Genomic DNA, 138532 nt, shown 5'->3' on the forward strand with positions numbered 1-138532 from the left:
CACGGGGCGGGGCTCGGGTCCCGGCCCGCCCCCTCCGCCCTCCGGGCCGCGCGCTCGGGCGCCCCCTGCAGCCGCAGGCCGGGGCCGCGCCGGGCCGCCGCGCGCCGCCGCTTCCCCTTCCCAGTCCCTGTCCCCGTCCCCGTCCCCAGCCGAGCGCCAATTCGTGAAGTTCGAGGGCTCCCGCGCCGAGGAGGCGGGAAGGTCCAGGACGACGCCCGAGTCTCCAGAGGTCGCCACAGCCCCGCCCGGCCTCGAGGGGCGCGCAGGGGGGGGCGGGCGGCCGAGTCTCCGGCCCTCGGCCTTCAGGTCCGTCCTCCCTCCCCTCCTCGGCCCTCCCGTCTGCGCCCCGCCCCGGCGCTTAGCCCCGCCCCTCCCCTCCTCAGCCCTCCCCTCCGCGTCCCGCCCCGCCCCGACGCTCGGCCCCGCCCTCCCCTCCTCAGCCCTCCCCTCCGCGTCCCGCTCCGCCCCGACGCTTGGCCCCGCCCTCCCCTCTGCGCCCCGCCCCTGCGCTCGGCCCCGCCCCTCCCCTCCACGTCCCGCTCCGCCCCGACGCTTAGCCCCGCCCCTCCCCTCCTCAGCCCTCCCCTCCGCGTCCCGCCCCGCCCCGGCGCTCGGCCCCGCTCCGCCCCGACGCTTGGCCCCGCCCTCCCCTCCTCAATCCTCCCCTCCGCCTCCCGCCCCGCCCCGGCGCTCGGCCCCGCCCCGCTCCGCACCGGCGCTTAGCCCCGCCCCTTCCCACCTCGGCTCTCACCTCCCTCCGCTCGGCCCCGCCCCTCCGCGCCCCGCCCCGGCGCTCGGCCCCGCCCCGCCCCGCCCCGCCCCGCCCCGCCCCGGGCGGCGGTCCCGGCCAGCTACGGCAGAGGCCGGGTGCTCGGCGGGCACCGCTGGCTGCTCGCGCTCGGTCTCCGGCTCCTGCTCCCACTCCCGCTCGGGCTCCGGCTCCGCTCCCGCTCCGGCTCCGCTCCCGCTCCCGCTCCCGCTCCCGACCGCGGGCCATGCTCGCGGCTGCGGCCGCGGCTGCGTGGCGCACCCCGGCGCGGCGATGAGGAGCGGCGCGGAGCGCAGGGGCAGCGGCGCGGCGCCCCCCGGCTCGCCGCCCCCCGGCCGCGCGCGCCCCGACGCGGCCCCGGCGCAGCCGCCCCCCGCCGCCGGCCTGCCCCGCGCCCGGGACGCGGGCGATGTCCGCGCGCAGCCGCGCCCCCTGTTCCCGTGGAGCAAGTGGAAGAAGCGGATGTCCATGTCGTCCATCTCGGCGGCCGCGGCGCGGAGGCCCGTGTTTGACGACCGGGAGGACGGTGAGTGCGGGGCCCGGGGGCCGGGGGCGCGGAGGCCGCTGGGCTCGGGCCACAGCCGGGGTCCCCGGCCCGTCCTCCGGGTGCATTGGCCTCGCCCGGGGCGGGGCGCGGCTGCCGGCGGAGGGGGGGGGGCCTGGGGCCGACTTGGTGCGGACCCGGCCCGGGCGCGGCGCGCGGCCCGCCGGCGGGGGTTCGGGGCCGCGGGCGGACTTGGTGCGGACACGCGGAGGCGGGGCGCGGCCTGCGGGGGGTTCGGGGCCGCGGGCGGACTTGGTGCGGACACGCGGAGGCGGGGCGCGGCCTGCGGGGGGTTCGGGGCCGCGGGCGGACTTGGTGCGGACCCGCGGAGGCGGGGCGCGGCCTGCGGGGGGTTCGGGGCCGCGGGCGGACTTGGTGCGGACCCGCGGAGGCGGGGCGCGGCCTGCGGGGGGTTCGGGGCCGCGGGCGGACTTGGTGCGGACCCGCGGAGGCGGGGCGCGGCCTGCGGGGCGGTTCGGGGCCGCGGGCGGACTTGGTGCGGACCCGGAGGGGGGCTCAGGGCGCGCGGCACAGGGCCCACCGAGGGTGCGGACCGGTGTGCCGAGGGGCCGAGGGGAGGGGAGGGGGAGCGGCCCGCCCCACAGGTGGCGGGCGACAGGCGGGGAGTGACGCTGACCGGCATCGGGCCCCGCCCGGCAGAAGGTGGCCGGCCATGGCAGCGCCCTCGGGCCCCTGCAGACGGCTCGCGGGTCGGCCCGGTGGTCCCCGATGACACACTGGCCGGGCTTTTGACATTTTCCTGCAGTGGTTGACATAGGCAGCCTGCGGAGAGACGAGGGGTCTTTAGATGTTCCGTTTATTCCAGCGAATAGTTTAAGCACCATAGGAAACGTCAATAACATAGGAAACGTCGGGCCGGGGCTAGGAGGCCTGGGCCGTGCCATTGTGGCCCCCACAGACAGCCATGGCGCTGGGCCAGGGGCTTCTGGGGCTCCGGGGAGCCTGGGTACAGGGCGGGGGTCAGGTCTGGTTCCTTCTGGGGTGGCCCATCGTCGTGGTGTGCTGAACTGGGGGACAGCGCGACTGGCTGTGGGGGCTGTGTGGTGATTTTGTTGTGAACATCAATAGGCAAAGCCCAAGAAGCCCAGAGTGAACAATCAGGAGTTGACAGTAGGCAGATTTGCTGGGGTTTCCCCTAGGGCATGAGCAAAGGCTGTGAGACAAGCTGATGGCTTGGGGGTGCCAGCCAGGCCCCTTGCCACCGGCCCTGAGGCGGCAGTGTGGAAACACAGGAGGTGAAGGGGCTGCGGTCCCCGGTCTGACGAGGACTGTCCCCTTGTTCAACGGGCCGAGTCTAGGAACTCAAGTATGGTTGGAAAGGGGAAAGGGCCCCGTGTGTTTGTGGTGCTCATGGCTGGATCCGGGAGTCACTCCGTGCCTCCAAACCTCCTTCCTTGCCTCTCATAGGCCTGGAGAGGAACCAGCTGCTCTGGGCTCCGGTGAGGGGATTAACTGATGTTAGCGCCTAGGTGCTTCGTGCTGTGTGACTGTCGCAGCTCATCACCAGCGTCACTAGGACTTTAGGAGGGCCAGCAGCTGAGAATGCACAGACTGTTTGACAGTCACCAGAGGGGAGCGTGTGCAGCCTTCGGTGAGTGTGAGGCCCTGGCACTCACTGAGATGGGGAGGGTGCAGGTGTGAAGGGAGTGAGGCCCCAGGTCCCTCTGGTTCAGAGTGGAGAAGTATCTCCCCATTACTTCCCACTGCCAGGAGGCCCACAAAGACAGACATGCCACGCTGGTGCCGTGCACGTACTGGAACTGCACAGTTGCCATGGTAATGTGAGACCTCTGGTGAATTTTTTAGATTAAAACACCTAATTAATGTATCAAGTTTGGTATGCAGAGAAAAGAGGGGAAAAGAGGAGAGCAATTTAACAAAGTACCAGGTAAGTTTCAACTGGAAAAGTATATATAGTTATGCCATGAAAGGCCTTCAGGGTCCCCTGTCTGTTGGTCCGTGGAATCAGCCGTGTGGTTTCCTCAGCAGAGGTTGTGCATGTGTGGGGCTCTCTGCACTTCTTCCTATTACCAAGAGCTTCTTGACCCTTGTATCCTCTACCCTTTTCTCTGACTGCCACGGGGTGTTCGTGTCAAGGGGGTAAACTTGCTGTGGGTTGTGTCTGGCCAGAGCTATCCGCACTTGGAGGACTCCTCATTTCTTGCCGCCTTGGTGTCTGGTGATGCTGGTGGTCGTGGGCTCTTCCCACTGGCAGTTGGGAGACGCCAGTTCGGGTGTCGGCCTGTCTCTGCGCCGTGGCTCTCCGTCTTCGTGGAAGACATCTCGGAAGATCACTGGGAAGTCTGCAGGGTGCAGTCCCAGAGTGGGACGGGGCCTCCAGTGCTCGTTGTTGCTTTTACTCTAAATTAATTTACTTTGTTGTTAGTGTAGAGGTGGCGTATAGAGGGATTACAGTTCCCCGAGTCAGGTAACGAGTACGTTTCCTTTCATACAGTGTCTTCTGTTCCCTCACGCTCTCCCAGTCCCTCCCTCCTGTCTCCACCCACGAGCAGTATAGTTCACTTTCACCAGTGTCCAGTGAGCTCTGCTGCTGCTGCACTTTTTCGCCCGTTTCTCCTTGAGTGTGCCCTCCTTCCACCCTCCTGAAGACGTACACTTGAATGCATTATACGTAAGGTGAGGAAGACAGAATCATCAAAAATAGAAATATAAAAGAGAAAAAGAAGGTCTCTTGTTTCCCTATCTAGGAATACATATACATATATGTATATAATTTTATGTTACTATGAGGTACATAGGCTTTGTGCCTTTGTGTTTCTCTCCTAAGAGTATCCCCCTTTTGGTCTCACTGGGTGAGTATCTAGAATCCTGTATAATTTATTATATCCCAGTGCATTTTAGATCTAATTTCTGCATATCAGAGAGAACATGTGCTGTGTGTCCCTCTGAGCTTGGCTTACCTCACGTAACATGATTTGTTCTAGTTCCATCCATTTTCCTGCAAATGGCATTATGTTATCCTATCTAATGGCTGTGTAAAATTCTGAGTATAGACACTACGTTTTTGGATCCACTCATCTATTGTGGGCATCTGGGGTGTTTCTGTATCCTGGCTACTGTGAATAGTGCAGCAGTGAACATGGAGGTGCAGGTGTCCTTATTATATCCTGACTACTGATGGTCAAGGTAGATGCCCAGGAGTGCTATGGCTGGGTTATAGGGAAGGTCTGTGTTTAGTTTTTGAGGAGCCTCCAGCCCCTTGTCCGAAGTGGTTGTGCTAGGTTACATTACCAGCAGCGCCGTAGGGTTCCTTTTCCCCCACATCCCCACCGGCATTTGTTGTTTGAATTCACAATGCTGACCGATCCAGCTGGGGTGAGATGGAATCTCAGAGTTGTTTTGGATTGCATTTCCCTTATGGCCAGGGACGATGAGCATTTCCTCCTTTCTTTGCCATTCTCATCTCTTCTGGGAAGTCTCTCCTTAGCTCCCCAGCCCACTTAGTCATCACTGCTTTTTAAATAAATGTAAGAATGCTTTGTTGTCCAAGTACAAAAAGCACCACAATGTATAAATTTGAAAACATTCTATACTTTATGCCAGGATATCTGTCCTGTGAGGTCTTGAAAGCAAACATCTGTCTGGTGTGCATCTCCCCAGCCTTCTAGGGAACCTAGTGATATACTCACATGCATAGCCACAGAAATACATTTTTCCCCTTTCTTTTTCACAGAAATGGGACTGTGTTCTGTATACCATTTTCTTGTAACCTGCTTTTTTACTTAGCAATCTGTCATCAATATCATACAAGTCTAAAGCATCGATGGTTGGCTAAATTTATATAAGCAGTTCACTTGGGCTGGGTATTAGATACAACGGTTACTATTTCAAAATGCCTGGGCCCCTTCCTTAGGAAATTGCCCTTGAATTTTGGGGGAGGAGTTGGTATGGATTATAGCTCCAGCATCTAATTCTTTCTTCTTCTTTTCTTTTCTCTTTTCCTTTCTTTCTTTTTGGTGCTGTTACCAGAATTTGAACTCAGGATCTAGTGCTCACAGCTGGCACTCCACCACTTGAGCCACACTTGTAGTGTTTTCGTTGGTTAATTTGAGGTGGCTGCCAGGCTAGCTTAGAACAGTGACCCACAGATCTCATCCTCCTTCCTTAGTAGCTGGGATAGAGGCATGAGCCCCTGGATCCCAGAGCATCCTCCTCCTGGGCCTCCTGTGCTTCAGTTGAACATCCAGAGCGGACAGGTCCTCTGTGTGGATTTAACTTCCCTGTTGACTTAATTTACTACTGAAGGACACTGAGGTATTTTCAATTTTAATATACTGTCATGTGTCTGTCCACGAATACCTTTGTGGTTCATCCTCGTGCACTTGGCATTGTTACCGTGGGATTTCTAGGAATGCCATAGCTCAGCCAAAGAATGTCCACATAAAGTCGGAGACACAGCGGGCTGGCACCCTGAGAGGGGGTGGAGGCTCTCCTGGATGACCCCTGCAGTCGTGGGGTGATTAGACTCACCGTGAACACTGGTGAAGGGAGACCTGGCTGGGAAAGCCAAGGCCAGTTTTCACTTGCTGCAAGATTACATGACATTTCTGCCCCAGTCCTCACCCACCAACTTCGGTTGTTAGCACTTTTCCTCCCTCCCTTTTTCCACCTTTCTGGTCCCCTTTCCTGCCATCTTTTCTTTTCTTTTCTTTTCTTTCAACAATCCAAGAAATAACAGGATGACATCAACATTTGACTTTCTTTGATTACCGAAGAGAGTAATACTCTTTTATGTTAATGTTTCGGGTAGTAACTTTTTGTTTGTCTTTTCTTTCCTTTGCATATGCAAGCTTATCATCTTTGCTGGTGTTTCCTGCTGGCATGGCTGCTGTCTTTCCTATGAACTCTCCTTAACCTTTAGCAGCCTCCCTCCCACATCTGTCACCCATCTTTTAATGTTGCTAAAATCTCTCCTCTTTGGATGTGTCTAAATTTTTATTTTTAGCAGTGCTGGGGTTTGAACTCAAGGCCTCGCCACTATTTGAGTCACACCTCTAGCCCTTGCTTTAGTTATTTTCACATAGGGTCTCAAGTTGTTTTCAGGGCTGGTTCTCCTTTGTCTAATTTTTGTGTGGTCAGCGTCATCGCTGTCCACTTCACATCAAGTGCCAGGCACAGTTAATAATACTTCAATTTATACTTTGTCATTTGGACTTTTTCTAGTACTGTTATTTTACTTTAAAAATGTCTTTAAGTAGTTTAAAAATGTCTTTACTGCTGGACGCCGGTGGCTCACACCTGTAACCCTAGCTACTCAGAGGCTGAGATCTGAGGATCACAGTTCAAAGCCAGCCTGGTTAGGAAAGTCCATGAGACCCTTATCTCCAATAAAACACTAGAAAACTGGAAGCAGCGCTGTGGCTCAAGCAGTAGAACATTTGCCTTGAGCTGAAGAGCACAGGGACAGTGCCCAGGCCCTGAGTTTAAGCCCCACAACTGACAAAAAACAAAAAAAAGCCTTTACTTTTTATATTGAAATTTTCAAACTATTGGGAATATCACAGAGTTTCATCTTGTAAGTTCTGCACTCATTTAACTTGAACGTGTTGAAGGTGTTAGAGTACATTAGACTTTTGCCAGAAAACCTCACAGACATCCAGGTACAAAGAACAAAGAAAGGGTTTATTGCCAGTAACGGGACTGGCAAGACCCCTTCCCACAAGGGGGAAGTGAGAAGAGGTGCTGGCTATTGTCTGAGGTGACCTATATAACCCAGGAGGTTTAGGAGGCGCTACAAGGGGCTAGGAGGTAGAGACTTGGTGTGGACTAGGGTTGATGGCTGCTGCCCAATAGTAGATAAGGGGTCTTGCAGCTCCCTGGTCTGAAGGTCACTCTAAGGGGCTCTTGCAGCCTTCTGCTGCCCCAGAGCAGTGCCATCCCAAGGGAAAGGGGTTGGAGGCTGATTATTTACTGCTGTTACTTCACGGGCCTCGTGTTGTGTAGGAAGGGAGCGTGCCGATCTGTGGAGGGGGGAACAGCGTGCTAAGCCATAGGAAGGTAGTTCCAAGGTTAACTTTAATCCGTATTATATGTTGGTTGCTTTTTGTTTCTGTTTCTCTATTTTTCTTTTATTAATTTTAAGTAGTTGTAGGGGTCTCACTTCCAACACATCAGCTAAGAGTACAGAGCATCGTGACTGGTTTGCCCCTTCCATCATGGCCGCCCATCTTTCCCTCCCCATCTATACCTCAAGTTACGTAGCTGCGTTTTCTTGTGTATGTTGAAGGTGACTGCGTTTGCCCACCTTCCTCTCTCCATTCATCTGCCCCCTTTCCCCTGAACTCCCCTCCACAGACAGGTTTCATTTTCCTCATATTCACTTGTTAAACTGTTTGCTAGTGTCTGTGACTTGTGGTTTTTGAGTGTGGGTGGCACTTTTTTTAACTGATTTTGTTTCACACTGGCAATGTGACACGAAGGGAAACCATTTGTTAACACACTCATCTTGCTGGGTGTAGTGGTGCACACCTGTAATCCCAGAACCAAAGAGATTGAGACAGAGGATCAAATGTTCAAGACCAGTCTGAGCTACATAGTTGAGACATTGTCTGAAGACCAAACCCAACCCAGACCAATCAAAACAAAAATCGTTTATCTCGAGTACAACCTCCAAGTCCCTTGCTAGTGCTTGAGGGTTTTGTGTACTTTCCTTGGGGGTGTGGGAGAAGACATATTACCTGTTCCCAGTGGTCCTTCTCTTCCTGAACTTCACGGTGCCTTGCTGCTCTGTCCTGGGGGGCCACCCCTAGAGGTCAAGCAGCAGAGGATGGCGAGTTGACCTGCCCAGGTGTCCGTTTGGCCCCAGTTTACTGAGAGTCGGCACCTCCTACCCCTGAGGAAGGGTGGATGGTGGGAGCATGGACTCTCTGTGTGGCCCAGGCCTGTGCGGCTTCCTGCCCCCTGCAGGAGCGGGGCTTTAGTGGCTGAAGACCGGGAAGACCCTTACCAGCTGGTGGGCACTGGCAGGACTTGTGGTTCATGCTGGAGGAAGGCCTAGCCCGGGCCTCACCCTCCACCTGCCTGGATGCTTGCCACTGGATCTCCTGGTTCTAGGCTCAGCACTTCATGTCCAGCTCTGCTTGGCGTACTGCTGGCTTCCTGCCTGGCAAGGTGCCTCTGGAAGGGACTTGGACCCACCGCTGTACATCTTTTATGTAACAAGTGTCGTCTCTGTGTGCCTAGCCATCTGCTTGTGTATTTTACAGTGCTAAAAATAAGCCAGTTTTTATTTTAAAATTAACCATCCAACCTTCAGTTGAGAATAATAAGAGGATGCACTGTGGCAACTTTTGTCCAGGCCTCTCGGCTGAGGAAGCCCACAGAGACACCGAGGGAGAGCCCAAGCCATAGGAAAGCACGAGGTCTAAACAGTTGGCTTGGCTTGACTCAGGTTCCCAGAGTGTCGCTGGGCCCTGGTTCAGTGGGTCTGGGGCCTTAGAGTAAGTCTCCACCCACTCCTAGTGGGAGCTGCTGGTGCTGCTGGTCCACAGACACAGGTCACAAAGCAGGAGCTCAGGAAGCATCAGTAAGTGTACAGCAGGTATACACAGAGGGCTGAGAGAGTACACAGCAGCTGTACACAGAAGGCTCAGGGGGGACACAGCAGGTGTACACAGAGGGCTCAGGGAGTATACAGCAGGTGTGCACAGAAGGCTCAGGGAGTACACAGCAGGTATACACAGAGGGCTCAGGGAGTACACAGCAGGTGTACACAGAGGGCTCAGGGAGTACACAGCAGGTGTACACAGAGGGCTCAGGGAGTATACAGCAGGTGTGCACAGAAGGCTCAGGGAGTACACAGCAGGTATACACAGAGGGCTCAGGGAGTACACAGCAGGTGTACACAGAGGGCTCAGGGAGTACACAGCAGGTGTACACAGAGGGCTCAGGGAGTATACAGCAGGTGTACACAGAAGGCTCAGGGAGTATACAGCAGGTGTACACAGAGGGCTCAGGGAGTATACAGCAGGTGTACACAGAAGGCTCAGGGAGTATACAGCAGGTGTGCACAGAAGGCTCAGGGAGTACACAGCAGGTGTACACAGAGGGCTCAGGGAGTACACAGCAGGTGTGCACAGAAGGCTCAGGGAGTACACAGCAGGTGTGCACAGAAGGCTCAGGGAGTATACAGCAGGTGTACACAGAGGGCTCAGGGAGTATACAGCAGGTGTACACAGAGGGCTCAGGGAGTATACAGCAGGTGTGCACAGAAGGCTCAGGGAGTATACAGCAGGTGTACACAGAGGGCTCAGGGAGTATACAGCAGGTGTACACAGAGGGCTCAGGGAGTATACAGCAGGTGTGCACAGAGGGCTCAGGGAGTACACAGCAGGTGTACACAGAAGGCTCAGGGAGTATACAGCAGGTGTGCACAGAGGGCTCAGGGAGTATACAGCAGGTATACACAGAGGGCTCAGGGAGTATACAGCAGGTATACACAGAGGGCTCAGGGAGTATACAGCAGGTGTACACAGAGGGCTCAGGGAGTATACAGCAGGTGTGCACAGAAGGCTCAGGGAGTATACAGCAGGTGTACACAGAGGGCTCAGGGAGTATGCAGCAGGTGTACACAGAAGGCTCAGGGAGTATGCAGCAGGTGTACACAGAAGGCTCAGGGAGTACACAGCAGGTGTACACAGAGGGCTCAGGGAGTATACAGCAGGTGTACACAGAGGGCTCAGGGAATATACATCAGGTGTATACAGTGAGCTTGGAGTATTCAGCAGGCGTACACGGGGGCTCAGGGAATATACAGCAGGTATACACAGTGAGCTTGGAGTATACAGCAGGTTACACAGGGGCTCAGGGAGTACACATCAGGTGTACGCAGTGAGCTTGGAGTATTCAGCAGGCATACACAGGGGCTCAGGGCGTATACAGCAGGTGTACACAGTGAGCTCGGTGCGTGTAGCAGGAGTGAGCTGTGAGTGCTGGCAGGAAGCAAGTCCCTGGGCAGAGAGTCCCTGGCTGGGCTGCTGATGAGTCAGAGCAGTGGGTTTGCTGCCTGCCCTGTCTCTGCTGGACACTGGCTGGACAGAAGAGTGAAACTGTCTGATGCAACCTGGCACTAATGGTGTTGCTGTCTTGGCTGCTAGTTGCCAGGTATGAGCTGGGTCTCACAGAATTGTAGTCAGCGGAACATCTTTTTGAACACAGTTTCTACTTCTGTTGGTCTTCTCAGCCTTTTTACCAGGCAGATCTTTTCCCATGAGTAACCAAAATGTGAGGACACTGCCTGGTCCAGGTGTCCTAGCCCTGCAGTTGAACTTCACCTCTAAGTGGGCCCTGGCACTTCTCAAGACCCACACCTCAGCCATGACTGCTGAGGGCTGCCAGCCTCTTGATTGCTGTGTCCTTGCGTCTCAGAGCTGAACACAGGATGGACCATCTCCCAGCAGGCTCATCCACCATGCCAGGCAGGGCCCTGGAAGGAGCAGCGTGTCCCAGGGAAGCCCCAGGCCCTTGAAGCCTGCTGGTTCACATGCGTATGGGCTTGGGGCCCGTCCCTGTCCTCCTACCTGTGAGGAAGCTCAAGGCTAAACGTGGAGTTTACCTTAACGAAGGCCCAGGGCTTCTACCTGGGGTCATGGTATGTTTCTGTGGCTTCCTCCCTCCTCCCTTTCCTCTTCCCTCTACTCTGTGTCAACACATGACAATGACATCTCTCACTGAGTCCCATGTTGGCGGTGGCTGCACGCTGGTGCTCTCACCCATCTCCCGGGGGAGATACCTCTTCAGACTCCTGGTAAAAGTCTAGGTGAATGGCTCTCTCCTAGAGGACATGCTGAATATATGATCAATATACAGGGGAAGCTGTTAGTACCATTGTTGTTATTCACACACACACACACACACACACACACACACACGAACCAAAATGCTACCGCACCAAAAAATAATTTTCCCATCGGCTTGAAGACTGAAGGCTGGGGCAGACTCCGGGTCTCGGTGGTCGGCTGTCGAGCTGGGAGGCAGGCTGGTCCCCGAAGCTTGCTCCCCAGACATGACCTGGGAGCGCAGGCTGCTCTCTAACATGCTTCCTCGCTGCGAGGGGGCAGGGCGGAGATGGTGTGAGGCCTGGGTAGATCGTGTGAAACGCGGCTTGATGTTATTTCAGTTAGGAAGCCACGGGATGGTGTGGTGGGAGTCAGTGTCGCCCCCAATTTATTAAAAATAGGAACCAAGCACATTCCATTTTCACAGTGATTTTATAAACCGACTTTGAAAGGTTTCTGAGCTTTCAGAATTCCTGTCAGCTCCTCGTGCTTCGAATGCAGAAGGCTTAACTTGGGTAACACTGAAGGGCAGTGCCTTGGGGTTTGGGTTGGGGTGATTCAGTGGCTTGGGGCCTTGTCTGTGTGGCCTTTGTGCGGCCGTGAGGTGAGTGCAGGGTCTTGGATCCCTCCTGCTCTGGCACGCTGCCTCCCAGGTGCCCAGGTGCCCTGAGTCCTCTCTCCTGCCTCTGAGCCAGGGGTCGGCTCCCGCTTCACACAGCCTCAGGGCCTGGCACTGTGGTTCTCAAACCAGGTGTGCTGTTTGTCTTAAGAGCCCACCATTCTATTCCTTTTTTTCCCCTCCCATTTGTCGTGGGGCTTGAAATCAGGGTCTGGGCACAGTCCCTGAGGGTTTTTTTTGTTCAAAGCTAGTGCTCTAGTACATTGAGCCATGGCACCACATCTGGTTTTTGAGTCGTTCCAATGGAAAGAAGAGTCTCACGGGGTCTTTTCTGCCTGGGCTGCCTGGCTAGCCCCACACACTCAGGTCACTGGTGATCTTCAGAACAGGTTGCCTGCTGCCTCCTGTCTGTTGACCTCATGCAGCAGAGTCTCCTCTTGGCAGCACTGACCTGGTGCCATGCAGCCCTCCAGTCCAGCCTCACACCAGCCACCACGTCCAGACCCCAGCTTCAGGCCCCCAACGCCAGTCCACACACAGGGTGCTCACTGCACCAAGACTCGACAGTCTACTCCTGAAGTAGACCATCTTTCTATCTCTTCCTGAGTTTGAAGAGCGAGGGGCTTTCTGCAGCTCTGTCCTCACTGGATTGGAGCACTTCTCCAGGGAAGTCTTAGGAATCCTAGATTGTGTCCTGAGTTGTTACTGTAGGATCTACCCAGGACTGTCCCAGGGTCTTGGTTATTTGTTTGGCACCGTTTGTTCTTTCTCTTCTAAAAACCAAGTTCATCTCACATTCAGAAAACCACATTTTAAGCTCTGGAGGCAGGAACGACGAGTCAAGTTAGCATGTAACCAAGAGAAAGGAAAGAAGGAGAAGATGAAACAGGACACATAGGAAGAAGGGTGGGACCCAAGCTTGGTGTGCACTGCTCACCCCGAGCTGGAGACATGCACTGCACAGTTGGAAAACCAGGTTGATGAGCCAGACACCGCCGTGTCTGGCCTTCTCTGGCTGTGGTTGCTGCCAGCAACAGGAGCTGAGACCCGGAACTGAGTTGGCAGGGTGGGCCGCCCTGTAGGTGCAGGGCAGCTGTGAGAGTCCCTGAGGTCCTGCAGGCTGAGGTGGTGCCTGGGGGTGACGGCGCCTAAGTCCCAGTGGATCCTTGGGCTGGGCTGCGGTGCCCCTGAACCAGAGCCCACAGCAGAAAAAATGGTGCTCGTCCAGAAGTGAAGGCATAGAGCGGACACTGTGCCAGGCAAGATGGGGATAAACTGTACGAGAAGCTACGTGGTTCTGGGGAAGAATTCCAGATGGCACGTGCCCCGTCCCTTGCCCCACTCCACAGGAGTCGCTGCTTCTCCCGTCCCCAGCCCTCCCTCTTGCCCACATCACCCCGCCTGGCCTCTCTGCTCGCCCAGGCTCTCCTCACAGGGTCACTGAAGCTGACAGGAGCCCCATTTCTCCACGGAGATTGGACACCCAGCTCACCTAGGACGTTGGCTTTGTGCTGCTGGCCCAGCATGATTATTAATAGTGTCCCCTTTCACTCATAACAGTGTCCTGGTTTGTTTGGATGATAAATTATGTGGATCTTCTACCCAACTGCCACACATTGATGCCAGATGATCTTTTTTTCCTTTATAGCTTTTTATTATGTAATGTAAGTGACATGAAAAACATTGAGAATCCAGTATCTTATGTAATCTCAGTGCTAATGTAACATTTTTGTTTATCATGTTACTGTAACCCACACTTGAATACACACACACACACACACACACAATGTGTATATATATATATATATATATATATGTATACACACAAATATTTCTTTTGAAAAACTTTTTTCTAATAAAATTACTTGAGGATATTTTAGATTTCTAGAAAAGCTGTGAAGACGACAGTGAGTCTCCATATACTTCATGCCCACTTTTCTTTCATGCTAGCACTTGATGTTCGTATGATGCATTTGTAACTGGGCATGGTGGCACTCACCTGCACCCAGCACTCAGGAGACAAAGCAAAAGGATCCTAAGTTTGAGGTCAACCTGGACTACATTGTGAATTCTAGGCCAGCCTGGGCAAGCACACAAAACCCACCCCAAACCAAAACCAACGAAAACCCCAAATAAAACAAACAAAAGCTGGAAAAACTGTTCATCTTCCCCCAAAAGCCCAAATATGGTACATTTGTCAGAAAGCAACCCTCCTCAAGATTGGTTTGATTTTCCCTTGGGATTTACGCCGGCCTCACTGACTTTGAGAAGTGCGAGGTAAAGGGCTGTGTGATGATATTGAGTCTCTCTGTGGCCGGGCTGACCAAGATGAGCACAGACAACACACGGAGCTGCTGCACACGGCCCGACCGTGTGTGATGCTGCTCGCCAGTCACAGCCTCAGGCTCGCTTCCTTGCGTCTGCCGCCTGTGTCAGGGAAGACGCCGGCCTGGAGCTCACACACGCTGACTGCATTGGCCCTGGAACCTCCAGGCTTCTGGTAGATCTCCTGTTGCAGACCTGTCTCTTCCAGCAGCTTCTTCCTGAAGTACACAGCTTCCCTACGGTTTGTGTTCTTCCTTGGCAACGATAAGCATTGGACTGTTTCTGGAGGCCCTGTGGGCGCTGACATGTAACCAGAGCAAGTACACCCCGGGAATAGACCTAGCACAATGCATGAACAGGAGCCAGCAATCCCAGGGGACACGGAGCACTGGATCCTCCCAGTGATAGGGCCAGCCACCCGCGCTGCATGGCGCGCCCCAGACACGCTGCAGGGAGAGCCAGACGGGCTCATGTGGCAATGCTGCTTGTGCCGAAGCACAGGGCAGGGACCTCCCTGCAGGACCTGGTTGTGCTTTATGCAGATATGCATGTTCTACATAGCATGTTAGGCTGTTCACATGTGTGTTACATGCTAAGTTCCAGGCCTGCCCGGAAATCCTGCTTCAGCCGACTGTGCTGTCCTCGACATGTGACAGCCGGGTCCTCAGGATGTCAGTTTGTCCCATGGCCGCTGACCTTGAGTGACTGCCCCCACGTGTGATCTCTGCTTGCCGCATCTGTGTCTGCTGAGGGTTGCTGCTCCTCTCAGCTCTTCAGGTCCGTGATCAGCATCCACGTGAAGAGCTGGGGTCCCCAGAACCCCACTGAAGAGGCTCTGGCAGGGGCTTTGTGGAGAGAGAACATGGGGCTTTGGGTGAGCTGTCCAAGGTACCTGCGGTTAGTTGTTTCGGCTCTGGTGCTGAGCAATTAGCCTAGCGGTGTGTGAAGTTAATAATGGGTTTAGTGGGTGACTTGTCATGGCCCAAGCTCTTGATAATGAGAATGAGCCACACATTTATAGGTCCCAGAATAGAGCATGACACCAGGCGCCCTGGTGACATTCTGTGTGCGCCTGTGTTAAGTGAATAAGTGACGTGCTTTATTTTCCTTATGTTAAGAACATTTTACTTGATCCTGTGAACCTAGTCTCAGTCCTTGTTCTTAAGGAAGCTAGAACAAGTTCAACAAGAAATGTACTCACTACCTTACTTATGTAATTTTAACCCCTCTGTAAGATATCACCTTAACAATAAAAAAGGGGAGAAAAGAGAAAACTAGGGTGCTGAGAGCATTGTGGTCCTTGCTGTCCCCACCATCCGGTCATCTCCCGAATGCAAAACAGCCAGGGTCAGTCCCACTGCCCCTGAGCTATCCCACTGCCCCTGAGCTGTGCCACTGCCCCTGAGCTGTCCCACTGCCCCTGAGCTGTCCCACTGCCCCTGAGCTGTGCCCACTGCCCCTGAGCTGTGCCACTGCCCCTGAGCTGTCCCACTGCCCCTGAGCTGTGCCCACTGCCCCTGAGCTATCCCACTGCCCCTGAGCTGTGCCACTGCCCCTGAGCTATCCCACTGCCCCTGAGCTGTGCCCCTGCCCCTGAGCTGTGCCACTGCCCCTGAGCTGTCCCACTGCCCCTGAGCTGTCCCCACTGCCCCTGAGCTGTGCCACTGCCCCTGAGCTGTGCCCCTGCCTCTGAGCTGTGCCCCTGCCCCTGAGCTGTCCCACTGCCCCTGAGCTGTGCCACTGCCCCTGACCTGTGCCACTGCCCCTGAGCTGTGCCCCTGCCCCTGAGCTGTCCCACTGCCCCTGAGCTGTGCCACTGCCCCTGACCTGTGCCACTGTCCCTGACCTGTGCCCACTGCCCCTGAGCTGTCCCCACTGCCCCTGAGCTGTCCCACTGCCCCTGAGCTGTCCCACTGCCCCTGAGCTGTCCCACTGCCCCTGAGCTATCCCACTGCCCCTGAGCTGTCCCACTGCCCCTGAGCTGTCCCACTGCCCCTGAGCTGTCCCACTGCCCCTGAGCTGTCCCACTGCCCCTGAGCTATCCCACTGCCCCTGAGCTGTGCCCACTGCCCCTGAGCTGTCCCCACTGCCCCTGAGCTGTCCCACTGCCCCTGAGCTGTCCCACTGCCCCTGAGCTATCCCACTGCCCCTGAGCTGTCCCACTGCCCCTGAGCTGTGCCCACTGCCCCTGAGCTGTCCCCACTGCCCCTGAGCTGTCCCACTGCCCCTGAGCTGTCCCACTGCCCCTGAGCTATCCCACTGCCCCTGAGCTGTCCCACTGCCCCTGAGCTGTGCCCACTGCCCCTGAGCTGTCCCACTGCCCCTGAGCTGTCCCCACTGCCCCTGAGCTGTGCCCCTGCCCCTGAGCTGTCCCACTGCCCCTGAGCTGTGCCCCTGCCCCTGAGCTGTCCCACTGCCCCTGAGCTGTCCCACTGCCCCTGAGCTGTCCCACTGCCCCTGAGCTGTGCCACTGCCCCTGAGCTGTCCCACTGCCCCTGAGCTGTGCCCACTGCCCCTGAGCTGTCCCACTGTCCCTGAGCTGTGCCACTGCCCCTGAGCTGTCCCACTGCCCCTGAGCTGTCCCACTGCCCCTGAGCTGTGCCACTGCCCCTGAGCTGTCCCACTGCCCCTGAGCTGTGCCACTGCCCCTGAGCTGTCCCCACTGCCCCTGAGCTGTCCCACTGCCCCTGAGCTGTCCCACTGTCCCTGAGCTGTCCCACTGCCCCTGAGCTGTGCCCCTGCCCCTGAGCTGTGCCCACTGTCCCTGAGCTGTGCCCACTGCCCCTGAGCTGTGCCCACTGCCCCTGAGCTGTCCCACTGCCCCTGAGCTGTCCCACTGCCCCTGAGCTCTGCCCCTGCCCCTGAGCTGTCCTGTGAAGGTTTCCTCCACAGGTGAAGTCTGCACAGCACTTGGCCCTTCACCCATGCAGCATGGACCCTCCTGCCTCGTGCCCCGAACCCTGTCATCATGTGGCTTCCTGCTGCTCCTCCCAGCCTCCTTGGCAGACCTGTCGTGTCTCCCCAACTTTGCCAAACTGTGGCACCTCTTGGCTCCTTCCTGTCCTCACACATTGGTGATCTCATGGCTTCAAATATCATCTATATGTCAGCAACTCCTGATTTACATCTCCAGCTGGGGCCTGTCCCCCACATTCCAGACTTTTCTGTCCAGTGACATCATTCCTTATATGTCTTGTAAAATGTCTCAACTTCAGCGCATTCAAATCCTGCTCCTGAACTCTCTCCATATCTCTACCTCCTGAAGTTCCCAGGTTCTCCCTGCCTAGCCCGCCCCCAGCTCCCTCATGCCCTGCGAACACCTTCAGGATGTCCCCTTGGCTGATACTTCAAAAGTGCAGGCCTCATCTCTGCTCCAGCTCTCCTGTGCTCTGACCAATGTCTCCACCAGAGCTCTGGCTGTGGGATTTCCTCCAGTGTCCAGCGCTGGCCCTCCCCCCACCCTCCTGCCTGTCCTCCACTCCAGTGTCCAGCGCAGGACCTCCCCCCACACTCCTGCCTGTCCTCCACTCCAGTGTCCAGCGCAGGCCCTCCCCCCACACTCCTGCCTGTCCTCCACTCCAGTGTCCAGCGCAGGCCCTCCCTCCTGCACTCCTGCCTGTCCTCCACTCCAGTGTCCAGCGCAGGCCCTCCCTCCCGCACTCCTGCCTGTCCTCCACCCCACTGTCCTCCACTCCAGTGTCCAGCGCAGGCCCTTCCTCCCGCACTCCTGCCTGTCCTCCACTCCGCTGTCCTCCACTCCAGTGTCCAGCGCAGGCCCTCCCCCCACACTCCTGCCTGTCCTCCACTCCAGTGTCCAGCGCAGGCCCTCCCTCCCGCACTCCTGCCTGTCCTCCACTCCAGTGTCCAGCGCAGGCCCTCCCTCCCGCACTCCTGCCTGTCCTCCACTCCAGTGTCCAGCGCAGGCCCTCCCTCCCGCACTCCTGCCTGTCCTCCACTCCAGTGTCCAGCGCAGGCCCTCCCTCCCGCACTCCTGCCTGTCCTCCACTCCAGTGTCCAGCGCAGGCCCTCCCTCCCGCACTCCTGCCTGTCCTCCACTCCAGTGTCCAGCGCAGGCCCTCCCTCCCGCACTCCTGCCTGTCCTCCACTCCAGTGTCCAGCGCAGGCCCTCCCTCCCGCACTCCTGCCTGTCCTCCACTCCGCTGTCCTCCACTCCAGTGTCCAGCGCAGGCCCTCCCCCCACACTCCTGCCTGTCCTCCACTCTAGTGTCCAGTGCAGGCCCTCCCCCTGCACTCCTGCCTGTCCTCCACTCCAGTGTCCAGCGCAGACCCTCCCCCCACATTCCTGCCTGTCCTCCACTCCAGTGTCCAGCGCTGGCCCTCCTCCCGCACTCCTGCCTGTCCTCCACTCCAGTGTCCAGCGCAGACCCTCCCCCCACATTCCTGCCTGTCCTCCACTCCAGTGTCCAGCGCAAGCCCTCCCCCCACACTCCTGCCTGTCCTCCACTCCAGTGTCCAGCGCAGGCCCTCCCCCCGCACTCCTGCCTGTCCTCCACTCCAGTGTCCAGCGCAGGCCCTCCCTCCTGCACTCCTGCCTGTCCTCCACTCCAGTGTCCAGCGCAGGCCCTCCCCCCACACTCCTGCCTGTCCTCCACTCCAGTGTCCAGCGCTGGCCCTCCCTCCCGCACTCCTGCCTGTCCTCCACTCCAGTGTCCAGAGCAGGCCCTCCCCCCACATTCCTGCCTGTCCTCCACTCCAGTGTCCAGCGCAGGCCCTCCCCCCACACTCCTGCCTGTCCTCCACTCCGCTGTCCTCCACTCCAGTGTCCAGCGCAGGCCCTCCCTCCCGCACTCCTGCCTGTCCTCCATTCCAGTGTCCAGCGCTGGCCCTCCCCCCACATTCCTGCCTGTCCTCCACTCCAGTGTCCAGCGCTGGCCCTCCCTCCCGCACTCCTGCCTGTCCTCCATTCCAGTGTCCAGCGCTGGCCCTCCCCCCACATTCCTGCCTGTCCTCCACTCCAGTGTCCAGCGCTGGCCCTCCCTCCCGCACTCCTGCCTGTCCTCCACCCTGCTGTCCTCCACTCCAGTGTCCAGAGCGAGCACTCCTGCCGCTCTGCATCCCGCTCTCCCCGCACCCTGGCTCAAGGTTTCTTCAGATCCAAGCTCATGACATACTTGCCATGTCTCCTTTTCTGCTGTCTTTGGGCTGACTACATCTCCTTGATAATAAGCCCCCCCCCCCCCCTGCTGACAGCGCCCTCTGGCTGACAGCGCCCTCTGGCCGCAGTCACCTCAGTCAGGCAGAGCGCTCTCTGCCTCTCATGGCACACCATCTTCAGCCACCAGGACGCCTCAGCATATCTATTACACTGGCCCAAGCAGAGACCTGGCCTCTGTGGTAGAACAGAGGAAAGAGAACTCTGGAAGGACTCAGGCCAGCAAAAACTTCCGGGCCTAAGAGTGGCTCACAGGTGTGACCAGAGTGATCACTTGGCTCCGGGCATCTCAGAGGTCAGGAAGGAGTGTCCTGCCAGGGCCAGACAGACCGCGGTGGGGCTCTCAGGTTCGCTCCTGCGTCAGGCGATGTGGGCCAGGTGGGTGATGGGCATGAATCTTGTACATGACAGGGTGACTCTGGTCCAGCTTCTTGATGGTGAAAGGCTGCCGTGATGTCTTTCCTTTCCTCTCAAGGCCCCGTGGGTGGCTATTGGTCAGGTCTCTTCCTTGGCCCCTCCCGGGTGGTGTTCTGCTGAAGAGCAGCACACTGCATATAGTTCCCCATTGCTTCCTGAAGCTTCACTCCAGCTGTGATGACAGGTGGAATGGGGCATGGATCAGGCCCATCAGCCACGCAGGTGGCTGCAGGGCAGGTGCCCAGGGCGTGTTGGAGATCTGCCATCCAGCCCTGCAGGCCTGCTGGCTTGTCTGGCTGTTGTGTTCTGCGCTGTGCTGTAGGGTACCCTGGGCAGGCTCTTGTTACTTGGAGAAGCTTGGGAAACTTCAGCTTTGGGATGAATCTGGGGAGTAGCTGGCTGGGTGGCACTTTTGGAGACACTCTGGTCTGGCTGACACATTCCTTTAGCCTGAATGCCATGCATAGATCTTGGTAGCCACAGGGACAGATTCCTAGACATGCTCTCCTTGAGTAGGGCGGGAAGCTCCATATGCAGGTTGGCTATGAAATTCACAGGCAACACAAGCTGAAAATTTGGTTTGGTAACTATGTCCAAACCTTGTGCCAATGGCTGGGTGGCTTCAAAGTGACCAGAGGCTTCCTTGGAGGGACATGGCGTTCAGTTCTTCCTGGCTGTGGTGTGCCTGGGCCCCTGGACCTGAGAGTGGAGTGGCCATGATTGCCAGACCTTTCTGGACTCCAGCAGGCTGAGCCAAGGCCGGAGCTGAAGCCCGTAGTGACGGGTGCTGGTGGGCCTGCCAGGCCCAGCTGGGGCTGGCTCCATCTAAGCTCTGGAGACGCAGGGCTCGGTGGTTCTATGATGCCGGGCTGTCCCACATGCTCTGATATGTCAAGAGCGTCCCTGCCTTCACCCCCATGTGACCACCCATCATGTGCCACACATCTGCAAGGGGGAGTCACCCCAGACCCCCCGTTCAAAAGTAAGGGCTCTGAGGATGGGGGCTGTGGGAAGGGGTGTGGTGGAGGCTGTGGCTGTGGGAGGGGGTGTGGTGGAGGCTGTGGCTGTGGGAGGGGGTGTGGTGGAGGCCGTGGCTGTGGCTGTGGGAGGGGTGTGGTGGAGGCCTTGGCTGTGGCTGTGAGAGGGGGTGTGGTGGAGGCCGTGGCTGTGGTTGTGGGAAGGGGTGTGGTGGAGGCTGTGGCTGTGGGAGGGGGTGTGGTGGAGGCTGTGGCTGTGGGAGGGGGTGTGGTGGAGGCCGTGGCTGTGGCTGTGGGAGGGGTGTGGTGGAGGCCGTGGCTGTGGCTGTGAGAGGGGGTGTGGTGGAGGCCGTGGCTGTGGCTGTGGGAAGGGGTGTGGTGGAGGCTGTGGCTGTGGGAGGGGGTGTGGTGGAAGCTGTGGCTAGGGCCCAGGAATTCTGGGGCCCATGGCTCCTAGTCTCTGTCTCTACGAGGCCTTGCAGACAGACGGTCTGGCAGGAGCCCCTCCTTTGCAGATGGGAGGAGGAAGCTGCACAAAGTGTTTGGCCTTGGTGGGGCTCAGGGTCAGGATGAGGACAGGTGTCCAGACTTGTGCCCCAGGACTGCCTGGCACAGCCTGTGCTCACTGGGGCGTTGGCTTTGGAGCGGGTGATCATCCTTCAGGGAATGGCAGCTGTCCTGAAGCTCCGTGGGGGGCCTGTGTGAGTGCAAGCAGGAGCGTACAGGCATGAGTGTGCACATACCAGTGAGTGTGTTACATGTGAGCACACAGGCATGAGTGTGCATATACCAGTGAGTGTGTGTATATATGTGAGTGTACAGGCATGAGTGTGCATATACCAGTGAGTGTGTGTATATATGTGAGTGTACAGGCATGAGTGTGCATATACCAGTGAGTGTGTATATATGTGAGTGTACAGGCATGAGTGTGCACATACCATTGAGTGTGTATATATGTGAGCATACAGGCATGAGTGTGCATATGCCAGTGAGTGTGTATGTGAGTGTACAGGCATGAGTGTGCATATACCAGTGTGTGTATATGTGAGTGTACAGGCATGAGTGTGCATATACCAGTGAGTGTGTTACATGTGAGCATACAGGCATGGGTGTGCATATACCAGTGAGTGTGTGTATATATGTGAGTGTACAGGCATAAGTGTGCATATACCAGTGAGTGTGTGTATATGTGAGTGTACAGGCACGAGTGTGCATATACCAGTGAGTGTATATATGTGAGTGTACAGGCATAAGTGTGCATATACCAGTGAGTGTATATATGTGAGTGTACAGGCATGAGTGTGCATATACCAGTGAGTGTGTGTATATATGTGAGTGTACAGGCATAAGTGTGCATATACCAGTGAGTGTATATATGTGAGTGTACAGGCATGAGTGTGCATATACCAGTGAGTGTATATATGTGAGTGTACAGGCATAAGTGTGCATATACCAGTGAGTGTATATATGTGAGTGTACAGGCATGAGTGTGCATATAGCAGTGAGTGTGTGTATATATGTGAGTGTACAGGCATGAGTGTGCATATACCAGTGAGTGTATATATGTGAGTGTACAGGCATGAGTGTGCATAAACCAGTGAGTGTATATATGTGAGTGTACAGGCATGGGTGTGCATATACCAGTGAGTGTGTGTATATATGTGAGTGTACAGGCATAAGTGTGCATATACCAGTGAGTGTATATATGTGAGTGTACAGGCATGAGTGTGCATTTACCAATGATTGTGCATATATGTGAGCATACAGGCATGAGTATGAATGTACATAGGTGTGATGTGTGTGAGCACACAAGTGTGTGAGTATACATGAGGACCAGTACACATTGCCTGGGGTGGGAAGTTAGGCTGGCGTATGGGCACACAGATGGGCGTGGCCTGTGTCGTCTGTGCCCGCCTGCTCTGCAGACAGAGCCTTCACTGTGGCAGAGGCACTTGGAGTTGGAATGAGTGGTTTCCGCACACCTGCAGCCCCAGGCGTGGCTGCTTTGCCCCCATCTGCTCTGAGAAGAGAGCTGTGGAGCCGGTGCTGGAGCCCCTGGTTATATCACGAGCTCCCCGGAGCCCCTGGTTATATCACGAGCCCTCCCTGGAGCCCCTGGTTATATCACGAGCCCTCCCTGGAGCCCCTGGTTATATCACGAGCCCTCCCTGGAGCCCCTGGTTATATCACGAGCTCCCCCTGGTGCCCCTGGTTATATCACGAGCCCTCCCTGGAACCCCTGGTTATATCACGAGCCCTCCCTGGAGCCCCTGGTTATATCACGAGCCCTCCCTGGAGCCCCTGGTTATATCACGAGCCCTCCCTGGAGCCCCTGGTTATATCACGAGCTCCCCGGAGCCCCTGGTTATATCACGAGCTCCCTGGAGCCCCTGGTTATATCACGAGCTCCCCCTGGAGCCCCTGGTTATATCACGAGCCCTCCCTGGAGCCCCTGGTTATATCACGAGCCCTCCCTGGAGCCCCTGGTTATATCACGAGCTCCCCGGAGCCCCTGGTTATATCACGAGCCCTCCCTGGAACCCCTGGTTATATCACGAGCTCCCCCTGGAGCCCCGTGGTTATATCACGAGCCCTCCCTGGAGCCCCTGGTTATATCATGAGCTCCCTGGAGCCCCTGGTTATATCACGAGCTCCCTGGAGCCCCTGGTTATATCACGAGCTCCCCGGAGCCCCTGGTTATATCATGAGCCCTCCCTGGAGCCCCTGGTTATATCATGAGCCCTCCCTGGAGCCCCTGGTTATATCACGAGCCCTCCCTGGAGCCCCTGGTTATATCACGAGCTCCCCGGAGCCCCTGGTTATATCACGAGCTCCCTGGAGCCCCTGGTTATATCACGAGCCCTCCCTGGAGCCCCTGGTTATATCATGAGCCCTCCCTGGAGCCCCTGGTTATATCACGAGCCCTCCCTGGAGCCCCTGGTTATATCACGAGCCCTCCCTGGAGCCCCTGGTTATATCACGAGCTCCCCGGAGCCCCTGGTTATATCACGAGCTCCCTGGAGCCCCTGGTTATATCATGAGCCCTCCCTGGAGCCTCTGGTTATATCATGAGCTCCCTGGAGCCCCTGGTTATATCACGAGCCCTCCCTGGAGCCCCTGGTTATATCATGAGCCCTCCCTGGAGCCCCTGGTTATATCACGAGCTCCCTGGAGCCCCTGGTTATATCACGAGCTCTCCCTGGAGCCCCTGGTTATATCATGAGCTCCCTGGAGCTCCTGGTTATATCACGAGCTCCCCCTGGAGCCCCTGGTTATATCATGAGCCCTCCCTGGAGCCCCTGGTTATATCATGAGCTCCCCGGAGCCCCTGGTTATATCACGAGCTCCCCGGAGCCCCTGGTTATATCATGAGCTCCCCAGAGCCCCTGGTTATATCATGAGCCCTCCCTGGAGCCCCTGGTTATATCATGAGCTCCCTGGAGCCCCTGGTTATATCACGAGCCCTCCTTGGAGCCCCTGGTTATATCACGAGCTCCCTGGAGCCCCTGGTTATATCACGAGCCCTCCCTGGAGCCCCTGGTTATATCATGAGCTCCCCGGAGCCCCTGGTTATATCACGAGCTCCCTGGAGCCCCTAGTTATATCATGAGCCCTCCCTGGGGCCCCTGGTTATATCATGAGCTCCCCGGAGCCCCTGGTTATATCACGAGCTCCCTGGAGCCCCTAGTTATATCATGAGCCCTCCCTGGAGCCCCTGGTTATATCATGAGCTCCCCGGAGCCCCTGGTTACATCACGAGCTCCCCGGAGCCCCTGGTTATATCACGAACTCCCTGGAGCTCCTGGTTATATCATGAGCCCTCCCTGGAGCCCCTGGTTATATCATGAGCTCCCTGGAGAGTCTGGTTATATCATGAGCCCTCCCTGGAGCCCCTGGTTATATCATGAGCCCTCCCTGGAGCCCCTGGTTATATCATGAGCCCTCCCTGGAGCCCCTGGTTATATCATGAACTCCCTGGAGCCCCTGGTTATATCATGAGCCCTCCCTGGAGCCCCTGGTTATATCATGAGCTCCCTGGAGCCCCTGGTTATATCATGAGCCCTCCCTGGAGCCCCTGGTTATATCATGAGCCCTCCCTGGAGCCGGGGTGAGAGGAGCATCCAGCCTGGTGTCGGTGTGCGCTGCGGGGTGTGGTGGCAAGGCTCTGGGCACCCCCATGGGAGGCTGGAGGTGGCGGCAGGAGGCAGGATGGTACCTGGCATGGTGCTGAACACACACGTGAAGCGGGTCTGGACTGACAGCTCACAGCTCCAAGGAGGCTGTTCTCAGTGACAGCACCTCTGGTAACCATGGCCTGGGGACTGGATGCTGCACGGGGGAGGTGGCCTGTCCTGAGGGTGCCAGGTCCCTAGAAGGCCAGGCCTGACCGCCTGAGGCGAAGACCCACACAGGTCAGTGCACAGGTCACTGGCCGATAGATAGACCATAAGGACCGGGGCCTCATGGAGCCAGCAGGCCCTGCTTGCCCTAGGGCAGAGTGAATCGGTCCAGTGGGCCCCAAGGCAGTGCCGTTTCTAGAGCTTTTTACCCAAATGAACTCAAATTCTTTTAAATTAAAAATGCAATGCTCCAGAGAGCACAGGCCCGCTCAGCAGCAGAGCCAGTTAATGGAAGGCATAGAAAGTTTCCACTAATTACACTTGCCATCCACGGGGCTTGTCCCTTACAAGTGCCCTTGCTCTCTCCACTCTGCCTTCCTGCATCAGAAAGGTGGAGAAAATGAACCAGGTGGGAGGGAAGATGCAGGAGCAGATTCAGAGGCCGGCTGTGCCTGGCTTCCCTTGGGTGCGGGGGGGCCCTGGGCTGGGTGTCCCTGGGTGTGGGGGTGTCCCTGGGGCAGAGGGGCCTGGGCCAGGTGTCCCTGGGTACGAGGGTGTCCCTGGGGCAGAGGGGCCTGGGCCAGGTGTCCCTGGGTGTGGGGGTGTCCCTGGGGCAGAGGGGCCTGGGCTGGGTGTGTCCCTGGGTGTGGGGGGCCCTGGGCCGGGTGTCCCTGGGTGCGGGGGGTCCTGGGCCAGGTATCCCTGGGTGTGGAGACCCTGGGCCAGGTGTCCCTGGGTATGGGGCTGTCCCTGGGGCAGAGGGGCCTGGGCCAGGTGGCCCTGGGTGTGGGGGTGTCCCTGGGGCAGAGGGGCTGGGCTGGGTGGCCCTGGGTGGGTGGGACCTGGGCCAGGTGGCCCTGGGTGGGGTGGGATCTGGGCTGGGTGGCCCTGGGTGGGGTGGGATCTGGGCTGGGTGTCCCTGGGTGCTGGGACCCTGGGCCGGGTGACTCCAGAAAGAGCCCGGGGAAGCAGTGTCTGGCACCTCAGGGCTGCCTTACGATGACCCCGCTGGGGCTGCCACCACCTGGACCGTGGTGGCGTAGTGGTTCTGAGATTGCTGTACTAAACACCAGGACAGAGGGCTGGTCATCCAGCAGCCTTTTCTGTTTTGAAATGATTCCTCTTGTGAGCACTTTGCTCATGCCCATACCTAGCAGGGAAGGACCTGGACCGAGGTCAGGACCCCGGAGTCCTGGCTTTGAGGCGTCTGGGGCGTGCTTGTTGGTTTATCCCAAGTGAGCAGAGAGAAAATGAACCGTGGAGTGGAGGCACGTGGAGCATCCCTGCTAGAGCTGGCATGTCCTGGGACAGTGTGAAGAGGTGGCAGGGGCCTAAGGTGGAGTCCTGGTAAAGAGCTGAGCGCTGAGGTAAACCCGAGAAGCCACTGTCGCAACCCAGCTTTATGGAAGTAAGTCATTCTCATTGAACAGCTTGTTGAGTAAAGTATCTGTTAAAAACTGTTTGGGGTGTGTGTGTGTGTGTGTGTGTGTGTGTGTGTGTGTGTGTGTGTGTGTGTGTGTGTGTGTGTGTGTGTAATACTGAGTTCTGAATTGTGTGTGATATACGATTTGGGGTGTGTGTGTGTGTGTGTGTGTGTGTGTAATACCGAGTTCTGAATTGTGTGTGATATACGATTTGGGGTGTGTGTGTGTGTGTGTGTGTAATACCGAGTTCTGAATTGTGTGTGATATACGATTTTAGACTCGGCCTTGTGTTTGCAGAACATTTGCTCTACCACTTGCACTATACCATTTGTTGCTTTGGTTATTTTTCAGATAGAGTCTTGGGTTTTTTGTTGTTGGTTTTGTTTTCACGTGGGACTGGATTTAGATTATGATCCTTTTACCTATGGCCTCCCATAGCGTGGATCCAGGCATGAGCCACTGAGCCTGGCTCACTGTGTGTCTCAACGTTTTTGTCTGGGTTGGCCTTGAATTGTGAACCTCCTGACACCACCTCCTGAGCAACTGTGATTGGAGACATGAGCCACCACGCCCGGTCCAGTTGTAGGAGTTTTAAAAACCTCTGAGTTTTTCAGTGTCTGGGGAGTATGCATGCTGTGTGGTGCTCTTCCCCGCTTCGGCTTGCCCGCCCCTCCTCCCGGTACTCTCTTTTAGTGAAGTCTGTCTGATTAGTGATTTCTTCACCTTTCTAAGAAATCGTGTCTAACCGCGAGTCAGGTTGATTGGTTGGTTGACTGTAGTGCTGGGGGTGGAACCCAGGGCCCTGTACATACTAAGCACATGATCTGCCTCAATGTGCACCCTACCCTTCAGTCAAGCTGAGCTCCAGGAAGTACTCAGACGAGGTTTTGTGCATATGTGAAGTAAGGGGGAGGCTGACTGAGAAGGCTCCATCCCCGGCACCCAGCACCTCTGCACAGATCAGTACAACTTCTGCAGTTCTGTTGGTCTTTCCTTACACTAGTGGCACACTAGTGATCTTTGTAGCTTAAGAGTGGATTTCAATCTGAGATAGTGCTTGCGCTTCACCTGTGTTCTTTCTCCAGCGTTGTTTTGGCAATTCTAGATTCTTTGTGTTTGCATTTAAATCTTGAAGCAGTCAATTTCCACAAAGAAGAGCTGCTGGGATTTTGATTGGTCTATGTTCAGTATGTAAATCGAGCAGGGTGCTCTCCTGGCCTTCCCACTGGCGCCTGGCACACTAGCTGGGGTGGCACCCAGGGCTCTTGTTCAGTGGACATCTGTTTTTAATGCTGTGTGCCTGTGGTCCATGGTGTTCTGTGTAGATGACCAGCTGGGGTCAGAGACCACTGGCTCATGGAAAAGCCTTGGTCTGTAAGGCCAGCTGCCTCAGGTGCCGGCTCCAAGGGGCTGGAATGGCTGACGGCTCTTCCCAAGCCTGTGTCCTGGGCCTTCTCCCGGGGCCACTGCTCCTTCTCTCTCGAATGGTAGATGGGGTACCGCAAAGGGCTTCAGCCCTGCTTGCTTCCTGCCCCGTGGGGAAGCTGATCACCAGAAGCTGCCAAGGAGCCTCCTAGAGGAAGCTCTGCCCTGCCGGCTGCTCCCAAGGCAAGCGAAGTCAGCTTGATGGGCCTGGGAGGCTGCGTGAGTTGGCTCCCTGGAGAGGAGCGGCTGGGGGCGGCTGTGCGAAGCCCCGGGGTGTGGCTGAAGCTCTGCCTGGGTGCTCTTCGCAGCCCCAGCTCCTGCGCAGTGCCTCGGGGCTGAGGTGTTATGCAACCCTGCGCCTCTGCCCCCGAAGCTGTGTGGTGCAGCCCTTGAAGGAGGTTCCCGCCCGCAGCGCACCGTGTGGCAGCCGGCAGCCGGCCCGCAGCTCCCACCACAGGTGTCTCGGAAGAGAGCTGGGTCCCCTCAAGGTGCCAGTGTCTGGGTCACATTGGGTCTCACACTTTGGCCGTGTCGGCACTGGCCTCCTAAAGTGTCCGGTGTTACAGATGTGTGCAGCCTCAAGCTGTCTTATTTCTAACATTTATGCAACCGTGCTTTGAAGTCTTCCACAGTAAAGTAGCTGCACCCAGGGTGGGCACTGGCTGTGAGCATTGTTCCACGGGTGTTCAAAGTAGTGTCCCCATGGCATTTCAGCTGCCATGAGTGGACACGTGTTCCTGAGGGACACAGCCTTTACAGAGAACGGTCCTGCTCTCCGTTGACTTTGTTTTCTCACTAGTTTGTACAGGTTTATTGTGTTTTAAAAGAAATTCAACATGGTGTGTCCTATTTATTGCCAACACCTTTACCTAGTTTGTAAGATTTTAAAAAACAATTATGAACAGCCGGGTGCTGGTGGCTCACACCTATAATCTTAGCTACTCAGGAGGCTGAGATCTGAGGTTTGTGGTTTGAAGACAGGCTGGGCAGGAGTTGTTGAGATTCTGATCTCCAGGTAGCCGCTAAAAATAAAAAACTGGAAGTAGTAGTGTGGATTGAGTGGTAGAGAGCTAGTCTTGAGCAGAACTAAGCTCAGTGGAAGTTCCAGGCCCTGACTTCAAGCCCCAGAGTCCCCTCCCCGCACAGGAGTTATGAATAAAAGCTTGTCTGGCTCCTGGTCCTGGAGGAGCCCGCAGCCAGTGCGGGCATTGTGCTGCGTTTACACTTGTGCGGATGCTGTGTGACAGGACAGCAAGCCTCAGGACTTTGATTAAAGACTGTTTCTTTTTCTTCGTTCAGAATGTTTTTACTTTTTGTGTGATTCTGCGGATTCATCTGAAACCTCTTCTGTGCCCAGGGCAATGGGTTGACCTGCTGGAAAGCCTCTAGCGTGGAGTTACATACAAGCTCAGCGTCTCCCTGTGCTCATGTCTCCAGTGGATTCTGAATGTATGAGCTGTGCTATGTTTGGATTAATATTGTCTCCAGGTGTGAGGCACGCACACAGCTTCAAGTGTTTCCTCTCGGATCTGGAAGGCCTCTTTGTTACATGCTCCATTCCCAGTACTTCTGGGTCTTTCTGGATCCTGCGCATGCTGTTGCTGGCCTGCCTTTTGGGCTCGGTAGAGACTGCTTTGGTTTGGTGCCTCTTTCTAAAGGGCTGTGGAGAGCCAGGTCAGTGGGTGGGGTCTGCAGCAAGGGCGTCTTCATGTGAGGGAGCTGTCCCTCAGCAAGAAGAGCCTCTTCATGTCCCTGGCTGTCCCCTCTGGCCTACCACTCTCTCGGGCCCAGGAGGACCTGGAAGCCCTGCTTTGCTGCCCAGCTTCTGCCTTCTGCAAGATGCAGTGTGGGTTCCCCTGTGGCTGGGGGGTGATGAGAGGACCCCTCCCCGGGCTGTTCTGCTCACAGGCTGGCCCTGGGGTGTCTGGCTGTGGTGGGCGAGAAGCTTAGGGGGCACTGAGCGGAGGCTCTGCATCGAAAAGTAGTTGCTACGGCCCGAAGCTCAAGGTTCGAAAAGAATGTGGCCCAGCTTGGGTCAAGGCCAAAGAAAATCCCCTTTAGACCCGGACGTGACCTTTGGGGCTGTGCTAGAGGTGACTTAGCTCTGCCCCGTGAAGGTCTTGGGACAATGAGCCTGCTGAGGTTTGTCCCAGAAGCAGCAGCAGCTCAGGAGGGAGGAGAGATGGCCGTGTTCTGAACGCCCGGAGCCCTGCCTGGCAGCTGGCTGCACAGTGGAGCGGGAGGAACCAAGGCCGGTTTTGTGGCATGGCTGTGTCGGGGTCTTGGTGGCCCTGGTGCTTGCGTCATCCCCCCCCACTCTGGGGGGACCTTCAGCTTGGCTCCCTCCATCCACCTTCACACGGCTTCCCTTTGTGGCCAAGATGCCCATCTTGAGCAGACTCCCTGCTGGAGTTTTACCTCTTATTTTTGGAAACATCAAACAGAACAGAAATCTATGCTCTGTCTGGAAATAATGCCTTTCCTTAATTCAATTTGGCGGGTTAAAAATAGGCGCACCCCTTTCCAGGGCTGTAATCCCGCGTCTTGAGGGGGGAGGGGGGAGAACAAAGGAGCCAGGAAATGAGCTGCACACCTGCCGGGTCCCTGCAGAGCCATGGCGGAGGGCGGGCCCCTGCGCTAGGACAGGGGAGGGGAGGGCGGGGACTTCTCAGGACCATGTCAACACCCTGTGACTGGCTTCAGGGGGACCGAAGAGTGGGTGTTGACTCCTGAAATTCGAGAGTAAGGTCTTGGGGTCTTTTAAGTGCTCATGTTGCTGAGATTCAGAAGAAGAGGCTGAATTCTAATCTCTTGTCTTGGCACCAAGTTTAGACTTTTAGAGCCAGACTGGAAACTGGTTCTTCCTATGGGTAGACTGCATATTCATCCAACAGTCCCAAGCCCGTGGTTTGCCCATTTGTACCAGCTTTGTTGATCACTCCAGGCACTGTCTTCTGTGAGCAGAGTTGTATCCTCACGCCCAGCACCCCAAACCTCACCTCTACACCATGGGCTTGTAAATAAAGCGGTGCAGTGCCTTGTGACAGTCTGACCCTGGCTGCGCAGGGGTGGGCCTGTGCGTCTCCCCGGCTCTGTGTACTAGACCCCAGGCCGGCTGGGAAATCACACTGCTCTTGCCTTTCCCTTGACCAACCCACCATCCACTTGACCTGTCTTCTCTGCCCCGGGCCTCTCGCCCCCCCATCGCTCAAGTCCTCTGGCTTACTGTCCAGCCTTCTGCTTGGGGCAGCTTGTCACCCTGGACACAGAATTCATATCTTGTCGGCCCTGTCACTTGGGTCCGTGGAGCAGTCACTGGATGAACCTGTTTTCTGCAACCAAATGGCAAAAATAGACATCTTGAAATGCAGGTTACACACACAGTGCTCCTCTACGAAGTATCTATAGTGTATATCAGGCATTTTTACTGAGGTGGAGCTGCGAGTCAGCTCTGAAGGGCACAGGTTGGTGCATTTTGAATTCACGTGACCCTTGGGGGACACCGGGCTCAGCACCGCTCTGCAGTGTTCTGTGTGCTCTTCTGAGTGTCCCTGCGCTCCAGACACACATACTGAGGCTTTTCTACCATTGTGGGTTGCACCTGTTCTTGCTCTTATATAAATTGAATTGTACGGCATAATACTTTTTCTATAGTCAGCTTAATCTGAAATTCATCCATGTGGTTGTGTATCAGCGGCTCATTCCTTTAGAAGGTTGCTGAGCAGGAATTGGGCTGAGGGAGAGGGGTCCAGGCCCTGGGTTTGATCTGGGTATATCTTATGCAGGTATGGAAATACCGCAACTGGTACCTGCCAGCAAGTATGTTTCAGAAGTTGACAAGCAGAGTTGTGTCTGCTGCAGAAGGGAAATACGAATCCCTTTCCTTCCCCTCATCCTGGCGGTAGACTGTGGCGGTTTCCAGCCCTCGGCCATTTGGACTCTGGTTGCATTCCTGTGTGGTCTGCTTTGTTTCTCTTGGGCCGATATCTAGGAATTGAATTTGCTGGGTTGCACAGTGGTGTGTTTGACTTTCTAAGAAGCTTTGTGACGTACTGTGGTCTACCATACCTCGCTGCCAAGCTTGGCATCTTGGGCGTGTCCTGCCACGCCGGGCTGGGCTGCAGGCAGAGGCTGTGTCTCGTGGTGAATCTTACTGTGTGCCGTGGTCTCCTTAGGAACCCCGTATGCACGTCTGTCCTTTGCTTATTTTTAATTGTTAGAGTTTGCTTTAAAGTTAATTTGCCAGTTTCTCACGTCTCTGGCTGCCTGTGACTGAATTAATTCAAAGTCTTTGGTGAGAGGGACTGCAGTGGACCAAGAAATGGGGTGCAGCGCCCCAGAGTCGGCCTTGAGGGGTCCGTGGGGGCCGGCTGGACACTGACTGTTCTTGGTCCCTCAGCTCTGTGGTCCTCTCTGCCGGCTTCCTATTCTGTCAGGCACCCTGAGTGTAGTGATGACCTCAACCACCTCCACACATAGACTGGCCCCTGCAGCCCTCTGGGGTCCCTCTGTGGCCAGAGGCTAGGCTGGACCCATGGGACACCTTCACACCATGGCCAGGCCTGGGAAGAGCGTTTGGGGGAGTAGCCCCACCCCGAGAGTTGTACAGAGAAACGTAACTCCTGGAGCAGGGCTAGTGCTCCAGGGGGCTGCTGGTCACAGGGGCTGGTCCCCTGGCCAGCCCCTGACCCCGTCCTGCTGTTCGGAGATGGAGATGGTAAATCAAATGTGATGGACAGTGTGCATCTGCTGGGCGGGACTGGGCTTCGGCCTCCACGTGGTTGGATACTCTTTGTAAAGCAGAGGAGCTACATGTTTGAGTGATGGCTTCAGCATCTGGGATGGCAGACCCCAGCAAGGTTTGTGTCTGTGGTGGAGCGTTGAGGGGCTCTGAGGTCTGAGCTGGTGCCCTCCTCCCCACTGAGGGAGCCTGGCTTGACTGCGTTCCTCACCTCACTAAGACCAGCCTTCACGATACCCTTGGGGCCAGCCCACAGTCGACTCTGTTAGGCAGGATTTAGGTGGGCTCCTGGTGTCTGAACAGATGCCATGGCCAGTGGCCATGTGTGCACACTGAGGGCCAGGAGTCATTTCCTAGATGGCTTCAAGACGGGTGGTGGGCTTTGAGAGATCCTCTGAATAGCACTGGTGTTTTCTTTCCTGGACCTAACGTAACCCTGTATGCATTTGCCTTGCTGATGTGTGTTGTGCCCTTGGTCAGCAGCAGGCGTGGAAGATTGGCCGGCCACAGGATGTGTGGCGACTCTGGAGCAGGTTGGTAGTTAACCAGCTGGCCACACTGAGGACAGCTGGAAGCACCTGGCTCCTCACTTGTATGACCTGCCTGGCAGGGCACATGTCCCAGGATGACGGGGCTAGCTGTGCCTGGAGACCTAGGGAGGTAGGGGCCATTTCCCAAAAGTACCCTGAGAGGAGAAAGGGCGTGCTGTGGCTAGGACGGGGAGGCCTCCCTGCTGCCGGAGCTCTTTCCTAGGCTGGAGTACAGGGAGGGGAGGGGGGGCCACTGCCAGACACCAGCCTGGAGCCTGGCCGCTTCCCAGGTTCTGCAGGGCATGAGGCTGTACGGGCCACGTCCCGCTGTGAAGCTGGAAGTCGGGTGCGCACACACGGACACATGGTCCTGAAAACATTTATGTTTGAGCACACAGAGAGGAACATGCATGTACACACACACAGACACAAAGGTTTGATACAGCTACGCATACGCATGGATGTGTGCACACCCATGTAAGCACATGCTTCTATACACAGAAGTGTATCCGCCAGTGGGCACACGCACACAGATGTGCACACACTTCTAGACTGCCAGGCAGCATGTGGCCTCCTCATGCGTGGCGCCTAGACGTCTGGTTGCTCGTGGGTCTAGCCTATTCTGCTCCCTGGAGTTGGGGTCACGATGCTTCCTTTGCATTCTGTGCCCCATGTTTGCCCGTGGCAAACCCCCACCCCCGGAGGGCTAGACTTCCTCCTGGCTAGTCTGGATAGGTGGCAGGGTGGGAAGGACACCAGGCAGGAGAGACTCGCCCCCTCTCCCCTGCCCAGCCTCCGCTCCAGGAAGCCGCCTCTGTCTCCCCCAGCAGGTTTTGGGGCCCCTCTGCTCCCTGTTCGAGCAGCAGTCTGTGCTGCTGTTCAGTGTCTGCCCAGTGCACCGTCCCCACTGAGACCCTTGAGGCAGGCTGAGCCCCCCCCCCCCAGCTCCCAGCAATGGCGGCTCCCAAGGCCTGCGGAGTTCTCACGCTACCCAGATGTGCTGGGCAGAGGCGGGGTCTGCCCCATTTGACCAGAATATCACAATCACAAATACACATTTTGAAAAGAGGCCCTCAGAGCAATTAGTCTCCAAATAGAAATGGACTCTTCTGGGCTGCAGTGAGTAATGATGGGTTGGGAGGTGGCGTGCTTCTGCTGATTGCCCACAGCTGCCAGGCAGTTGCTCTGGGGTGAGCAGTGGTGGGAGGGACAGAGCTGGCTCAAGGATGTCACTGCCCACGCCTCACCAGGCAGTGCTGGTTCATGAATCCAGAGCCTGGGGCTCTGCCACCGCTGCCCGCAGTGGGTGGCACTGGGGGGGGGACATGGGACTGGGAGTCAGCTCAGCCTGTGGGAAGCCCTCTGCTGGGTCTGCTCTCCCCTCTAGCCCCTGCAGCTCAAGGGACTTAAGTACAAGTGGTTTAGGGGGCTGGATGATGCCCCAAGGTGACCACAAACAGCCCCAGGGGTGGGGTGGGATGCTAGTGGCTAGGTACATCCAGGAAAAGGAGGCTGTAGGATGGAGTACTAGCTGCTAAGTACATTCCAGGAAAAGGGAGGCTGTAGAAAATGTGTCTTCGCCTGCTGAAGAAGTGCTAATGTGTGTGAAAGTGAGGTGTGAGTTCACACCTGCCCTGCTGTGCCAGGCAGACACTGTGTGGGGCTTGGCAGCCAGCCCCAGCTGGGCCTCCTCCCTGCTGCTGCTCAGTGTCTGGGAGGGAGGTGGAAGTCCAGGTCTCAGGGTGTTGGCGCTGCTTCTGGTGTGGGTGGCATCTTCTCCGGAGAACCTGGGGGGCCCAGTGAGTGTGGAGCTGCTGGCTTGTCCCCTCAGACAAGCCCTCTGGTAGATGTCCTGTCTGACTCTGGCCCATTCCTGAGGCCTCGGAATGTCCCGGGGGCCAGGGGGTCCCCACTGGCCTGTGCAGCCCCCATGGGTCTAGGCGGTGCGGCCTCCTCTCCTCCCTCCCCGCAGCGCAGTGTGCCTCTCAGGGCCTCTGGCTATTGGTTGCCACCTCTTCCTGTGAGGCCTTTGGTCTTCTCCGGTGGGTTGAGGGATTGGGGCTTGGCAGGGACAGGCTCCAGGCTGCAGAGGGCAGGTGTAAGGGAGGCTCCGGACAGCCTGGCTTCACCCCTCCCCATAATGCCCTGTGTGGGGCATTTCCTACATTCAACCCAGCCCTGCAGACATCCCTGCGCCCAGGCCCTGGTGGAAGTCTGTCTAGCTGCCTCCTGCTGAGGGTGTCCCTGTGGCGTCTGGAGTTGCTGATGACATTGCTGCTCCTGGCAGTGTCCTGCTCCCTGCCCGGGACTTCACTCTCGCTGGGGTGCATCCACTGTGTACCTGAGCAGCCCAGAGGCACAGGCCTCCCAGACGTGGGATCACATTTGCTCTGGGCTCCTGACTGTGCTGAGAGTGAACAGCATCAGGCTGGCTCACTGAGAAGGGGCTCTCCAGAGCCCTGGAGGGCGGGGGACCCGAGCAGCAGTGTGGCGAAGGGGTTCACAGAGGTAAGACTGTGTTGGCTGGCGGGAACTTGGACTTCTGTTTGCAACCCTGGGCCCATGAGTGCTGGGCCTCTACCTCCTCTGACTGTGGATGAGCCTCAGGGCCGCCTCTCCACTCAAGGAGCTCAGCTGGGTGCTCTGGTTGGACCAGGCAGGTGCAGCTTCTGCAGAGCGCCTAGGTTCAGAAGCCCCCAGAGCCCAGTGGTTAGATGGTGGGACCTCTGGATGGCTTGGGGAAGGAAATGCTCCCTCATCACAGGGAGCCTTACCGCCTGTCCCAGGCAGCCTCCCAGCCAGAGGTGCTTTACTGATCTGGCGGCTGCCAGTGTCAGGTGGAACATCAGGACATGATCCCAGAGGGTCTCAGGCAGGTGAAAGAGCTGCTGGAGTCAGCCACCCCACAGGGTTTGATAGGCAGATTTACTGTAAGCACAGGAGGACCGAGTGTGATGGTAAGCTTTACTGTAAATACTAAGCTGTGGGTGATGAGGGGATCTTTACTGCAAATTCAGGAAGATGGGGTTATGATGGGGAGCGCGACTGTAAACACAGGGAGATGGGAGTACGTTGGGGAGCTCTACTGTAAACACTGGGGCAAGATCGGGGGGATTTACTCCCTCGGGTCTGGCTAGGCCCCGGCATCTCACTCCACCTCCACGTCCTAGCTATGAGATGGCAGAGCTCCCATGTCTCTTGCAGGCAGGCAGGGAGAACCCATAACCCCTGTGGGGAGGCCCTGCGGTCGGCTCTGGAGTGGCTGAGTGCAAGGACTAGCAGCAGCGGGCGGCCGCACTGTCCCAAGGGTGGGAAAGACCTAGAGATGACGGCACCTGACCAGGGAAGGGGCGGTGGCCAGGGAAGGGGCGGTGGCCAGGGAGGGGGCGGTGGCCAGGGAGGGGGCGGTGGCCAGGGAGGGGGCGGTGGCCAGGGGAGGGGCGGTGTCCAGGGAGGGGGCGGTGGCCAGGGAGGGGGCGGTGGCCAGGGAGGGGGCGGTGGCCAGGGAAGGGGCCGTGGCCAGGCGAGGGGGTCGTGAGCAGGGAAGGGGCGGTGGCCAGGGAGGGGGCGGTGGCCAGGGAGGGGGCGGTGGCCAGGGAAGGGGCGGTGGCCAGGCGAGGGGGTCATGAGCAGGGAGGGGGTCGTGAGCAGGGAAGGGGCTCGCGACCAGGGACGAGGTCGTGTTAAATAGCTGTGGGTAGCGGGCAGTCAGTGCCTGCTCCTGCGCTGTGTTGTTCGCTGGAAGACATGAAGGCCTGGGACCCCTGAAGGAGGGCCAGGCCGGAGCTCAAAGCTGTGCTGCCTGGAGAGGGCCAGGGCGCAGGAGGAGGGCCCGGAGCCCGGAGCTCGGGGCTGCGCCGCAACCTCCCCACACAGAAGACCTCCGGGCAGGCTCATTTTGATTCCTGAGCAGATGATGTGTAAAGGCTGGGTAGGGCTGTGCAAGTCGACATTGCTTCTCGACCTGTGTGATCATTTGCAAGGTGTCTGTGCACCTTGGCCCTGCATTGCAAGGCACGGGCGGGGGGGCAGGGGTCGAGTGTGAGCTCCAGGCCCTGGCTCAGCCTCTGGGCTCCCCAGTGACCTTAAGGACTCAGCAGCCTCCACTCCCTCTTACTGTCTCCCCCACAGGCTTCCTCACGCAGAGGCCTTCTGTGTCCTCCAACGGGGGCACATCTGGAAAAGGGCCCCGGGTCCCGCGTTCTGTGAGCACGGTGGAAACTGAGGAGGACCCTGGCTGCAGGGGGAGGGGTTGGCAGGGCTGGATTCTGGGCACCCTTGGGGGCAGAGCCAGCTGGGATTGCCTGATGCAGGGCTTGTCGGGGCTTAGAAGGACAAAGGCCTGGAGAAAGTCCCTCTGAGCCCCTTGGTGCAGGCAGGGCAGGGCCTCCAGCTTTCCCAGGATATCTGGGCTTAGAGGAGGCTCCCAGCAGGCAGGCTTAGAGCTAAAGGGTGGCTTTCTGTGGGGTCCACTGGATAGCAATCCTGCCACAGAGACTGGTGTCCTGGAGCCAGGCTGACTCGTTTTTCCCTGTACCTCCTGTGGACCAGGCTCAGGTCCTCACCCATTGGTTGTTCCATGTCTGGGTAGACAAACAGATCACCCTGACCAGAAGATGGTCCTGCAGGGCGGGTGCGTGGTGACTGCCGCAGGCCGCAGGGGTGCGAGGTGGACGGACCCGCTCCAGAGCCTTCTGCTCACCTGGCTCCTCTCTGCTTTATCCCACAGTGAACTTTGACCACTTCCAGATCCTGAGAGCCATCGGGAAGGGCAGCTTTGGCAAGGTAAGGGGGGCTGCGGGCAGGCTGGCAGGGGCGGGGGGGGGTGGCGGGCACCCTGCGCTCGGCAGCTGTCCCTTCAGCCTTCTCTTTCCTCAGTGAGGGTAGCTCGGGTCTGGAGAGGGAGGCTCTCAGAAGGCGCAGTGTGAGGTGGCCATATCCCACCTCACGGAACAGTCGGCAGCAGCCTCTGTCTGAAGTCACCCTGTGTCCCAGAGGCCACACGGTGCCTGTGCCCGCTCATCAGGTGCAGAGGGTCGGGTGGAGGGTCCAGGCAGAGACCCGCAGCAGCTTCCCTTCCAGCAGGTGGTCCACAGGGCTGGAGCCAGCCCTCCGCCTGCTTCCTGTGTTCTCTTGGCCAGCTCTAACTTCCCAGTTGTTGATCTGTGATATCCAGACACTGGGGACAATTATAACTAGAAGAGGCTGAACGAGAGCTCTGGGAAGGCTGGGATTTGCTGTCGGCTTCTGTGGCAACTGAGCGGCCAGTCCCTTCTGAATGGATGCTTCTTTTCAGCGGTTTAAGGGCTTGGCGGCAGCACGGGCTGCCAGCCCAGCCGAGTCTGCTTATTCAGGCTTCACCAGGCCGTTCTAAAGAGATCGCTGTCAGAGCAGAATGCAGAGGGCATTGGAGTATGATTAATTGCCTCCGTTTTAAGGCTTCTCCAGGCCTTGTGATGGGTGATTAAGTCAGAGAGATGAACACCAAGGAGAGAGGTTCCCAACATCTGTGTCAGGAGGTGTCCCCAGCCCAGGCGCTTTGATGGTTTTGAGGATGGCTGGCCCTGGACCCTCCGGTCCTGACTTTGTCAGGAGTGCACAGCTGGTTGGGAGACCTCTGTGCTTGGTTCCCAGGGCCACAGTGGTACAGGGAAAAGGTGGGGAAGGGGGGGCAGCTGTGGCTAGGCTCAGGAGGGTGACCCAGACAGGAAGTGGGGGAGGCAGCAGCTGTGGCTGGGCTTGGGTGACCCAGACAGGAAGTAGGGCAGGAAGCAGCTGTGGCTGGGCTCGGGAGGGTGACCCAGACAGGAAGTGGGGGAGGCAGCAGCTGTGGCTGGGCTCGGGAGGGAGACCCAGACAGGAAGTGGGGGAGGCAGCAGCTGTGGCTGGGCTCGGGAGGGAGACCCAGACAGGAAGTGGGGGAGGCAGCAGCTGTGGCTGGGCTCGGGAGGGAGACCCAGACAGGAAGTGGGGGAGGCAGCAGCTGTGGCTGGGCTCTGGAGGGAGACCCAGACAGGAAGTGGGGGAGGAAGCAGCTGTGGCTGGGCTGGGGAGGGAGACCCAGACAGGAAGTGGGGGAGGAAGCAGCTGTGGCTGGGCTCGGGAGGGAGACCCAGACAGGAAGTGGGGGAGGAAGCAGCTGTGGCTGGGCTCAGGTGACCCAGACAGGAAGTGGGGGAGGAAGCAGCTGTGGCTGGGCTCGGGTGACCCAGCCAGGAAGACACTGATCACCAGGCACTCAGAACTTAGGCGGGAGGTGCCATTGCTATAGAGGCCCCGATGGAGGGCAGAGACCACCCTGGGCTGAGCGAGGGGAGGGGACTGGCGATGCTTCCGCCTCCCTGCCTGTCTTTCTACTCTCAAGTGCCGGGCACCTGCCTACTTCTGCTGGCCCTTGGCCCCTGCCAGGGGTCATTTCTGCTCCTCTAACACAGATGGGCAGCTTCCTCCGCTAGGCTTACAGAGTCTGGCCCTTCTGGCCAATTCTGAGCTCCAAAGAGATACTGGCTCAGAAGTAGGCTGTTGCGGAGTGGAGGAGACAGAGCAAGTGTGGTTTTATTTATTTATTATTTCAGAGGCAAGTTAGTAGTGCAGCTGGCGGGCTTCTTTGTACCCCCTGTTTAGCTGTCTAATTAAATCTGCAGCGCTCTGGGCTTTGGTTGCTTGGGTTTCTGGGAGTGAAGCTTGTCTCAGGCCAAACTTCAGTCCTTCCATTGCTCTCAGTGACCAGGGCAGTGGCCCCAGACTAGAAGGAGTGGGGATAGGGAAGGGCACCCCCAAGATCTGCTGGGCAAAAGCCAGTTAACCAGCAAAAAGCTGGAAGTGGAACTATGGCTCAAGTGTTAGAACACTAGCCTTTTGAGTAAAGGGATAGTACCCAGAGTTTGAGTTCAAGCCCCAGTACTTGTACCTCTCCCCACCCCCCTCACCGAAAATGTGGTAAATCGCATGTAACCTGGCATTGTCCAGCCCATTGGCCTTCAGGTGCACAGTCTTTCTTCACGCATTCTGCATGGCCAGGCTGTGTGATAGATTGCTGTAACTTTCCATCTTGCAGAACTGAAGCTGTGCTCCATTAAATCATAGTGCCTGACAGCCAGTGTTCTCTCTCTCCCTGTGCTTTCTCTTGTCAGGGACCTTACAGTCTTACTTCTGACTCCTATAACAAAGATACTGTAGGCTGGATGCTTCAGACATAGACATTGCTTTGCTCTTTCAGTTCTGGAGGCTAGAAGTCTGGGATCAAGGTAGTCTGGGGTGTGATGGGGACCTACTTCTTGGCACAGACAGAGCTTTCTTAGGTGAGTGTGGGGTGGGAGGGAGACTAGACCTGTTTGGGAGTCCTTGCAGAGGCATAGACCCCACCTGGGAGATGACCACTCCACTCCTAGTACTGGCAACGAGGAGGCTAGGATTTCACCTAGGAATTATTTGGGGGGGGGGTGACAGCATTCAATCTGTTGTAGTATTTACATGAAATCATGTAATACCTGTCTTTGTACCTGGTTAATTTCATGTAGCACAAAGACTGCTTCTGGCACAACATGTGCCAGATTCCTTCTTTTTTAAGGAATGACATCCTACTGCTCCTCCATAGCATGCTTGTTCTTCCACTAATCGATGGGCATGTGGGGTGCTTCCATTGCTTAGTCCTTGTGAATAATGCCGCTGTGGGTGTGTTTGGAAACCCCCAGGTCTCTGTTTTTAATTTTGTATATAAAAGAGGAATTGCTGGATTGTAGGGTGATCCTGAACGTGACTTTCTGAGCAAATGCCACCAGACTGTTTGCTAAGCAGATCTTGCCATTCCCACCAGCAGGCTCTCCATGTCCTTGCTGATTACGTTCCATTGTCTGCTAGTAGTTCTCCCAGTAGAGCGAGATGCAGTCTCATGGATTTAACTTGCTCCACCCTGATTGCTACAAGGCCTGGCTGTGAACCCCCGAGGATGAGACCCTCAATGTGAGGACAGGGCCAGGTAACTCGGACCTGGGCATCTGCTGAAGAGGGCTGACTCCCAGACTCCTGACAGGGGCACTGGAGGCTGGTTTTTGTGGAGCTGTTTTTCCTGAGCAGAAAGTCACAATGGGAATTCTTGAGAGCAGAATCTGGTGGACCATCTCCTGTAATGAAGAAATAAGCAATACTTATATAATGAAGGAATAAAGTTGGGTGCTCAAAAGTGTAGATCCAGGCAGAGATACAGAAGTAGATTAGTGTTGGGGGCCAGCATGAGGGTAAGGGTAAGGAGTAGCAGAGCCAACTGGCTGAAGTGCCTGCCCCTGGTTACACGTCAGGTGATCTCCATGCCGCCCAGCATCGAGGCTGCTGCTTTCTAAGCATTAGCTTCTCAAGTTCATCCCTCATCCAGCATAAGCTGAGTACCAAAAGTCACCTGCAGGGGGCACTAGACCTTGATGGTACACTTGACCTCATGCCTTTTCCCTACTGAGCCAGTATTCCAAGGGGCCTCCTAGCAGAACCCCGAGTCTTGTGGGAAAGATACCATTTGAGGGTAGAAATGCTGTTCTGCTAGGCTTCCATTCTTTCCAAAATGGTAGCTCAGCCTTGAAGAGCATGGGACATGTCCACCCCACTGATCATCTGGAATCTAGAGAGCTCATGTCTCGGAGCAGGTTCTGTTCTCCAAGAGAAATGGGTGCCCAGCCCACAGCCTGTGACTAGCTGCAGGATGAAGTATGCTTCTGTCCCTGGGTTCTGGGTCGTGGGGACCCCTGGCTGCATCGGATGCTGCTGCTAGGAAACTTCGCCTTCCCTGTGGCTGTGGGCTGGGCTCCTGAGCCTCATTCGGGGGAGTGAACCCCACTCAGGGCTATGCCCAGGCTCCACCATGCAAATGGTCTCTGCACCTGCCTTTTCCCCAGAAGCCAATGTGGTGCATGGACACACTCCTTCCCTCCCCCAGGCCCTCCCCCCCACCCCGTTCTCTCCACTTTTGCCCAGCTTATGTCCAGGGAGTGATGGGGCACAATCAGTTCTAAGACAAATAATCTGATTGGGCATAACCAAGACATGGAGGAAATCGATTCAGTTTTCTCTGGACACTAGTCTAGCCCGCAGGTTCTCCGTGATCCCCCCTGCTTCTGACCACTCTACGCTGTGATTAAGAACTTGGAGTGGTCTTGGCTCTTGGCCAGGGGTTAGGAAAGGCCAGGCATCTGGGAAGCCGGCCCTTCTGCTTAGGTGTGCTCTAAATCCAGGAAATTGAATCTGGCCTGTGGCTACCATTATCCCATCCCATGTCTGGGGGAATAAGGGAGTGGGAGGGGGGAGTAGTCTGGTAATCTGCAGGAGAAAAAGTACACACATTTACTGGCTTTTAATGTTACACGTGTGGGGAAATCCTAGGGAACAGAGCTGAATACCCAGAAAGGTGGTACTGCTGGCAGCTGACCTTACTTTACCCCTGTCAGTGGGGAAGGATGGGCACCAATGGGGAGACACTGGCCTGCAGCAGACCTGTCTGCAGCCAGCCATGCCCAGGCCCCTGTGAGGACTCTGTCCCCTGTGTGGGGGAGAGCTCTGCCCAGCTTGTCTGGGGCAGACGAGAGCCACAGGCAGCCTGTGGTACTCAGATGTGGCAGAGCTTGGGCATAGTCCCCGCTCTCCTACCCACATGCCCCGACCGGTCCTTCCTCTTTCCCCCACCCCACGTACCCCGACCTGCCCTCCCTCCCTCCCCCACCTCATGTATCCCAACTGGTCCTCCCTCCCTCCCCCACCCTGGGTACCCTGACCTGCCCTCCCTCCCTCCCCCACCCTGCATACCCCATCCTGCCCTCCCTCCAAGCTGCCCTCCCTCATTCCCCCACCCCACGTACCCCGACCTGCCCTCCCTCCCTCCCCCTCCCCACGTACCCCAACCTGTCCTTCCTCTAATTCCTCCCTCCCTCCCTCCTCCATCCTGTCCTCCCTTACTCCAGGACAGGCTCCCTGCCTGGGCTCCCGAGCTGCTGGCTGCTCCGTCTTGAATCCCCTGCTGCCCCTCTCTCTGCTCCCAGTCCCCTCTTGGAGAGCCCTGCCAGTGATGAGGCCTCCCCAGACATGCCTGGAGTCTGCAGCTGAGTCACACACCATTTGTTTCCTGAGAGTGTGGCCGCGTGCAGCTTTGGAGCCAGAAGCATATGGGAGAAGAGCCTGTCCGCCCGGAGCCCCTCGGCCTGGGTGGGACAGTGCCGTTCTCAGCCTCCTTTGGGCTTTCTGTCCTGTCCTGGCTAGTGTCAGACCACTCCATGTGGTCTGGGGCCCTGAGCGTATCTCCATCGTGACCCTCCAAAAATACCCCAATTCTCACATTTACTTTTCCAGCCGAACTCTGAAACAAGTCTGATAAGATGAAGGACGAGATCCCTGAGGTTGAGTGGAGGTGACATGCTAAGAAAACCGCAGGGAATGCTGGTATCTTACCCAAATAGGGACCCAGTTTTCTGCTAAGAAGTTCTGTTTTACATGTTGATATTACATGCTATTTGCATCGCTATTGTGCATTATGTTGTTGTGCATGCTGTGTCCTTGTGAGTAAGAATGTCTTTACTTTTGAGACACTATTGGCTTTGTACACACTCAGATGGCCCTGCCTGCCGGCACTCTCCGCCCATGTCTGGCCCCAGTGCCAGAGGGAAAGCTGTGTCCCACAGCCCGGTGAGACTGAGTGTGCCCGGCGAGGGCTCACACCACAGCCCGGCAAGGCTGAGTGTGCCCAGCAAGGGCTCACACCACAGCCCGGCAAGACTGTGTGCCCGGCAAGACTGAGTGTGCCCGGCGAGGGCTCAAACCACAGCCCGGCAAGACTGTGTGCCCGGCAAGGGCTCACACCACAGCCCGGCAAGACTGTGTGCCCGGCAAGGCTGAGTGTGCCCGGCGAGGGCTCACACCACAGCCCGGCAAGACTGTATGCCTGGCAAGGCTGAGTGTGCCCGGCGAGGGCTCACACCACAGACCAGCAAGGCTGAGTGTGCCCAGGGAGGGCTCACACCATAGCCCGGCAAGACTGTGTGCCCAGCAAGGCTGAGTGTGCCCGGCGAGGGCTCACACCACAGACCAGCAAGGCTGTGTGCCTGGCGACGCTGAGTATGCCCAACCTGGGCTCACACCACACCCTGGCAAGGCTGAGTGTGCCCAGCGAGGGCTCACACCACAGCCTGGTGGCACTGTCTCTGAGTGGCCATTCACGCTCCCTGAGACATGATCCCTTGTGCCCCAGCACCCTAAGCCCTGGCTTCACTCTTCCCCTTACAAGCCACCCTGCCCAGTCCACCATCTTGCTCAAGGCAGAAAGGAGTCTCTACCTTGGCCAGGCAGATGTGGGGCCTCTGCTTGGTGGGGAGTGTGCCCCTAGAGACCTCAGAGCAGAGGTGCTGGTTGTCTGTGTGGCTCTAAGATGACTTGGTGCTGACTTGCGGGGGGAGTATGCGCACACATGTGCACACACGCACTCTGGAATGTTCACTGGTCCGAGCTGCTCACTTGGGGACCCCAGCAGCTGGTGGCTCTAGAACCCACGGAGGGACTGTGGAGGGGCCAGAGCAGTGCAGTGCCCAGTCCACATCCCGCCCAGGGCCGGGCACTCAGAGCTACGGAGGCCGGGCGTGGGGGCTTGCCCAGCCTGAGACTGCCGCAGTGCTCACGCCCGGTGTGGCTCTGGGATTTAACGCTTCCTGCTTAGGGCTGAGGTGGGGGCCGTGGTCTCCAGTGCCCAGTCCGGGCACCCTGCTGGCCCCACAGGCCCCACAGCCACAGACTGCGTTGGAAGCCACACGGGCTCTGTTCCCCCACCCGACAGCTTTGCCCTTTGGCTCGCGAGCGCTGTGTGGGGCTGCTGGCTGCAGTCAGGCCTCCTGACCCCGCCACTCCCTGGCACGCTGAGAGGCTCGCACCAGCTTCTCTCCGTCAGAGTCGAGGACGCTGGCCACGTGGCTTTGCAGAGAATGAAACAGGGCCCCACCCCGGGATCAGAGAGCCAGAGGAGGCCTGTGCGCACCGCAGGGAGGCTCCGCAAAGGCCAGGAGGCCGGCCGGGCCCAGTGCAACGCTGCAGGGTCTCCTCCCCACACGTCTCCCATGGACAGCTGCTGAGGGCTGCTCTGCTCAGATATGAGCTGAGGGTGTCACAGGCTGAGGTGCCATGGGGCTGAGCTGTCACGGGCTGAGCTGTCACGGGTGGAGGGTGTCACGGGCTGAGGTGTCAGGGGCTGAGGTGTCTCAGGCTGAGTTGTCTCGGGCTGAGGTGTCTCGGGCTGAGGTGCCATGGAGCGGAGGTGCCCGGTGGCTGCAGATCCCACGGAGATTGAGGGCACGCTGCCTGGGACCAGCGGCCCGCTGCCAGCCCCTCCTCTGTCATCTGTGTGCTGCCTCTGCCCCCTCAGAGCTCTGCCCGGCGCCTCCCCAGCGCAGGGCAGTATTGACTGCCCCTAAGTGGGCCAGAGCGCCTCGCGGATGTGGCCAGGCTTCCTTGCAGGTCACCGGGCAGCGGTGTGCCTTGCAGTACCATCTCTCTTGTGACTGCCCAGAGGGGGTGGTGTCTGTCTTCCTGTGCCCCCCACCCCCCCCCCTTGCCTCGGTTGGCCTGGCTTAGAGGAGCCGTGAAGGGGCGTGGCTGAGGCTGGGCCAGCCGGAAGCAGGGAGGCCTCCACTCTGGCTCACTGGGCACACTGCTCTGCGGGGTCCCTGGACCCAGGGCTGGGGTGTGGCCGCCAGGACATGGGGCGCCTGCAGAGTTGGAGCTGCTGGTGGCTGTGGGTGAGGAGCCGCTCACGCCGCCTGTGGCTCTTAGGGAGCAGAGCAGGTTCTGCTGCGCAGGACTCCCCGGGACCACATGCCGCCCCACCTCCTGACAGCACGCAGGCATCTGGGGCACAAACCACCACATTACCTGAAACCTGGCAATTTGGCCCCAGCACGGACCAGTACCCTCCAGTAGCCAGCTGCCCCTCCTCCCCCACTGCCGTTACCAGCTGCGGGCCATTACCTGAGGCCTGTAGCTCTGGCTTCCAAGCCACAAAAGGTGGCCTCAGATTTCTTTAACTTTTACTACGTAGAGCTGCCAATATGTGCAAAAATAGAGGGACAGCTTTTGGTGAGCCAGCCCCCACTGCCTCCTCCCTGCTGCCTCCCAGCCACCCAGTTACTAACCCGATGCTGCCGCCCAGCCACCCAGTTACTAACCCGATGCTCCCGCCCAGCCGCCCAGTTACTAACCCGATGCTGCCTCCCAGCCGCCCAGTTACTAACCCGATGCTGCCGCCCAGCCACCCAGTTACTAACCCGATGCTGCCACCCAGCCACCCAGTTACTAACCCGATGCTGCCTCCCAGCCGCCCAGTTACTAACCCGATGCTCCCGCCCAGCCGCCCAGTTACTAACCCGATGCTCATCTTGCTTCCGCCCCTCCCCCACCCACGCGCTGGGCTATTTCAGATGAATTTCAGAGCGGCTCATCTTATTGTCAATATTTCAGTAGTGTCTCCAAGAGATAAGGACTGTTTTCCCAAACAGCCACAGCCCTTGTTCGCACCTACCTGCTGCGATCTTGTAGGGCCCAGATCCTCCTGCCGGCCTTGGACGGTGTGTCGTCCTCCTCGTCCTCCTCATGCTCATCACACCCGAGTCTGTGCAAGGTGCAGGTCAGGCCTCTGCCTGCCCACCCCCATGGCCTGTTGAGCCCCGTCTGGCTTCACCACCATCCACCGCCTCTGCTGCTCCTGTTCTGAGCCTTTCCACTGTTGGTGCTTTGGCAGACCCACTCTCCGAAAGTGTATGTCCTGGGTGGATGGGCGCTGGGCTGACCACCTGCAGACATGCGCCCTCACGGGGTGGACGGGCGCTGGGCTGACCACCTGCAGACACGCCGTCCTCACGGGGTGGACAGGCACGGGCCAACCACCTGCAGACACGCCATCCTCATGGGGTGGACGGGCGCTGGGCTGACCACCTGCAGACATGCCTCTCGGTGGGAGGAAGGCAGTTGGGCCCTGGCGGTGGATGTGAGGTCGTGGGATTCCGGTGTCTTATGTGTGATCAGGACCCCTCAGAGCCCTCAGAACCCTTTTCTGACGGGCTCGGGGCTGGCCCTGTCTTCTGTACTTGGGGGACCCTGTTCCCCCTAAGTCTCCCCAGTCACCCCATTTCAGGGTCAGCCCTTCTTTGGACTCTGCAGACACCATCAAAGGACTGGGTTTTCAGTGTTTGTGCTGCTGACCCTGGCCAGGACAGAGCCCTAGGAGGAGCCCGGGCTCCTGTGCCATGGCCTGGACATGGGTTCACTGCAGATTGGAGCCTCTGAGTACCTGTTATCAGGCCTTTGCTTTCTGGGGAACAAAAATTACTTGGAAAGAAAAAGAGCTTGGAGTGAATCACTTTAAGTCTGCAAAATACGTAAACAGCATTTAATTAGAATGGCAATTACACCGCCATTAGTCACCAGCCTATTTTGGGCTGTACTGTAGCATTTTACACGGCACCCCGTGGCCTGGGACCAGCGGGGCTCATGTTGCTCGGATTGGATTCTGCTGCTGCTTTGTCACAAACAAGTGGATTATTGGAGGGAGTGGCCCAGAAAGCCGGGCCAGTTTCACATGAGGACGAGCTTCCACTGGGCTGCTCTCAGCCCCTGAGGCCAGCCCGGAAGCCGGTGGCTTTCCTCTCACTTTTAGAAACACTGCTGTGCTGGGCCTGAGGTCCTTGGGTCCCTGTGAATGGGGTTTGCACAGACTTCACGCTGCCACTCACTGCAGCTTCCCCTTGGGCCAGGGTGGAGCTGATGGTGGAGGCCAGCAGAGCCTGCTCTTTCCAGCAGGGCTAAAACCCCTCCTCCCACAGCAGCCTCCACTGAAGGACACTTGAAGCCCCGATGAAGCCCTTCGGCTCTGCAGCCTGGCCCCGTCAGCAGTGGGGAGGCCAGGCTTGCCTTCACTCGGCTCACTCCTCCCTGGGGCCGGAGGAGGGAAGGGACTTGGAGCCTGTGAAGAGTGGCCAGATCAATCCAGCCCAGTAAGACAAGTCATGGTGAAGGGCAGAGAAGCGAGAGGCACGGGCTGTGAGAAGAGGCACCCCAGCCCATCAGTTCACCCACAGCTCATCTCCAGGTGCAGTCATGAGCTGTAGGCTTAAGCAGAGAAAGAGCGAAGATGGGGGGGGAGGAGAAAGGGGGCTGCTAGCCCAGCAGCAAAGGGAGATTATAGTCCAGGGCAGCCTGGGCGTAAAGCAGGAGCCTCTGTTGAGAATAACCAGTGCACAGGGGTCGCTGGAATGGCTCAAATGGTTGAGTATTTGCCCAGGAGGAACAGAGCCCTAAGTTCAGATCTCAGTACCACTGAAAAAAAAAGTGGCCAGGTTAGCAAATGGAGAGGAGAGAACAGATGTGCAGATGCCGCTGTTTCCACGGTGGGCGTGTGTAGCAAAGTGCACTCTACCTTCCAGTGGCTGCTGTAGACAAGTCCTGAGGCATGCTCCTGGCTACCCATGTCAGGAGCCCAGCCTCTGAGAGGTCTGAGGTCAGGCAGGATGGACTCCCGGAGGCTGTGGGGAAGAGGCCCTTCCGGCCTGTCCTGGCTTCTGAGGCTGCGTGAGCCTTGGCGTGCCTCTGCATGGCGGCCCCTCCTTCTTCCAGACCCACATGCTTATCATTGGCTCTGGATTGGCTCCACACCGTCTCGTCCTCTGCTGCGTGTGTCTTCTGACCTCTCGTAGATCACCCGTCAATAATTTAGAATTTGTCTTAATTCATACCTTCAGATTTTCAGCATCATTACATCCTCAGAGCCCTTTGCCCCAGCTAGGCCACCCTAAGGTTCCAGGGGCCATGCCTCTGTGGCCACCTGGACGCACGCGTGTGGGCTGGCCCAGGGAGGAGCCCTTCTAATGCTGCACAGGGCTTCCCCCTAGAAAGACACAGAAGCAAAGCTTCCATTGCAGTCTAGCTGAGAATGTTCCAGAGCCCAGTGACTGAGGAGCCCTGGCCCCACCTGCTTCTGACTCTGCTGAACTGCCAGCTTTTCCCGATGGCTGGTGGCTGGGGCCAGCGATGAAGGAAGCCAAGGAGCCCTCCCACTGCAGCAGATGCAGGAGGGGTCTCACCCAGGATGGGGGGAATGGGACGGGGATGGGGACTGCAGTGGGGAGGGGCCTGGGATGGGGACTGCAGACAAGTTTGGGTCCCTCGAGCAGCTTTCCTGGGGAACAAATGGACACAAGAGCCTGGGGCTGCTTCTGGGCAAGGCCTTGGTTCACAGTAACTGTGCCTTGAAAAGCAGCCCTGCTGAGAGGAGCCTGCAGCAGCATGGAACCCCAGCCCGGGAGTCCCTGAGCCCTAGGGACCCGCCAGGCCAGAGGATCTGCGTCCCTCTCACCAGCCCGCCTCCCACCTTGGCCCTCACACAGATGCTCTCCAGCCGAGTCCAGGGCGCCACTGCCGTCTGGTGTGCAGACTGTCCGTAGAGGTCACTGCCAGAGCTGAGGGAGGCCTCTCCTGGGTCTGGGCTCAATGAGAAGACCAAAGCGTCCATGCAGAGTGGTTGGACGCCTTGGCCTTCCATGGAGCGTGTGTTCAGAAGACAGGCAGTGCGCTCTGTCCACTGGCCAGTGTTGGGACTGGCAAGACCATAGTTCTCCAGCCAGCAGAGTGAAGTGCCAGCCAGGAGGCCTGGGGAGGAAGCCAGGGGGCTGCTGAGGCCTGCCTGGCTCATGCTTGTTTCCATTGTGAACGTTTCCACTGGCTTCCAAAATAATTGGAAAAACCAATGTAGGTTAAAAAAAAAGTTCTTTGTAGCCAAGCTTTGCGGAGTTGCCTGGCCAACCTGGCCACGGTGCTTCCCTGTTGTTCTCTGCCTGTGGTCTGCAGCCCACGCTCCCGGCACACACTTTTGGGCCAGGTATGACCCCTGTGCCCTCCAGACCCCTTTGTCCACACACTTGCTGGCTGAAGGCCATTAGTGTTCTTCCCATCCCCACCATGGGGCAGGGCAGGGCTGGGAAGGACTGGGCAGGGCTGGGCAGGGCAGGGCTCAGCTCCGGACACACCTCCCTTCCAAACCCTGAGGCCAGGCCCACTTCTCTGCATGTCCCTGCAGCCCTGCTCCCTCAGTCCACAGGGCAGCATAGTGCCGATAGATATGGGGAGACTTTGGGGACAGGAAGTGATGCACATTGAGGACAAGCCCCGGCCTACAGAGGCAGTTGCAGACAGAGCTTGCAGGGTCTCGGTGGCCTACACAGGGACTGGCTGGGTTTGGGCTGGGTGGGTGGGAGGGGCCAAAGGGGCAGATGCTGCGTGCCCCAGTGGCTTTGCACCTCCGACTGTGCATCCGGCCGGCCGGCTGGCCACACGCCTGGGGGCTGCGGGCTGGTTTGCAAGGTGTGCATGTGACAACGTAGGTCTCATCTCTGGGTGATGACAGGGATGTGTGCAGTGCAGATATCTGGAAATGCTAAAGATCGGGGTTGCTGCAGCCCTCCTACCATGGACACACAGCAGCCATATCAGCAGCAGTGTGATAGGAAGTGCAACTTCCTGACCCCCGGCCTCTGCCCACGGGGCTCCTTCCTGTTGGTGCACATATTGTATGTCTACTCAGCCTATGCTGCCCAGCATAGCATTCTTGCTTGGCATCCCAAATGTCCTTCTGAGTGTCACTAAGGTGGCTGTGTGACAGAGGTTCCACTCCCTCCTCCCAGGGCCTGCCGCAGGTCACCAAGGCCCTGGGTGTTGGGCAGCCTGGGAAGAACACCTGCATGCAGATGCAGCACTGTGTGCCACATCCCATGATCCACTTCTGTATTGTAAGCACAGCTTTGTGTGCTACATCGTAGGATCCACTTCTGTATCATAAACGCAGAACTCATCCCCCTTAAGCACATTCCCAGTCCAGGGAATGTGCGTACCCTTGGGCAGGGTCCAGAGCTTTGGCCTGAGACAGATGCCATGTCCCATGGCCTTGACACAGGATACGGAGTCACTTCTCACCTGAGTTTCAGAATTGTTAGCTTCCTCCAGGCCCCTGGGCTCTTGCTCAGTGAAGGCCAGAGACCCTCACAGCCACCCTGATTGCCTCCACCACCTTGAGTCTCTGTGCCTTGCAGCAGGAATGGAGCGCAGTTTTGTGCCCAGCCTCTGGGTTTCCTCTGGGATCTCTGTCCTTGACTCTGATGGATGCTTCCTAGCCACAAGGAGCCCAGGCGCATTTCCCTGTGCTTGGAGTTCCTCACACCTCTCCCTATCTTGCTTCTCTCTGCCGCTGAGCAATTAGCAGTGTGTCAGCAATGCCAGCCCCACTGCCCGGCGCCCGGGCAGCTCAGAGCTCAGCAGGCATTGTACCTTCAGGGCTGTGCAGACACACTGTCATGGCAGACGGCCCTGTCACGGAGCCAGTGCTGCCAATGACGAGTCCTCTCTCAGTCCCCCATTCCCTGCAAGTCCTTGGAAAGGATCGTGGGGCTCTAGAAGGTGAGGAAGCTGCACTGGCGAGCATCTGGGACATCAGAACAACACACCTGCTCTCACCTGGGGCCCCGCCACTGGGCCTTGACACTGGGCGCTCACCCGGGGCCCCGCCGCTGGGGGCTCACCCGGGGCCCCGCCGCTGGGGGCTCACCCGGGGCCCCGCCGCTGGGGGCTCACCCGGGGCCCCGCCGCTGGGCGCTCACCCGGGGCCCCGCCGCTGGGGGCTCACCCGGGGCCCCGCCGCTGGGGGCTCATTCGGGGCCCCGCTGCTGGGGACTCATCCAGGGCCCTGGCGCTGGGCCTGGCCTATCTGCAGAGGCTGCTCGTTGGGGAACCCCAATGCTCCAGAGTTGTCTGGAGAGCCGGGCTGTGCTGCTCTCTGAAATGTTCTTTGTCTGCAGGTGTGCATTGTGCAGAAGAGGGACACGGAGAAGATGTACGCCATGAAGTATATGAACAAACAGCAGTGTATCGAGCGCGATGAAGTGCGCAACGTCTTCAGGGAGCTGGAGATCCTGCAGGAGATCGAGCACGTCTTCCTGGTGAACCTCTGGTGAGCCGCCCCAGGCCTGTGGGCAGAGGCCCTGCCCTCTCCACCCTGGGCTGCTCTCCTGGCTCAGACGTGGGCTTCTCCTGCAGTGTGCAGGAGCTGCGGCTCCACCCCGGCCGTGTTCATGCTGGGCCCGCTGTGCTGCAGGTACTCCTTCCAGGACGAAGAGGACATGTTCATGGTGGTGGACCTGCTGCTAGGCGGGGACCTGCGTTACCACCTGCAGCAGAATGTGCAGTTCTCTGAGGACACGGTGAAGCTGTACATCTGCGAGATGGCGCTGGCCCTGGACTACCTGCGTGGCCAGCATATTATCCACAGGTGTGTGGCTGTTAGTTGTCGTGGGGGGAGGCTGGTCACACTGCCATCCTGCCACTGACACGCTCCCACCTGTCCATTTGTTCATCTGCCACATCCTGGCCACCCATGGCTTTTGACGGTCACCCCAAACAGGTGCAATCGGGATGTGACTGGCATTAGAAGTCACATTCGGCAGTAGGTGGAATTAGGAACAAAATGGAAATAGAAAGCAAAGATTAGGCGGAAATTCTGTAGCCAGAGCAGAATGAAAAGACAAAGTCTACTAGGCACCAGTGGCTCACGCCTGTCATCCTAGCTACTCAGGAGGCTGAGAGCTAGGGTTCACGGTTTGAAGCCAGCCCCAGCAGGAAAGTCTGAGAGACTCATTTCCAGTCAATCACCAGAAAATTGGAAGTAGTACTGGGTCCCCAGTGGTAGAGCGCTAGCCTTGAGCAAACGAGCTCAGGGACAGAGCCCAAGCCCTGCGGCCAACAAAAAGACAAAATCAAACCATCTGATTCTCTCCCTTGGGGATCCTGCTGTCTGCTCACGACCAGGCACCATGAGAGCCACCTGTGCTGTGTGCCTGGGAGTCAGAACAGAGAGGACTGAGGCTGAGTTATGGGGACACCTGAGCTAGGTGTCAGCCCGGGGTCTGACATGGGACAGCCCAGGGTCTTGATATGGGACAGCCTAGGATCTGACTTGGGACAGCCTGGGGCTCTGTGCAGCCCGGGGTCTGATGTGGGGCAGCCTGGGGTCTGACGTGGGGCAGCTGGGGTCTGATTGGGACAGCCCGGGACTCTGTGCAGCCCGGGGTTCTGACAGGAAGGTCTGCGTTCTCCTCTGGATGGGGGGGAGGGGAGGGGTGGTGCATGCACCTTGTGAGTGTGCTCCAGGAGAACTAGGGGCTCTGTGTGGATCCAGACGCAGGGTGCTGGTGGCTCCGTGGCAGGTTTTCCCAGCATCATTTGGGAAGAGAGCAACAAGGCCCCTCTCCTGTTGCTGGGGCCGCGAGGGCCCTGCAATGTCCACAGCCCGGTGCTCTCCTGGCCTCTGGTGCCATCCCCGGAGAGGCTGGCTCTGCCATGGTGCTGGGCGGGCAGGGGGTGGACTCAGAGCTGACCTCCTGCCTATGCCTCTCAGGGATGTGAAGCCTGACAACATTCTCCTGGATGAGCAAGGTGTGTGCCAGAGCCCAGGGAGGTCCAGGGAGCCCGGGGAGGCCTGGGGGAGGCTGGGGAGCCTGGGGAGGCCCGGGGAGCCTGGGGAGGCCGAGGGGAGGCAGGAGGAGCCCAGGAAGGTGGGGGGGGAAGGGGAGGAGGCTGGAGAGGCCGAGGGGAGGCCTGGGGGAGGTGGGGGAGCCTGGGGAGGCCGAGGGGAGGCCTGGGGGAGGTGGGGGAGCCTGGGAAGGCCGAGGGGAGGCCAGGGAGGCTGAGGGGAACCCTGCCCACAAGCACACATCTCCAGTCCTGCGCTGGTCACCTGTCCTACATCCATAGGCCACGCTCACCTGACTGACTTCAACATCGCCACCATCATAAAGGATGGGGAGAGGGCCACCGCGTTGGCCGGCACCAAGCCATACATGGGTAAGGCCAAGGCTGCCTGACTACACTGCGCCGTTCCTGGCCATACCCAGGCCTCCAACCTGAGTCCTGCGGGGCTGGAAAGCAGGCTGGGCGTTCTCTGCAGGGCCTTTTGCTGTGGGGCAGGCTCTGTGCCCCAAGAGGGGACTTCCCGTTTCACTCAGGAGGGACAGGGACCCAGCACTGCACCCCCCTCTCTCTCTCTCTGTCGGCAAGCCCCGGAGATCTTCTACTCTTTCGTCAACGGCGGGACCGGCTATTCCTTCGAGGTGGACTGGTGGTCTGTGGGGGTGATGGCGTACGAGCTGCTGCGAGGATGGGTACGGAGCCGGGCCAACCGCTGGGCCCCAGCCAGCGCCTCTGCCCAGGGCTGTCCCCAGGGCGGACACACGTGTCACGTGTCCAGCAGAGAGGGGGTCTGCTCAGGGCTGTAGGCGAGGCTGGCACTTTGCTCCTTCTGGGTGCCCAATCCGAGGGGCAGCGAGGGGACCGTCCCACAGCCCTGAGGGTCTGGCCGGGGCCACAGCCTGGATGTCACCCCAAGCCTTATCCTTCTGTTCCCCTCCCCATCTCTTCTTGGGGCACCCCCTGGGGCCCCATCCCAAGGAAGGCAGCCCTTCCTGGTCATCTGGGGCTGGCCTCAGGCTCACGCCCAGGGGCAGTGTACTTCCTGGCCCTGTGAGTGAGCGTTGGGGGATGCAGGGTAAACCAGGCACAGGTGCCGCTTCGGCTCAGAGCCCAGCCTGGACTGGGGCGGGGAGCCCCGGCTCGGGGGCGGCACTGCTGCCGGGTGTAAGGCACTGTGCCCCACGCCTTCTCGCCCACAGAGGCCCTACGACATCCACGGGGGGGGGGGGGTGCTGCCGCCGGGTGTGAGGCCCTGTGCCCCACGCCTTCTCGCCCACAGAGGCCCTACGACATCCACGGGGGGGGGTGCTGCCCCCGGGTGTGAGGCCCTGTGCCCCTGTGCCCCACGCCTTCTCACCCACAGAGGCCTTACGACATCCACTCGAGCAACGCGGTGGAGTCGCTGGCACAGCTGTTCAGCACCGTGAGCGTGCAGTACGCGCCCACCTGGTCCAAGGAGATGGTGGCCCTGCTGCGGAAGGTGAGCCCCTCCCCACCACACACCCCGGAGCTCGCAGCCACGCCCTCACCGGCACCGGCCTTGGGCACCGGGCGGGGCCGAGAGCCTGGCTGAGGAACGCAAGTCTGGTCCCTTTGCTGTGCATTTGAGTTCTGCTGTGAGGTGGCTGCGTGTTTCTTGAACACAGTGACACTGCCCGGGCCACAGGTGGAGTCCTGCCCACACTCACTCTCCATCCTCATGAGGAGTCAGTTGGGGCACGGGTCATCACACACTGCACACCAAGGCCAACCCCCAGATGCCAGCTTCCTCCATCCGTGTGTGGGAGGGAGGTGTGCCAGGCTGGGCAGGCCCCTGCTGACCTCTGCCCTTGCCCTAACTCTGGTAGGTGCCCCTGACCTGGGTGTGCCCTCCCGGCCCAGGGAGGGGCGCAGGGCTGCGGTGCTGTGCACAGTGGTGCCGCATGGACCTAGGCTGGGCCCATTCCAAACCTGGAGACCTGTTCTTTAAGGACTGGAGCGTCCATCTAAAAAGGGCAGAGTCCAAGAGCCAAGATGTGGGTCAGGGCCCAGAGAGGCCGCCTGTGAGGCCAGGAGGTGTCCAGCTTGTGCCCTGCTGCTTTGGTTGTGCAGTTGTCTGAAGGGGATTCCATGGGACTCGGCAATCTACTCTGTATTGGAAATGGCTTCGTGTTAGGTACTCTGGCCAGCCACACTGGGTTCCTAAGGAGCAGAAGCCAGGCCTCCGCTGCCACCTGCTGGTGAATCCTGGCGGAACACCCCTGCAGGTCCTTTACCACCCTTCCAGACCCAGAGCATCGGATCACCTGCCTTTCGGGAGTGTCTGGCCACTCTGGCTGGCGCCTGGCTTGCTGGGCTGCCTGTCTGACCGGGGCCTCGTTGCAGCTTCTCACTGTGAACCCTGAGCACCGGCTCTCCAGCCTCCAGGACATGCAGGCAGCCCCGTCACTGGCCCATGTGCTGTGGGATGACCTGAGTGAGAAGAAGGTGGAGCCAGGCTTCGTGCCCAATGTAAGCCCGTACTCAGACAACAGTTCCAGGGCGGGCGGGGCCCGTGGGCTGGGCTCAGCCCTCTGTCCCCTCACAGAAAGGCCGCCTGCACTGCGACCCCACCTTTGAGCTGGAGGAGATGATCTTGGAATCTCGGCCTCTGCACAAGAAGAAGAAGCGGCTGGCCAAGAACAAGTCACGGGACAGCAGCAGAGACAGCTCTCAGTCGGTGAGTACTGGGCTCCGGCCGTGCTGTCTCTGTGCTTGTGCATGGCAGGGGTCACCAGGCCTCAACCCTGAAAGGCCTCTAGGAGTGACAGCTTGTAGGTGGTACACAGGGCTGAGCCCAAGCCACAAGTCCTTGCTTCTTGTTCCTTTGTAGAGTAGTTAGTTATGCACTCTGGATGCAGACTGCTTCTCAGATCATGTGCAGACTCTCTCCTGTCTTCTAAGGACTAGCTTTTCTTTCTTGATGGTGTCCTTGAGGCAGGAAAGCCTTTGATCTTGATGATGTCCAACAGATCACTTTGTGTGTGTGTGTGTGTCTGTGTCTGTGTCCTGGGGCTTGAACTCAGGGTGTGAGTGCTGTCCCTAAGCTATTTATTCATCTCAAGGTTAGTGCTTTATCACTTGAGCCACAGCTCTACTTCTGGATTTTTTGGTAGCTAATCGAGGTAAGAATCTCATGGGCTTTCTGCCTGGGCTGGCTTCACACATGACCTTCAGAGCTCAAGCTCCTGAGTAGCTGGGGTGACAGCCACGAGCCACCAGAGCCTGGAAATGCATCATTTCTTTTGCTGTGCTGTCACATCTGTCACATCACCTCACGCGTTTTCTCCTAAGGGCTACATAGCTTTAGCCTTTACACGCTTGCCGTGATCTCTGAGAGCTGAATCTTGGTGAATGAGGTGAAGCACGGGTCCACCTTCAGTCAGCCGGTCAGCCACAACCAGCACTAAAACACCTTCAGTCAGCTGGTCAGCCACAACCAGCACTAAAAAGCCATTCTTCCCATTGAATTGCTTGGTACCTTTAAAAAAAAATCAGTTGAGCATAAACAGAAGGGTTTATTTGTGGACTGGCAGTCTGTTGGTGCAGGCCTACCCTGTGGTCAGGCATACTGCCTTGATTCCCGCAGCTTGGCAGTAAGTTTTGAAATTGGGAGCAGTGATCAGGGAGTCCCCCAGCCCTCAACCAGGGCAGTGCCTGCCATAGAAACTGCTGAGGAAACTCCTGGACTGGAGAGAGCCACAAGAAAGGAGGAGAGCCACGAGAAGGGAGGAGAGCCACGAGAAGGAAGGAGAGACAGGAGCAGGGAGGAGAGCCATGAGAAGGGAGGAGAGCCACAAGAAGGGAGGAGAGCCAGGAGAAGGGAGGAGAGACACGAGAAGGGAGGAGAGACACGAGAAGGGAGGAGAGCCAAGAGAAGGGAGGAGAGCCACGAGAAGGGAGGAGAGACATGAGAAGGGAGGAGAGACACGAGAAGGGAGGAGAGCCACGAGAAGGAAGAGAGCCAAGAGAAGGGAGGAGAGACACGAGAAGGGAGGAGAGCCACGAGAAGGGAGGAGAGCCACGAGAAGGAGGAGAGACACGAGAAGGGAGGAGGAGAGCCAGGAGAAGGGAGGAGAGCTAGGAGAAGGAGGAGAGCCACGAGAAGGAGGAGAGCCACGAGAAGGGAGGAGAGCCACGAGAAGGAGGAGAGCCACGAGAAGGGAGGAGAGACACAAGAAGGGAGGAGAGCCACGAGAAGGGAGGAGAGACACGAGAAGGGAGGAGAGCCACGAGAAGGAAGAGAGCCACGAGAAGGAAGAGAGCCACGAGAAGGAGGAGAGCCACGACAAGGGAGGAGAGACACAAGAAGGGAGGAGAGACACGAGAAGGGAGGAGGAGAGCCATGAGAAGGAAGGAGAGCCACGAGAAGGAGGAGAGCCACGAGAAGGGAGGAGAGACACGAGAAGGGAGGAGAGCCACGAGAAGGAAGAGAGCCATGAGAAGGAAGAGAGCCACGAGAAGGGAGGAGAGCCACAAGAAGGGAGGAGAGACACAAGAAGGGAGGAGAGCCACGAGAAGGGAGGAGAGACACGAGAAGGGAGGAGAGCCACGAGAAGGAAGAGAGCCACGAGAAGGAAGAGAGCCACGAGAAGGGAGGAGAGCCACGAGAAGGGAGGAGAGACACAAGAAGGGAGGAGAGCCACGAGAAGGGAGGAGAGACACGAGAAGGGAGGAGAGCCACGAGAAGGAAGAGAGCCACGAGAAGGAAGAGAGCCACGAGAAGGAGGAGAGCCACGACAAGGGAGGAGAGACACAAGAAGGGAGGAGAGACACGAGAAGGGAGGAGGAGAGCCATGAGAAGGAAGGAGAGCCACGAGAAGGAGGAGAGCCACGAGAAGGGAGGAGAGACACGAGAAGGGAGGAGAGCCACGAGAAGGAAGAGAGCCATGAGAAGGAAGAGAGCCACGAGAAGGAGGAGAGCCACGAGAAGGAGAGCCACGAGAAGGAAGGAGAGCCACGAGAAGGAAGAGAGCCACGAGAAGGAAGAGAGCCACGAGAAGGAGGAGAGACACGAGAAGGGAGGAGAGACACGAGAAGGGAGGAGAGCCACAAGAAGGAGAGCCACGAGAAGGAAGGAGAGCCACGAGAAGGAAGGACAGCCACGAGAAGGAGGAGAGCCACGAGAAGGAAGGAGAGCCACGAGAAGGGAGGAGAGCCACGAGAAGGGAGGAGAGACACGAGAAGGGAGGAGAGCCACGAGAAGGGAGGAGAGCCACGAGAAGGGAGGAGAGCCACGAGAAGGAAGAGAGCCATGAGAAGGAGAGCCACGAGATGGAGGAGAGCCACGAGAAGGGAGGAGAGCCTCGAGAAGGGAGGAGAGCCAAGAGAAGGGAGGAGAGCCACGAGAAGGGAGGAGAGCCACGAGAAGGGAGGAGAGCCACGAGAAGGGAGGAGAGCCACGAGAAGGGAGGAGAGCCACGAGAAGGGAGGAGAGCCTCGAGAAGGGAGGAGAGCCACGAGAAGGAGGAGAGCCACGAGAAGGGAGGAGAGCCAAGAGAAGGGAGGAGAGCCACGAGAAGGAGGAGAGCCAGGAGAAGGGAGGAGAGCCAGGAGAAGGGAGGAGGAGAGAAGGAAGGAGAGCCACGAGAAGGGAGGAGAGCCACGAGAAGGAAGGAGAGACACGAGAAGGGAGGAGAGACACGAGAAGGGAGGAGAGACACGAGAAGGGAGGAGGAGAGCCAGGAGAAGGGAGGAGAGCCACGAGAAGGAAGGAGAGACACGAGAAGGGAGGAGAGACACGAGAAGGGAGGAGGAGAGCCAGGAGAAGGGAGGAGAGCCACGAGAAGGAGGAGAGCCACGAGAAGGGAGGAGGAGAGAAGGAGGAGAGCCACGAGAAGGAGGAGAGCCACGAGAAGGGAGGAGAGACACAAGAAGGGAGGAGAGCCACGAGAAGGAAGGAGAGACACGAGAAGGGAGGAGAGCCAGGAGAAGGGAGGAGGAGAGCCACGAGAATGCAGAGCCACTAGAAAGGTTCAAGCAGCACAAGGGCAGAGTTCACTCAGGGCAGGCCTGAAAACCCCAAGTTCCATGTGGGCATTGAAGAGAGCATTCCAGAGCTCAGGAATGGGGAGACTGCACACACCTGCCACCTCGCGCATGTCTTCCATCGTCGGTGCATGGTGGGGAATGGTGTGTGGCCTTGGAGCAGGTGTTTCGAAGGACGCCATCACTAGATCTGGACCCTAACCTGTGAAGCAGCCCTGGCGTGTCGTACAGCATTCCTCCCACACTGGGACATGGGACGGGCAAGGCATCCAGAGGCCAGGCCGCGTCCCATCAGATAGACTGCAGTGCCACCAGCAGAGCTCACGACAGCAAGCGTCAGGTGATCGAGCCCTGACTGCTGGGATGGAGAACGGGAGGCCATGAAGCGGGCACCTTTGACCTTCCCAGGGGACAGCGAGAGCTGTGCCAGGCGCCTTGCTGAGCGGTATTGGAAGAGATGCCTCTCACCCTGAGGCCACATGTCCCTGGCCAGGGGCCCCGCCGCTCTGACCCAGCACCATCCGCAGCTGCTCGGTTGCTGCATGTCACCTGCATCAGACGTGGCCGGACCTCATTATCTGCCCCAAGCCTCCAACCCTTGCAGGGCCAGACTTGTGAATTAAGTGGAGAATTACGGGACCGCATCCCTGCACGGCTCCCGCCCCCTTGGTGTGGCATCGCCTTCTAGCCCAGGCCGCTTTGTGGGAAGAGCTGAGGAAGGGATTCCATTGGCCCCTGCACTACAGCAGTGACACTAACACTGCCAGAAGTCCAATCTATTGCAGGTGTTCACAGACTCGCACACTCATCCCCACAGCTGAGCCGATCAGCCCGTCACCCCTGCGCTTGGGCTCCGGTGCACTGTGCGTGGTGAGGAGGTGTCACCCCGCGCCCTGTCCCCACAGCACTCGGCAGCCCTAGAGCGTCCAGGTCCTGCAGGCACAACGGCCCGTCACCTTGCGGCTGGACCTCTGACTCGCCCCTGTAACCACCCCTGCGCGCACCCACCCCTGCGCTGTCCCCCCCAGCCCTGCACACCACCCCTGCGCCATCCCCTCCTCAGCCCCGCACACCACCCCTGCGCCCTGTCCCGCCCTCCCCAGCCTCTCATGTCACCCCTGAGCTGTCCCGCCCTCCCCAGCCCCGCGCGCCACCCCTGCACCCTGTCCCACTCTCCCCAGCCCCGCACGCCACCCCTGCACCCTGTCCCACTCTCCCCAGCCCCGCACACCACCCCTGTGCTCTGTCCTGACCCCCAGCCCCGCACGCCACCCCTGCGCTGTCCCCCCAGCCCTGCACGCCACCCCTGCGCTGTCCCTCCCCAGCCCTGCACGCCACCCCTGCACTGTCCCTCCCCAGCCCTGCACACCACCCCTGCGCTGTCCCGCCCTCCCCAGCCCTGCACACCACCCCTGCGCTGTCCTCCCCAGCCCTGCACACCAACCCTGTGCTGTCCTCCCCAGCCCTGCACACCCCCCCTGCGCTGTCCTCCCCAGCCCTGCACGCCACCCCTGCACTGTCCTCCCCAGCCCTGCACGCCACCCCTGCACTGTCCTCCCCAGCCCTGCACGCCACCCCTGCACTGTCCCTCCCCAGCCCTGCACACCACCCCTGCGCTGTCCCGCCCTCCCCAGCCCTGCACGCCACCCCTGCGCTGTCCTCCCCAGCCCTGCACACCACCCCTGTGCTGTCCTCCCCAGCCCTGCACACCACCCCTGCGCTGTCCCGCCCTCCCCAGCCCTGCACGCCACCCCTGCGCTCTCCTCCCCAGCCCTTCACGCCACCCCTGCGCTCTCCTCCCCAGCCCTGCACACCACCCCTGTGCTGTCCTGCCCTCCCCAGCCCTGCACACCACCCCTGTGCTGTCCCGCCCTCCCCAGCCCTGCACACCACCCCTGTGCTGTCCCGCCCTCCCCAGCCCTGCACACCACCCCTGCGCTGTCCCGCCCTCCCCAGCCCCGCACGCCACCCCTGCGCTGTCTCCTCCCCAGCCCTGCACACCACCCCTGCGCTGTCCCGCCCTCCCCAGCCCTGCACACCACCCCTGCGCTGTCCCTCCCCAGCCACGCACACGACCCCTGCGCTGTCCTCCCCAGCCCCACACACCACCCTGTGCTCTGTCCTGACCCCCAGCCCCGCACACCACCCCTGTGCTCTGTCCTGACCCCCAGCCCCGCACACCACCCCTGCGCTGTCCTGCCCTCCCCAACCCCGCACACCACCCCTGCGCTGTCCCCTCCCCAGCCCTGCACACCACCCCTGCGCTGTCCCGCCCTCCCCAGCCCCGCACGCCACCCCTGCGCTGTCCCCTCCCCAGCCCTGCACACCACCCCTGCGCTGTCCTGCCCTCCCCAGCCCTGCACGCCACCCCTGCGCTGTCCCGCCCTCCCCAGGCCTGCATGCCACCCCTGCGCTGTCCCGCCCTCCCCAGCCCTGCACACCACCCCTGCGCCCTGTCCCGCCCTCCCCAGCCCTGCACGCCACCCCTGCGCTGTCCTGCCCTCCCCAGCCCTGCACGCCACCCCTGCGCTGTCCCGCCCTCCCCAGCCCCGCACGCCACCCCTGTGCCCTGTCCCGCCCTCCCAGGTGCCTTCCTGGCGCCTATCTGCGCACTGGGCCAGCCTTGCAGCTCTGCAGCAGATGCCTTTCTGCTCGAGCAAACCCAGCCTTTGTTACGGGGTCTGCGCTGCCACCAGACAGTGGTGCCCTGGACTAGAGCCGACCCGGGGGTGCCCTGCTCTGCAGGGACAGACCCAGGACCAGGGGTGCCTGCCGACACAGCCAGCCCAGAAAGATCAGGGCACACTCCCGGTGTCATGCTCCGGCCAGGCTTGAGAGGTGCCGGCCACACTTCCTGTGTCTTCGTTCGCAGGAGAATGACTACCTGCAGGACTGCCTGGACGCCATCCAGCAGGACTTCGTGATCTTTAACAGAGAAAAGTGAGTATGGGCGTAACGCGGCATGCAGGGCGGGAGGCCCCGTGTGCCCCAGGGGCTTCCTGGAGACCCCGGCAGGTCGCTCCGTCAGGCTGTGTGGCCTTCGGGCAGACGCGTCTGCTCTCCATGTCTGGCCACTAGTCAGCAGACCCTTCCTACAGATCAGGTGTGGACGACACAGACAAGGCACAGGTGGCTGATGGGATTAAAACGGGTCACAAATGGTGGGCAGCACCTGCCTCTAGGAGAGGGTGCTTCCTGCACCTGGAGGAGCTGGCGTGTGGGTGTGAGCTGGCGTGTGGGTGTGAGCAGGCGTGTGGGTGTGAGCCGGGCGTGTGGGTGTGTGCCGGGCGTGTGGGTGTGAGCTGGCGTGTGGGTGTGAGCCAGACGTGTGGAGAGCATAGGGCGCTGGACATGGTGATCAGACACTGACCCACCCCGGGGTCAGAGGGCCTGGGGAAGAACAGGGCTGGCCAAGCTCCCCAGAAGCCTTGTTCCGAGGCCGACCGGCCCGGCCCTGGTGGGCCTCCTGTGAGCAGGGAGGCCGTGTGTGTGCTGCGGGCTGGGCCTGGTGCAGGGCTTCCCTCCTGGGAGACGCCAGACACCGACCCCAGGGGCACGGTCCTCCTGGGTGCTGGCGGCTGACATTGTGTCCGTGCCTTCAGGCTGAAGAGGAGCCAGGACCCCACCAGCGAGCCCTTGCCCTCCGAGGCCACGGAACCCACGGCGGACAGCGAGGCCGAGCCTGCGGCCCTGCCCATGTGCAGCTCCATCTGCCCGTCGGCGGGGAGCAGCTAGAGCGCCGGGTGGCCTGGGGGCTCGTTCATTCCCAAGCTGCTTTGGAGACGAGGGGCAGCCAGAGGCAGAGCCTGAGTCCCACGCCCACTGCGGGCGGTGGTGGGTGGCGAGGCCAGTGGGGGCTACCTGTCCCTGTCCAGGGTGGCGGCCAGACGGGGAGCCGTGCCGCGTGGCCGGGACCCCCGTGGAGCCGTGCCGGTGGCTGTGGGGGGGGGCAGTTCCCCGGAGGCCACTGGCAGGTCACAGAGGCGGGACCCTGCACCCCAAGCCCCTCGCGGTTGCTGCCGGCTCTGCTGGCCACCGCGACCCTGAGCTTGCCGCCAAGGCGGAGGGCAGCCCAGGTTTTGCGGGGTTCGTGTCTCTCCAGGGCAGGGGTGGGAGGGGTGGAGGGAGGTGCAGAATGTTTTCTAGAGATCCGCCCCATCCCAGCGATGTCTGCTGTTTCTGTATCGTTTTCACTCTGAGAATTACAGTGTAAGAACTACTCTCTCCCTCTCTGTCGTGTGCGTGTGGGCTGCATCCTCGGGGCGCTGTGAGCCCAGCCTTTGGTCTGAGGAGGGAAGGCCTGCCAGGGCGCTCAGCGGGCGGGCGGTGGGCAGTCCTGCCGGACAGTGCCCGGCAGGCGAGGGGGCGGCGGCTCCACCGCCACAGCGCGCTGCACCCTTCTCTCCGTCCCAAGGGGGTGCCCTCGGCACAGGGACAAGCCTTTGCCTGGGGACTCCGTGCCCCACGTCTGTCTGTGTGCCACCTGGACCCCACCTAAACTGTCCTCCTGCCTGGCTGGAGGCGAAAGGAAGGGCAGAGCCGCCGCAGAACACTCGGGACTCACGGCTGTGCTGCAGGCGGATTCGGAAGGCCCGTGATGGAGCGGGCGGCTCCCTGCGTCATGGCCGCCCCTCGGAGACGCAGTGGGGTTTAGCCTGGGCCCCGGGAGGCGGTCCTCGGGACGGAGGCACGGCAAGGACAGAGACGCAGGCAGCCACTGTGGAGGCCACTTCCCGGGAGCCTGGCGCTGGGAGCGCAGGGAGGAGGCCGCGGTTTGCAGAGCTGTGTGAACGCAGCATGCGTCTGCAGGGATGTAGGCCACCTGCTTTCCTGATCACCCACCCCGTCCTGGCAGGGAGAGGGCCAACACTGGCACGGTGGATGTCAGCCTGGTGGGTTCCTGGGGCCGCAGCTCGCCAGGTGTCTGGGCCACGGGAAACCCTGGTGGAGGCCGGTGGGGGGGGCGGGGGGGGGGAGCAGGTGGGGGGGGCGAGGGGGGGAGCAGGTGGGCCTTCCCCAGGGAGTGTGGGACCAACATGGCGCTAATGGGCCCCGGCTCAAAACAGCCTGGTACGGCCCCAGGAGCCCCTGCAGAGGTGGGCCTTCATGAAAAGAGGCTAAGGCTCAGAGGCTGGCTCAGCAGCTCGAACGTCTAGAAAGTTCTGATCGCTGGGTGGGACTGGCTGTGAGTCAGCGCTGCGGGGCTCCCTGCCCACCACCTGCCACCTGCTGAGGGTGCTCACCCCACATCTCTACTGCCTCCCACCCCAGCCTGTGCCCAGCCAGTCAGAAGGGTGTGGGTGTCCTACGTGACACACCCTGTGCCAGGCCCACGTCCTCATGCCCCTCCACTGAGGAAGGGCTCCACAGGTCAGGCCAGCCCTGCCTGTGGTGCAGAGTGGGCCCCGTCCACCCCGGTGGCCGTGGCCAGGTGTGGCTTCGGCACTCAGAGTCGCTGCTCAGGGATGCTGTGGGGAGGGTCTCTGGCTGTGCACACACAGGCGGCCTTGAACCCAGACGCCTTTAATCGACCTGATGTGTCAGGCTGAACAGCGGCCTGCCATCCAGGGCAGCGCGTGCAGATGCCTGGCTACAGTTTCCACGGGGCACAAAGCTGCTAGTCTAACACATCTACGGAAGCACACGTGTCACAGTCAAAGGAGGACGCCTCACTAACGGGTCAGAAAACCCCTGCAAACGGGCTGCTCTGGGAGCTCAGGTGTGGTCTGTGAAGTACCACGCGCCCCACCGGGAGGGGCTGCCTGTGCCCTGCCCTTCAGGTGGATCCTGAAGCCCCTGGCAGCTCTGCTCCCCGTGCCCGAGGGACAGAGCTGAGGGGTGTCTGCCCCCGCCGCGGGTGGTCAGGAGCTCCAAGGCTTCTGTGAGGCAGTGACCTAAATGGGCAGTGGGCAGCAGGCACGCCACGGGCTGGACAAAAGCCTGGGGTCAGGAGCCCCAGCGTGGAGCTTCTCAGAGGGAAGCGCTGGTGCGGAGCTGAGGCCCCGGGCACTGGTATGGGTTGGGGGTCACCTGAGCTGTGGCTGCCCAGCCCAGCCCCCCTCACCCTGGCAGTGAAATCTCTCCAAATTCAGCCCTCGGGAAGGAGGGGCGGGGGCATCTCATAGCAAGATCTAGGACCCCAAAGGAGAGCTTGTGGGGGAGGGGTAGACAAGGCCAAGCGCCTTTCAAAATCACTTCTACGGAATAAAGAGCCAGGAAGGGCCGCCGGGCCCAGCGGGGCCCAGGCCCTGGAGACGGCCTAGGAGAGCGAGGTGATGTTGGAGCGTCCACCAGGGGGCGCCATGATCTTCTGAGCTGTGCGTCTGGCAATGTGATCATCCGCTTGAGACCCTGGGTGTGGAAAGGAGAATAAGGAAGTGGCCGGAGGCCTCAGACCCCCAGACGGGAGGGGTGACGCCAGGCAGGCCCCCTTCCCCGAGGCTTTGGGGTACAGGAAGGGCCTGGGGATCCCTAGCATCTGTGGAGACAAAGTCCAAGGAGGACCCCCAGGAAGGACCCCCCGGAGGCCGGCCTGCTTTGGCCCTCTGTGGTCCTGTGCTGGATGAGGCTGCCCCGGGGCAGGCAGGCTGCATTCCACAGGGGTCTGTGTGCCAGGTGACGGCAGGACCAAGCTGCAGGACAAGGACAGGGACGGAGAGGAGGAGACCTGGTACAGTCGGCAGGGTGAACAGCCGCTGGGGCTCTAGAAAGATCTCTGAGGCCCCCGGAAACACAGCTGGGGCTCTGCCCAGAGGCTGGCGTGGTGGTTGGTCCCATGGCCTCTCAGCCATCCGGTCAGGGAACACACCTGGGCCCGTTCCCCGTGCGTCAGGGCTGATCCTCAAGGGCACAGGACGCCCTTGGGAAGCCCCTCAGCTTTCCCCCGGCCTCTGCCCTGCCCCGCATGCTTGATTCGAGCGGGGGGGGGCTCTTTCCTGCACTGGGGGAACAAGGAAGGGGCTCCTACCTCCCCACGGTTCACAGGGCCGGCATCTCCCACCCGCACCCCTAAGCCTTCCGGCCGGCCGGCTCCGGCTCACTCACCAGAGAGGCTGAATCCAGACTGGTGCAGGTTACGCACAGGCAGCACTGAGATCTTGCCGGAGCAGGAAGCCCGGGCCGGGGCGCTGCTCCCCGGCTTGGCGGGCAGCGCCACTTCATGCACAGGCCCGTCATAGAGACCTCGGGGCACCCCGTGGATCTCCGCCAGCTGAGGGCCGAGAGCGGGGTGAGGAGGGCGCCGGAGCACGGGAGAGGCACCACCTCCCTGCACCCGGCCTTCCTCACCTGCAGCCTACACTGCTGCACACAAGTCTCCCTCCTTAGTGCCCTCCCTACACGCCCAAACCTCCAGGTATGCACACTCACCAGCCCCATCTGCACACGTCCACTTGGCCCCGTGACCCCCATGTACATTCATATACCACCGCAGCCCCCTCACACCCACAGCAACGCCCTCCTCCTACACACTCACCCCAGAAACCCCTCCTCCTACACACTCACCCCAGAAACCCCTCCTCCTACACACTCACCCCAGAAACCCCTCCTCCTACACACTCACCCCCAGAAACCCCTCCTCCTACACACTCACCCCCCAGAAACCCCTCCTCCTACACACCCCCGGAGAAACCCCTCCTCCTACACACTCACCCCCCAGAAACCCCTCCTCCTACACACACACCCCCCAGAAACCCCTCCTCCTAAACACACCCCCCCAGAAACCCCTCCTCCTACACACTCACCCCAGAAACCCCTCCTCCTACACACTCACCCCAGAAACCCCTCCTCCTACACACTCACCCCAGAAACCCCTCCTCCTACACACTCACACCCAGAAACCCCTCCTCCTACACACTCACCCCCCAGAAACCCCTCCTCCTACACACCCCCGGAGAAACCCCTCCTCCTACACACTCACCCCCCAGAAACCCCTCCTCCTACACACACACCCCCCAGAAACCCCTCCTCCTAAACACACCCGCCCAGAAACCCCTCCTCCTACACACTCACCCCAGAAACCCCTCCTCCTACACACTCACCCCAGAAACCCCTCCTCCTACACACTCACCCCCAGAAACCCCTCCTCCTACACACTCACCACCCAGAAACCCCTCCTCCTACACACACACCCCCCAGAAACCCCTCCTCCTAAACACACCCCCCCAGGAACCCCTCCTCCTACACACTCACCCCAGAAACCCCTCCTCCTACACACACTCACCCCAGAAACCCCTCCTCCTAAACACACCCTCCCAGAAACCCCTCCTCCTACACACTCACCCCAGAAACCCCTCCTCCTACACACTCACCCCAGAAACCCCTCCTCCTACACACTCACCCCAGAAACCCCTCCTCCTACACAATCACCCCAGAAACCCCTCCTCCTATACACTCACCCCAGAAACCCCTCCTCCTACACACTCACCCCCAGAAACCCCTCCTCCTATACACACTCACCCCAGAAACCCCTCCTCCTACACACTCACCCCCCAGAAAACCCCTTCTCCTACACACTCACCCCCCAGAAACCCCTCCTCCTACACACTCACCCCAGAAACCCCTCCTCCTACACACTCACGCCAGAAACCCCTCCTCCTATACACTCACCCCAGAAACCCTTCCTCCTACACACACTCACCCCCCAGAAACCCCTCCTCCTACACACTCACCCCAGAAACCCTCCTCATACACACTCACCCCAGAAACCCCTCCTCCTATAAACATTCACCCCAGAAACCCCTCCTCCTACAGTCACCCCAGAAAACCCTCCTCCTACACACTCACCCCCCAGAAACCCCTCCTCCTACACACTCACCCCAGAAACCCCTCCTCCTATACACACTCACCCCCCAGAAACCCCTCCTCCTACACACTCACCCCAGAAACCCCTCCTCCTACACACTCACCCCAGAAACCCCTCCTCCTACACACTCACCCCAGAAACCCTTCCTCCTACACACTCACCCCAGAAACCCCTCCTCCTATACACTCACCCCAGAAACCCCTCCTCCTACACACTCACCCCAGAAACCCCTCCTCCTACACACTCACCCCAGAAACCCCTCCTCCTATACACACTTACCCCAGAAACCCCTCCTCCTACACACTCACCCCCCAGAAACCCCTCCTCCTATACACTCACCCCAGAAACCCCTCCTATACACACTCACCCCAGAAACCCCTCCTCCTACACACTCACCCCAGAAACCCCTCCTCCTAAACACACCCTCCCAGAAACCCCTCCTCCTACACACTCACCCCAGAAACCCCTCCTCCTATACACACTCACCCCAGAAACCCCTCCTCCTACAGTCACCCCAGAAACCCCTCCTCCTACACACTCACCCCCAGAAACCCCTCCTCCTACACACTCACCCCAGAAACCCCTCCTCTACACACTTACCCCAGAAACCCCTCCTCCTCTACACACTTACCCCAGAAACCCCTCCTCCTACACACTCACCCCCCAGAAACCCCTCCTCCTACACACTCACCCCCCAGAAACCCCTCCTCCTACACACTCACCCCAAAAACCCCTCCTCCTATACACTCACCCCAGAAACCCCTCCTCCTACACACTCACCCCAGAAACCCCTCCTCCTACACACTCACCCCAGAAACCCCTCCGCCTATACACTCACCCCCCAGAAACTAGTCCTCCTACACACACACCCCCCAGAAACCCCTCCTCCTACACACTCACCCCCCAGAAACCCCTCCTCCTACACACTCACCCCAGAAACCCCTCCTCCTACACACTCACCCCAGAAACCTTCCTCCTACACACACTCACCCCAGAAACCCCTCCTCATACACACTCACCCCAGAAACCCCTCCTCTAACACACTCACCCCAGAAACCCTTCCTATACACTCTCACCCCCCAGAAACCCCTCCTCCTACACACTCACCCCCCAGAAACCCCTCCTCCTACACACTCACCCCCCAGAAACCCCTCCTCCTACACACTCACCCCAAAAACCCCTCCTCCTATACACTCACCCCAGAAACCCCTCCTCCTACACACTCACCCCAGAAACCCCTCCTCCTACACACACTCACCCCCAGAAACCCCTCCTCCTATACACACTCACCCCAGAAACCCCTCCTCCTACACACACTCACCCCAGAAACCCCTCCTCCTATACACTCACCCCCAGAAACCCCTCCTCCTATACACTCACCCCCAGAAACCCCTCCTCCTATACACACTCACCCCCCAGAAACCCCTCCTCCTATACACACTCACCCCAGAAACCCCTCCTCCTATACACTCACCCCCCAGAAACTAGTCCTCCTACACACATACCCCAGAAACCCCTCCTCCTACACACTCACCCCAGAAACCCCTCCTCCTACACACTCACCCCAGAAACCCCTCCTCCTACACACTCACCCCAGAAACCCCTCCTCCTACACACTCACCCCCAGAAACCCCTCCTCCTACACACTCACCCCCAGAAACCCCTCCTCCTACACACTCACCCCAGAAACCCTTCCTATACACTCTCACCCCCCAGAAACCCCTCCTCCTACACACTCATCCCCCAGAAACCCCTCCTCCTACACACCCCCGCAGAAACCCCTCCTCCTACACACTCACCCCAGAAACCCCTCCTCCTACACACTCACCCCAGAAACCCCTCCTCCTACACACTCACCCCAGAAACCCCTCCTCCTACACACTCACCCCAGAAACCCCTCCTCCTACACACACTCACCACAGAAACCCCTCCTCCTACACACACTCACCACAGAAACCCCTCCTCCTATACACACTCACCCCAGAAACCCCTCCTCCTATACACTCACCCCAGAAACCCCTCCTCCTACACACTCACCCCCCAGAAACCCCTCCTCCTACACTCACCCCAGAAACCCTCCTCCTACACACTCACCCCCCTGAAACCCCTACTCCTACACACTCACCCCAGAAACCCCTCCTCCTACACACTCACCCCCCAGAAACCCCTCCTCCTACACACTCACCCCCCAGAAACCCCTCCTCCTACACACTCACCCCAGAAACCCCTCCTATACACACACTCACACCCAGAAACCCCTCCTCCTATACACACTCACCCCAGAAACCCCTCCTCCTATACACACTCACCCCAGAAACCCTCCTCCTATACACACTCACCCCCCAGAAACCCCTCCTCCTACACACTCACCCCAGAAACCCCTCCTCCTACACACTCACCCCAGCAGCCCCTCCCACAGCCAGCATCTCCTCTGACACAGGCCTGGTCACCTGCAGGGCCTGTGGCTCCTGACCCAATCTGCAGGCCTTGCCCGGCACCCGGTGTGATATAAAACCCAGAGTCTGGAGTTGCTCTCAGACCAGCCTGTGCTTCCCACTAGCACCCTCGGAGCTCTGGGCTCCAATGGAAGACGGGGGTGAGGCGAAGGCGTACAACCTCTAGGTTCATCAAGCCTGCTATAAAGCAGCTCCACGCCCCAATATTTAATAATGGGCCTGTGAATTCACAGTGCAGTCCCGAGGTCTGCCTGGACATCTTCGTGATACCTGAGTGCTGCACCAAGTGCTCCAAACTGGTGCAGCTGGGAGGGGAGGGGGGTGCCTGTGGGCCACACCCACCACTGGAGCCACCTCTGTGGGCCACACCCACTGCCCTGCTGGCTCCCTGCAGGCCACGCCCATTGCTTGCCCTGCCTGCCTGCCCCCTGCAGGCCATGCCCAACCATCCTGCTGGCCATGTCCACCAAGCTACAGGGCCCCTGCACTCGGCCAGGCCCTTACCCTGTTCCGGGCTTTGATCCTCTTGTACACGAAGTCCGGGAAGGTCTTCCGGGGGATGAAGCGGCCGGCCCCCGGGGTGACCAGGAGGGCCCCGCTCTCCAGCACAACTCGGCCCTGACTGATAACCACCACCGGGGCCCCCCGGCACTCCACGCCTTCCAAGATGTTGTACTCCACGTTCTGGGAAGACAGGCCCGCAGGGTGCCCATCAGGCCTGGCACGGTCCTGCGGGCCTCGCGCTGGGCAGAGGCCCTCGGGAAGCTGTGTGCCAGGCCAAGACCCCAACAAGACACGGTGGGGCCACCCAGCACCCCAGTTCTGATAGGAACTTTGCCACCCTTGCGGGCAGGCAGCGCCCTCTGCCTCTCCCCTGGAGGAGTAGTCAGCGTCAGCCCCAGGTGGCTTCAAGGTGAAGACTGACGTCCTGGGGAAGGGCCAGGGCTGGGGGGTGCAGACGGAGCCCCTCCTTCCAGGGGTGGGGACAGAGCCCACTCAGCTGCGGGTCGGGGGGCCCTCAGAGCCCGGGCCAGGCCCTGACAGGGGGGGAGCAGGCTTCTCACCAGGTTGTGGGTCTTGGCAGAGATGACCCTGGTGGCCCTCGGGTTCCAGATGACCAGGTCGGCATCAGAGCCCACAGCCACACGCCCCTTCCTGGGGTAAAAGTTGAAGATTTTGGCAGCATTGGTACTGGTCACAGCAACAAACTCATTCTCATCCATTTTTCCCGAGGCCTGAGAAGCAAAAACAGCGGGGGGGGGGGGGGGAGGGGAGGGAGGGATCAGGTATGGTGGACACCACCAGAGCACCCCAGAGTCAGGCAGGGGACACCAATGACCCTGACCAGGCCTGGGGTCTGACACGCTCCTGATCCCATGACCTTTCCCAGGGGCTCCATGTGATGCAGTGGGATGCCAGCCAGATAAGAGGTGAGCCCGGAGGAAGGGTGGGGACAGGGCACAGAGCCCCCACTCTCCAGCCTGGAGCTGGGCGGTGCATCTGTGCCCTGGGAAGCTGGGCAGAGCTGGTGGTGAGGACCAGTCCAACCTCTACTTGGGAACACTTGTGGTTGGGAGTTGGCCCCTCCCAGTGTCCAAACTGCCCGGCCCCGACCCACCACGCACTACCCCACGGACACGCACCCTTCCACACTGCCTGGCCCAGACTCACCATACTCTCCTCCACGGACACACGCCCCTGCACACTGCCCGGCCCAGACTCACCACGCACTACCCCACAGACACGCGACCCTGCACACTGCCCGGCCCAGACTCACCACACACTACCCCACGGACACGCGCCCTTCTACACTGCCCGGCCCAGACTCACCACACACTCCTCCATGGACACAAGCCCCTCCACACTGCCCGGCCCAGACTCACCACACACTCCTCCATGGACACATGCCCCTCCACACTGCCCGGCCCAGACTCACCACACACTCCCCCATAGACACATGCCCCTGCACACTGCCCGGCCCAGACTCACCACACACTCCCCCATGGACACAAGCCCCTCCACACTGCCCGGCCCAGACTCACCACACACTCCTCCATGGACACATGCCCCTCCACACTGCCCGGCCCAGACTCACCACACACTCCCCCATAGACACATGCCCCTGCACACTGCCCGGCCCAGACTCACCACACACTCCCCCATGGACACAAGCCCCTGCACACTGCCCGGCCCAGACTCACCACACACTCCCCCATAGACACACACCCCTGACACTGCCCGGCCCAAACTCACCACACACTTCTCCCAGACTATGGACATGCGCTCCTCCACGCCGTTGGTGCCCTCCGGGATCAGTGTGAAGTTGTCTTTGCCGACGGCCTTCTGGGCAGTGGTGAAGGTACAGTGCGCGCTGCCGGTCACCTGGAGGTCCCCGCTGGGAACAGGCAGGGTCAGGGGCCGGGGCGGCCCTGCCTGCCGTCAAGGGCTAGGGTGTTCCCAGCCACGGGACACTGAGAAGTCTGAACTGGCAGAGAAGGTGCCAGTGGGGAGGGCAGCAGGCGTGGGCGGAGCCACGGCGGGGGGTGGGGAGTACACAAGCAGGGTGGGGTTGGGGCAGCTCCCAAGGAGGAAGCCCCATTGGGGCCACGGCCTCCACACGGCTCTGGCCTGGGTGACTGCTCACCTGGACAGCAGGGCGCTGAGGTGGTCTGCGGTGGTGGGGTCGGGGCTGATGGGGGGCGAAGTGACAAAGGCCGCGGCCTTAGCCCAGTTCTTGCTCCAGTAATGTGAGCCGTCCGTGCCCAGGCTGGCAGTGATGGGCTCCCCGAACACAACCACCCCTGTGGAGGGCAAGACAGTGCAGGCCTCTCCCCCCTCCCTGCAGGGTCCCCCGGCCCCCCAGCCCCCCACCGCCTCTAGCTTGGCAGAGGACCAAGTCCCTGGCTGGGCCGGTGGTCGGCCCTGGGGTCCCAGGGCACCTGCCGCATCACCAGAGTCTGGCCAGCCACTGCCGGCCGTGGGCCAGCCCCAGGCTCTGGGACGGGCCTCACTCAGAGTTCTGGCCAGGCTGATGGGTGGGAGAAATGCTGGGTCAGGGTGGGTGGGGCTGCCCGGCCGCCGCCAGCACCCTGGGAGCAGTGGGGCCCGTGGCCCGCCCCAGGGGACAGGGCAGTGTCCCCACCGCACACCGGCTCCCGCCCGAGCCACTGGCCAGGACAGGTGGGGAGGGCGGGGTGCCACTGGGCACCAGACTCTGGTCCTACTTGGGGCCCCACCTTGGTGCGGTCCAGTCCCTAATAGCTAGCTAGGCATAGGTGCCCAACTCCTGCCGGGATGCTCCGCGTGAGGAACCCCAAGCCTTGCAGAGGTACCTCAGCTCCCGATGCCACAGCCGCTGTGGACATGCACTGGAATGGGGAGCCCCTCGGACGCAACCTCTACTGCCCCCCCACACTAGCCAGGCCCCAGTGCTTCACACGGCCCCCACGGGAAGCTGCTGCTCCGACAGCAGGAGGTGGTGTCTGCACCTCCCTTGCTGCACCCCTGGTCTAACCCAAAGAGCAGGTGCCCAGGGAGCTGGGCCACCCACAGGCCTCCTGTCAGGCCCGCACCCGCCACCAGAGGGCCTCGGGCAGCAGAACTGGAGGGGGCAGCACTCACCCCTGCGCTTGGAGGGGGGCAGCACTCACCCCTGCACTTGGAGGGGGGCAGCACTCACCCCTGCGCTTGGTGGGGGGCAGCACTCACCCCTGCGCTTGGAGGGGGGCAGCACTCACCCCTGCGCTTGGTGTGTGGGCAGCACTCGGCCCTGCGCTTGGAGGGGGGCAGCACTCACCCCTGCGCTTGGTGGGGGGCAGCACTCACCCCTGCGCTTGGTGGGGGGCAGCACTCACCCCTGCGCTTGGTGGGGGGCAGCACTCACCCCTGCGCTTGGTGTGTGGGCAGCACTCACCCCTGCACTTGGTGGGGGGCAGCACTCAGCCCTGCACTTGGTGGGGGGCAGCACTCACCCCTGCGCTTGGTGTGTGGGCAGCACTCGGCCCTGCGCTTGGTGGGGGGCAGCACTCACCCCTGCGCTTGGTGGGGGGCAGCACTCAGCCCTGCGCTTGGTGGGGGGCAGCACTCACCCCTGCGCTTGGTGGGGGGCAGCACTCAGCCCTGCGCTTGGTGGGGGGCAGCACTCAGCCCTGCGCTTGGTGGGGGGCAGCACTCACCCCTGCGATTGGTGTGGGGGCAGCACTCACCCCTGCGCTTGGTGGGGGGCAGCACTCAGCCCTGCGTTTGGTGTGGGGGGCAGCACTCACCCCTGCGCTTGGTGGGGGGCAGCACTCAGCCCTGCGCTTGGTGGGGGGCAGCACTCAGCCCTGCGCTTGGTGGGGGGCAGCACTCGGCCCTGCACTTGGTGGGGGGCAGCACTCACCCCTGCGCTTGGTGGGGGGCAGCACTCACCCCTGCACTTGGTGGGGGGCAGCACTCACCCCTGTGTTTGGTGTGGGGGGCAGCACTCACCCCTGCGCTTGGTGTGGGGCAGCACTCAGCCCTGCGCTTGGTGGGGGGGCAGCACTCACCCCTGCACTTGGTGTGGGGGCAGCACTCAGCCCTGCGTTTGGTGTGGGGGGGCAGCACTCACCCCTGCGCTTGGTGGGGGGCAGCACTCAGCCCTGCGCTTGGTGGGGGGCAGCACTCAGCCCTGCGTTTGGTGTGGGGGGGCAGCACTCACCCCTGCGCTTGGTGGGGGGCAGCACTCACCCCTGCACTTGGTGGGGGGCAGCACTCAGCCCTGCGTTTGGTGTGGGGGGCAGCACTCAGCCCTGCGCTTGGTGGGGGGCAGCACTCACCCCTGCGTTTGGTGTGGGGGGCAGCACTCACCCCTGCGCTTGGTGTGGGGCAGCACTCAGCCCTGCGCTTGGTGGGGGGCAGCACTCACCCCTGCACTTGGTGGGGGGCAGCACTCACCCCTGCGCTTGGTGTGGGGGGCAGCACTCACCCCTGCGCTTGGTGGGGGGCAGCACTCACCCCTGCGCTTGGTGTGGGGGGGCAGCACTCAGCCCTGCGCTTGGTGGGGGGCAGCACTCACCCCTGCGCTTGGTGAGGGGCAGCACTCAGCCCTGCGCTTGGTGGGGGGCAGCACTCACCCCTGCGTTTGGTGTGGGGGGCAGCACTCAGCCCTGCGTTTGGTGTGGGGGGCAGCACTCAGCCCTGCACTTGGTGGGGGGCAGCACTCACCCCTGCGTTTGGTGTGGGGGGCAGCACTCAGCCCTGCGCTTGGTGGGGGGCAGCACTCAGCCCTGCGCTTGGTGGGGGGCAGCACTCACCCCTGCGTTTGGTGTGGGGGGCAGCACTCACCCCTGCGCTTGGCTTGGGCAATCACATCGGCTGCGCCCTTGCTCATCACCTTGGTGACATACAGTGGGCAGTTGGCCTGCTTGGCGATGGTGATGGCGCGGTACACAGCCTCAGCCTCCACCTGGGGTGTGGGGGGGGAGGACGGGCACTCAGGGCATGGGGGGCCTGACCTGCATGTGGGGGGAGTTCCTGACCGCGCTGGGGACCTGAGACACCATGGGTCACACGCAGGATTCTGGGCCGGCCAGAGCCTGGCACCCACACGGACCTGTGCAGCCTCACACCCCACCCTGCTGTCATCTCAGGAAGGGCTGAGGGGGGACGGGGTCATGGGGCCTGGGAAGCCAGGGGACGCCTGCCCAGGCCACAGACCAGGACTACAGGGTGCTGGCCGCCTGGGGTGAAGTCTGGCTGGGGAAGGGGAGGCTTCCAAGACCCCCACCACTCACCTCCTCGGGGTGGCTGAGCACGTGGCCCTCGGGACCCGTGATGCCGCGTTCCAGCAGCTGCTTCTGCTCCTAAACAAACCCCGCAGGAAGCTTGGCTATGCCCCAAGGGATGCTGCGCCCTAAATGTGAGTCCCTGGCACAGGCCCTGCCCCCTCAGAGGCACAGAGAGCTCGCGGGGCTGGAGGTGGGGGGGACTGGAGCGGGAGGAGGGGGGGACTGGAGCGGGAGGGCTGGGGGGAACTGGAGCGGGAGGGCTGGGGGGAACTGGAGCGGGAGGGCTGGGGGGGACTGGAGTGGGAGGGCCGGGAGGGCTGGGGGGGGACTGGAGCGGGAGGGCTGGGAGGGCTGGGGGGGGGACTGGAGTGGGAGGGCCGGGAGGGCTGGGGGGGGACTGGAGCGGGAGGGCTGGGGGGGACTGGAGCGGGAGGGCTGGGGGGGACTGGAGTGGGAGGGCCGGGAGGGCTGGGGGGGGACTGGAGCGGGAGGGCTGGGAGGGCTGGGGGGGGACTGGAGCGGGAGGGCTGGGAGGGACTGGAGCGGGAGGGCTGGGGGGGGACTGGAGCGGGAGGGCTGGGGGGGACTGGAGCGGGAGGGCTGGGGGGGACTGGAGCGGGAGGGCTGGGGGGGGACTGGAGCGGGAGGGCTGGGGGGGACTGGAGCGGGAGGGCTGGGGGGACTGGAGCGGGAGGGCTGGGGGGGGACTGGAGCGGGAGGGCTGGGGGGACTGGAGCGGGAGGGCTGGGGGGGGGACTGGAGTGGGAGGGCCGGGAGGGCTGGGGGGGACTGGAGCGGGAGGGCTGGGGGGGACTGGAGGGGGAGGGCTGGGGGGGGACTGGAGGGGGAGGGCTGGGGGGGGACTGGAGGGGGAGGGCTGGGGGGGACTGGAGCGGGAGGGCTGGGGGGGGACTGGAGCGGGAGGGCTGGGGGGGACTGGAGCGGGAGGACGGGGGGGGGGGGGGACTGGAGCGGGAGGGCTGGGGGGGGGGGCTGGCTGCAGCCAGACCTCCTGTCCACAGCGGGACCTTCTGCCTGTCATTGCACAAGTGCAAGTGTGTGTGGTGGACACAGGCAGAGGCCTCTACGAAGTCGGGTGACCAACGGCCCCTCCAGCCACATGTCGTCCCTGGTCCCTGAAGGGTGCGGTCTCCCTCTCCCGCCACGACAGTCCCCGACAATGCCGGGGACGGGGGACCTCGGCCTCTGGGCTCCTGACCCCGGAGCAGGCCCGGGCCTCGAACCATGCGCTGCGCAGAGGTCCCGATGCCCTCAAGGTGGGACGGGCGGCCTCTAACTCTGCCCCACTGCCTTCCAGCTCAGGCGGGAGCGGGCCGGGAAGTCCCTGCGGCCGGATGGCGGCCGGCCTGGCTCCCTCGGCCTCCCGGATGGGAGGCCCCGGCCGGAGGGCTGCCCCCCCCCGTCCACCCCCCCTTCGTGCTGGCCCCAGGGTGCCCCGGTCGGCGGGAGGTGAGCCAGGCCGCGGCTCCCGAGCGTCCCCAGCAGAGGGCGCGCGCGGCCGGGGGCGGAGCGGGGCGCTTCCCACCCAGGCCCGCAGCCCACTGCAGTCCAGGGCATCTTGCTAGTGAGGGCGGAGGTCACAGGGCCTGTGCTCCGGGTGGCTCAACCTTTGGCCCCGGCAGGCTGTTTTCGGCAGCGCTCTGGAGGGCTGTGGGCCTGGCGCTGAGGCTGAACCCCCTGTCCCCCGGCCCCGCACCTCCTCCACGATGTCCCCGTTCTCGGCGTGGACCTGGGCCACGGCCCCCAGGTCCCGGATGATGCTGAAGATCTCGTACATCTGGGCGGAGAGAGGACGAGGTCCTGAGTGCGGCGCCGCGGCCGGGCCCGGCCCAGCGCCCCCGCCGCGTGCCGGCCTCACCTGCCCGTCCGAACACTGGCACCGGTCCCTGTGCGCCATGAAGACCAGGAAGGAGTTCACGCCTGGGGGAGGCGGCGGCGCTCAGAGGCGCGCAGGGCTCCTCCCGCAGGGCACGGGTGGAGCGGGGGTGGCGCCCATGCCCTCCCTCCTTCTGCTCAGGCCCGGCCCAGCCCCACCCACCTGCACCAGAAACAGGGCCGGGCCTGCCTGGCGGCGGGGCTGGGGAGCTCCGGAGGCGGAGCCCGGGGCAGGCAGGAGGCGGAGCCGGGGTGGGAGGCGGAGCCCGGGGCAGGCAGGAGGCGGAGCTGGGGTGGGAGGCGGAGCCCAGGGCGGGAGGTGGAGCTCGGGGCAGGCAGGAGGCGGAGCCGGGGTGGGAGGTGGAGCTTGGGGCAGGTGGGAGGTGGAACCAGGGTGGGAGGTGGAGCCAGGGGCAGGCGGGGCCAGGTGGAAGGCGGAGCTTAGGTGGGAGGCAGAGCCTGGGGCAGGAGGGAGGCGGAGCTGGTGTGGGAGGTGGAGCTCGGGACAGGAGGCGGAGCCCGGGGCGGGAGGTGGAGCCCGGGACAGGCAGGAGGCGGAGCCCGGGGCGGGAGGTGGAGCCCGGGACAGGCAGGAGGCGGAGCCCGGGGCGGGAGGTGGAGCCCGGGACAGGCAGGAGGCGGAGCCCGGGGCGGGAGGTGGAGCCTGGGGCAGGTGGGAGGCGGAGCCAGGGCGGGAGGTGGAGCCCGGGGTGGGCGGGAGGCGGAGTCGGGGTGGAAGGCGGAGCCCGGGGCGGGAGGCAGAGCGAGGCCCCAGGACAGAGCACGGGCCAGGGTCTTAGCACTGCCCAGGGCGCTGGGACCCAGTCAGGAGCAGCTACACTTGTCCACTAACTGGGCAGCCGGGGCCTGCACCCCTCCCCAGTCAGGGCTCAGCGGCAGCCCCAACCCAAAGCCAGTCCCATGTCCTGGACCCCCAACCCCCACCGAAGACCCAGTGCTAATACGTCCGAGTCTGTGTCTAATTCTGGTCAAATTCACTGCTCCGCTTGGCGGGGGTTTAGCTTCCAGACTTCCTCTGGCAGCAGAGCACATCCTCGGTTATAACCAGCTGTTCCCGAGCGGGCAGCGGCGCAGAGACCAGGGCTTCCCACCCCCTCCTGCGAGGGCCTCGGCCCCCGGGAAATGGGCAGCTGCCTCTCCTGCACCCCAGGAGCAGAACCGAGGACAGCCTGGCCACTGCTCCCCTGTATGAGGAGACCTGCCACAGGGCACTGGCTGCGGGGAGACCTCCACCCCCAGCCTCCTAAAGCAAGCCTCAACAGCCCTCCAACTTCTACTCAATGCCAGGCACCTGCAGTCAGGTCGGCCGAGGGCAGCTGGACACGGGTCGGGAAGGGGCCGCCTCACGTAGCACGCAGGCAGGTGGTCCGCTGGCACGGGGAAGCCCAGGCCCCTGCCCCCTTCCCAGCCCTGGGCTGTCGGAGCTGCTCTCACCCCTGTCCTTGGCCAGGGCCTCCGGCTCTCCTCTCACCCACCCTTGACCTCTCACCCTCGGCCTTTTTTTTTGGGGGGGGGGTCCAGTTGTGGGGTCTGAACTCTGGGCCTGGGCACTGTCCCTCAGCTCTTCAGCTCAAGGCAAGCCCTCTACCACTGAGCCACCTTCCCAGCCCTCACCCTGGTCCTTGACCAGGGCCTCCGGCTCTCCCCTCACCCTTGTCCTTGACCAGGGCCTCCAGCTCCTCCTTGGTGCTCTCGTGCCAGCGGGGGACGTCCATGTGCAGCGAGTAGTCGCAGCAGGCTGTAGTGTCCGCCCGCTCCCGCCACTGTTCGTAGGCCGCCAGCAGGCTCACACCCGCGTCCGGAAACACGTGGTCCACTGTGCAGAGCAGCGGGTCAGCCAGGCGCACCACGGGTCGGTGAGTCCCCCCGCAGAAAACGGACAGGAGGAAGACCACACAGGTGGGGGCCACCTTGCCCGCAGCTCCCAGGCCCCTCTGCCCACCCCGGCCTCTCTGAGCACAGAAGTGGGGTAAGAGGCTGGGCAGCCACCCAGCTCCAGTCAGAGTCCCTGCCCGGCAGGAGCTGACTGCTGTGATACTGCCCCCTGGAGGAGAGGCGGGAGGGGCTCCCTTGCCCCACCTGGCTGCCCCCGGGCCTGCCCCACACCACACTGGGCTCCTATAGCCCCACGGCCTCTGCGCCCTGTGTCTCTTCTGCCAGCCAGCACCCTTGCTGCCAGCGTTCCTGCGGTCAGGTCCAAACGTTAGTCGCTGGCCGCTCTAGGACATGCCAGGAAGCTGCTCAGAGCAGGGGCCGAGCAGGAGAGCAAGACACCCCTCAGAGGGGCTCGCGATGAACCAGGACCCCGGACAACTGTTCACAGCTTGGACCTCCTGCCTGTCCCCTCAGCCTGGCACGGGCAGGTGGCATCAGCACGGCCCCCTCCCAGCCACACGGCACTGGGGGCCTGCTGGTGGGGGTCCCTCCCTGCACTGAGTAAGCAAACCAAGCTGTGATGAGTGGGCCTGTCCAGGACCCTACGACCCCAGGGAGCTCCTCCCTTGACTGCAGCAAGGCCCACGCAGCCCGGAAGGGTACAGTGTGTGGCTTTTCCAAATGCAGGCCCTCGCCACCAGCCGGAACCAAGTGCATGTCCATCTGCCCTCACAGACCTCAGCCACGCTGCGGAGCCAGCCAGGAGCCCCACCAGAGGCTCTGGGCAGCAGAAGGCACTGGAGCTTCCCCAGTCTCAGATATAAGAAGGAAAACAACAGGTAAGGACGCTTCTCTGGATGCTGCCCCCTGGAGGCTGGGCCCGGACACTCACAGACCATGGTGGTCCCTCCGGCCAGGGCGGCTGTGGTGCCCTGCGCAAAGTCATCAGCGGGCGCCATGCCCAGCGCAGGCGCCTGCAGCCTGGTGTGCACGTCGACTCCGCCAGGCAGGACCATCAGGCCATGGGCGTCGATGGTTCGGATGCCCCCGGGGACGATGAGGTTCTCCCCGATTTGTCTGAAAGCAACAGGAGAGGCCTCAACATTTGGTCACACCATGCCTGCCACAGAGCCAGACCTCCAGTCCCGCAGCTCCAGGGGCAACATGGGGGCCTGGACCTGTGCCTTCCATCCCTCCCTTCCTGGCTCCTGCTTGTGCCTTCCAGACCAGCAGCCCAGAGAGGTCAGGATCTGTTAAGCACAACATTGTATACCACATCCTCCGAAGAGCTGTGGAGACACAAGACATATGGTAGCCTGAGGCCTCACGCTGCCGGGGGAGGGGCCAGGACTCAGGCGGGCAGGGTGGGGAGGGGGGAGGGGGAGGGGAGGGGGAGGGGCCAGGACTCAGGTGGGTGGGGGGGAGGGGCCAGGACTCAGGCGAGGGGGGGTGGGGGAGGGGGAGGGGCCAGGACTCAGGGGGGGAGGGGAGGGGGAGGGGTCAGGACTCAGGCGGTGGGGGGGGGGGGGCGCGGTGATCAGGACTCAGGCTGCAGTGGTGTTCAGGGAAAGGGGTTCCAAAAAGATGAACACATCCACCTGGCTTCCACCTAGACACAAACACCTGCATATGGGGTCACCAAAGCACACACGTGTGACAGCCTTGCACTCCACTCACGGGGAGTAGACACTTACTTAATCAAGCCATCTTCCACATACAGATCGGCATAGAAGGACTGGTCATCATTCACAATCTTCCCACCTTTGATCAGGAGGCGGTCGCTCTGGTGGAAGCAAAGAAATGGACATTTTTCCCTCTAGACTGAGCCATTCAGCTCCTTCTCCTGGGATTACCACTGAGACCTGTGGCACCATCTGTGGATGGGTAAAAGCAGCTCAGGCCAGCTGCCAGTGGCTCATTCCTATGACCCAGGCCACTCAGGAGGCTGAGCTCTGATGGTCACAGTTTAAACACACCCTATTCAGACAAGAGACTCTTGTGTCCAATTAACCAAATTAAAAGCTAGAACACCAGCCTTGAATTAAAACAAACAAACAAACAAGAGGTGGTGCACTGAGTTCAATACCCAGCACCAGCACACTCAGAAAAACTGCTCAGGTGCCTTAAACTGTCCATGATAACCGAGGAGTTACTATGCTCAAAGAGGGTGCTCAGCGCTGCAGAAGGGACTTCACACAGCCCTGCACCTGCTGCTCAGTCATGCGCTGGAGACAGAGGGCTGAGCCGAGCAGCAAGCACAGCTGTGTGCCCAGCCCACAGCCTCAGAGACCCTCCCCAACCATGTCGTCATCCACCTGCCCATGAGGCTGGGGGCTGACAGTGCTGGGCTTCTGCTGCCCGGAGCCCCCAGCAGACACAGTCCCTTTCCCCATCCCCTCCTCTGCTCCGGAGGCCCCTGCAGAGACAGATGGAAGCAATAAAACACGTGCACAGGTCATCAGACAGACACACAGAGCACAGCAGAGAGGCAGGCACAGGGTGAGAGGGGTGGGGCTGCCCAGGGCCGGTGAAGGCCCCTCGGGCTCTGTGCCAGGAAGCAGCCCGTGCAATGAATGGCCATGGAAGGCAGACAGAGTTGGAGTTGTACCACCCCAGAGGAAAGTGGGGGCTGGAACCTTCTAAACAGAGGGGCAAGAGGCAGGAGCAGGGCTCAGAAGGGCAGTGGTGGGGTACTTGGGGCCCAGTTCCAGGTGCTGACACCGCAGGTCATCAGCTGGTTTCTGTTGGACGCTGTAAGAGATTGACTTGGCTGCCATGGGAAGTAGGGAAATGGGTGACTTGGAGGTTGTCCACATGAGCTAGAGATCAGGGCCCAGGGTTATGGACTTGGGGGGTGAGAGATGGGGCTGGGATGAGTCCAGTGAGCAGGGCTTAAACATAGAGGGACCATGGGGGAGGAAGGGCAAGAAAGAAATCAGTTGGCCACAGGTTTGAGGCCGTCTAGAGGCTCTCCAAGTAAGTAGGCCAACGGCCTGAGGCTGAGGCTGGCGCTGGCTCTCAGAGAAAACCCTGGCAGCATGGGCCATGGAAGCTAAGGGCCAGGCTATCATGCTTGGCAGCCATAAAGCCTCTCCTAAGAATAAACCAAGTGGTCAAGGAGGAGTTGCTCCTGGTATTTCCAGGGGTCCTCAGGGGAGAGGCATGGAGAGACACAAAAGAGGGGAGGAGCCAGGGGGGAAGGCTGAATGAGGGGTCCTGTCCCTTCCAGTACTGTCTGCATCTACTAGGAAGCAGGGCGCACACCCGGAGCTCTCACTGCCCCTGGAGAGGCCAGGCCAGGGCCCCTGTTCCCAACTCCTTCCCCTAGGGAACCAACCCAGAGCGCACTGAGCTCTGCAGGGCAAGAGGTGAGGGAGCTGGTGTGCCATGCCCTGGCCTCGCTGACACACACCACTCGGCTGAACTTTGAAAATGGTGTTAATGAAGGGCCAGTCCACCACCACTAAGTCTACCAAAAGGTTGATGATAAACTAAGCTGCAGCCAGATTCGGCCCTCTACCTGTCTTCGTACAACCTGCACCTGTATATTGGTTGGGGGAAAAAAGAATATTACATGGTTCACAGAAGTGCCAAATGCATTAATATTAAGTGATTTAATAATAGTAGCAACTAATAACACCAGCGCAGTGTCACTGGATTAGTCACACCTATGAGCCACCTTGTACGTGGCTGGGACCGGCCGAGGCTCGAAGTATCAGCTGGTCCTAGAAGTCAGTGGACCTGGTCCCCAGCGCCGCGCCCCTCCCCACAGAGCCCGCCCCGCCCCGCCCCGCCGCGTCACTGCTCCCAGGCCGGGCCCGTCCCCGCACGACCCCACCATCCTCAGCAAACCCCGGGAAAACCCGCGCCCGAAGCCAAGGCCCGGCTGGGGGAGGCCGTGGTCTGGGGTCTCTGTTCGCAGGGGCCGAGGGGAAGGACGGGCTGTGCGATGCCCCGGCCGGGCCCCCGCGCGCCTCGCAGCTGGGTCCCCCAGGCTGCATACGGGGCGCCCCGCCGCCAATCTCCCCGAGGGTCCGGGCTGGCGGCCGCAAGCTGGGGACGGGCGGTCCGCGCCGTGCTCGCGCGCTCGGCGGGGCGGCTTTGTGTGCGGGCCGCGCGGCGGCCGGCCGGGGCCGGGGCCGGGGCCGGGGCCGGCCGGAGGCGCCCTCCGCGCAGCTTTGTCTGGGACAAAGAGCGCCCGCCGCCCGGCCGACAAAGGCCCGGGCCGCCCGCCGCCCGGAGGCGGGGCTCGGGGCCGGTCCCCGCCTTCGCGGCCGCGGGAGGGCGCGCACCTGAGCTCGGGGACGCGGGCCGCGCCGAGCCGGTCGCAGAGCGACTCCACAAGGCTGCGAGCCCCGGGCCTGCGCCGCGGCGCGCGGGGAGGGACTGGGGCGGAGGGGCCGGGGCTGGGATCGGAGCGGAGAGGCCGGGGCGGAGGGACTGGGGCGGAAGGGCCGGGGCGGAAGGGCCGGGGCGGAGGGGCTCGGGGGGGAGGGGGGGCCGGGACCCGGGCGCAGGGACTGGGGTGGAGGGGCCGGGGCCGGGATCGGAGCGGAGAGGCCGGGGCGGAGGGGCCAGGACGGAGGGGCCGGGGCGGAGGGGCTGGGGCCGAGACGGAGGGACCGGGGCGGAGAGGTCGGGGCGGAGGGGCCGGGACGGAGGGGCCGGGGCGGAGGGACCGGGGCGGAGGGGCTCGGGCCGGGGCGGAGGGGCCGGGCCGGGGCGGAGGGGCCGGGCCGGGGCGGACGAGCCGGGCCGAGGGGCCGGGGCCGGGCCCCGGGCGGGGCCGGTAGGCCGCGGGGCGAGGGCGCGGGACGGAGCGAAGCGGGACTGGCTCACCGTGATGCGCGGTATGCTCTTCTTGCCTTGGAAGGACATTTTGCTCCTGGACTGGCCTTGGACTCCGTCGAGGCGACGCGGGCGCGGGTGTGCGGGCGGGGACACACTCGGAGCCCAGCGTGTGCGCGGGGCGCCCGAGAGCGAGCGTGCGGGGCGCCCGGCTCCGCCCCCAGTCCCCGCCTCCGCGCACCAGGCCACGCCCCGGAGCCAAAGCCACGCCTCCGCGCACCAGGCCACGCCCCCGGGACCGAGACCACGCCTCCGAGCGCCCGGCCACGCCCCGGGGTTAAGCGTAGGCCGGGCTCCAGGGTGGGGCCCTTTCCATGTTCCCTGCAACCTCTCGTCGGGCCTAGAGCTCCGTCCTTCACGGACTCGCGGTCCCCACGCGGACCGAGGGAGGGGACGTGAGCTCCGCCACGTCCTGTCGGTGGTCCCCGAGGCACCCCAGGCTGGGGCTGGAAGCCGATCTCGGGTCCTGACCTCCGCGCTGCGAGGACCCCGAGGCGGGGCGCAGTCCATCCCCGAGGACCCCGAGGCGGGGCGCAGTCCATCCCCGAGGACCCCGAGGCGGGGCGCAGTCCATCCCCGAGGACCCCGAGGCGGGGCGCAGTCCATCCCCGAGGACCCCGAGGTGGGGGCGCAGTCCGTCCCCGAGGACCCCGAGGCGGGGCGCAGTCCATCCCCGAGGACCCCGAGGTGGGGGCGCAGTCCGTCCCCGAGGACCCCGAGGCGGGGCGCAGTCCGTCCCCGAGGACCCCGAGGCGGGGCGCAGTCCGTCCCCGAGGACCCCTAGGCGGGGCGCAGTCCGTTCCCGAGGACCCCGAGGCGGGGGCGCAGTCCGTCCCCGAGGACCCCGAGATGGGGCGCAGTCCGACCCCGAGGACCCCGAGGCGGGGGCGCAGTCCGACCCCGAGGACCCCGAGGCGGGGGCGCAGTCCGTCCCCGAGGACCCCGAGATGGGGCGCAGTCCGACCCCGAGGACCCCGAGATGGGGCGCAGTCCGTCCCCGAGGACCCCGAGGCGGGGGCGCAGTCTGTCCCCGAGGACCCCGGGAGCCGAGGCCGGGGCGCACACGCAGGTCCGGGGCCGACACCGGCGCCCAGGAGGGTGAGCGTGCCGGCCGGACCGGATCCCGGCCTCCTTCCCCCGGGCTCCGAGGCCTCGCCCCGGGGGCGGGCTTGCTGAGGGCGGCAGGCGGGGCCGGGCAGGACGGGCCAGGGCCGACCGCGGGGCGTCTCCGCCCGGCTCCCGGTGGCTGCGGGGCTGCGGGCGGAGCCGACCGACCCCAGGCCCCCGCAGCCGCCGCTCGGCTCTCGAAGGCGTCCTCCGCCGGGAAGTCGCCGCCGAGCTTGGGGCGGCCCGTTGCGGCCTAGGTGCCATCACGGCGATGGGCGACCGGGTGTCCCGCGTCCCTGGAAGGGGCCTGCGCGGGGCGCGGGGTCGGGGACTCGGGGCGGGGCGCGGAGCGGGGCCGGGGCGCGGGCGGGGCGGGGCCGGGGCGCAGGCGGGGCGGGGCCGGGGCGCGGGCGGGGCGCGGCCGGGGCGCAGGCGGGGCGGGGCCGGGGCGCAGGCGGGGCCGGGCGCAGGCGGGGCGGGGCCGGGCGCAGGCGGGGCGGGGCCGGGGCGCAGGCGGGGCGGGGCTGGGGCGCGGAGCGGGGCCGGGCGCAGGCGGGGCGGGGCCGGGGCGCAGGCGGGGCGGGGCGCAGGCGGGGCCGGGCGCAGGCGGGGCCGGGCCAGGGGTGTGGCGGGGCCGGTCGCGCAGGCCCCGCAGAGGAGCTGGCGCTGTCCTCGCCGCGGGTGCTGAACCGCGAGGCCGGGCTCTGGGCGTGGCGCCCCCCGGCGAGGACAGAGGCCCGCGTGGAGGCCCAGGCCGCGCCGGCGTCTCCCGGCTCGCCAGCCGCGGTGGCAGGGGCCGTGCGCGGTGTCGCTCTCGGACCCGCGGCACGGGTTTGAAGAGGCCCCCGACCCCGGGCGGGTGCGGCCTCGGCCCTTGCGCGTGGACGGAGCCACTGCGCAGAATGAACTCCGCCGGCGGAGTGACGGCTCACGTAACACACGGGCAGCCTGTGTCCAAGAGTCCACTTTATTAGAACTGTACAACGCCCGACGAAGGAGCAGAAATGCTCCGGAACGCGGCGTGAGAACCGCGGTACAAAAATACGTGTAAAACTCTGAGGTCGACGCAGGACTCAGGCGGGACCGCCCTGAGGACCCGCGCGGACCGCGGGAGCGCGGCCCGCACGCGCCCGCCGCAGACGAGCCCGTTCCTTTGCATAAATACACAATAAAGCTTCTAAAAAAGACAAGTAAACAGATGCGTGTCGATACTACGTTCACAAGGTGAGTTCCTGGGCCTAAACCTAAGTCAGTCTGTGTTAGAACACACAGCCCATCTTCGCGTCCAAGCCTCTCACCTTCCCTCCTCCCTCCTGACTCCTAGTTGGTGTCACAAGCTACATAAGGCACTCCGGTTTCCTGAAAGCTACAGATTCTAAGAGAGACTAAAGTCAGAGCCGCAGGCCTTCAACTAGAACCCCAGACCATGGACAAACACAACGCACTCTGCAGTTGACATGAACGTCGACTTTAGCCCAAAAGCACTGAGGTTGTCTGCTTCATGCCGTGCTGATGGTGAGCGCCACGTGCTGCAGGGCTCCTGCCAGTGACAAGCTCTGATTCCTGGCCGCAGTGCGGCTTCCTCCTCCCGCTTCACTGGGGCAGGGCCTTCGCATCTAGACCTTCCTGCAGAGTGCTGGAAGACATCCAGTCTAGCAATGTTTGGAACAAAGCATGCAGCCTGGGACTGAGAAAACACACCTTCCCTTCCCAGGGCTGACCTTTTCAGATGCTCACACCGGCAAGAACCCTTGGAGAGGCCTTTTCCTTTTGGCAAAATCCCAGTTCTGACTTTGTAAGTGGACGGAAGCAGTGACATCAACTAAATGTGTGCTTTCAGGAGTGAGGCAGGTGTGCAAACTCAGTAGGTTCATAAAATAGTCTACATTCATTAAGCCTTTCTCCTTCCTATGTACACACTTTTTACATATAAACAATGACTTCATAAGCATTGTACATATTTACACATGTCCCTCCTGTACATTTTACCTTTAAGACCCCTCCCCTCATTAAAAAAAAAAAACACAGAACTGCGAGTTAGTGTCTAGGAAGGGCAGGAAAATGAATGAAGAACTTCACACACACAACATGCAACATTACCCTGGCCCAGTTCAACTAGAGGAATGTGAATCTGGGGTTCTTGGATGCCATCTTTGGATCCCAATCACCTTCTGTCTTATAAATTCACAGTGGAGCGGGGCTGGGAGCCTGTGGGGCGGCCATGGTGGCAGGGCTGCATGGAGTTAGGACATGTTTGGGAGGGCAGTGCAGAGTCTGTCTGAGTTTGGCCCGTGGTTCGTCTGTGCTGTAGCAGTGTTTATGAAGATAGGCTCTTGCTCTGAGCACAGTAAATGTGTCAAGAGGATGCGGTCATCGAAATGAGACAAAACTATGCATGGAGGACTGAATGAGATTTCAGACTTGAGACAAGACCTGATGCCGGGCTCACACGCAGGCACCAACAGCTGGAGCGGTGCTGGAGCGGCGTCCCGTGTGTCGGGAGCCGTGGTCTGAGCTGCAGCAGGAGCGGCCAAGGCCCTTGGGGCTGGGGCAGTACACAGTGCCTTCCCCGCAGAAATTCTGTTCCCAGTGAAGAAAGCATCTCTCTAGTCCTATAAGCTCCCTTTACCTTCAGCCAGGAAACGCTTGGGCCGCCGCCACCACCACCATAGGGGAATATTCCTCCTGACACAGATAAAAAATGAGCCTAATACTTCCAGACGGATGATCAGTCCTCCCTCGGGCGACTTCCTTCCTTTAAAAATGCACCATGATGGGCTAACTCCCCTGTCTGTGCATCTCTCTACCCAGAGTCACAGCTTGTAGATGCTTTGAAAGGGCTCAATCCACATGTTGTCTTCTGGTGGGGCAAGCACACGCATGAGCACACGTGCGCTCACATGCACGTCCGACTTCAGCCCTGGGGTGACTAGCTCAGACTGCACGATGTGGTGAGGAGAAGCAGGCCGCCAGACGCCGGCGGCGGCGTGGGAGGTCATCCCCGGCCGTGGACTGGATCGTGCACCAGGACTGGGAAGCACACTTTAAACCGCTTCAGCCGGTGAGTTGCTTTCTCTCTGAGGAAGAGTAGAACAAGAACCTCAGTGCGTCACCCCGTGGCACACATGGGGACCCACACACCACGGCACCTAAGGCACACACGTGCTCACATACACCAGGGGCGTGAGGCACACGTGCAAATGTACACACCACAGAGGCTGATGCACACACCCACAGGAAAATGGGCCAGGGCTCCACGGGGGTCCGTGGTGTGCCTGTCACAATGCTGCTGGCTTCTTGGGCTCAGCGCCAGCTCTGATGCCAAGCTCTGATGCCACACCTTGAGTCTCCAGCCACACAGATGCGCCAGGCCCTCCCAGGAGATCACACGAGCATATGATTAGCCTGTGTTCCTTGAGAAGACATTTGCAGAAGCAGCCTCAGGTCTGCCCGCTTTCCTACCACGCCTCACCACTGAGGAAGGGGCCTCTGCTAGGGCCTAGCCTTATCTTCCTTATCTTTACGCATGATCACTTGCTAAACAAGATATAAAGGCACCTCTAAGCTTCCTTCAAACAAGGAGGGTGGCCTGGGCCCGCCCCCAGTGCAGCAGCTGGCGGGAAGCACTGGGGGTGACCTCAGGGCCAGGGAGGCTGGCATCTCAAGCAGGATGAAAGCCCGTCATTACCATGCTCACTCTGCACCAGCCACAGCCGAAATCACTGCTGCAATTAAAACTGCACAGTGCGCTATGCCTTCCATCTGCTTCCTTTCTAAACAAGTTGTCATAGAGCCATCTATTTTTAGAACATTTAAAAAAGGGGGACGGGGCTGGGAAGGTGGCTCAGTGGTAGAGCGCTTGCCTTGCATGCCTGAGGCCCTGGGTTCGATTCCTCAGCACCACATAAGCAAAAAGAAAAAAGCTAGAAGTGGCGCTGTGGCTCAAGTGGTAGAGTGCTAGCCTTGAGCTGAAGAGCTGAGGGACAGCGCCCAGGCCCAGAGTTCAGGCCCCATGACCGGACCCCCCCCCCCAAAAAAAGAGAGAGAGAACAGAGAGGGTGGGCAGGGCAAAGGGACCAGCAGCTATGTCTGCCAGGGCCAGTGGCAGCACACCAAGTGAGACTTGAGGCTGGGAGTGAGGCCCGGCCCCCAGGACCCCATGTCAAAGCGGGTATGTGCTCTGTGACTACCACTGAGCCAGGCATCCTGGGCGCTGTCTGCTGTCTCTCTGTGGCACTTGAGCAGCTGCGGCCATTGTGGCTTCTTCTTTCTCAGGAGGCGGCACAAAGACCCCTCCCCCTTCCCCCTCCCTTCCCCCTCCCCCTCCCCCTCCGTGCCCCCCCCGCCCCCCCCCCCCGGCCCCTGGGTTCCACCTGCAGTCTGAGGAGCTGTAGCACATCATGAAGGTGAAGATGGTGCCGAGCCACTGGAGCCGCTGGCTCTGGCTCCGGGTGGCACAGGGCGGTACACAGGCAGCCGGGAAGTGACAGCCACCACACCCAGTCCCTGCCGCCCCACAGCTGGTCCCCCCAGAACCCCACCCAGCTCCTGGAGGACTGTGAGAGCACCAGCCATCTCTGGGGAAAAGGAGACAATTTTGGGGTGGGGGAGGGATAGAAGCTCTCAGGACTTTGTTCCCTTCACAGGGATGGGCCCAACGGGTGCCACTAATGGCTGTGCCCACACACCTGCCGGCACCCGTCTGAGCACCGGAATCCTGCCTGATCCACAGAAGCCCCGAGCACCAGGCCCAGGGCTATGCTCTCTCCATAACGAGCTGAGGACTCGGAGCTTGCTCAGCCCGGCCTGCAGGAGGTCAGGCGGCAGTTCTGACGTGGATCAGCTGTCTCCACCGGCCAGCGAGGAAGGCTCCTGTGGCTGTGGCATCTACTGAGCAGCCTCCCAGTGTCTGCCTGACTACACAGGGCCAACTCCACGCACCCACACAATGAAATGCACAGTGGTATGCACACACACAACCGGTGCACAGGTATGCACACACACGTGCATGACCGAAGGACACGTGTGTCAGCACACACCCGCGTGCAGCCAGACACACAGGCACATGTTACACGTGCACACACTTTCCACGGGCTCTCCTCTGGTGCTTGGTTTGTCTCCTATCTGGGTGCAGGCAGCTGCTCCCGCCGTGGGGGAGGGGTGCCTGTACGTTTCTAACAGTGATGCCCCAGCAGTGACAGTGCTCATTAACAGCTCATGGTCACACTATGAAAGGGTCCATTGTTGTTGTGACCAGGATGGTCACATTATAAATGAGCAGACAGCTGTCCTGCAGCGCATGGGCTCTGTCCCCAAACAATGAACCGGACGATAAAGCACCGAGGGAAATGCTCTGGGTTTCCAGCCAGTTTCCCAATTGAGATTTTGTGCTATCCCCCACTAACATCCAAGAAACATCTCTGCTGTGAGGCAAACTAGAAAGACTCTAAACAAAGCAGACACGAGCCCGAGGCTGGCTGGACTGGGGAGGGCCGCGGCTCTTCTCAAGCCAGCATCGGTATCTGGGCAGCCTGCATTTCCACTCCAAGCATGCACGAAGGAGAAATGCTCATGCTTGCAAACCAGGAACACCTGCACTCTGGGTCCAGAAAGCACCCCTCTTAGACGCACACAGAGCCCAGCTGTCCAGTGGCCAGGAGCAAATGCCCCACAGCCAGTCACCTACACCCGATGGCATCTGTGGATGAACTTCACAATGACATACGTGTATAAACACAGCCCGGAGGTGCCTCCTTGGTGATGATGTAAAAGCCAGTCAAAGTCGTACCTTTTAGAAATAGTCTATCTGCCACGAAGCTCCAGTGGAGAGAGCTGGGCTGAGCTGCACCAGAGGGAGGAGCTGAGTCTACCGACCTCATAAACACGAGGGCACAGCATAGTGGGCCACTCAGGAAGAGCAACTGCGCACAGCAAGAAACCTTCCATGATGAGATCAAGGGAGGCCGAACTGCGCCGTGTGGCCCACTCACTCTGAGACACAGACGTGGCCCACCCAGGCTGCCACTGAGGGGCACGCTCTGTCCTGTCACCGGCACACTGCCAAAGTGGACCCAAGAGGACCTCCTCACCCCATGCCTGGCGGAGCCCAGGCTGGTGGGTGGGTGGACTCTTCAGCACACAGCAGGACCCCTGGTCAAGGCCTAGAGCCAGTGCCCGGAACCAGGGAGCACGGCCTGCCACCAAGAGAGCCAGGCAGCACCAGCGTGCTCCCAGGAAGGGCCTAGGAAAACCATGTCTCCACACACCATGGTCGTCCTGGCCAGGCAGGCTCAACAGACGGATTCCACACTTGGCAAAACCATTTCTAAGGAGCTCACCTTTGTTCCCTGGGGGGGAAACCCCAATATACACAAATTTACCAGGATGCATTATGATGTAGAACGTTACAGACGCTGTTTACATGAAGGCTCCATTCTACTTGTGCACAGTGCTTGCTAACAGTGATGTATTCTGAGAGGGAGGGAGGGGGGGAGGGAGAGGGAGAGGGAGAGAGAGAGGCTGAGTGTGTGGCTGGTCCCCAGGCAAGACAATACCATCCATCCCTGCTGGCCGCTGGGCCCCAGGCAGTGATGTGGCGATGCGTGACTAATGCAGTGATGCATGGACGCAGTGATGTGACTACCTACGGCTGAGCTCGGGAGCGGGCTGCTCTTTGCAATGCACGTGCTAGCCATTGAGAGCCGTAAATCTGAGCCAGCTGACATTGACTCTAACACCACCAGCTTCCAGCCCTGAGCTGGGATGGGAATGGTCCCTGGAGATCCAGCCCCCCACTCCCCGCCCGCTGCCAGTCTGGCTCAGCCCCTGTGGGGGATGCCAGAAGCAGACCTCTCCCCCATCTGCTTGGGGAGGGGTCTGGGGGGCAGGGCTCTGCAGCCCAGACGTGACTGAGGAGCTGAGGATCTGGAGGAAGTTCTTTACAATGGGTGCGGGAGACAAGGACACCACAAGAAATGAACGTCAACCCCCTGCTCACAGACAAGACTTAGCTCAAAATGAACCACTGAGATTCCACATGTAATTGCAAAAGTCATAACATTATGGAAAGAAACATGGGATAATATGTGTGATTTAGAGCAAAACAGGATGTCCTATTCCAAGACCAAAAAGCATAATTTTAAAAAAGTTGATAAATGAGCCGGCACTGGTGGCTCATAACTATAATCCTGCCTACTCAGGAGCTGAGAGCTAAGGACCATTGTTCAAAGCCAGCTCAAGCAGGAAAGGCTTATCTCCAATTAACCACCTAAAAACTGGAAATGGAGCTGTGGCTCAAAGTAGCAGAGTACTAACCTTGAGCAAAAAATGTCCAGGGACAGTGCCCAAGCTCTGGGTTCAAGCCCCATGATCACCACCAACAAAAAACTTGATAAATGAAACTTCATCAAAATCAAGAGCTTTATCAGATACTTTAAAGGGAATAAAAAGACAAAAGAAGGTCTGGAGCTTATAGATAATAAGTAAACGAATGTACCTGGAATATATAAAGGAGACTCAAAACTCCATAACAAGAAAAAAAGCAACCCAATCCAAAACTGGGAGAAGTTTGAAGCCAGATGTGGTGCCTCCAGCCTATAGGGAGGCATCGATAGGGGATTGTGATTCAAGCCATTGAAACAAAAAGAAAGGCCAGAGTCCATCTCAACCAATGGCTGGGTGCGGTGACACCCGGCCACCATCCCCAGAGACCTGGGAAAGCACAGGAGGAAGATATGGATCCTGTGAGACAAAGAACAGTCAAAACTGTGCCTGAGCACAGGGCAGGGCCGAGCCGGTCTGAAATGACCCTGTTTCGATCTAGGGCTGAACAGAGAGGCAAATATACTGCAGACCGTGAGATCTCCATGTCCCACCACCGTCCAAGAAAGATGCTGGGAGTAAGGAAAAGGAAATGCACAAACCAGGTGCTGTTGGCTAGAAATGGAGGCATCATTATGAGCTCACAAAAGTGGTAGATTGATTGTTGATGGCTAGACAGATGATAGATAAGGTAAATAAGAAGAAGATAGATGATAGATGGACGGCAGATGATAAATAGGCAAATGAGGGACAGGTAAGCAGATGTGGCTAGGTTAGTGCACATATATGTACGTCCAAGCTCTATGAGGAGGTGAGAAGATGACCACTCCCATAATAAGTCACACATGGTATAGAGAGCTTGTGTCTACCCACCCCCCTGCCTTTCTTGGGATTGATCCCAAGTTTAGAGCTAAGGTTAGGGGTTAGGATTAGGCCATGGGGTTACTCTGTAGCCAGCCAGCCCAGAGGCCGAGATCTAGCCTCCCACCCTGCCTCAGCTGTACCTGTGACTCCCAAATGTCCTCCCAAGCAATGTGTGTCCCCTCCCTTGGCCACCCCAGCATCCTGGGGGTGGGGCAGGGTTTGGGTCAGCTCTGGGTCAGGGAGTCTATCCATCAATGTCCAGGCCCTAGAGGTCAGCAAAGGGGCACCTGCCCAGACCTGCCCATCTCCCAGTCTTCCTCACCGAACGCCTCTCCACCTACAACCTGCTCAGCTTAAGGCAAGCCCTAGAGCAGCTGCCTGGCCACAGGGAGGGTGGAATGGTGGTGGCAGAGGGGCCCCAGCAGCTGTGTCTGCACAGGCAGGCAGCCTGGTGCTAACCATAGATGGGTGACCAGTGGGCTGGGAGTGCAAGCATCTGAGATTGGGACTGCCTTACCCAGCAAGTAGCTGTGCAGCCAGCATGTACTCCTGAAGGCAGCACCAGTGACTGGCTGCCAGTGCCGCTCAGCCCTGCAGGGCCTGTTGGGTTGGAGCGCCCCCATGTGGCTCACAGTGGTGTCTCTGCTGGGCTGGGCCAGCAGCCTTCTGAGCAAGCTCTCTGCCCACAGAGGAGCACAGAGACCACAGGCCACTTTGTACCTGGGACTCGGGCCTCTCTGACAACCATATCATCATGCAAGACGTGCCTCTGGGGATGGTGCCAGGAGGCAAGGTGCCTCTCCCCGACTTCTTCCTGCTCTAGCCACAGGCAGCTAGAACAGCAGCCCTTGGGCATTCTGGAAAGCCCTGCTCAGCCCACCAAGGGAGCTTCCTGTGGCCTTTTGTTCTCTCTTTTCAGTACTGGGGTCTCACGCTTGCTAGGCAGGTGCTCTGCTTGAGCCACACCCCCAGCCCTTCTTGCTTTAACTACTTTCTGAGTAAGGTCTCTGTGCATGCCCTGGCCAGCCTGGGCCATGAGAGAACTGGCTTCTACCACCCTGGCATGTGACAGCTGCCGCAGTGTGCCATGTCCACACCGTCCTGTCTCTGTGCCCACAGCCCAAGCTCCTGCCACGCTCCTCTAACTGTGGCAGGAAGGAAACCTCAGTGGGACAGCTCACCTCCACACCCTGTAGGCTGCTGCCACTCATAGGCTGTGGGAAGCTGACCCTGAGCAGGGCACAGTGGCAGAGGCCACACCTAGCCACGCCCCCTGCAGCCTGCTGCCGGGTTGGTCAGAGCCCAGGCCCAGCCATGCCCCCTACAGCCTGCTGCCAGGTTGGTCAGAGCCCAGGCCCAGCCACGCCCCCTACAGCCTGCTGCCAGTTTGGTCAGAGGGCCCTTTCCAGGGAGCTGGCAGCTGACAAGGCATCCTCCTGGACAGCCTCTGCCTCATGCAGACAGAGCCCAGGGTGAAAGCCTGAGTCCCCCTGGCCTCCCTGCCGTCTCCCCACAGGGCCAGAACAGGGCCAGATGTGGCTGACTTACCCCACTTCTTCTCAGGGCCCAGAGAAGCTGCGCTCAGAATGAGCGTCATCTAACGGTGGAGGGGAAACCGTTCTGCCCACACCTGCAGTGCTTCCGTGCTTGTGGAGTGGGGTGGGCTGGGGCGGGGCCCTGGTGCCTTGGGGCGGGGCTTCCTGTCTATGGCGAGGCCTTGTTCATTGCTGTGTGGGTTCTGGGCAGGCCCTCTGCATGTGGGGTGAGGGTCCAGGCACAGACCATCCTGGGAGCCTTCCCGTAAGAGCTTCCCCTTTCAGAGGCTCCCCAGCAGCAGGGTCCTGGCCTGGCAGCGCAGGGGGCTCCACAGAGGTGCTCGAAGTGCCTGGGCATCTAGGTCAGCATGAGGAAGGAGGTGGCACTGCCTGTGTGCAGGCCGTGTCCCGGGGGAGCTGACGCAGACCCGGTGCCTGCAGGGGAAACACCACCACACTGCAAGGCACACTCATCCCAGTGCGGCCACCACAGGGAGGGAGTGACAGGCCCCAGTGGAGAGGACACTCACCGGCAGGCCACCGGTCCTTTCTTATCCGTAGACCACATGCTCTGCTCTTCTCACCTGGGCCCCAAGCAGGGCCATCCCTGGCCAGCATGGCTGTGTGCGCTCTCAGCCCACCTGCTGGGAGGCCCCCAGTCTGGCGGTGCCATGGTTTCTGGATCCTTGCTGCTTCTGCATTCTCTAGGGTCTGGCTCCTTTGCTGAGGTTCCCATGTTCACATCGCACCCCGACTGCACTCTCGGTCCCTCTTCCGGCCATCCCACTGTGCTCTTGGCCAGCAGCTTGCCCGTGGGACCGGGGCCTTCACGGCTCAGGGTGGGGTAATGAGGCCATGACTCTCACTTGTCCTCATGACAATGACACAGAACAGGACAGGCTGGCTGCAGTGCTGTCCAGCAGCCACTCCTCAGGACCTGAGTGAGTCTCGGCCTCAGGCATGCACCTGCGGTGTCACGGGCCGTTCGTGATGAAGGTCCCCGAGGTCACAGCCTTCATCTTGTCCCCAGGCACAAGGGTGTATGGGTTCCAAGCAATCGACAGTTACCAAGGAGTGGCTCCACAGGGGAGAGCTCTTGCCCTGCATGCCAGGGATGGCACATGTCCCCCAAGACTGGGCTGTCACCTGTGAGGACAGGTTCCAAGGTCCAGCAGCCGAGGCCAGGCCACTCCCAGAGAAGCACTAGGCCACAATACCAGTTCCGGTTCTGGCTCATGTCACATGGACAGCGGGCCACGTTTGGAGCCCCATCTCCTCGTCTTCCACAGGGTGGACTCACAGAGCCGAGGCCCTCCTGGTCATCAGGATAAGGTACAACATCCCACGCGGCCACTGACACCCACCACTCTCCAGTCCCACTGGAGGACGGGGTCCAAACCTGTGGGCGCTGGAAGAAAAGGCAGGGAGCAGAGTGAGAGGGCTGGGGGTTACCCGCATGACCACTGCTCCCAGGAAATGCCCCCTCAGCACCTTCTGGAGGGTAGGCCTGAGGCCTGGGACCCGGGCCTCTCTGGCATTGCCGGAGGCAGTGACCAAGCCAGGCCTGTGGCCTGTGTGCAGGCCAGTAGAAGGCCCATGCATGCTAGTACCTTCCGTGCATGTGGGTAGGCCCCAGGGGACCTAGGGACTCAAGTCCCAGAGGACCAAGGAAAATCTCAAAACTATCTTCATAGCCAGGTACTGGTGACTCACATCTGTAGTCCTAGCTACTAAGGAGGCCAAAATCTGAGGGTTGCAGTTCAAAGCCAGGCTTGGCAGGGAAGTCCATGAAGCTCTTCTCTCCAATTAACCAGCAAAAAGCCATAAGTAGAGCTATGGCTCTAGTAGTAGAGCGCCAGCTTTAAGCAAAGAAAGCTAAAGGACAGCGCTCAAGCCCTGAGTTCAAGCCACAGTACTGGCACGAACTAAGTGATCAATCATCTATCTTCGTGCTCTGCTCCCGAGCCGGTGCCCACCCCTGCATTGGTGCACTGAGGCCTCCTCCAGGCCACCTCACAGGGAAGAGCTGTCGCTCTCGAGAGCACTGGCATCTTCCCCAAGCCTCTGGAAGCCCGACAGGGCAGCCCCTGCTTCTCAGATTGCAACAGGTAGGTCTCTCTGGAAGAGGAGCGCCATCGTGGGAAACCCAGCCCGAGATGTACTCACCAGGACAGAGGGCCAAGAGCAGCTATGACCAGAGAATGAACGCTAGGGAGAAGAACAAGAACAAAAATAAAAACTGAAAAGCAAAGGGGAGGATGGAGAGACAGAGGAAAGAGAAAGAAAAAAGAGTTGTAGCATTTCCAGCAAGAAGTGACAAAGTACAGATAGGGTGGCTGGCTGGGCAGAGCAGGCATGGCCAGGACAGGGCCAGGGACACTGCAAGCATCTTGGGTCGGGGTGACAGTACCGAGGGATGCCCTCAGGGATGCTGGGGCTCTCGGCACTGTCCGGGCGGGCTGCGGATCTCTCGGCCCACCTGCTTCTCTTGGCTGCCCAGGGCCGAGGGTGGGGTGCGTTCAGGCGGGAGTTGCCTCATGCTACTTCATCTATAAGCTCCATGGCAAGAAAGACCCGAGAATCCCTGCCCGTCCATGGAGAGCACTCTACCTGGCACAGGAGGACAAAAGCCTCACGGGAGTTCTTTCAAGTGCCTGTGTCCGTGCTTGGGCTGCCCTTCTCTGCTAGGTAACAAAGCTCACTGGTGCCCTGGACAGATCTGACCCTTGAAGCATCATTTGAGCTGGGGGTGGGACCAGGACAACTTGAACCCTGGAGAAAATCTGGCAGCAGTACCCATGCTTGGAAATGAGCTAAGTCAGAAAATTAAACTCCTAGCTTAGAGCTCTTCAACTGCTTAGCAACAGTGCAGTCAGGCTTGGGTGTGAAGAATGGCCTAGGGGTAGGCCTTAGCCTCTCTGAGGTTTGTCCCCCCCAGTGTCCCCATCCTCACTAGTCAAGCCCCTGGTGTGCCTGCCGTGTGACCCAGTGTCAGCAGTGGCCCAGCCCCCGTTGGAAGCTCATGTTGCAGGCTGTGCCTGGGTTGGCTCTAGGCTTTGCTCCTCAGAGGGGTTTATAGGACTGCTGCCCATGTGGCAGCCAAGTGCCAGCAGACGACAGAGGGTCATTGGTGATGACAGGGCAGGGCAGGTCTGGGGATGGGTGTCCAGAGGCTGTCTCTCCCTGAAAGCAGAGGGCATCTGCTGCCTCTTCCTAGGGCAGGCAGATGGACTGACCTCCTCCGGTGGTCTCAAGAGGACAAGGAGGCAGGAGAGCCCAGCAGCCTCCTCACTCAGCTGGTCACTTGGTGAGATCCACCTCACAGGCAGGACCAGTCACAAGAACTGAGAAAACACGCGACTCGACGCCTCCGAACCAACCCTGGTCTTAGAGGGAAAGAGTGGCCAGAACGCTGGCCAGTACCAGGGCTGCCGGGCTGCCTGGCCACAAGCCCTTCATCTTGCCCCAGGAGGTTCTGGCTCTGTCGACACACATGAACTAAGGATTCAGAGAAAGACCCCTGAGCATGTGGCCCAAGCCCTGGTCATGGCAGCCCTCGGAGTTCCTGGACATGGAGGTGGCAGAACCCCAAGGAAGTCTTTGCTGCCCTGTGAGGCTCCGGGGGCCACACCCATGTGTCAAAGCTGCTCTTCACACAAGCTTGGCTAACTTGGAGGGTTACATGCTCCTGCCCCGCCCAGAGCATTGGCATGGAGAGGGCACCAGCACACTGGTCCAACCTATAGATGGGGAAACTGAGGCAATGTGAAGCCACAGAACTGGGCTATGGGAGGGGCGCCTGGCTCGGGCTCAGAGCCCTTAAGTTTAGCCCAGCACCTCCTTCTGCACAGCCTCATGGAGAGCTCTCCCAGACCACCCCTGTCAGCCCAGAGCTGGGTGTGCCCAGCAGGGAGTTATCTCATGCTCTTATCTATAAGCACCACTGGCAAGACAAGCCTGAAAATTCATTACATTACCTTTTCCTCCAGCTCCTTTATTTGTCTCTTCTGAGTTTCTATCCATTCCTCTAACTCTTTTATTCTCTGCAATGTTAAAAAGGAGGAAAACCTTCAATACTCAAAATATCCAGGAAACCAAACAACAACAGAATGTCTTTCAAGTTTCCCTTGCTTATATGGCAGACAAGTAGCAGGAGTGCTGGGGTGCTGGTCGGGTCGCGGCCAGTTCCCGAGGCCTGCGGCTGTCCCCAGTTAATGCTTTTCTCCAAAGAGGGCAGACCACCTTCCCAGGGCCACACCTCCTGGTGGCAGGATCTATCCTCCTGACTCCTCAGGCCAGAGTTATAATGCCAGGGGCAGCAGGGAATTAGTCTGAGTTCCTCCAGGTCATTACCTTAGAGTAAAGGGCAGTCAGAGGTCACACTGACTGTGTGACACTGCCAACCACAGGAGAATGGCCCCAAGGGTGAGCCCTGGGGCCTGGAGGCACACGCGTGTGACCAAGCAAGAGGGCTGCAGCTGACTGTCCCTGCCCCCACCTCCCTGGACACCATGGGGGCCCTAGGGGAGGGCGCCAACAAACAGAGTGGCCAGCAGTCCATGCCCAGCAGCTGACAGGCCCATTGTCAGAAGCAGCTGCTGCCACAGTAAAGCAGTGCACTCGTGTGGGCATCTATCCATCTGAATCAGCACTGTTTCTGCACTTAGGGTGTTCACAATGCGGAGCTCATATTTACAAGCCACGTCCAGGCCAAGCTCGTACACAGAGAGCAGTGTCGGAAACACCAGGGGCTCGAGCCTGCCTCCTCCAAGAACCAAGCTGGGCCTGTCAGCCTCCTTCTCCAGACAACACCCTCACTTTGAAAAGAACCTTCCATGGAGGAGACCACACAGGGCCACTGCCACCCAGAGTCCTCAGCAGTACCAGCTGGAGGCTAAGAGAATAGTCTAGGGGACAGTCTACCAGGAGGCCTGGGACTTGGCCTGGCAATGTGAGGCATGGCCATTGGAGGTGTGGCCACCAGGGGCATGGCTATTAGAGGCATGTTCACTAAAGTTGTGGCCATTGAAAGCATAGCCATGGGAGCTGTGGACATGGAGGTGTGGACATGGAGGTGTGGACATGGAGGTATGGACGTGGAGGTGTGTACAGGAGGTGTGTACATGTAGGTGTGAATGTGGAGGTGTGCACGTAGAGGTATGGACATGGAGGTGTGGATGTGGAGGTGTGTACAGGAGGTGTGTACATGGAGGTATGAATGTGGAGGTGTGCACGTGGAGGTGTGAATGTGGAGGTGTGGACGTGGAGGTGTGTACATGGAGGTGTGGATGTGGAGGTGTGGACGTGGAGGTGTGGACGTGGAGGTGTGCACGTAGAGGTATGGACATGGAGGTGTGGACATGGAGGTGTGGACATGGAGGTGTGTACAGGAGGTGTGGATGTGGAGGTGTGGACGTGGAGGTGTGTACAGGAGGTGTGTACATGGAGGTGTGGATGTGGAAGTGTGGACGTGGAGGTGTGGACGTGGAGGTGTGGACGTGGAGGTGTGAATGTGGAGGTGTGAATGTGGAGGTGTGGGCATTGAGGTATGAATGTGGAGGTGTGAATGTGGAGGTGTGAATGTGGAGGTGTGGGCGTGGAGGTGTGAATGTGGAGGTGTGGGCGTGGAGGTGTGAATGTGGAGGTGTGAATGTGGAGGTGTGCACGTGGAGGTGTGAATGTGGAGGCGTGGGCGTGGAGGTGTGAATGTGGAAGTGTGAATGTGGAGGTGTGGATGTGGAGGTGTGGGCGTGGAGGTGTGGATGTGGAGGTGTGGGCATGGAGGTGTGAATGTGGAGGTGTGAATGTGGAGGTGTGGGCATGGAGGTGTGGATGTGGAGGTGTGGGCATGGAGGTGTGGATGTGGAGGTGTGGGCATGGAGGTGTGAATGTGGAGGTGTGAACGTGGAGGTGTGAATGTGGAGGTGTGAATGTGGAGGTGTGGGCATGGAGGTGTGAATGTGGAGGTGTGGGTGTGGAGGTATGAATGTGGAGGTGTACACATGGAGCTGTGGATGTGGAAGTGTGGACATGGAGGTGTGGATGTGGAGGTGTGAATGTGGAGGTGTGGATGTGGAGATGTGAATGTGGAGGTGTAGACATGGAGGTGTGGATGTGGAGGTGTGAATGTGGAGGTGTAGACATGGAGGTGTGGATGTGGAGGTGTGAATGTGGAGGTGTGTACATGGAGGTGTGGATGTGGAAGTGTGGACATGGAGGTGTGAATGTGGAGGTGTGAATGTGGAGGTGTGGATGTGGAGGTGTGAATGTGGAGGTGTGGATGTGGAGGTGTGAATGTGGAGGTGTGGAGGTGGAGGTGTGAATGTGGAGGTGTGAATGTGGAGGTGTGGATGTGGAGGTATGGATGTGGAAGTGTGGACATGGAGGTGTGGATGTGGAGGTGTGAATGTGGAGGTGTGGATGTGGAGGTGTGGATGTGGAGGTGTGAATGTGGAGGTGTGGATGTGGAGGTGTGGATGTGGAGGTGTGGGCATGGAGGTGTGGATGTGGAGGTATGAATGTGGAGGTGTGAATGTGGAGGTGTGGGCGTGGAGGTGTGAATGTGGAGGTGTGAATGTGGAGGTGTGCACATGGAGGTGTGGATGTGGAGGTGTGAATGTGGAGGTGTGCACGTGGAGGTGTGAATGTGGAGGTGTGAATGTGGAGGTGTGGGCATGGAGGTGTGCATGTGGAGGTGTGCACATGGAGGTGTGGATGTGGAAGTGTGGACGTGGAGGTGTGGATGTGGAGGTGTGCACGTGGAGGTGTGGATGTGGAAGTGTGGACATGGAGGTGTGGATGTGGAAGTGTGAATGTGGAGGTGTGAATGTGGAGGTGTGGATGTGGAAGTGTGAATGTGGAGGTGTGAATGTGGAGGTGTGAATGTGGAGGTGTGGACATGGAGGTGTGAATGTGGAGGCATGAATGTGGAGGTGTGGGCATGGAGGTGTGCATGTGGAGGTGTGGGCATGGAGGTGTGGATGTGGAAGTGTGGACGTGGATGTGTGGATGTGGAAGTGTGGACGTGGAGGTATGGATGTGGAAGTGTGGACATGGAGGTATGGACGTGGAGGTGTGAATGTGGAGGTGTGGACATGGAGGTGTGCACGTGGAAGTGTACACGTGGAGGTGTGCATGTGGAGGTATGGACATGGAGGTGTGCACGTGAAGGTGTGGATGTGGACATGGAGGTGTGCACGTGGAGGTGTGCACGTGGAGGTGTGCACGTGGAGGTGTGGACAAGGAGGTGTGCACATGGAGGTGTGGACGTGGAGGTGTGGATGTGGAGGTGTGCACATGGATGTGGAGGTGTGCACATGGAGGTGTGCACATGGAGGTATGGACGTGGAGGTGTGCACGTAGAGGTGTGGACGTGGGAGGGGTGGACATGGGAGCTGTGGACATGGGAGCTGTGGACGTGGGAGCTGTGGACGTGGGAGGTGTGGACATGGGAGGGGTGGACATGGGAGTTGTGGGCATGGAGGTATGGGCATGGAGGTGTGGACGTGGGAGCTGTGGACATGGGGGGTGGACATGGGAGCTGTGGACATGGGAGCTGTGGACGTGGGAGCTGTGGACGTGGGAGGTGTGGACATGGGAGGGGTGGAGATGGGAGCTGTGGGCATGGAGGTATGGGCATGGAGGTGTGGACGTGGGAGCTGTGGACATGGGGGGTGGACATGGGAGCTGTGGACGTGGGAGGGGTGGACGTGGGAGCTGTGGACGTGGGAGGGGTGGACATGGGAGGGGTGGCGATCCGGGTAGAAAGCTGGGCTTTGGGAAGTAGCCTTGCCTGCCTCCCACCTGGCACCCCTTGCTCCTCCGCAGCCTCCCTGCCCTCCCTGGTCACCCTGGCACCTGCCCAGCACCTGCTGTGCCATCTGCAGCAGCTCCATGCGCTCCCGCAGGATCTGTGCGTCTCGTTCCCGCAGCTCGCTCATGACCTGGCGCTTCCACTGCTCCATGGCCACCTTGAGCTTCTCCCGCTCCTCCTCCGACAGCAGCTCCACCACTTTGGCCCCGGCTTCCTGCTGCAGGGCATCGCACAGCATGGCCTCCAGCTCCAGGATGCGCTGGGGGAGGTGCGAGGGGAGGGGTGTTAATCTTCCCCTCCATGCCCCAGCCACCCTGCTCCAACTGGACTTCAGGAAGGGCCCCCTAGAGGCCAAGACACCCTCCACTGGGGGAGGAGGTACACAGGCATCTGGGGACCAGAGACCCCCCCACTTCCCTAGCCAGCAGAACATCCTAGAAGGAGAGAGGCTGACTAGGACGAGGCCCAGGCCAGGCTGTGTCCTGGTACGGAAAGTGGAGAAGGACTAGTTCTGAACCACAGGGCCCCAGCTGGAGTCCTGGCTGGGAGCACAGGGGGCCCCAACGTCACAGACAGGAAAGGACTGGGCTGGGATTATCCCTCCCCCTTCCCAAAACCCAGTGGAGGACTGAGGCTGGCATGCAGGGAAGATGGTGCCCATGCCACACTCAGCAGTGACACAGCCTTTGTACCTCCTCAGGGTGTGTCGCTGGTGAGCAGTACTCTGGTTGTGTGAGTAGTGGGGACTATAGCAGTACACCACCACACCTGGCTGAGGAGTCATTGTAAACTTTCTCTTCAGGAAAAGTTTGACATAACATTTGCAAAAACTAAATTCTCAAACTCATCAAAACTCTCGTTTTGAGGGTCCCTCTTCCCATTAGAATCGTAACATATTCAGAAATGGAGGTTCTGCTTTCTTTAGTAACTATGAAATGCCCGTTGACTTGGTAAGAACTTAGGAAATGAAGCAAAGCCATATTTGACTGTGATGCCTTGTACTGCTCCAGACTGCCACATAAGGAACTGTCCAGTGTCATGCTCGCTCACACTCGCACAGCAGCTGCTGCTTCTCAGAGACAAACACCCGCGTGCCTGACACCCAGCCTGTTGTTATTTGTGTATTTGCTTACTGGTGCTGGGACTGTACCTGGGGCCTCAAGCCTGCCAGGCAAGCACCAGCCACTATGCCCCAACACAACCCCCGAGTTCCAGCTTTTCAAGATGAATTTGGCCCTGGAAATAACATCACAGAGCCTTCGCATCCACCTGCAATGGAGACCTCCACAGGACCCTCTCTGCAGACAGTGTGCCCAAGCACAGGACCAGGGGGACTGTCTCTACCTTTACCGAGCATACACAGCCTGCCCCAGCAGCCTCTGGCAGAAGCAAGGTTTATACCAGAGTGAGCCTAAGCAGGGTCATCGGACATACAGCCATCTTCCTGCAAGTCCATGAGCAGATGGCATAGAAAAAGTCCCACGGATCCACTCACTGCTGCTCATCTAAGGTGGCCTGGGACTGCTCTGAGTCACTCTTAGGACAGATAAGATAGTAAGATGGAGCAAAGTCAAATTGTACAGCAAAGATAGTTGTGCTTACATGGAGACTTTGTGTGTGTGTGTGTGTGAGATTCCTGGGGCCTGAACTCTGGGCCTGGGCGCTGTCCCTCAGCTCTTCAGCCAAGGCGAGCACTCTACCACTTGAACCACAGCATCACTTCCGGCTTTTTCTGCTTATGTGGTGCTGAGGAATGGAACCCAGGGCCTTGTGCATGCACGGCAAGCGCTCTACCACTGAGCACCTTCCCAGCCCTCCCTGAGCTTTTTTGCTCAAGGCTGGAGCTCTACCACGGAGCCGCCTTCCCAGCCCTCCCTGAGCTTTTTTGCTCAAGGCTGGAGCTCTACCACGGAGCCGCCTTCCCAGCCCTCCCTGAGCTTTTTTGCTCAAGGCTGGAGCTCTACCACGGAGCCGCCTTCCCAGCCCTCCCTGAGCTTTTTTGCTCAAGGCTGGAGCTCTACCACTGAGCACCTTCCCAGCCCTCCCTGAGCTTTTTTGCTCAAGGCTGGAGCTCTACCACGGAGCCGCCTTCCCAGCCCTCCCTGAGCTTTTTTGCTCAAGGCTGGAGCTCTACCACTGAGCACCTTCCCAGCCCTCCCTGAGCTTTTTTTGCTCAAGGCTGGAGCTCTACCACTGAGCACCTTCCCAGCCCTCCCTGAGCTTTTTTGCTCAAGGCTGGAGCTCTACCACGGAGCCGCCTTCCCAGCCCTCCCTGAGCTTTTTTGCTCAAGGCTGGAGCTCTACCACTGAGCACCTTCCCAGCCCTCCCTGAGCTTTTTTTGCTCAAGGCTGGAGCTCTACCACTGAGCACCTTCCCAGCCCTCCCTGAGCTTTTTTGCTCAAGGCTGGAGCTCTACCACTGAGCACCTTCCCAGCCCTCCCTGAGCTTTTTTGCTCAAGGCTGGAGCTCTACCACTGAGCACCTTCCCAGCCCTCCCTGAGCTTTTTTGCTCAAGGCTGGAGCTCTACCACGGAGCCGCCTTCCCAGCCCTCCCTGAGCTTTTTTGCTCAAGGCTGGAGCTCTACCACTGAGCACCTTCCCAGCCCTCCCTGAGCTTTTTTGCTCAAGGCTGGAGCTCTACCACGGAGCCGCCTTCCCAGCCCTCCCTGAGCTTTTTTGCTCAAGGCTGGAGCTCTACCACTGAGCACCTTCCCAGCCCTCCCTGAGCTTTTTTTGCTCAAGGCTGGAGCTCTACCACGGAGCCATGGCTCTGCTTTCAGATGTTTGTTTGTTTTGGCGGTTAACTGGAGATAAGAGTCTCATGGGCTCTCCTGCCCAGGCTGGCTTGGAACCATGGTTCTCAGATCTCAGCCTCCTGAGTAGTTAGGATTACAGGTGTGAGCCACTGGGCCCCAGCTCACAGTGAATTTTTAAAACTAGGATTGTACCACAAAATGGGCAGCCATCATCACTATCATTACAACCACCTTCCTTTCATCATCACCATTATTACAGCCATCCTCATTATCATCACCACAATCATCTCCATCAGCACCTTCATTATTATCACTACTATCACCATTATCACTAATTCACCATCATTACTTCTATTGTCACCATCACCATCTTCAACATCACCACCACCTTCACCATCATCACCACCACCACGGTCACCACTGTTACCACGGTCACAGCCTTTACCAGCATTACCACTGCCACCTCCACCTGCACCACCACCACCGTCACTGTGGTTACAGCCTTTACCAGCATTACCACTGCCACCTCCACCTCCACTACAGTCATCACGGTCACAGCCTTTACCAGCATTACCATTGCCACCTCCACCTGCACCACCACCACCGTCACCATGGTTACAGCCTTTACCAGCATTACCATTGCCACCTCTACCTCCACCACCACCACCATCACCATGGTTACAGTCTTTACCAGCATTACCACTGCCACCTCCACCACCACCGTCACCATGGTCACAGCTTTTACCATCATTACCATTGCCACCTTCACCACCACCATCACCATGGTTACAGTCTTTACCAGCATTACCATTGCCACCTCCACCACCATCATCACCATGGTCACAGCTTTTACCATCCTTACCACTGCCACCTCCACCACCACCACCATCACCATGGTCACAGCCTTTACCAGCATTACCATTGCTACCTCCACCACCGTCACCAGGGTCACAGCCTTTACCAGCATTACCACTGCCACCTCCATCACCACCACCATCACCACGGTCACAGCCTTTACCAGCATTACCATTGCCACCTCCACCACCGTCACCATGGTCACAGCTTTTACCAGCATTACCACTGCCACCTCCACCACCACCATCACCATGGTTACAGCCTTTACCAGCATTACCATTGCCACCTCCACCACCACCGTCACCATGGTCACAGCCTTTACCAGCATTACCACTGCCACCTCCACCACCATCACCAGGGTTACAGCCTTTACCAGCATTACCACTGCCACCTCCACCACCACCACCATCACCACGGTCACAGCCTTTACCAGCATTACCATTGCCACCTCCACCACCGTCACCATGATCACAGCTTTTACCAGCATTACCACTGCCACCTCCACCACCGTCACCAGGGTCACAGCCTTTACCAGCATTACCACTGCCACCTCCACCACCACCGTCACCATGGTTACAGCCTTTCCACTGCCACCTCCACCACCATCATCCTCATCCACGTCACCCTGAGAGCGCACTGCTTGAACAGGGCAGCAAAAGTGCGCATTTTCAGGTGTCCCCATGAATGATGGTTAGGACCCTGCCTGATGGGTGGGCGCTTGGGAACATGTCTTGGTGACGCTTGTCTGCTATCAGACCAGGGTCTGCACCCCTCTGGCTGTGCCCTCCCTCCCATGACAGCATGAGAAGGAGGCAGCAGCTCACACAGACACCCAGCAGCACATGGGAATCACATTCCCATGCTGGGGTCGGTGAGAGCAAGTTCATGGTGACAGAACTAGTTTCATGTGGATTGGGTGTGGTCAGTGCCCTGGAAGGCTGTGGATAGAAGTTTGCTCCCCGGCATGACGGTGCCTTCCAAGGGGACCTGGTGGGAGACCACAGCTCACTGGGTGATACGGTCATTCCCACAGGCTTCCTGAGATCATGTGATCTCTCCCTTGCACCCAGGTGATGCTGGGCTGGGCTGGACCAGAGCCCAGCAGGTGGTGCTGTCCCATCTTGGGCGTTGAGCCTCCAGCTCTGCCTCCAGCAGCAGAACACAGAGGCATTTCTGCTTCTTCGTGTACAGCGGAGAGTGGAGAAACATCTCCCACAGAGCAGCCCAAAGCACTGCACAGGCCAAACCTGTGTCTCTCTGTGTTAGATGAGTATGGGCAGGGCTTCCTGGAGAACGTGATCCTTACAGTCAGCTGTGTCTGGCAGTGGACTAGTCTCCAAGTATGCTATTTTTCAGTGAATTTTATTTAACAAATGCATCTCACGCTTTTATGTGAGTTCTCATGTGCCTGTGCTGTTGGAGTGTTTGCTAGCACAACAGTGAAATGTCCTCAGAGCTGACATTGAGGGATCTCAGGGAGAGGCAGAGAGCCACACTGAGCCCTGGCACTCCCCAGGGCTCCAGGGCCTGGTCCGTCAGGCCCCTGGCACACCACAGGGCAAAGAACCAAATTCCTGGCCTCATTTCTCCCACCTTGTGGGCTTGGTCCAGGGCCTGCTTCCTATAGTCCAGCTCCTCGTCCAGGTAGCCCTTCTGTTTACTGAACAGCTCCTGAAACACAGAGGACTGGTCTCAGCCGTGGGCATCTGACCTGACAGTGCCAGCCACGGGCATAGGAGATGCCACCCACCTTCTCGCTTTCCAGGTCCACCATCTTCCGCTGGAGGGCTGACTCCGTCTCTTCAATCCGCTGCAGCCACTGGGCACAGAAAGGTGAGATGAGTGAGGCCTAGGGCCAGCCACACAGGTCCTGATGCATGCCTTTCTCTGCTTCACAGAGATGGCCTGGGAGGGGACCGGGGCTGGGCTGGCATTGTAGGCTCCACCTGGTGTCAGGATGTCTCCCATAACACTGTCCCTGGGAGACACAGATGCTGGCTTGGGTGCGGGAACAGACAGGAGAAGTGGGTGGCCTATTTTCCATTTGCCAGGGGCACTCTTGCCCTGTGGCTAGAGGTTGGTGGCAGGTGGGGCTGGTCTGGGGTGGGACCAGGGCCCAGTTGGGTGGCCCACTCCAGCTGAACAGGAAGTGTCATGGTTTTGTAGATTCTGTATAAGTCTCGAGAGACCGAGCCAGAGTGAGCACTGGGGTAATGTCTGGTTAACTCTGTCCTCCGCAGAGGCGCAGGTGGTGCCGCTTGACCCGCATGTGCCCTTCTTCCCCTGGCAGCCAGGACTTAGTGGACCACCTCCCCCCAGCTGCTACCCCATCCTTGCTCCAGGGGGCTGGCCTGGACTAAGCCCCATTCCCTGCCCCAACCCTGCACCTCCCTCCCCACCCTGTTACCTTTTCTGCCAAGGTCAGGACAGTCCTGGCTTGTATGACAACCACTTGTTCCTCATTGGTCAGGTTCTGCACAAAAGCAGAGCACAGGCACAGTCACGGGCAGTGTCCTGGGGGTGTAGGGCTGGGTGATGGCTGGACATGGCAGGGCGGGGCTGCAGCTGAAGGATACTTTTAGCAGCATGCCCCACTTAGACCTCTGATGCCCTCTGCCCTTGACCCTGTCCACTTGGGGCCCTGTCTGCTTCTCTTTGCCTGGGAACTTCCAAAGTCTTAAGTGGGCAGCTGCACCTTGGGGACAGTGCCTTCCTGGGCTCCCAGTGCAGCTCCTGTCCTGTCCCTGTCTTTGTCTGAGCCAGGACTCTGTGCAGGCAGCCTTGAGAGTCAGCCTGGCTCTGTAGCCAACTGAGGCTCCCTAAGGATATGGACCCCTCACATGCTCAGACCCTAAATCCTATGGTGTCAGGTCTGCCTGCTTGGCCCTAGTGCACAAGGCACCAGGGGGGATGGGACTCACTCCACCCCCAGAACTTCCCTGGTTTGGGACCAGGTAGCTTAGGAAACCCTGTCCCTGCCACCCTCCCTGGACAGTGAGTTTTCTAAGGGCAGGCGTCTCCAGAGTGAGAGTGAGGCCTAAAGTCAGAAAGCACTTCCCACAGCAGGAGGCACCCAGACTCGGGCAGGCCCTGTTCTTGGTGCCACCCTCCATGGGTGGACAGGAGCCCCTTTGCCCTCTTCAGCTCTGCTGCTGCTGCAAATCTAGCTGGCAGCTTCCCACTCCTTCCTCCCAGGAAGGAGATGGACAGTCTGCGCTCCCCTGCACACACTGATGGGCAGGATGGGTGGGCAGGGGGCTGAGCAGCTGGCTTCAGGATGACTGAAGGAGTCTACCTGAACACCAAGCCAGGCCAAAGCTCAGATGTCAGAATAGCTGAAGGGCCCGTTCTGCCCTCTGTGCTCCCTGCATGGCCTCCTGGCCCCTGAGTGGTAGTGCTCCCTGCCTGAGTCCCTGCCCCCTGAGTGGTGGGGCTCCCTGCCTGAGTCCCCATCCCCTGAGTGGTGGGGCTACCTGCCTGAGTCCCTGCCCCCTGAGTGGTGGGGCTCCCTGCCTGAGTCCCTGCCCCCTGAGTGGTGGGGCTCCCTGCCTGAGTCCCTGCCCCCTGAGTGGTAGTGCTTCCTGCCTGGCCTCTGCCCCCCCCCATGGATGGATGGATGGATGGATGGATGGATGGATGGATGGAAGATCAGTTGAAGGGTTAATGATGCAGAATGGAGACTGGAGGACTGGCAGATGGATGGGTGAATAATGAAGGATGGATGGATGTAGAATGGAAGATGGATGGATGGATGGAAGGATAGATGGATAATGGACAGACGATGGATAGATGGATGGATGTATAAATGGATGGATGATAGATGGATGATGGATAGACAATGGATGGATGGATGGATGGATGGATGGATGGATGGATGGATGGATGGATGGATGGATAATGGGTAGATGGATGGATGGATGGATGGATGGAAGATCAGCGGAGGGGTTATTGGTACAGAATGGAGACTAGAGGACTGGTGGATGGATGGGTGAATAATGGGGGATGGATGTAGGATGGATGAATGCATGCTTGGAGGACTAGTGGAGGGTTAATGATATGAATAGAAATGGAAGATTGATGAGGATAAATGGAGGCTGGAGGAGGATGGATAAAAGGGTGAAGGATGGAGGATAAATGGGTAGATAATAAAGGATGGGTGGACAGATGGATGAATAGATGGATGGAGGATGGAGGATGAAGGGTAGATGGAAGGGTGAATGACAGAGGAAGCTGTATGGAGGATAGATGGGCAGGTAATAAGGGATGGATGGAATCGTGGAGTGGAGATGAAAGGGTGTACTTTTTGCCCACTTGGTAATTAGTGCTCTTTGAGAAGCTTGCCATGACATTTAAACCCTACTCAAATGAGAGTTGGTGATTATCTATGACCTGTGCTGCTTCTCTCAAACTCAGGAAATGGAACCACACAGTCTTGGGATAGTCTAAGAACAATATTTCCTGTTCCACTGGGGGACTGGAAGAGGAAAAATACTAAGAGTGATTCCAGACACTGAGACCTCGTGACTGAAAGAATCATTATCTGGAGGCTGGGTGTGTGCAACGGGCAGCCCAGTGAGTGCGGAGCCGACTCCTCCCCAGTGCAGGGGCCATTTTGAGCAGGCTCTGGCCCTGGACTCTGGTGGGGTTCTGTGGGGTTCCCAGGGCCCCGGGCTGGGGAGGACTGGCATGGGGAGGCATGCACAAGTCAGGAGAGCAACATACACTTACGGCGTTATCTCCCAGGATGTCCAGTTTCTTCATCAGCTCTGTGACCAGGATATCCTAGGAGGCAAAGAGAGGGACAAGATGGTGTGTGAGCAGCCACCAGGCAGCCAGGGCAGGGCGGGGGTGGGAGGGGGCTTTACCGTCACGCCCTCAGCCTCGCAGTACACCTGAAGAGGGCTCTTTCCATCCACAAAAGGCGTGTGGTGAAAGTTGATGGCAGGCGACTTCCTCTCCCTCTCCTAAGAGAGACAGAGGCTGGGTGTGGGCATGGGCCTCTGTCTCCATCTCCTCCTTCCCCTGGGGGCTGTGCCAGGCTTGGGTAACACTGGCCGGGACCATACAACTCGGAGGGAGTCAATGCAGCGCACCTGAGGCAGCCCCAGTGGCCTCAGATAGTTGCACGAGATAAGTCATGCGTTAGAGGAGCCCGGGCAGGCAGGCCTGTGGAGCCTGGCTCCATCCAGCCCTGGCCCGGAGTACTCATCCCTGACCTCACTTGTGCCTCTGTGGGTGAGGCCCAGGGACTGTCAGAAGGCTTGGGAAGAGACTGTGGGTGGGGCGTCACCCACAGGGCTGACACCAGCTGTGACACTCATGGCCCTCCCAGGCAGGGCCACGAGCAGGAGCCCCAGTCCACAAAGGCCATCCCCACAGAGCCCGCCAGAGCCTCTGCACCCCGGTGAGTCGGAGGACTTGGCATGCTGCCACCAGGCTAAGATGGAAGGCTGCGACTGAGTGCCACCTGCAGGGCCGCACCCACGTGGGGCTTCTTCGGTACTCAGCCCACACTGCCCAGCTCCCCTCACCCCCAAGGACAGGGAAAGTCAGACCTCCAGTCTGACTTCCCCCAAGGAGCCTGGCTCCTCCTCTCCTCCCCTCTGGGTCACAGCAGAGCACAGGGCACCGGTGACAAGCTTCTGGTCACTAGAGGCCTCTCTGCCCAGCTTGGGCACTACCTGCAGCCAGCCCTACCTCGAGCTCTAGGATCCGGAACTCCAGCAGCTCATTCTGGTCCTTTGCATCCTGGACTTCATGCTTCAGCCGGCTCTCTTCTGTCTCCATCTGTTTTATCTGGAAAGCAGAAGGTAGATAAGGTGAGAAGAGAGTGTTTTCCACTCCCTAGAGACCCGTGACGGTGACAGCGGCTGGGGACATCAGGCCTCCCCGGTGCACATGTGGCCTGAGCATTCAGTGTCCTTGTGAACTCAGCTACATCTCTACCCCTTGGTTAAGCACAGCAGGGAGGCTGGGGCCTGGGTGCTGTGAACAGGACCCCTGAGCAGAGATGCAGCCAATGCCAAGGCCAAACTCCTTAAGCTCCTGGAGCCAGGGTCTGACCATGGCCATGCTGCTGCCTGCACTTGACCTGCTGGCTGATTGTGGGGCTTTCACAGAGGGAGTCCCTGGGAGTGATGAGTAAACTTGATGTGGGGCAACCAGTGCCCCATGATGCAGGGCCTCGGCAGCCCCGTGAGGACAGCATGACCTCTGTGGGCAAGTGGTGCACACACATATACATACACACGCACACACACTCACATGCACACACTCCCAGCTCTGAGCCTGGGGGTCAGCGGCACTGCCCTGGGACTTGGGGGCCTAGGACTCCTGTGAGGAGCCTGTCCAGCCAGCACCGTGCTCTTCCCAGGGCCGGTGCCTGCACTTCCCCACCGGCTTCAGCGGGGCACCAATAGCGCCAGGACCTGTGTGTACACAGTACCTACGTGTGTGTCTCTGTGTGAGTATATATCAGTATAAGATCACATACAAGCATTTGTGTGCTCACAGTACTTATGTGTATGTCTGAGATTGTACACGGGTATAAATTCACATAAATCCACTTAGGAGTGCATTTGTATAAATGCGCATAGGTTAAGTTCACACACAACTATTTTCACATGCATGCCAGCACTTGAGTGTGTATAAAATAAAGTGTGTTTCTATTCAAGTACACTTGACTAGGCGTGTGTACACCAGTACTGTGCAGAGATGAAGAGGCCTCCTAAGCAAGCTCTGGCTTTCCTACCTCTGGACTCATTCCACGCCCCCTGCCCCAACCATTCTGGGGTCTCCATATACCCTTGGGATGGCCTCCAACTGCCCACTATCATCTAACAAATCACCCTCAGACTAAGGCTCCCAGAACTGCAGAACCCCTCTTAAATCCAGACCAGAGGGTGGGCTGAATTAAAGGGAAGGGGTCATAGAGGAAGCAGACACCCCCAGAACATAATGCACCCCTAGACTATAATTCTGTGCATGCTTTGGAGACGGTATGGTGGCCCCTTACAGCAGTCATGAGCGCAGCCTACTGCGCCACACACTTTCTGACTCATTTCAATCAGAAAAACATTTCCAACCTGAAAGCTCAGAGCAGGGATTTGGAAGGGGGCAGGGGGACAGTGAGGAATGGCATTCTTGGAGCCTCTTGTCACCTGGGGGTCCAGAGAGCCTGGGTCCAGGGCTGCTGCCCTAGCCCAGTCAGGAATACAATGTCTTAGAAATAGCACAGGTCTAGGGTGGGCCCTCAAATGGTGCTTCCCCTGAGCATCGGTGTGAGACATTTCCTGACCCTAAAGATGCCCAGCCTCTACACGTGGCATCAGTGTGAGACTTCCTGACCCTGAGGATACCCAGCCTCTACACGGGGCATTGGTCTGAGATGTTTCCTGACCCTGAGGATGCCCAGCCTCTACACGGGGCATTGGTCTGAGATGTTTCCTGACCCTAAGGATGTCCAGCCTCTATGTGGGGCATTGGTCTGAGATGTTTCTTGACCCAGAGAGAATGCCATGTTCTACAGGGCAGCACCTTCAACCGCCGCCCCCCCCCACCTCTGTGGAGCTGAGTGGCATGGCATAGCATGCCACAGATGCAGCCCTTGCTCAATGGTGAAGCAGAAGGGAGGAAGTGGACCAGGGCTCCGTGGACTTCTCAGGGTGAGCCATGGACAGGCGGAGGGCCCTGTGCCCAGGCCTGCCTGTGTCAGCCCCAGGACTACTGCACACTCATGTACCGGGCCAAGACGCACCTTGTCTACAAGCTCTTGATTTCTTCGATACAGGGCTTGCTTCTCTTCAATCCACTTCATATCCTTGAAAAGAGAATTGAAATGAGCACATCTGTCTCCCACAGGAGAGCTGCTGTCCAGCCTCTGGCCAGCACAGAACCACCCCACCCTCCAAGACAGCTACTTCATGGCAGCATGCACGTAATGGAAACCTATGGTTTCCCACAGCAGCCTGCCTCAAGAGGGCACCTCGGGTGGGTGGGTCACCCCACGGGTAGCCCCTTAGTCCAGCATGGAGGTCGTCCTGGACTTACACTAGGTGGAACAGCAGAGAAGCGGGGGTGGATGGGATGTAGGGGTCCTGTCCACTTCACACTGAGGACAGGTGGGCAGAGGGCACTTTGTGTCCTGTCAAAGGATGGACACTCGTTTCCTTTGCTCCTGCCACAAAATCTGACTTCAAAGGAGCCCCGTGTCTTCTGGATGTCCTTGGTTCACCCCTGTGGCAGGGGCATCTCTAAGCTATGCGAGTATCAGGAGGAGGGCTGAGCTGCCTCAGCGTTGAGCTCCAGGGAAGCTGCCTAAGCGCTGTGGTCAGAGGGTTTCTCAGATGAAGGACAAGCCTTCTGACTCCTCCTAGCTCCCAGCTAGTAGCTCTCTGCTACTGTTCTTCTTCCAACAGGAGGCACTGACAGGAGATTACAGCCTCTGGGAGGGGCCTCAGGGGCCCCTGTAGTGGCTGGGCCAGGGTTGCCCGCTGGTCTGCATGGCTTCGTGAGGCCATGCCCTCGGTCAGTGTCACGGGCACAGGCCCACGTACAGTTACCGGGTGTGCGGTAGGCTCTGTGGTACGGAACTGTGGGTGTTACAATGTGGCATGGATGTGTAGTGTTCACCTGGCAGGTAACATACTAAGGACAGCTGTGGGCCCCCGCACTGGGGAAGAGAAGCACGCCCTTCTCCTGGTGTGCCTTCAACAACTCTTGCCGCTCCGTGGTCCTGAAGCTCCGAGGTTGTGCTCAGGCCTTGGGGCCACCGGGAGCACATGCCTTTATGGGGGCACAAGAGCCCAGAGATGGCAGTCACAGTGGGGATGAGATTGTGACAAGCTGCCAGCAACATGTGTCACCTGGCCTTGGGCAGCCCACTGCACTGGGAAGATGGGTGCCCTGAAACCCCAGATCAGGAAATCTACAGCTCCTGGAGAAGCGGTTCAGGGCTCCCTCTTGGACCTGCAGTTTGGCTGTGGGACCTGAAATCCTGGCATTGACTCAGAGGACTGGTGGCCAAGCCCCTCCGTGGCCTGGCTCAAGATGCCTGCTCACCACCGGCCATGACGTTCCCTCTGGTTTAGAAGTCCCATCGCAGTGTAGCCACAAGCTGCAAATGCACCAAAGTGCCCACCCCGAATGCATGTGTCCATGCCCACCACCCTCCTGAAAAGGCCCTGGCACCCCTTGTGCCAGGTTCTCAGGGACACCTCAGTACAGGGGAGGGCGTCAGCCTCCACCGATGCCCACAGGAGCTCACCTGGCCCTGGTCGGCCAGTGCCTTCTCCAGGTCCTCCACCCGAGTCTGTGCTCTCTGCATTTCTGCTTGCAGCTGCTCACGGGTCTGTAGGATGGGAGGAAGGATACTTCAAATTTTCTCTAACAGCCAGAGCAGGCAGACATGCCCATGGGGATGAGCTTCAGAGGACTCTGCTGTGGAGGGCTCTGCCTGGGGTTCAGCTAAGAAGGTGCAAAGCAATTGATCAGGAGCAATGTCTGTGATCAATTCTAAGGGCTTCTAGGTAAAATCCTTGCTTACTTGTGCAAGAGCTGGAGGGTGGTTTGCCCTGTGTGTGCTCAACCCTGCTGGTGCCAGCCAGATGGGCATGACCCAAAGGGGCTGTCTGAGCAGATCTGCGGGAGCCAACCAGCCTGCTGCCCCTGGCTTAGGACACTGCTGCCCCTGGCTTAGGACGCTGGGTCTGCTGCCTTTTCTGCATGGCAGACTACACGGATGTGACTTTCCTCAGAGCCTGTCCCTTGTCTGGGTTCACGAGCGAGCCCCACTTGTGAAGTTGCTCCCTTGACCTAACTTGCGGTCACTAGGGCCATACCACTCATGGGCACCTGACAGGCTGCACTGCGCACGGGCACTCACCACCATAGCTGCACCTGTTCTCTCCAGGTGGAGTTTCCAGGGTATATGATGTGTGTCATAGAGACAGTAGGTACAAGTCTTGAAAGAGCAGGGTGGAATCACAGCCTGTGATCCGGGCCCTGAACAACTTAGAGATCACGTGATAAGTTTTCCTTTTTCTGAGGATTATACAAAACTTAGGTTAAAAAAAAATCCAGAGGTGGTGAGTGTGGCTCAGTGGTAGAGTGCTCACCTCGCAGGCTCAAAGCCCTGGGTTCTACTCCTCGGTACTACATATACAGAAAAGGCCGGAGGTGGCACTGTGACTCAGTGGTAGAGCGCTTGCCTAGCATGCTCAAAGCCCTGGGTTCTGCTCCTCAGAACCACATACACAGAAAAGGCCAGAGGTGGCACTGTGGCTCAGTGGTGGGTGCTTGCCTTGAGCAAAAGAAGCTCAGGGACAGTGCCCAGGCCCTGAGCTCAAGCCCCAGGACCAGAAAAAAAAATCCAAAGAGGGAACCCTTGAAGTCCCTTTTTATGCAGATAAACAGCTCTTCTGTTGCCATCTCAGCTTTCCAAGCCAGAAGGGAGTGCCTCTGTGGACAGGTGGGTCTGACCCTCCCCCCCACCCTACCAGGCCTTTTCTTGGAACTTCTACACAGGGACCATCACAAGACTCCCAGGAAACAGGGGCAGACCCTGTCTGAGTCAGCAGGGGTCAGGTGGTCCCTGGAGAATGCAGCTAGGTGCTGAGCTGTTAGGGGTCCTCTCCTTCTCAGGTCTGCCCTCCATCCAGCCCACAGCCCACATGGTGGAGTCCCTGCAGGCAGGTGGGGTATGTGGGTTCATCCTATCCTCAAGGCCCCACAGCCCAGGAGAGCCTTTGCCTCCCCAGAATGTGGCCTGCCTCTTACGTGGCTCTTGCTACAACTCCACAGCAGCTGCCACCTGGGCGCAGGGCGTGGGGCATGGGGTGTGGGGCGTGAAGGGGTGGCATGGGGGGGCGTGGGGAGCGTGGGGCGTGGAGGGGTGGCACAGGGGGGCATGGGGGCATGGGGAGGCATGGGCGTGAGGGGTGGCACGGGGGGGCATGGGGCATGGGGTGTGGGGGGCGGAGTGTGGGCATGGAGGGGTGGCACAGGGGGGCATGGGGCATGGGGCATGGGGGGTGGAGTGTGGGCATGGAGGGGTGGCACAGGGGGGCATGGGGCATGGGGCATGGGGGGTGGAGTGTGGGCATGGAGGGGTGGCACGGTGGGGCATGTGGCATGGGGCATGGGGGGTGTGGGGGGCGGGATGTGGGGCGTGGAGGGGTGGCACAGGAGGGCGCGGGGCGTGGGGGGTGGCATGGGGGCGTGGGCGTGGGGGTGCAGGGTGTGGGGCGTGGGGGCGTGGGGCGTGGAGGGGCGGCACAGGAGGGCGCGGGGCGTGGGGGGTGGCACGGGGGTGTGGGGAGTGGGTGTGGGAGGGCGCGGGGCGTGGGGGGTGGGACGGGGGCATGGGGCGTGGGCGTGGGGGGGCGTGGGGCATGGGGGGTGGGGCATGGAGGGGTGGCACAGGGGGGCGTGGGGCATGGGGGGTGGCACAGGGGTGTGGGGCGTGGGCATGGGGGGGTGTGGGGCGCGGGGTGTGGGGCATGGAGGGGTGGCACAGGAGGGCACGGGGTGTGGGGTGTGGGGCATGGAGGGGTGGCACAGGAGGGCGCGGGGTGTGGGGCATGGAGGGGTGGCACAGGAGGGTGCAGGGTGTGGGGTGTGGGGCATGGAGGAGTGGCACAGGAGCGCGCGGGGCGTGGGGGGTAGCACGGGGGTGTGGGGTGTGGGCGTGGGGCATGGGGGTGGGGTGTGGAGGGGTGGCACAGGAGGGTGCAGGGCGTGGGGGGTGGCATGGGGGGCGTGGGGCATGGGGGTGGGGTGTGGAGGGGTGGCACAGGAGGGTGCAGGGCGTGGGGGGTGGCATGGGGGGCGTGGGGCATGGGGGTGGGGCGTGGAGGGGTGGCACAGGAGGGTGCAGGGCGTGGGGGGTGGCATGGGGGCGTGGGGCATGGGGGTGGGGTGTGGAGGGGTGGCACAGGAGGGTGCGGGGCGTGGGGGGGTGGCATGGGGGCGTGGGGCACAGGCATGGGGGGGGTAGGGGGCTGAGGGGCAGAAGTACTGACAGCCAGAGGCCCCTTCCCAGCTCCTCTCCCTGCAGCCGGGTGCCAGCACAGCCTCCAGTGGCTAGCGGGGCTCCTGCCCCTCCCCCCACCAGCCATGTCTTGATGCTGCCTGCTGCCCAGGGAGTGTCCAGTGGAGCTGGCAGGAGGGACCTGCCAGCCAGGCTCAGGATAAAGGCAGCCCATGTCTGAGCTCAAACCTTGAAAGAATAATCTTAGCAAACCCCAAAAAGGAGTTTCCATGTCATCCCCGTGCCAGGCAGAGTTGCTCATGGAACAGCAGTGGCTTCTTTCCAGGGCTTCAGGCCCGTGCGCAGCAGGGTTAGTGCACAGACCCTCACCCACCGCGGTATGGCACATATGGTACCCCAGGCCAGACTTGGCAAAACCAAGTGTTTTATAGCCTCAGTGAGCACCACCTGGGAGCCCAGCAGCAAGGTTGCCGCTAGCAGTGTCCCCGCCAGGAGCCCAGGAGAAGCAGAAGGAGCCTAGCACGCTGGAATGTCACGGAGTAGAAGTCATCTAGACCTTAACTTCTCGCTCTGCGTCCAGCGTCCCTCCGACCTGCTCCTGCAGCAAGGCGTAGGCTCTCTGCAGCGCCTGGTACTCCATGGTCAGCTGCCGGAACCTCAGCTCTGCCTCCTCCTTGGCCATGCCCTGCAGAGAGGGGGGTAGGCAGCATCAGAGGGGCCCCACAGCCCAGCAGTACCCTGCACAGCTGGGGCTGCTGCTCTTCTGGGTGAAGTCAGGGAAGAGGCTTCCAGATGGACAAGGGAGGAGAGGCCACGTGGCTAGGCTGCTCACAGCAGTCTGTTCCAACAATGCAAACTCTGGCTTCTGGCCTGCAGCTAAGTTGGACTTGAGGGTGGCCAGTAGGGGCTGTAGGGAGCACACTTGGCATTTTTATTAGTAAGACAGTGCCACCTGTCAGGCGCTAGTGGCTCATCCCTATAATCTAGCTACTCAGGAGGCTGAGGTCTGAGGAGCATGGTTTGAAGTCAGCCTGTACAGGAAAGTCCAGGAGACTCTGATCTCCAATTAAGCACCAAAGCTGAAAGTAAGCTGGGCGCCGGTGGCTCACGCCTGTAATCCTAGCTACTCTGGAGGCTGAGATCTGAGGATCGTGGTTCAAAGCCAGCCCTGGCAGTAAAATTCGTGAGACTCTTATCTCCAATAAACCGCTGGAAGTGGTGCTGTGGCTCAAGTGGTAGAGCACTTGCCTTGAGCTGAAGAGCACAAGGACTGCGCCCAAGCCCAGAGTTCAAGCCCCATGACAAAAAAAAAAAAAAAAAAAAAGCTGAAAGTAGAGCTGTGGCTCAAGTGGTAGAGCACTAGACTTGAGCACAAAAGCTCAGGACAGTGCCCAGGCCCTGAGTCCAAGTCTCAGGACTGGCAGGAGAGAGGGAGGAAAGGGAGGGAGGGAGGGAGGAAAGGAAGGAAGGAAGGAAGGAAGGAAGGAAGGAAGGAAGGAAGGAAGGAAGGAAGGAAGGAAGGAAGGAAGGAAGGAAGGAAGGAAAGCAGGCAGGCAGGCAAGCAGGCAGGCAGGCAGGCACTTCCCATGTGTGGCACCACCTTCCTGGGCATGCTGTAAAAGGGTGGGAGCCCTCAGTACCCTCTGCACTGGAGAGGCTGAGCTCCATGGTGGAAGGAAGGAGTGACCCTCTACAGCCCACAGTGCAGACTGGCGGAGGGCTCCTCACCGTGCAGAAGTAAGTCCTACCACGGTGGCTCACACAGCTCTCTGCCCCGAGTGAGCAGTGCCTGCAGTCCTGCGGCCTCATGCCTCACACGGTCCCACATCCGTCCCACAAGCCCTGGCACTCACCTCCTCGAGGTCGTCATCGGGCGTGCACGGGGTCTGGTCAGTCCTGTCAGTTTGGTAGGAAACGGAAGAGCCGTCTGACTCCAGGGAAGCTTCTTCATCATACCCAAAGAAGGTTTCCACCACAACCGGCTAGGACCAAAATGCCACGTGTTTGTGCAAACCCAGACCAGGCTTGGCCTGCACCCCTAGGCCTCCTCCTGCCATCCCTTCCTGCTGCCCAAGTGTGGGGGCCAAGGCTTGGTTCCCGTGGAAAGGCCCCCTCACAATCCCACTGCTGTCTGCAACAGCCCTGGGGAGCTGCTGCTGTCCATATGGGAGCCAGTTGGAACTGGAAACAAGGGAGAAATAGGAAGTGGAGAGATGGAAAGGGAATGGAGGACTGGGAACAAGAGGCAGGACAGGAGGGGGAGGGGGAGGGCAGTGGAGGACAGGACAGGAGGTGGAGGGGGTGTGCAGTGGGGAAGGGAACCAGAGATGGGGGAGAGCAGGAAAGCGGTCTACAGTCCTATGTAGAAAGAGGCCCCAGGACAGAAATGGAGGGACGAAGGGGGAACAGATGTTGAAAATGAACTATACAACTTGTGGGTGGGGATGGGAGGGAAAATCTTGGAAAGACCAAGGGAAGGGGTGGCCTTGTCCAAAAAGAAATGTACTTGCTACCTGACTTGTGTAACTGTGACCCTCTGTACACCACTATATAATAACAGTAAAAAGTAGAAAGGTCCAGACATGACCTTCATGCACACTGGGCAGACACAGAGAGTGTCTGTGGACAGTGAGTCCCTCTGCTCTGGGTGCTCCCGTCACAGTCACACACTTCTGTTGTGTTTTATAACCAAATAGATTGGATTAAACAAAATGGCTTCTCTATCAGCTAGCTTGAGAAGGCCTGCCTTCGTGGGCCTCCAGACTCCCCATACTGCTTGCCTTCAAAAGCCTTAGGTTTCATCGTCGAACTGGGTGTGATGGCTCTTATCTGTCATCCTAGGTACTTGGGATGCTGAGATCAGGAAGATCAGTTTCAAGCCAGTCCAGACAAAACAAGTCCTCAAGACTGCATCTCAACAGAAAACCTGGGCATGGTGGCATGCACCTGACATTCCAACTACTCAAGAAGTATAAACAGGAGGATTGTGGTTCAGGCCAACCCATGGGCGCCCACCTCCTCAGCCTCTGCCCAGCAGGGCTCTGGCCATCCTCCTCCCCACGCCTCTCTCACTGAGTCGCCACCTCTCCTTGGTGAGTGGAGCCCCAGACTCTGAGAAAGGCTTTCTCTGCACCCCAATATTTTCCAAGCTTCTCCACAGAGCATGCAGGAAATGGCCAAGTTGAGCAAGCACTAACCTGAGGCTCTCTCACCAAATTTCCAGCTCTGCTCATCTACCCTCTGGCCTCCTCCTGCCACCCCAGGCCCTCCTTGGCCCCTCAGTATTCCTGCCATCACTGACCAGTGCGTACACAAGCTGGTGCCTTGTGCAGCCCGTCTCTAGGCAGACTGATCATCCCTAAGGCCTTTTATTTGAATTCATCTCCCTCCCCCTTCTCTCAGAAGCTCTGGGACTGCTTAGGCATTACTCAGTGGAGCTTCCAGACAATTTCCAAACACCCAAAGTGGCTGAGATCCTTCCCTGTGTCCACGGCTAAGGAAGAGCTGGTGGCTGCTGGAGGTGCACCACAGAGCAACTGCAAACCATACACACACACTGCAGGAAGGGCACCAAAGGACCTTGGGGATGGCTCCCAAAACGCCCTACATGAAAGTCACAGGTTTGTCTGAAAGGGTGGCACACTAGTCCCAGAGTCTCCATGTTTCCTTGATAAACCCGAGGGAAGGAGGCAAGCCTGCAGTCCTCCAAGCGTACAGCCTCAGAGACCTGGGTGTGAATCCTGCACAGGGCAGAGAGGAGAGCGGTGTCTTGTAGCTACTGGCTCTGCATCCTCAATACTATGATTGTGCCTACAAATCACATCTCCCCCGGAGTCAAGGCTGGGATTTTGCACTGGCTGAGGAGGGAAGTCCATATGTGCAGCACTGGCCGGGTTGTGAAAGTGGACTGGGCCTTGTTGGACCAGGTCCCAGGCTTAGCTGCTGAACTGAGCCATTGCGTGTAACAGGGAAAATGCTGACCTCCTGAACTGGCCAAAAGGCAATGTCTGGAACCCAGGTCATGCTTTTTATGACAGCTGTGAGCCCTCACTGCTTCCACAGAGTGCCCACGGAGAGGCCAGGTCAGCCCCTTTCTTAAAACTCTGCCTAAACCCTAAATTCCTGACAGCAAGTGAATTAACGCCCCCTCCTGATTGAGCTGTGAACACAACCACGGTCAGGTAAAAATTGTAAAACTGAGGGGCCCATTTCAATGGAATTTGTTTTGTAATTGTAGCTCTAATAAACCCCAAATAAACATAATTCTTAGTTTTCTGCTAGGTTAATCTGAGCTCAATTAACATAATTTGAAATTACAAACAGACCATGTGAGTCCTATTTTGTAGTAACCATTTTGAAAAGTCCTAAAATTGTTTTCTTTTTCTCTACAAAGAAAGAGATTCTTTTCTGTTAAGCAGCTTTTACAAACTGGGTTTTTGTTGTTGTTGCTGTTGAACATGGGGCTTGAACTAAGGGCCTGGGTGCTGTCCCTGAGCTATTTTGCTCAAGGCTAGAGCTCTACCACTTGAGCCATAGCTCTACTTCTGGTTTTCTGGTGGTTAATTGGAGATAAGAATTTCACAGACTTTCCTGCTCTGGCTGGCTTTGAACCACGATCCTCAGATCTCAGCCTCCTGAGTAATTAGGATTACAGGTATGAGCCACTGGTGCCTGCTTAGAAATTCATCTGATAGCTGTGAGCCAACGTTTCCTCCTTTACCTTGGGGAGTTTCGCCATCTTCCTCCTTTGTTTCCGATATCTTAGCAGCTTATCACGTTCCTGAAAATACCAGTTGAAGAAGTTCTGTAAGTAGCTGGCTCACGTGTGAGATGCAGGGACAGAGTTTCTGCCTCGTCACCGGGGCTGCCACAGATGGCGCAAGCAGGCAGATTACTGATGTGACCATAGCGTGTGCAAGGAGGGTGGCTCAGCTCTTCTCCGCCACCTGTGCAATCATCACTTTCAGTGTGTATGGAGAGAGGGGTGAGGGACTTGGAGGACACAGCCCAAGCCCCTCCCACTCGGGAAGCACCATTGCGTGGAGACCAAGTTCCTGAGTCGCTGTGGGCAGATTGCTTACTGCAGGGATACAAACTGTCTTGCCTCTTGCCAGTCAGGTGACTACCACCCATCCCTGCTGCCTAGAAGAATCCATAGGGAGTGAGAGCCCAGAGGGGACGTCCCCCTGACTCTGGCCTTCAGGAATATAATCCCCAGAGTGCCCATCTCATCTGGGCATTGCTCCTTCTGGCCTCACCACAGAAAAGCCTTGGTCAGGAAGCAAGCACTGTGATAGCTCCCAACCCATGCACCACCTGGGCCGAGAGGAAGGGCACCCAAGGCGGCCACTGCCCAGGAAGAGAGGAAGCACCAGCCAGAATGGGGCTACAGATGCACACAGGGCAAGGTCAGCATCCAGAAAGGAGAGATGGTGGTCAGTACTCACTAACACGCTCTTCACATAGCCAGCTGTCTCCAGGGTCTAGGAAAGAAAACAGCGTGTCATGGACCTGACCAGGCAGGCCCGGATCTGAAAGGGCTGGCAGAGTCCTGGAGTAGCACCCAATTCCTCACCCTAACCGCAGAATCAAGTTACTACAGAGTCCTCGGGGTCATGCACCGCTGACCAAGAGGGAGAGTCTGGCCCAACAGTCCTTCCTTCTTTGTTAGGCCCATTTGAAGAGGGCCACCTGAGCACCTTTCTGGGCACTAGGAACCTGTTTAGGAAGGGTGGGCCTTCCCTCACTCAGAGCAGGAGAGCGAGGCCTAGAGGAAACTGAAATCATGTATACATGTGATCCAAGATCCTACTCTCTTCCTATTTCCCTGTCAAATAGTTAGCAGCAGCTGGGTCACTGAATGAGGAAGGATCTCAGATCCAGGTAGGGCCAGGCAAGGCTGCCACAGTGCTGCCTGCAGCTGTGTGGTCCTGGTGAGTCACTGCGGGGGGGGGGGGGGGGGCAGGGGACAGGACACTGCTGTTTTCTAAAGGACACAGAATAGCCAAAGACAGCTTGTTATCAAATGACCTCAGCATGGGCTCACCCAGGACCCTACAAGGGCAGAAGGTCCCCCCCTGGGGTGACTGTAGAATGTCATGACCTGCAATGTGCACACCTGAGCAGCAGCACAAGGGACAAGGACACGGCCTTGGAGTGAGTCGCACAGTGACCTCGCCCAGAAGTGTACCTGTAGTCCAGAACCTATGAATGGACCTGAACTGAAAGGTCTTTTTAGGCGTCATTGAGTAAGGGATGTTGAGATGAGATCATTCTGAACTAGGGTGCGTCCTAAGCCCAATGCCTACAGGGGACAGTAGAGGAGGGAAGCCACAACACAGAGCTAGAAACGGGAGTGCCAGGAGATCCTGCTTCTTTCCCTGGCTGCCCAGGGGAGAGAAGAGACCCCCTCCAGAGCTTCTGGAGGGTGCACACCCACCCACACCTTGGCTTTGGACTTGTAGCTCTAGAACCCTGAGAGAATAGCAGGCATGCTAACCGATGACGATCTGTTACTAAGAGGCAGTGCTGTTGGCCTGGGAGTGCCTTGGGTGTCAGGAGAGCATCACAGGGACAGAGACCTACCCAGGAAGGCCCCCTGGAGCAGTGACCACAGCGGGCTGGGGAGCCAGTGTGAGATGGCCCTGCCACCCTTCCCCACCCACGTCCGCCCTGAAGCCCCGGAGGAAGAAGCCACAGCCAGCCTCACCTTGGAAAGCTCGTCAATGAGGTTCTGCTGCTCCAGGATCTGAAGCTTCAGGAAGTCAATCTCTCGCTCATCCTGACTTTGGTCAAGGTCATTTAAGGAGCTGGGCCTCCGGATGATCCCAGCTCTCTGCCTCTGAAACACCAACAGTGACGGGGCTGAAATGGATGGAGGGATGTGAAGGACCTACCCCGCTGGCCGCACCAGCTGCTCAGGTCCCCTGTCCAGGCCCAGGAGCAGCCAGCTGGAGAGGCTGGTGGACACTCAGGCCTGGGTCCTGGCCAATCCCATGGTGAGCGGCAGACTGTGCAGCCAGGATACCACACGTGGGCATCCATAGCCTCCCAGAAAGCCTGGCCACGCAGGGATACAGCTACGCCCTGAGTATGAGCCATCTGTACCCATTCTGTTTCATGTCCCATGCCTATTCTAGACTCACTGCTACTTCAGCTCAGGTTTGAAGAGATGGGGGGACGCACCTGTGGGCTGGGGGACTGAGCTCACCCGTGGGGGGGGGGGACTGAGGGTGCTCCTGCCCCCACCCCTGGCCCTGCTCCCTCTGCCTCCCCCTCGCCTGCTTCTACACCTGCTCCTGATCCTCTGTCCAGTCTTCCTAAAACTTGCCCATTGGGCTCTGGGGCTTCAGGCCTGAGGAACACACAAAGAGCACCTGCACTGCAGTTTCTCAGTGGCCAGCACTCCTCCCTGTCAGTGCTCCAGGCCAGGCCGGCTCCCTCCTCTGTCTCTCTCATGCTGGGGTTCTGGGGTCTCTGTTACCTTCATCTGGATTTTCAGAGCCGACAGCTGTCTTTCCCAAGCATCTTGTAGGCAGTGGGGAGGGTGTGTGGTCAGCTTAGGGGCCCAGAGGACACTAGGCTCTACCTTCGCGTGGTTGTCCTTGCTTGAGGCCTCATACCTAGCACTGGCTGGCCTTGCTTTCTTGCCCACAAACACACAAGGGACCAGACCCTGAGCTTAAGGCCCAGATGCCTGAGCCCCGCTGGTGGCTTGTTAAATCATGCAGTCACACAGAGAAGCAGATGTGTTGCTGTTCTTAAATCAGAGATGTGAGGGGCACTGCTGGCCGGAGGCCCAGGCCACTCCCACTGACCTGCCTGCCACTCACCATTTCCATGTTCTCCTGAGTGACAAACTTCAACTTGCTTTCTATGCGTCGTAAAGTGTGAGACAAGTCTTCATTTTTCCGAGTGAGGCGTTTGTTTTTTTCTAGCAATGGCTTATACTGACTTTCAGCTTCTCTTAAACGTTTCAACTGAAAGAAAAGTTAGTTGTATAATGTGAGTTTCTTTACATGATGGGAAATTGATATGGCCTCTACACAGAGCAAACAAATTGAGCAGATTAAAGGCCTGTGCCCCATCAGAAAGAAAAGACAAAGAGGAAGAGGAAGAGGAAGTAGAGGAGGAGGAGGAGGAGGAGGAGGAGGAGGAGGAGGAGGAGGAGGAGGAGGAGGAGGAGGAGGAGGAGGAGGAGAAGGAGGAAGAAGAGGAAGAAGAAGAAGGAGAAGAAGGAGAAGAAGGAGGAGGAGGAGGAGGAGGAGGGGAGGAGGAGGGGAGGAAGAAGAGGAGAAGGAGAAGAGGAGGAAGAAGAAGAAGAAGGGCCTGTGACCACAGGGACCAGGTCCAGGACACACTCAGAGCTCTGCATGTCCAGTGCTTAGGTCCCTTCTGTAAAGTAGAGTAGACTTTGTATCCAATCTGCACCATCCTCCTGAGTGCTTGGGGTTATCTGACTGTGCACAGTACCTAGTGCAAAGTAAGTATTGTGGGAACAGTTATTTAGAGAATAAAAACAGCCTGTGTATGCTCAGTACAGATGAATATCCAGTGTTTTTTGGCCAGGTGTGTGTGGTGGTTTGTGGTTGTGGTTGTTTACCTGGTACTCAAGAGGCAGAGGCAGGAGGATTTTGTGTTTGAGGCTTGCCAAGGCTACACAGGGAGGTCCAGAAAATGGGCTATAATATTTTGTCTCTGAACATACACACACAGCTGGCTGTGCCCAAGGGCCAACTGTATCTACAGAGTAAAGCATGGCAGGGCTGCAGGTAGAGTCCACCGGCTACTGCCCTCTACCTGACCAGTGTCCAGGTGAATTAGAGTCCTTTTCTGTCTTTAGACAGGGATGAAGGCTAGTGTGTTACCACAGGAGCTACTGTAAAATAGAAGAAGCCTCTTGGCTTCTCTGAGCTGTCCATTCACCTTCTGGGAGCTCAGGTCACTGGAAAGTCTCAGTGGCGCAGCTCCGTGGAGGCCAGCGTCTTCCCACATCAAGACAGGTGAAGAATTCAGGCTACCTTTGCCCGGCAGGTACAGTGCATAGAACAGCAACCAGCAGGGTGCGTGTGGTGTGGAGATTGGCCCCCAGCGGCTTCTGATAGTGAGGCTTTCCTTGTCGGAATGTGGTCCCTGCCATCCCAACACCTCCGCCCGCCACTCACAACTCACCAGCTCATTCCTCTCTTCCGACAGCAAGGCGTTACGGTCTTCCAGTTTACGAATGATGGCACTTAGCTCTGCGATTTTAAGTTGGAAGCGCCGGGCATCCTTTTCATCCAACTGCTGTTCCTAAAACAAAAATCAACTGCAAATAACTGTTCTTAGACACAGGCACAGAAACTTGCGCAAACTCCAACTACGGAAACCAAGTCCCTATACACGGTTACGGCCTTGGCTCCCAAGTGGCTGCAGGTGGCCTGGCTCCTCCTGGCAGGGAGCCCATGCATAGCAAACTGCATGATGGGACAGGACCGAAGCAGGAATGCCAGGGGGTGGGAAGGTGGAGGCAGGGGTGGGAGTGGGAGCGCGGGTCAGGACTGGCGGCATGCTTTCCTGGCACTGCCCCTGCCACACAGGCTGAAGACAGGAGAAGCTGCTCCTTGCTGACTTTCTCAAGCTGCTTTTCCAAGAAGTTGCTCCCTGAAGCTGAGTTTGTAAAAGATCGCTCTGGAACTGTGGGACCATGGGAGCTGCATTTGACACTGGGGAAAACTTTTGAGCCCATGTTTGATCCCTCTAGAGTTAGCACAGCATTTCATGCAGTACCAGATCGAAGGCTGGCTCTGAATCAGCTACACTGTTTACAGTATGATCACAAATACTCTTGTCTGTTCTGTTGTTGCTATGTCACTGGCCCAGGACTGGCTCAGCTCAAAATTTTGTCTTTAAGCAAACAAAAGGACATCCAGCAAGAGTTCCTCATTCAAAGGGTGCAGGAGAGGCTAGGGACTAAAGGCCTGGAGGGATGGCACTGAGAGGACATGGTAGATCACTACACAGGAATCTGAATGAGGCACAACATGAGATGGATGGACTTACAGCCATAAGGCCACTGGCTGCCCTGAGCATACCAGCATCATCAGCAGTCCAAGGAGTGGAGAGGCATGGAGGGGCATGGTCACAGGGGAAGCAGGGATGGTGATGGAGATGTGAGTGTCAGAGACAACCACACGAGGGGCTAAGCCAAAGACGTGGGCCAGTGTGGAGCCAGAGCCCGTGCGCACAGGGACAGAAGCAGCATATGCTTGGAGCTCATCCTTCTCCAGCAGCCACAGGCAGGAGCAATGACCAGCAAGTGCCAGGACCCTCAGCAACCTGGGACCATAGTGGGGGCAGCTGGTGACAAGGCAGTGCTGTGTTGAGAAAGGAGAACAGCCTGTCAGCCCTTTCAGTCTGAGCCAGATAAGCCCAGCCAGCCGAGGGCACTGGGAGCCGGAACTCCAAGGGCACTGCCATGCGGGGCGGAATGGCCACAGGGTGCTGTGTGCCCATGGCCTGGGGCTGACCGGTTGGTTGAGGCCTGGGGGTGCTTACAGGGCTTCCCGAGTGGTCTGAGGCGTCTCCTGCACCGCTTGCATAAGGAAGTTCTCGTCTGGGGCTGCCCGGGTGCCTCTCAGCCTCTTTGGCCTGGGAGAGCTGCTCATCTAGAGCCTCTTTCTGGAGCTGCAGTCTCTGGGCATGCCCGGCTTGTACCCCTAACTCTCTCTCCAGCACGAAGACTGCTCTGTCTTTAAATTTTATCTCCTCCATCTACAAGGAGAACAGAACACAATCACACGTGCAAGCAGGGTACAGATCTGCGGTTACCATAGAAATGGGCAGAATGGCAACAGGATGGTTCTCCCTGGCAGCAGCCCTGCCCATATCTCAGACTTTGGGACCAGAAGCAGAAGCAGACATCTCAGACAAGAACCAGGCACTCACACTACAGGCTGTGCTCAATGCCTAGTCATGGGCCACCTGGGCTCAGCCAGCATGCCCTGGTACTAGCTGGGGCTCCCTCCTCCCCGGTCTCAGACTGTGTGTGCCCCTGTATGCCAGCCTGGATCACCCAACATGCTGCTCCCATCCACACCGTACTATGTGTTCATGGGGACACAGGTATAAGCTGTCTGCCTCCAACTGCACACTGAGCAGAGCAGCCGGTGCCCTGTCCTGCCCACACCTGATCACAGGAGGCCATGATGGGACAAGAGGAGGTGGCTGAGGTGTGGCCACAAAACTGAAATGCCACACGGCGAATTCTGGCAAAGCTGCCTTTCCTCAGAGCCTTGCTGGCAGCCAAGGCTATCAGGGTGGGGCACCTGCACAGTCAGATGCCACTGAGCGTCTGTCCTGCCCAGGGCCTGCACAGACTGGCCAGGCTGGTGACAGTGAGGTATTGGCGGTGGGGGCTCCTCAGCTTCCCCTCCCCCCTAAAGGGCAGTGTGCCCTGTGCCCAACTACCAATGGCAGCAGAAAGCTCTTTTGGACGAGTCTGTCACCACATCTGGGCCTCTCACCTGGGCTGCCCCAGGCTCCTGCTGGCCCAAGAGGGGCCCTCCCTGAAGCAGGGAGTCCCATGGAGTCCATATGAAGAGTGCTACATCTGCAAGAGGACGCTGTGTTTGGGGATGAGCAGCTCAGGTCAAAACGTATTTCCATATACATATACACACACACACACACACACACACACACACACACACACATATGTGAACATATACAGGGTTATGTGCATATATACACAAACGTATTAACTGAAGTACGGGATTCACAGGAAGATGCCAATGGCATAACTCCTTTGAAAAACTAACTTACAGTTCAACAAAATGAGTGCCAGGAAGCTGCAACATGTGTTTTCTAGGGGTGGGTACATGGATGGAGAGAAGAAGGATGAACAAAGGCAGTCCTCATACTCTGAAAATGGAGTTGGGTAACTTGAGGGGATAGGTGGGTTGAGAGAGACGGGGATAAGAGGGGTGACAATGATCAAGATGCATTGTACTCACAAAGTAACACGTTGAACTCTAACCCTCTTGTACAACTAAAGACAGTAAAATGTGTAAATTAGTTAAAAATAACATTTACGCCCTCTCCTAAAAGAACAACATCAAAACTCATGGCTTAGGTGCTCATTCTAATAGCTTAATATCACTTTCACAGATGAGCTCTATGACGCTCAGGAAACGTTTCAGGTTATGGGGTGCAGTGGCCCTTGTTGCTTCGCTTACTGTGTGAGGTTAGATGAGTGGTCACGTCAGCCTTCTGCTGAAGTTGGCTTAGAATGGAGAGATGCAATGTCCACCTACCCTGATTACAAAATCTGGGCAAGCTGTGAGTGGAATGGGGTAAAAGAACTGTGTAATTGCTGATTTCCATGTATGGAGCTCGGAGTACTGCCCCAAGAGCCTGCCCAGTCAATCAGTGACAGGCCCCACACCTAGACTGAGAGCTAACAGCTGTCCTCCCAGTGTGCCGGCACTGAGAGTTTACAGTACAGAACTTCAAAAGCTGGATGCAAGTCCTGGAAGGATGGGACAGTGTGTCATCCGGGATTCAAATACCATCCATATCCCTCTTCACCATCTCCTCCATTCCCTCCCAACCATGAGTCTGCTTTTCCCAAAAGAAATCAGACATTGTCAGTCCATGGCTGCAACTCTCCAGGAACAAGAGTCAAATCTTACTAGAGTCCAAGGGTTGCTGCACAAACTCCTCGGCCACCACCATCCTGCTGCCCTTCCCCACTCCCAGATAGAGGGAAGGTCTGGAAACCAGAGGAAGGGGCCAGGCCAGGCTACACCAGAACAAGGGCTTCTGAGCCCAGACTCACACTGCAATCAGGGCCTTTGAAAGTAAATACCAATGCCTAGAAACTTCCTCTTCCATACACACTGAGTGGTTAGTGTTAGACTCCTCCCTGCTCAATAATAAGCAACTGTGATCTACAATATAACTGGATATAATAACCTATATAGGACTCTAGGCATCACACACACATAGTCAGACTAAAGGAGGAGATTCTTAGGGGATGAACCCAAAGGTGTAGCTCCTCGGAACATTTATAAGGCTGTTTATTGAAACAAATTCTAGGAAATGGAAACATGTTTTTATTGTTGTTGTTGTTGTTGTCAGTGGTGGGATTTTTTTCTTTAGGGGTGCAAGGAAGGGGTACAGAAAGGGAATGAAGAAGGATGAACAAATGCAATCATGATATTCAGTAGACACTGTAGAAAATAGCTATATGACTTGTGGGCAGGGACAGGAGGGAGAAACCTGGAGAAAGGAAAGGAAGGGGTGATATTGTCCAAAAGGAAATGTACACATTACATGAATTGTGAAAATGGTAACCTCTCTCTATAATACCTTAATAATAATGAACATTTAAAAAAATAAGCAAGCCAAGCACCTGTGGCCTGTAATCCTAGCTAGTCAGGAGGCTGACATCTGAGGATCATGGTTCAAAGCCATCCCAGGCAGGAAAGTCCATGAGACTCTTATCTCCAATTTACCAGAAAACCTAAAGTGGCACTGTGGCTCAAAGTGGTAGAGCATTAGCCTTGAGCAAAAGAGCTCAGACAGCATCCAGGCCCTGAGTTCAAACACCACGACTGGCAAAATAAAGGAAGAAGGAGGAGGAGGAGGAGGAGGAGGAGGAAGAGGAGGTGGCAGCGCGGTGTGCAAGGGAGAGGAGGGACGCAAAGACTAGAAGTCAAGAACCAGAGCCAAAGCATGCTTGTGACCATCTGGGGAAGAGCCCAGAGGAGCTGGACTGTTCTGCAGCTGGTGAAGTCCCCCTCTGAGGTGACTGGGAAGGACAACCTCTGCTAAGAAGTTAGGCCTTGCTGTTAAACACTAAATCCCATCAAGAGAAGCCACAGACTCCATCCAGGTCACTAGGAAGTCCTGTCCTTCCCAGGACCCTGGCACCCTCCACCCACACCGGCACTGGCAGGCAGGGTTGCTGAAGGTGGTAGCAACTCATGGTTTAGGGTGGTGGAGGGAGGGTTGGAGCAGGGGCACTCTGGAAAGGGGGAGGCGTCTACCAGGTGTAGAATAGAGGCTACCATGCATTCATCATGGCCAGGTTGTATTGACCTCACAATGACAGGGAATTCTGGAAACACCCCGGGAAGTCCTACGGTGATGCAGCCTGGTGGCCCCTATGGCAACCCTGAAGTCCTGGGAAACGGGCTAGAAAGATGACTGCGTCTGAGGTCCTGAGTCCTCAGAACCAAGAGGCGCAGGGTGAGTGTGCGGGGAGGAGAGGGGGTGACAGGGTATTGGGAGAAGAGGGGGTGATGGGTGCAGGGTGTGTGTGGGCGGGGAAGAAAGGGTGACAGGGTGGGTGGGTGTATGGGGGAAGAGAGGGTGACAGGGTGCAGGGTGTATGGGGGAAGAGAGGGTGACAGGGTGCAGGGTGTATGGGGGAAGAGAGGGTGACAGGGTGCAGGGTGTATGGGGGAAGAGAGGGTGACAGGGTGCAGGGTGTATGGGGGAAGAGAAGGTGACAGGGTGGGTGTATGGGGGAAGAGAGGGTGACAGGGTGCAGGGTGTGGGGGGGAAGAGAGGGTGACAGGGTGACAGGGTGCAGGGTGTATGGGGGAAGAGAGGGTGACAGGGTGGGTGGGTGTATGGGGGAAGAGAGGGTGACAGGGTGGGTGGGTGTATGGGGGAAGAGAGGGTGACAGGGTGCAGGGTGTGGGGGGGAAGAGAGGGTGACAGGGTGCAGGGTGTGGGGGGAAGAGAGGGTGACAGGGTGACAGGGTGGGTGTATGGGGGAAGAGAGGGTGACAGGGTGCAGGGTGTATGGGGGAAGAGAGGGTGACAGGGTGCAGGGTGTGGGGGGGAAGAGAGGGTGACAGGGTGGGTGGGTGTATGGGGGAAGAGAGGGTGACAGGGTGCAGGGTGGGTGTGGGGGGGAAGAGAGGGTGACAGGGTGCAGGGTGTATGGGGGAAGAGAGGGTGACAGGGTGCAGGGTGTATGGGGGAAGAGAGGGTGACAGGGTGCAGGGTGTATGGGGGAAGAGAGGGTGACAGGGTGGGTGTATAGGGGAAGAGAGGGTGACAGGGTGCAGGGTGGGTGTATGGGGGAAGAGAGGGTGACAGGGTGCAGGGTGTATGGGGGAAGAGAAGGTGACAGGGTGGGTGTATGGGGGAAGAGAGGGTGACAGGGTGCAGGGTGTGGGGGGGAAGAGAGGGTGACAGGGTGCAGGGTGTGGGGGGAAGAGAGGGTGACAGGGTGACAGGGTGGGTGTATGGGGGAAGAGAGGGTGACAGGGTGCAGGGTGTATGGGGGAAGAGAGGGTGACAGGGTGCAGGGTGTGGGGGGAAGAGAGGGTGACAGGGTGGGTGGGTGTATGGGGGAAGAGAGGGTGACAGGGTGCAGGGTGGGTGTGGAGGGGAAGAGAGGGTGACAGGGTGCAGGGTGTATGGGGGAAGAGAGGGTGACAGGGTGCAGGGTGTATGGGGGAAGAGAGGGTGACAGGGTGCAGGGTGTATGGGGGAAGAGAGGGTGACAGGGTGCAGGGTGTATGGGGGAAGAGAGGGTGACAGGGTGCAGGGTGGGTGTGGGGGGGAAGAGAGGGTGACAGGGTGCAGGGTGTATGGGGGAAGAGAGGGTGACAGGGTGACAGGGTGGGTGTATGGGGGAAGAGAGGGTGACAGGGTGACAGGGTGGGTGTATGGGGGAAGAGAGGGTGACAGGGTGCAGGGTGTATGGGGGAAGAGAGGGTGACAGGGTGCAGGGTGTATGGGGGAAGAGAGGGTGACAGGGTGCAGGGTGGGTGTATGGGGGAAGAGAGGGTGACAGGGTGCAGGGTGTATGGGGGAAGAGAGGGTGACAGGGTGCAGGGTGTATGGGGGAAGAGAGGGTGACAGGGTGCAGGGTGTATGGGGGAAGAGAGGGTGACAGGGTGCAGGGTGTGGGGGGAAGAGAGGGTGACAGGGTGGGTGGGTGTGGGGGAAGAGAGGGTGACAGGGTGGGTGGGTGTATGGGGGAAGAGAGGGTGACAGGGTGCAGGGTGGGTGTATGGGGGAAGAGAGGGTGACAGGGTGCAGGGTGGGTGTATGGGGAAAGAGAGGGTGACAGGGTGCAGGGTGTATGGGGGAAGAGAGGGTGACAGGGTGCAGGGTGTATGGGGGAAGAGAGGGTGACAGGGTGACAGGGTGTATGGGGGAAGAGAGGGTGACAGGGTGCAGGGTGTGGGGGGGAAGAGAGGGTGACAGGGTGGGTGGGTGTATGGGGGAAGAGAGGGTGACAGGGTGCAGGGTGTGGGGGGGAAGAGAGGGTGACAGGGTGGGTGGGTGTATGGGGGAAGAGAGGGTGACAGGGTGGGTGGGTGTATGGAGGAAGAGAGGGTGACAGGGTGCAGGGTGTGGGGGGGAAGAGAGGGTGACAGGGTGCAGGGTGTGGGGGGGAAGAGAGGGTGACAGGGTGGGTGGGTGTATGGGGGAAGAGAGGGTGACAGGGTGCAGGGTGTGGGGGGGAAGAGAGGGTGACAGGGTGGGTGGGTGTATGGGGGAAGAGAGGGTGACAGGGTGCAGGGTGGGTGTATGGGGGAAGAGAGGGTGACAGGGTGCAGGGTGTATGGGGGAAGAGAGGGTGACAGGGTGGGTGTGGGGGGGAAGAGAGGGTGACAGGGTGCAGGGTGTATGGGGGAAGAGAGGGTGACAGGGTGGGTGTGGGGGGAAGAGAGGGTGACAGGGTGGGTGGGTGTATGGGGGAAGAGAGGGTGACAGGGTGCAGGGTGGGTGTATGGGGGAAGAGAGGGTGACAGGGTGCAGGGTGTATGGCGGAAGAGAGGGTGACAGGGTGCAGGGTGTATGGGGGAAGAGAGGGTGACAGGGTGACAGGGTGTATGGGGGAAGAGAGGGTGACAGGGTGCAGGGTGTGGGGGGGAAGAGAGGGTGACAGGGTGGGTGGGTGTATGGGGGAAGAGAGGGTGACGGGGTGCAGGGTGTATGGGGGAAGAGAGGGTGACAGGGTGCAGGGTGTATGGGGGAAGAGAGGGTGACAGGGTGCAGGGTGGGTGTGGGGGGGAAGAGAGGGTGACAGGGTGCAGGGTGTATGGGGGAAGAGAGGGTGACAGGGTGACAGGGTGGGTGTATGGGGGAAGAGAGGGTGACAGGGTGACAGGGTGGGTGTATGGGGGAAGAGAGGGTGACAGGGTGCAGGGTGTATGGGGGAAGAGAGGGTGACAGGGTGCAGGGTGTATGGGGGAAGAGAGGGTGACAGGGTGACAGGGTGGGTGTATGGGGGAAGAGAGGGTGACAGGGTGACAGGGTGGGTGTATGGGGGAAGAGAGGGTGACAGGGTGGGTGGGTGTATGGGGGAAGAGAGGGTGACAGGGTGGGTGTATGGGGGAAGGGAGGGTGACAGGGTGGGTGTATAGGGGAAGAGAGGGTGACAGGGTGCAGGGTGTATGGGGGAAGAGAGGGTGACAGGGTGGGTGTATAGGGGAAGAGAGGGTGACAGGGTGCAGGGTGGGTGTATGGGGGAAGAGAGGGTGACAGGGTGGGTGGGTGTATGGGGGAAGAGAGGGTGACAGGGTGACAGGGTGGGTGTATGGGGGAAGAGAGGGTGACAGGGTGCAGGGTGTATGGGGGAAGAGAGGGTGACAGGGTGCAGGGTGTGGGGGGAAGAGAGGGTGACAGGGTGACAGGGTGGGTGTATGGGGCAAGAGAGGGTGACAGGGTGGGTGGGTGTATGGGGGAAGAGAGGGTGACAGGGTGCAGGGTGTATGGGGGAAGAGAGGGTGACAGGGTGCAGGGTGTGGGGGGAAGAGAGGGTGACAGGGTGACAGGGTGGGTGTATGGGGGAAGAGAGGGTGACAGGGTGGGTGGGTGTATGGGGGAAGAGAGGGTGACAGGGTGCAGGGTGTATGGGGGAAGAGAGGGTGACAGGGTGCAGGGTGGGTGTATGGGGGAAGAGAGGGTGACAGGGTGCAGGGTGTATGGGGGAAGAGAGGGTGACAGGGTGCAGGGTGTATGGGGGAAGAGAGGGTGACAGGGTGACAGGGTGTATGGGGGAAGAGAGGGTGACAGGGTGCAGGGTGTGGGGGGGAAGAGAGGGTGACAGGGTGGGTGGGTGTATGGGGGAAGAGAGGGTGACGGGGTGCAGGGTGTGGGGGGGAAGAGAGGGTGACAGGGTGGGTGGGTGTATGGGGGAAGAGAGGGTGACAGGGTGGGTGGGTGTATGGGGGAAGAGAGGGTGACAGGGTGCAGGGTGTGGGGGGGAAGAGAGGGTGACAGGGTGCAGGGTGTGGGGGGAAGAGAGGGTGACAGGGTGACAGGGTGGGTGTATGGGGGAAGAGAGGGTGACAGGGTGGGTGGGTGTATGGGGGAAGAGAGGGTGACAGGGTGCAGGGTGTATGGGGGAAGAGAGGGTGACAGGGTGCAGGGTGTGGGGGGAAGAGAGGGTGACAGGGTGGGTGGGTGTATGGGGGAAGAGAGGGTGACAGGGTGCAGGGTGGGTGTGGAGGGGAAGAGAGGGTGACAGGGTGCAGGGTGTATGGGGGAAGAGAGGGTGACAGGGTGCAGGGTGTATGGGGGAAGAGAGGGTGACAGGGTGCAGGGTGTATGGGGGAAGAGAGGGTGACAGGGTGCAGGGTGTATGGGGGAAGAGAGGGTGACAGGGTGCAGGGTGGGTGTATGGGGGAAGAGAGGGTGACAGGGTGCAGGGTGTATGGGGGAAGAGAGGGTGACAGGGTGCAGGGTGTATGGGGGAAGAGAGGGTGACAGGGTGCAGGGTGTATGGGGGAAGAGAGGGTGACAGGGTGCAGGGTGTGGGGGGAAGAGAGGGTGACAGGGTGGGTGGGTGTGGGGGAAGAGAGGGTGACAGGGTGGGTGGGTGTATGGGGGAAGAGAGGGTGACAGGGTGCAGGGTGGGTGTATGGGGGAAGAGAGGGTGACAGGGTGCAGGGTGGGTGTATGGGGGAAGAGAGGGTGACAGGGTGCAGGGTGTATGGGGGAAGAGAGGGTGACAGGGTGCAGGGTGTATGGGGGAAGAGAGGGTGACAGGGTGCAG

General features: G+C 59.3%; 3 protein-coding genes across 5 annotated transcripts in view; 1 reads left to right on the top strand and 2 right to left on the bottom strand.

The window, feature by feature from the left end:
* The first annotated feature begins 993 nt into the window (after positions 1-993).
* On the top strand, positions 994-63463 carry Stk32c (serine/threonine kinase 32C). The gene is made up of 12 exons (XM_042672314.1): positions 994-1295; positions 37832-37887; positions 51960-52111; positions 52256-52429; positions 53555-53592; positions 53911-54000; positions 54214-54317; positions 54989-55105; positions 55990-56115; positions 56192-56323; positions 62504-62571; positions 63234-63463. Exons 1-12 carry the CDS (start codon positions 1043-1045, stop codon positions 63364-63366), a joined length of 1443 nt encoding a protein of 480 aa, XP_042528248.1. The 5' UTR covers positions 994-1042; the 3' UTR covers positions 63367-63463.
* A 2425-nt stretch (positions 63464-65888) lies between these two features.
* Positions 65889-85347, bottom strand: Dpysl4 (dihydropyrimidinase like 4). The gene is made up of 14 exons (XM_042672313.1): positions 85272-85347; positions 82127-82215; positions 81325-81509; positions 80209-80373; positions 78520-78581; positions 78358-78438; positions 76647-76715; positions 76198-76318; positions 73535-73691; positions 73144-73285; positions 71955-72125; positions 71395-71574; positions 66676-66841; positions 65889-65982 (listed from the first exon to the last, which is right to left on the bottom strand). Exons 1-14 carry the CDS (start codon positions 85308-85310, stop codon positions 65891-65893), a joined length of 1719 nt encoding a protein of 572 aa, XP_042528247.1. The 5' UTR covers positions 85311-85347; the 3' UTR covers positions 65889-65890.
* Positions 85348-98294: 12947 nt separating this feature from the next.
* The window catches only part of Jakmip3 (Janus kinase and microtubule interacting protein 3), a 54387-nt gene continuing 14149 nt past the window's right edge, over positions 98295-138532 (bottom strand). The window contains exons 3-21 of one of the 3 annotated variants that reach the window (XM_042672309.1): positions 130057-130272; positions 128692-128811; positions 127353-127499; positions 126230-126361; positions 124968-125003; positions 124241-124300; positions 121374-121502; positions 120077-120205; positions 116797-116880; positions 115288-115350; positions 113229-113327; positions 112397-112495; positions 112260-112313; positions 109939-110004; positions 109282-109350; positions 109125-109202; positions 103975-104178; positions 100084-100149; positions 98295-98345 (exon numbers count right to left, since the gene is read on the bottom strand). In XM_042672309.1, coding sequence (XP_042528243.1) covers positions 98295-98345; positions 100084-100149; positions 103975-104178; positions 109125-109202; positions 109282-109350; positions 109939-110004; positions 112260-112313; positions 112397-112495; positions 113229-113327; positions 115288-115350; positions 116797-116880; positions 120077-120205; positions 121374-121502; positions 124241-124300; positions 124968-125003; positions 126230-126361; positions 127353-127499; positions 128692-128811; positions 130057-130272 — 1902 coding nt within the window. The remainder of the gene's footprint in view (positions 98346-100083; positions 100150-103974; positions 104179-109124; positions 109203-109281; positions 109351-109938; positions 110005-112259; positions 112314-112396; positions 112496-113228; positions 113328-115287; positions 115351-116796; positions 116881-120076; positions 120206-121373; positions 121503-124240; positions 124301-124967; positions 125004-126229; positions 126362-127352; positions 127500-128691; positions 128812-130056; positions 130273-138532) is intronic. The other 2 variants (XM_042672311.1, XM_042672310.1) reach the window with 2 other exon arrangements.

The sequence above is a fragment of the Dipodomys spectabilis genome, unplaced genomic scaffold (assembly GCF_019054845.1).
Source record: "Dipodomys spectabilis isolate Male_0828 unplaced genomic scaffold, ASM1905484v1 ptg000693l, whole genome shotgun sequence".
Lineage (NCBI taxonomy): Eukaryota > Metazoa > Chordata > Mammalia > Rodentia > Heteromyidae > Dipodomys > Dipodomys spectabilis.

What these genes read in the sequence shown, in the direction of transcription:
- Dpysl4 (XM_042672313.1), bottom strand. Translation starts at nt 85,310, where the DNA reads ATGTCCTTCCAAGGCAAGAAGAGCATACCGCGCATCACG. An exon ending in CGGAGGGACCACCATGGTCT is followed by an intron (nt 80,374 to 81,324) that starts GTGAGTGTCCGG and finishes TGCTCTGCACAG; the next exon opens with TGGACCACGTGTTTCCGGAC. An exon ending in GGATCAAAGCCCGGAACAGG is followed by an intron (nt 66,842 to 71,394) that starts GTAAGGGCCTGG and finishes CTCGGCCCTCAG; the next exon opens with CTGGCGGAGATCCACGGGGT.
- Stk32c (XM_042672314.1), top strand. Translation starts at nt 1,043, where the DNA reads ATGAGGAGCGGCGCGGAGCGCAGGGGCAGCGGCGCGGCGCCCCCCGGC. An exon ending in GTTTGACGACCGGGAGGACG is followed by an intron (nt 1,296 to 37,831) that starts GTGAGTGCGGGG and finishes TTTATCCCACAG; the next exon opens with TGAACTTTGACCACTTCCAG. An exon ending in GGAAGGGCAGCTTTGGCAAG is followed by an intron (nt 37,888 to 51,959) that starts GTAAGGGGGGCT and finishes CTTTGTCTGCAG; the next exon opens with GTGTGCATTGTGCAGAAGAG.